Source organism: Pan troglodytes, chromosome X (genome assembly GCF_028858775.2).
Source record: "Pan troglodytes isolate AG18354 chromosome X, NHGRI_mPanTro3-v2.0_pri, whole genome shotgun sequence".
Taxonomy (NCBI): domain Eukaryota; kingdom Metazoa; phylum Chordata; class Mammalia; order Primates; family Hominidae; genus Pan; species Pan troglodytes.
The window spans coordinates 79,015,392-79,159,570 of record NC_072421.2 but is presented as its reverse complement, the minus strand read 5'-3'; the positions used below and the strand labels follow the sequence as shown (position 1 = coordinate 79,159,570).

The 144,179-nt window shown below is 35.4% G+C and overlaps 1 long non-coding RNA gene across 1 annotated transcript; it reads right to left on the bottom strand.

Moving 5' to 3' along the window:
• Positions 1 to 62,596: 62,596 nt before the first annotated feature.
• Positions 62,597 to 143,094, bottom strand: LOC134809278 (uncharacterized). Its single transcript, XR_010154630.1, has 3 exons — positions 125,624 to 143,094; positions 63,704 to 66,570; positions 62,597 to 63,440 (listed from the first exon to the last, which is right to left on the bottom strand). It is a non-coding gene; the product is annotated as an uncharacterized LOC134809278 (long non-coding RNA).
• Between the last annotated feature and the right edge of the window lie 1,085 nt (positions 143,095 to 144,179).

The following is a 144,179-nucleotide window of genomic DNA, read 5'->3' as shown; positions in this document are numbered from 1 at the left end:
TTATTATTGACCAAAAGAGTATTCAGGAGCAGATTAATTTCCATGTATTTGCATAGTTTTGACAGTTCCTTCTGGAATTGATTTCTAGTTTTATTTCACTGTGGTCTGATAAGGTACTTTACATAATTTTGATTTTCTTAAAATGTATTGAGACTTGTTTTGTGGCCTATCATATGGCCTATCTTGGAGAATATTCCATGTGCTGATAAGAAAAATGTATCTTTTTCAGGTTTTGGGTAGAATATTATGTAAATTCCTGATAGGTCCATTTGTTCTAGAGTCCAGTTTAAGTCCAGTATTTATTTGTTAACTTTCTGCCTCAATGATCTCTCTAGTGCAGTTAATGGAATGCTGAACTCCTTCATTATTATTGTATTGCTGCCTATATCTTTTTTAAGGTCTAATAGTATTTGTTTTATGAATCTGTGAGCTCTGGTATTAGGTGCATATATATTTAGGATTGTTATATCTTCTTCTGAAATAGATCCCTTTGCCATCATATAATGACCTTATTTGACTTTATATTATTTTATAATTGCCTTCTTTGTCTTCTTTGTCTGCTGTTGATTTAAAGTTTGTTTTGCCTGATACGAGAACAGCTACTCCTACTCACTTTTATTTTCCATTTGCACAGAATTTTTTTTTCCCACTTCTTTACCTTTAATCTAAAAGAAACTTTACATGTTAGGTGGGTTGCTTAATGGCAACAGATGTTTGGTTTGTGTGTGTGTGTGAGTATGTTTAATCCATTCTGCCAATCTATATCTTCTAAGTGGGGCACTTAAATCATTTACATTCATAGAAAATATTGAGAAGGTGAGGTACTGTTCCAGTCATCATGTTGATTGTTACCTAGTTGCTTTATTTTCTTCATTGTGCTGCTGTTACATAAGCCCTGAGAGTTTCATACTTGCAGGCATTTTTATTTTTGGTTGATTTATTCCTTTTACTCTTTACTTTCAGTTGACATGTAATAATTGTACATATTTATGGCATACAGAGTAGTATTTTATTCAAGCATTTTGATACATGAATACAATGTATAATGATCATATCAGGGTAATTAGTACATCCATCACCTCTAACATTTATTATTTCTTTGTAATGGGAAATCTCCGAATCCTCTCTTAGCTTTTTGAAAATATGGAGTAATTTATAACTAACCACATTTGCCCTACAGTTTGGCAGAATATCAGAGTGCATTTCTCCCACCTAGCTGTAATTTTGTATTCAATAACCAACATCTCCCCAAGCTCCCTTCTTCCTTACTCTTCCCAGCCTCTATACCCACAGTTCTATTCTCTACTTCTGTGAACTCAAAAATAATGTTTTCAGTTCCCATGTGAGTGAGAACATGTGGTATTTATCTTTCTGTAACTGACTTATTTTGCTTAACATAATGTCCTTCAGGCTGAGACTCAGGCCTTGATCCAGAGAAATGATGAATCTGCAGGTATCATGGAAATGGCTAGATGAAGTGATTAATTTGTACTTAATTCATAAAAGAACAGCTTTGTTTTCAAATTTGAAATTCATGTATTTATATACAGGTGTGTATAAACCTTTGAGGTTGATGTTTAGAACACCTTTGAGCATTTCTTACAGGGCTGGCCTAGCAGTGACATATTGCTTAAGCATTTGCTTTACTGGGAAATATTTTATTTCTCTTTCATTTACAAAACTTAATACGACTGAATATGGAATTATTGGCTGACAGTTATTCTATTGGAGGAGACTAAATATAGGATCCCAAGCCCTTCTGGCTTGTAAGATTTCTGCCGAGAAGTCTGATGTTAGTCTGATAGATTTTCTTTTGTAAATTATTTGATTATTCTGTCTCATTGCTGTTAGAATTATTTCCTTCATGTTGTCTTTAGATAATCTGATGACAATATGCCTTGATGATGTTCTTTTTGCTATGAATCTCCCAGGAGTTATTTCAGCTTCTTGTATTTGCATATCAAGTCTCTAGCAAGGCCATGAACATTTTCCTTAAATATTCATTCAAATATGTTTTCCAAGCTTTTTTCCCCCTCCGAAGCACCTATGATTCTTAGGTTTGGATGTTTTACATAATCCCATATTTCTTGGAGACTGTTCACTTCTTTTCATTCTTTTTTCTTTATTTTTGTCTGATTCAAAAGCCTTGTCTTCATGCTCTGAAATTCTTTCTTCTACTTGGTCTAGTGCATTGTTAAAACTTTCCATTATATTTTGTAGTTCTATAACCGAGTCTTTCATTTCCAGAGTTCTGTTTGTTTTTCTTAAAATGTCTATCTCAAGAACATTTTTCATTCATATTACAAATTACTTTTTTATTTTTTATGCAGAAATCTACATTTGTATGTGAAATCTTTATATATTTAAATCTTTTTTATTTAACTTTTAAGTTCAGGGGTACATGTGCAAGTTTGTTTATAGGTAAACTTATGTCATGGAGGTTTGTTGTACAGATTATTTCATCACCCAGCTATTAAGCCTAGTACTCAGTTCTTTACATGACCCTCTCCGTCCTCTAACCCTCCAACAGGCCTCGGTGTCAGCTATTTCCCTCTATGTGTCCATGTATTCTCATTATTTAGCTCCTACTTATAAGTGAGTGCATGTGGTATTTCGTTTTCTAGTCCTGCATTAGTTTGCTAAGAATAATGACCTCCAGCTCCATCCATGTTTCTGCAAATAATATAATCTCTTCTTATGACTGTATAGTATTCCATTGTGTATGAACCACATTTTCTTTATTTACTCTACCTTTGATGGACATTGAGACTGATTTCATGTCTTTGTTATTTTGAATAGTTCTGCAATGAAAATATGCATGCATGTGTCTTCATGATAGAACAATTTATATTCCCTTGGGTATATACCCAGTAATGGGACTGCTGGGTTGAATGGTATTTCTGTTTTTAGGTCTTTGAGGAATTCCCACACTCTTTTCCACAATTATTAAACAAATTTACATTCCCACCAACAGTGTATAAGTATTTCTTTTATTTCACAACCTTGTCAGCATGTTATTTTTTGACTTTTTAATAATAGCCATTCTAACTGGTGAGAGATGGTATCTCATTGCACTTTTGATTTGCGTTTCTCCAATGATCAGAGATGTTGAGCTTTGTTTTTGTATGCATGTTGGCCACATGGGTGTCTTGTTTAAAAAATTGTCTGTTCATGTCCTTTGACCATTTTAATAGGGTTGTTTCTTTTTTATTGTAGTAAATCTGCTTACGTTCCTTATAGATGCTGGATAATAGACCTTTGTCAGATGCATAATTGGCAAATATTTTCTCATATTACATAGGTTGTCTGTTTATTCTATTGATTGTTTCTCTTGCTGTCCAGAAGCTCTTTAATTTAATTAGATCCCATTTGTCAATTTTTGTTATTGTTGCAATTGCTTTTGTTGTCTTTGTCATAAAATCTTTGCTCTTTCTTATGTCCAGAATGGTATTGTCTAGGTTTTTATAGTGTTAAGTTTTACATTTAAGTATTTACTCCATCTTAAGTTAATTTTTGTATATGGTGTGAGGAAGTGGCACCATTTCAATCTTCTGTATATGGCTAGCCAGTTATCCCATCACCATTTATAGTTTAGGGAGTCCTTTCCCCATTGCTGGTTTCTGTCAGCTTTGTGAAAGAGCAGATAGTTGTAGGTTTACAGCCTTGGTTTTCGGCTCTCTATTATTTTCCACTGGTCTGTGTGCTTTTTTTTTTTTTCCAGTACCATGCTGCTTGGGTTACCATAGGACAGCATGAAGCGGAGTAGCATAATAGTAGCATAATATCTTCAAATTTGCTCTTTTTGCTTAAAATTTTCTTCACTATTCAGACTCTTTATTTGGTCCTATGTGAATGTTAATATAGCTCTTTTTTTTTCTAGTTCTGTGAGGAATGTCATTAGTAGTTTAATAGCAATTGCATTGAATGTGGAAGTTGCTTTGGGCACTATGGTAATTTTTTTTTTTCAGACAGAGTCTCCCTCTGTCACCCCGGCTGGAGGGCAGTGGTACAATCTCGGCTCACTGCAACCTCCGTCTCCCAGGTTCAAGTGATTTTTTTGCCTCAGCCTCCCCAGTACCTGGGACTAGAGACACATGCCATCACGCAAAGCTAATTTTTTTTTTGTTTGTTTTGTATTTTTAGTAGAGATGGGGTTTCACCATATTGGTCAGGCTGGTCTCAAACTCCTGATCTCATGATCCGCCCACCTTGGCCTCCCAAAGTTCTGGGATTACAGGCATGAGCCACCATTCCCAGGCACTACGGCCATTTTAATAGTACTGATTCTTCCTATCCATAAGCATGCAATATTTTTCCATTTTTTGTCATCTCTGATTTCTTTGAGCAGTGTTTGTTTGTTTGCTTGTTTGTTTGAGATGCAGTCTCACCTTGTTGCCCAGGCTGGAGTGCAGTGGCGTGATCTCAGCTCAGTACAACCTCCACCTCCTGCATTCAAGCAATTCTTCTGCCTCAGTCTCTTGAGTAGCTGGGACTACAAGCACACAACACCATGCCCAGCTAATTTTTGTATTTTTAGTAGAGATGGGGTTTCATCATGTTGGCCAGGCTGGTCACGACCTCCTGACCTCAAGTGCTTTGCCCACCTTGGCCTCACAAAGTGCTGGGATTACAGGCATAAGCCACTGTGCCCGGTCGTGATCAGTGCTTTGTAGTTCTCTTTGTAGAGATCCTTCACCTCCATCGTTAGCTGTACTCCTAGGTATTTTATTATTTTTGTGGCAATTGTGAATGGAATTGCTTCCCTGATTTGGCTCTTGGCTTGACTGTTGTTAGTGTATAGAAATGCTAGTGACTTTTGCACATTAATTTTGTATCCTGAGACTTTGCTGAAGTTGTTTATCAGCTTAAGGAGCTTTTGGGCTGAGATTATGGGGTTTTGTAGCTATTGGATTATGTCATCTGAAAACAAGAATAGTTTGACTTCCTCTCATCCTATTTGAATGTCCTTTATTTCTTTCTTTTGCCTAATTTGCCTCGCCAGGACATCCAGTACAATGTTTAATAAGAGTGGTGAGGGAGGGCATCCTTGTCTTATGCCAGTTTTCAAGGGGAATGCTTCTGGCTTTTGCTCATTCAGTATGACGTTGGTTGTGGGTTTATCATAGATGGCTCTTATTATTTTGAGGTGTGTTTCTTTAATACCTAGTTTATTGAGAGTTTTGAACCTGAAGAGCTCTTGAATTTTATTGAAAGCCCTTTCTGTGTCAATTGAGATAATCATGTACTTTTGTATTTAGTTCTGTTTATGTGATGACTTACATTTATTGATTTGAATATGTTGAACCAACCTCTCATCTCAGGAACAAAGACTACCTGATTGTGTTGGACTAACTTTTTGATGTGCTGCTGGTTTCAGTTTGCCACTATTTTCTTGAGGATTTTGGCGTCAATAGTCATCAAAAATATTGGCCTGAAGTTTTTTTTTTTTTTTAATTTGTTGTGTCTCTGCCAGGTTTTGGTATCAGAATTATGCTGGCCTCATAGAAGGAGTTAGGGAGGAGTCCTTCCTTTTCAATTTTTTGGAATTGTTTCAGTAGAAAATGGTGCCAGATTTTCTTTGTACATTTGGTAGAATTTGGCTGTGGATGTTGATTTGTAATTCATCTTGTCATGGGCTTTTTTTTGTTTGGTTGGGTTTTGGTTGGTATAGTATTACTGATTCAATTTTGGAGCTCATTACTGGTCTTTTCCACATTTCAATTTCTTCCTATCTCAATCATGGGAGGTTGTATTTGTCCAGGAATTCATCCATTTCTTTTAGATTTTCTATTTTTATGTGCATAGAGCTTTTCATAATATTCTCCAATGGTTATTGGTATTTCTGTGAAGTCAGTGGTAACATCCCCTTTGTCATTTCTAATTATGTTTATTTGGTCTCTCTTTTCTTCTTTGTTGGTCTAGCTAGTGGTCTATCTATTTTATTAATATTGTCAAAAAACTCTTGTATTTCTTGATCTTTTGAATGGTTTTTCTTGTCTCAATTTCTTTCAGTCCAGCTCTAATTTTGGTTATATGAATTATTTTTAACTTTTTTATGTTGGTTTTCAGTTTTCTCTTGGATCTCATTGAATAGCTTTATGATTCACATTTTGAATTATTTGTCTGGTATTTCAATTATTTCATTTTAGTTTGAATCTATTGGTAGAGAGTTAGTGTGATCTTTTCAGGGTGTTATAAAATTCTTGGTTTCTTTTCCATATTGCCAGAATTATTTTTTCTCATTCCTTCTCATCTGGGTAGATTATTTATTCTTATTATTATTGAATTTATTTTTTATTTCACTAGATCTTTCCTTTTTGAGAATGTGACTTCAATATGTTTAGTTCACGGTCACCTATCTTTGGTTCTGTTTGCCTTCAGTAGAAAAGACTGTGTGAATCCTTAATTACAGAGAATCTTTGTGGGATGACGTTCTCAGATGATGATAGTAGTAGTTATGTACTTGTTGTGAGCAGGTTCACTCTCTCCTGTGAGGCCAGAATTGCAGAGGTGTCATGAAGCTTACAATGTTTCCCAATGGTGCGCACTTTCTTTTCCCAGTGCTTTTTTGCACTAGGTTGAACAGTTTAGTCTTCCGCCCATTAGGAGGTGTCTATGGATGAAAACCAGCTGCAGCTGAGGCACGTGGGTACATGCAATAACACAATGGTGGACAAAAGTCCCATTTTTGACAGAAGTGGCTGTGGGGGCTTCCAGTGGAATACACTGTGGTCTTCGCAGGGTGGAGTGAGGGAGCCACCTCAGCTCTGCTACCAGGCAAGCAGGAAAGCAATCTGCCTCCCTATCATGTTTCTATCCCAGTGATCTGGATATTCCAATCAGACAGGCACCTTTGTCCAGCTGCAGAAATGCTAACATTCTGTGTAAAGAGGCAGTAAGACTCTCTACCCTTCATGCAAGCCTGAGCCCAGAGGGCACTTCTCCCATGAAGATGCAGTTACCTCAAAGTGCCCCCAGAAAGGCAGTCAACAGGTGCAACCTTGCTGATCTCCCATGGGGAAGCCCCAGCTGTGACTGCAGTGGTAAGTGAGAGGGAGGAGAAGTCTCCTGCTCCAAGTCCCTTCCTGAGCACTGGAGCTGCTTGACTACTGGGGCAGAACTGATGCTTTTACCCACTGAGCTCAACACTGTGGCTGTGCCTCTGCTGAAAAAAAAACTTCCCACAAGCAGGAAGTTCTGGAACACAGAAAAGCCTGCACTCTTGTTTCTTTTGTTCCATGGGGTGCTTCCTTGTTGTGGTATACTCCCTCTTCCCCTAAGAGTACCAATCTCCCAAGGGCCAGACTACTATGAATTCTGCTGCTCCTCTGGGTCTAGCTGCCCTCTGGGGATGCTGCAATCTAAGCTGGTGCTGGTGAATGTCTGCAAGGGATCCAGTAATGAGAAGACACAAGGGCTGGAGGTCTCTGAGCAGAACAAAGTCCCATGATGCATGCACACCCAGTATAGTGCACACTAATACAGCTTGGGTCCAGGAGGAAAGGGAAAGAAACTTGCATGTGCAAGGTAATCCCCTCGAGAAGTCCCCAAATCACAGTCCACTCCTGTACTTGGTCTTGTGGGGGCAAAGAAGCTCTTTTTGAGTTTGGATACCAGCAATCAAGGGCTAGAGAGGCTGAAATCTTTCCCACTTACCTTTTCCACAGAATACGAAGTCTCTCAGGGTTTGATCTTTGCCAGCTTCTTCTTACTTTCTTTCTGTGTGTATCATAGATCCTTCCAATTAACTTTCTTATAGGTTCCAGCACTCTCCCCTTAGCACTCTGCTTGGGCTATGATTATTCACTTCTAGTATAGGTTCTTCCTTCTGAGGATAATTAGTCACCAATGTCCCTAGTTAGTCACCTGGATAAGCTATCCAATGCCTCAGGCTATGGACAGGTCTGGGGGACTTGTAGTGGCTTGAGCTCTGTTCTTAGCTCCAGAAGAGGATAATATAGTGTGGAGCTACACTGGGATGACCTGTCCGCTGGTCTCCCAGTAGCAGGTGCATGCATCTCCTCAGATGGGTGGTGCAGGAGAGTGGCATAAACTCTATAAGATGCCATTAGTTGTAAATACCCTTAATGCGGTGGCTTTCTCAATTACTAGCTGTAGTAGTAATGTACTGGATGCATAAATAGGCTTAAGGCCCTGAGTAGCCACGGTGGTGTGGGCAATGGTGTTAGCTGAGGTTGCACAAAGTATTTTTCATTCCTGAGTGCTGTGTTACTGTGTCAGCAGATGTTGTAATGGGCTGTGTGAGGTGACCTCTGGCCAAGAGATGGTGCTTGCCGAAGAGGGCCAGGCAGTGGCGGCTGTGGAATTTATGCTTGGCTTATGCTACCCAGGCCAAGTACTCAGATCTTCCAGGTGATGGGTGGGGCCATGAGCCTCCCAATAGTCCTTTTTATTGTGTTATGCTACAAAGGCCAGTTGAGGGGCAATGTTAGATGAGTGAGGAAAGTCCACATTCTGGCTACCCACATGTGGACACAAGCCAATGGGGATTGGAAGGCAGTTTCCTGTGTACTGAAGTAGTGTTCCAGGGAGGAGTTAAACTGCCTCTGCTGCACAAGAGAATTGGCATGAGAGAGGGGTGTAACAAGCAGCAGTGAGGCGTGCCCTGCTCCCCTGTCCTTGATATGGTGGATCTCACGCCCATAGACTTCTCCTGGCAACAGCTAGCTGGGTCTTGGGCAGTTCTGGGCTTACAGTGTAAAACTTCCCTAGGCCACAAGCCTTCCCACCTGGGAAAAAGGCCACAGCTTTCAGGACACGCCGCTCCCATTTACCCACAAAACAGGGGCACCCAGCACCCACACCCATGGCAAGAGCATGCTTCCTGCTCACCTTCAATTCTGTTTAAAGGAATCCATCCCACTCTAGATTAGATTGCACATCTCAGTCGGAAGATGCTGCTAACCTGTGACCACCACTTGAGTAAGTTGGCAGAATTCTATGAGGTCCCCTATGAGTCAGATCAGGAATATCTTCTCTCTGTCTTTGCTGGGCTATGAGAGTGCACACAAAACACTTCTTGATGCCTCTCCTTCTCACGTAGTCCTCACTACTCACCAAATAACCTTCAACACTGGGTAGAGTTAAGGCACTCACTCCCTCATTGCCTGGATTTCCCAGCTCCCCAGTGAGAATAAGTATCATGCAGACAGTTTCTCCCCCTTTCAAGCTCTAGAAACACAGTTTTCTGCCTCTCTCAAGGTAGAGATTGCTGTGCACCTCTCCATGCAATGTGTCTGAAGTTTCTTTCATTTTTTGTGTTAGGCACCTGTGTTTCTTCTCCGATGAAAGTTTACAGTGTGAATCTTCACACTCTATTTTACTCTAAGTGGATGAGGCACATTAATAAAACCCCCAATAAACCATCTTGAAGATAAAACCATTTTAACCATATTTCAATGTACAGTTCAGTGGCACTAATTACCTTCATAACACTGTGAAACCATCATTACCATTTATTCCAAAACTTTTCATCCCAAACAGGAACTCATAATTGGTAGAATTGGATTTAGAAGGCAGAACGGAAGGTTTAGACCTCCAATTGAGAAGGCATTTAAAGTTTATCCTTGGGGCAGACTCTGCATCAAATGCATAATAATGTTAGATTAAAAATAGAAATTATGAGAATAAAAGGCACATTAAAGCCAAAAAAAAAAACAAGAAAATATTCTCTATGGATCATCAATAAAGAGAAAGAAACACCAATAAGTAAAGCTAAAGCAATGACCTGCTGCTCTCTGAACTCAAAATCAGGAAGTGGATTTAGAAATTAGTCTCCCACAGGGAAGCTACACTTTACATATATATATATATATATATATATATATATATATATATATACTCATGTGTATATACTATATATATACACACACATATATACTATATGTACACATACATACATATATATATACACACATATATATGTGCGTGTGTGTGTATATATATAGTTTACCTGCCTGCAGGTTTTCTCTGGCATTTTAAACCCTATTTGTCACCCATGCAGTAAGCCAGAAATGTGAAGGAATTAACTTTTTTCAGGGTAGCCCTCAGTGAATGTATGACAGAAACTGGTGAATAAATACTTCAGCTCCCTTAATTCTTCAGGGGCTTAAATCTGAGGTCCATATTTTACACTAGGTTTTAGTATTCCTCAGAAGAATTATGTTTTATTAACCTGCAGTGAAGTGATAATTTGCTTAATAATAAACCCTTTTGGCTACTTTCCCTTATCTACCTCACTTTTTCCTTCCCTTTGCAATATTTTTAAAATATTACTTCCAAAATAAACAATTTAAACTGGAATCTTTGCTTTAAAGTTTGGTTCTGGAAAAGCACAAACTAAGACGTACTGTTATAGACTGAAGATACCAGGGAGCCAAGTAAAGGTAAGTAACTCTATACCTCTCTCTATCTGCTAGAAAGGGAGAGGTATAGAGAAGAAAAAAGAGAAAAAGTATCTCCAATTCAAAAAGCTAAAAAATAATAATAATAATTGAATAGTCTTAAAAGACTTTAAAATATGTGTGTTTAGGAGACTCCTAGAGATAAATGAATAATTAAAATTTATAGTAAGAATAACAAAACAAGGAGGCAGAAACAAAACAAGGAGTACATGAATATTAATCTATTATAAATATTAGAAAGAAAAATTTTAGTAATTATAATACGAATATTAATATACAGGTAAACACTTGACTAGACCTTAAGGAGAGAATTATAAAAATGGAAGATAGTATTGAGGAATTCACCCATTATGCAGGACAGAAGAAAATCCTTAAGGAATATAAAAAGGGGATTAAAAAGATGATACACAAATACCTTCCAAGATGGCCGAATACGAACAGCTCCTGTCTGCAGCTCCCAGTGTGATCGACACAGAAGATGGGTGATTTCTGCATTTCCAACTGAGGTACCAGGTTCGTCTCACTGGGACTGGTTGGACAGTGGGTGCAGCCCACGGAGGGCTAGCTGAAGCAGGGCGGGGCATCTTTTCACCCTGGAAGCACAAGGGGCCGGGGCATTTCCCTTTCCTAGCCAAGGGAAGCCTTGGCAGATCACCTGGAAAAACGGGACACTCCCCACCCAAATACTGTGCTTTTCTGAGGGTATTAGCAATCTGCAGACAAGGTGATTCTCTCCCCGTGCCTGGATCGGCAGGTCCCACACCCATGGAGCATTGCTCACTGATAGTGCAGCAGTCTGAGATCCATCTGTGAGTCGGCAGCCTGGCTGGGGGAGGGGCATGCACCATTGCTGAGGCTTGAGTAGGCCAGGAAGCTCAAAATGGGCGAAGCCCACCACAGCTCAACAAGGCCTACTGCCTCTAGCCTCCACTTTTATGGGCAGGGAATAGCTGAACAAAAGGCAGCAGACAACTTCTGCAGACTTAAACGTCCCTGTCTGACAGCTGTGAAGAGAGCAGTGGTTCTCCCAGCACAGCATTTGAGCTCTGAGAAAGGACAGACTGCCCCCTCAAGTGAGTCCCTGGCCCCATGTAGCCTAACTGGGAGACACCTCCGAGTAGGGGCTGACAGACACCTCATATAGGCGGCTGCCCCTCTGGGAAGAAGCTTCCAGAGGAAAGATCAGGGAGCAATATTTGCTGTTCTGCAGCCTCCACTGGTGATACCCAGGCGAACAGGGTCTGGAGTAGAACTCCAGCAAACTCCAACAGACCTGCAGCTGAGGGACCTGTTAGAAGGAAAACTAACAAAAAGAAAGGAATAGCATCAACATCAACAAAAAGGTCATCTTCACCAAAACGCCATCTGTAGGTCACCAACATCAAAGACCAAAGGTAGATAAAACCACAAAGATGGGGAGAAACCAGAGCAGAAAAGCTGAAAATTTTAAAAATCCGAGCATCTCTTCTCCTCCAAAGGGTTGCAGCTCCTAGCCAGCAATGGTACAAAGCTGGACGGAGAATGACTTTGATGAGCTGACAGAAGTAGACTTCGGAAGATAGGTAATAACGAACTTCTCCGAGCTAAAGGAGGATGTTTGAACCCATCGCAAGGAAGCTAAAAACCTTGAAAAAAAGATTAGACAAATGGCTAACTAGAATAAACACTGTAGAGAAGACCTTAAATGACCTGATGGAGCTGAAAACCATGGCACAAGAACTACGTGACACATGCACAAGCTTCAATAGCTGATTCGATCAAGTGGAAGAAAGGGTATCAGTGATTGAAGATCAGATTAATGAAATAAAGTGAGAAAACAAGGTTAGAGAAAAAAGAGTAAAATGAAACGAACATAACCTCCAAGAAATATGGGACTATGTGAAAAGACCAAATCTACATTTGATTGGTGTACCTGAAAGTGATGGGGAGAATGGAACCAAGTTGGAAAACACTTTGCAGTATACTATGCAGCAGAACTTCCACAACCTCACAAGGCAGGCCAACATTCAACTTCAGGAAATACAGAGAACAACACAAAGATACTCCTTGAGAAGAGCAACCCCAAGACACATAATTGTCAGACTCACCAAGGTTGAAATGAAGGAAAAAGTGTTAAGGGCAGCCACAGAGAAAGGTCGAGTTACCCACAAAGGGAAGCCCATCAGACTAACAGTGGATCTCTTGACAGAAACCCTACAAGCCAGAAGAGATTGGCGGCCAATATTCAACATTCTTAAAGAAGAGAATTTTCAACCCAGAATTTCATATCTAGCCAAATTAAGCTTCATAAGAGAAAGATAAATGAAATACTTTACAGACAAGCAAATGCTGAGAGATTTTGTCACCACAAGGCCTGCCTTAGAAGAGCTCCTGAAGGAAGCACTTAACATGGAAAGGAAAAACTGGTACTAGCCACTGCAAAAACATACCAAATTGTAAAGACCATCAATACTATGAAGAAACTGTACCAACTTATGGGCAAAACAACCAGCTAGCATCATAATGACAGGAAAAAATTCACACATAACAATATTAACCTTAAATGTAAATGGGCTAAATGGCCCAATTAAAAGACACAGACTGGCAAATTGGATAAAGAGTCAAGACCCCTTTGTGTGCTCTATTCAGGAGACCCTTCTCACGTGCAAAGATGCACCTAGGCTCAAAATAAAGGGATGGAGGAAGATCTACCAAGCAAATGGAAAGTAAAAAAAAAGCAGGGGTTGCAATCCTACTCTATGATAAAACAGACTTTAAACCTACAAAGATCAAAAGAGACAAAGAAGGCCGTTACATAATGGTAAAGGAATAAATTCAACAAGAAGAGCTAACTGTCCTAAATATATATGCACCCAATATAGGAAGACCCAGATTCACAAAGCAAGTCCTTAGAGACCTACAAAGAGACATAGACTCCCACACATTAATGGGAGATTTTAACACCCCACTGTCAATATTAGACAGATCAATGAGACAGAAGTTTAACAAGGATATCCAGGACTTGAACTCAGCTCTGCATCAAGTGGACCTAATAGAACTCTCCATCCCAAATCAACAGTATATACACTCTTCTCAGCACCACATCGCACTTATTCCAAAATTGAACACATAATTGGAAGTAAAACACTCCTCAGCAAATGTAAAAGAACAGGAATCACAACAAAACTGTCTCTCAAACCACAGTGCAATCAAGTTAGAACTCAAGATTAAGAAACTCCCTCAAAAATGCACAACTACATGGATACTGAGTAACTTGCTCCTGAATGACTACTGGGAAAATAACGAAATGAAGGCAGAAATAAAGACGTTCTTTGAAACCAATGAGAACAAAGACACAACGTACCAGAATATCTGGGACACATTTAAAGTAGTGTGTAGGGGGAAGTTTATGGCACTAAATGTCCACAGGAGAAAGCAGGAAACATCTAAAATCAACACTCTAATATCACAATTAAAAGAAGTAGAGAAGCAAGAGCAAACAAATTCAGAAGGCTAGAAATAACTAAGATCACGGCAGAACTGAAAAACATAGAGACACAAAAAACCCTTCAAAACATCAATGAATCCAGGAGCTGGTTTTTTGAAAAGATCAACAAAATTGGTAGACCACTAACAAAGCTAATAACGAAGAAAAGACAGAAGAATCAAATAGACGCAATAAAAAATGTTAAAGGGGATATCATCACTGATCCCACAGAAACACAAACTATCATCGGAAAATACTATAAACACCTCTACACAAATAAACTAGAAAAACTAGAAAAAATGGATAAATTCCTGGACACATACACTCTCCCAAGTCTAAACCAGAAAGACTTGAATCTCTGAATAGATCAATAACAGGCTCTGAAATTGAGGCAATAATTAGTAGCCTACCAGCCAAAAAAAAATGCAGGACCAGACAGATTCACAGCCGAATTATACCAGAGGTACAAAGAGGAGCTGGTACCATTCCTTCTGAAACTACTCCAACCAATAGAAAAAGAGGGAATCCTCCCTAATTCATTAATGAGGCCAACATCATCCTGATAGCAACGCATGGCAGAGACACAACAAGAAAAGAGAATTTTAGACCAATATCCCTGATGAACATCGATGCAAAAATCCTCAATAAAATACTGGCAAACCGAATCCAGCAGCACATCAAAAAGCTTATCCACCACGATCAAGTGGGCTTTATCACTGGGATGCAAGGCTGGTTGAATGCATGCAAATCAATACATGTAATCCATCACATAAACAGAACTAAAGACAAAAACCACATGATTATCTCAATAGATGCAGAAAAGGCCTTTGACAAAATTCAACAGTCCTTCATGCTAAATCTCTCAATAAACTAGACATTGGTGGAACATATCTCAAAATAATAAGAGCTATTTATGACAAACCCACAGCCAATATCATACTGAATGGGCACACACTGGAAGCATTCCCTTTGAAAACCAGCACAAGACAAGGCTGCCCTCTCTCACCACTCCTATTCAACATAGTGTTGGAAGTTCTGGCTAGGGAAATCAGGAAAGAGAAAGAAATAAAGGGTATTCAATTAGGAAAAGAGGAAGTAAAGTTGTCCCTGTTTGCAGATGACATGATTGTATATTTAGAAAACCCCATCGTCTCACCCCAAAATCTCCTTAAGCTGATAAACAACTTCAGCAGAGTCTCAAGATACAAAATAAATGTGCAAAAATCACAAGCATTCCTACACGTAATTAACAGATATACAGAGAGCCAAATCATGAGTGAAATCCCATCCACAATTGCTACAAAGAGAATAAAATATGTAGGAATCCAACTCACAAGAGATGTGAAGGACCTCTTCAAGGAGAACTACAAACCACTGCTCAATGAAATAAAAGAGGACACAAACATATGGAAGAATATTCCATGCTCCTGGATAGGAAGAATCAATATCATGAAAATGGCCATACTGCCCAAAGTAATTTATAGATTCAGTGCCATCCCCATCAAGCTACCAATGACTTTCTTCACAGAATTGGAAAAAAACTACTTTAAATTTCATATGGAACCATAAAAGAGCCTGCATTGCCAAGGCAATCCTAAGCCAAAAGAACAAAGCTGGAGGCATCATGCTACCTGACTTCAAACTATACTACAAGGCTATAGTAACCAAAAATAACCAAAACGGCATAGTACTGGTACCAAAACAGAGATATAGAACAATGGAACAGAACAGAGCCCTCAGAAATAGTGCCACATATCTACAACCATCTGATCTTTGACAAACCTGAAAAAACAAGCAATGGGGAAAGAATTCCCTATTTAATAAATGGTGTTGGGAAAACTGACTAGCCATATGCAGAAAACTGAAACTGGATCCCTTTCTTACAACTTATACAAAAATTAATTCAAGATGGATTAAAGACTTAAATGTTAGACCTAAAACCATAAAAACCCTAGAAGAAAACCTAGGCAATACCATTCAGGACATAGGCATGGGCAAGGACTTCATGACTAAATCACCAAAAGCAATGGCAACAAAAGCCAAAATAGACAAATGGCAACTAATTAAACTAAAGAGCTTCTGCATGGCAAAAGAAACTACCATCAGAGTGAACAGGCAACCTACAGAGTGGGAGAAAGTTTTCCAATCTACCCATCTGACAAAGGGCTAATATCCAGAATCTACAAAGAACTCAAACAAATTTATAAGAAAAAGACAACCCCATCAAAAAGTGGCCAAAAGATATGAACAGACACTTCTTAAAAGAAGACATTTATGCAACCAAAAGACACATGAAAAAATGCTCATCATCACCGGTCATCAGAGAAATGCAAAGCAAAACCATAATGAGATACCATCTCACACCAGTTAGAATGGCAATCATTTAATGGATTTAATCATTTAATCATTAAGTCAGGAAACAACAGATGCTGGAGAGAATGTGGAGAAATAGGAACACTTTTACACTGTTGGTGGGAGTGTAAATTGGTTCAACCATTGTGGAAGACAGTGTGGCGATTCCTCAAGGATCTACAACTAGAATTACCATTTGACCCAGCAATCCCATTACTGGGTATATACCCAAAGGATTATAAATCATGCTGCTATAAAGACACATGCAGATGTATGCTTATTGCGGCACTATTCACAATAGCAAAGACTTGGAACCAACCCAAATGCCCATTAATGATAGACTGGATTAAGAAAATGTGGCACATATACACCGTGGAATACTATGCAGCCATAAAAAAGGATGAGTTCATGTCTTTTGCAGGGACATGGATGAAGCTGAAAACCATCATTTTCTGAAGAACAGAAAACCAAACATGGCATGTTCTCACTCATAATTGGGAGTTGAACAACGAGAACATATCACACACTGGGGCCAGTCAGGGGGTGGGTGGCTAGGGGAGGGATAGCATTAGGAGAAATACCTAATGTAGATGACGAGTTGGTGGGTGCAGCAAACAACCATGCCACATGTTTACCTATGTAAAAATCCTGCACGTTCTGCACGTGTATCCCAGAACGTAAAGTATAATAAAAAATTTTTTTAAAGAGTACTTCAAAAATAATAATATTGAGTCTTCTGAACAATAAACATAGCATATCTTTCCACTTATTTAGATGTTTAACTTTTCTTAGCAGTGTTTCATAGTTTTCAGTGTACAAGTCTTGCACAGCTTATGTCAGATTTATTTCTAAATATTTCATATTTTTGATGCTATTATAAATGGAATTATATGTTTTATTTTAATTTCTGATTGTTCACTGCTAGTACATAGAAATACAATTGAGTTTACATTTTGTTCTTGAAAGAAAGAAAGAAAGAAAGAAAGAAAGAAAGAAAGAAAGAAAGAAAGAAAGAAAGGGCATCTGGTCATCTACTTTAAGTGGAAAAAAAAATGGCCTGAAGTAAGAATGTATACATATTTCTAAACAGTGGTCAAAGGCCTACCTACATAATTAGAAGTCTGAAAGGAAAACAACTGGAAGATGGAAGACAAAGGAGTTTTGTGTAGAGGTATGTTGATATATACATGTGAATGAGCATTAAGTGGAAGGATTTTTGCATTATGTATTAATACCCATTAGAAATCATCTTCATGAAGATGCACTGAACAAACATACAGACAAAATGACTAATCCAGCTGGCATTAGCTAAATTTTGTATTTTGACCACCACAGAGCTGGCGTCATGGGCACATGCATAGAATGAGCAAGGTGGCAGAGATAGAGGTTAGGCATAGGCTCAACAGCATTGACTCTATCTTATCAAGATCTACCTAGCTATTGCTGCCTCTCTATGTCCAACCTGCAGGCAACAAAATTATTACTAAATCCTAATAATATACTATTCTTCAAGGAGAGCAGTCAGCCACTTGGTGGTTAGTTGAATGCACTGGGCTCTTTTTCTCCTGGAAGAGTCAATGGTTCAACCTTTTAGAGAGAAATGTCTACTACGCTAAATATGGGTTTACCTTTCCTGTCCATGAAGACTCAACCGCATCACTATATGGGAGCTTACATAATACTTGTGAGGTTTGAGAGTGGGTCTATGAGTATGAGATCTACTGGTCATATCACACACCACATAATCTAGAATCAGCCAGTACGACAGAACTGTGGAATGATCGGCTTAAGACACAGGTGAAATGACAACTTGCCAGCAACACTCTACAAGGATAGGATTCTATTTTTAAGGATGCAATATATGAATTATAGCAGAGACTTCTATATGGTACAATGTCCCCAATAGAAATGAAACATTGTTCTGGGAACCAAGGAGTAGAAGCAGGATGGCCCCACTTATCAACACTCCAAAGGACCCACTAGAGTACTTTGTGTGCCTGTTTCCACAACTCTCAGCTCTTCAGGATTGTATGTCTGGATCCCCAATGAATTTACTTTTCTTTGGGATTACAAACATGGTCATGTTGAACTGCAAGCTACAGCTTCCACCTGGATTCTTTAGACTCCTTGTATACAGGGACTAGAAGATGAGGAGTCAACACTGTCAGTGGGTTATTGACCCTGATCAGCAGGAGGAGAATAGGCTCCTTTTACACAATGATGTCAGAGATAAAATGTGCGACACTTAGGTAATGCTTTTTATCACTTTTTAGTACTTCCATACCTATTGTGACATATTCAACAACTCTGAGAAAGGAATGATTATCAAGGACTCAGTCATCTTAGGAAAAAATTGTTGGGTCCAATGACCAGGCAATCCATCAAGAACTGCTGAGTTTATAATAGAAGTGGGAGATAAATAGCAGTTGTGGCCTAAGACTAAATACAGAGATCACAGCAGCAGATTGTCCCATTTAGCTCTCCCTTCTGTGTTTCTCTGCAGTAATAAAGGCTGACAGGAAACATGGATGAGATGCTCCATAAACATATACGGAGAAATAGAAATGTGCAGCTCAAGAGATTATATACAGTAGCGTGGAGATGCACCACTCAGATCTCTTTCAACAGAATTTGAAGCAAAGATCATAGTTTACACTGCTACTCCAATGAATTCTGAAACTACACTTACCTAGTGCTGCTCTAAGTCAGTGAAGAAATACAGTGGGCTAGTAATGCTGGCTCATTCTTGCCCTTAGGGGCTCTATATAAGCCTGCTGAAACTTCACCAGAACTGTGCTGTGGCATGAGATTTTCTCATGCAATCCTTTCTTCCCTCTCTTCTTTTGCAGATATCATACTTGAATCACAATCTTAAAGCTCTCTTTGCCTACTCATGCTTCCTCTTCCATTATTTTTATATTTAACACTCATTTTTCAAGGATGTTTTACCAATAAATTTCATTCACATCTAGTCCTATCCTGCCATGTGCTCCTCAGAAGATGAAAAATGGCATACAGGACATGGCAATTACTCCTCTACATATGGAGATTAAATGTCTATCAAACTCACCCATCTACCAAGTAATAAAAGACTAATAATTTTTAAAATTTTATATGAAGGAATCAAAGAATTATCAGGAACATGATCCTGGACAAAAAGAAAACACTTATAGGTAAGCCTCACATTCACACTGCTTCACATTACAAGACATTTTTCAATTCATAAATCCTAGCCAAGTGGTCAGGAAGCTAAACAGAGACTTTGGATATCTCAATTAACAGGTGAAGCAAAAGTTATAGCTCAGGGCCCACCAAGGTGGAGGATAACCCCCTGGCTTTAAGTTGAGATTCTCAAGTAGATACACTCAAAGAGTAAAATTAAAAATAAGCTCTCAAGAAGATTAAAAGCAACCTTCGTTCAGTTTAATCATTGACTGTATTAAGGTAGTCTGACTCTACCATAACTACCTCCCAGAAACAAAAGTTAATCATCTCCAGAAGAAGATATCACAATTAAGAGCCCGAAATTATATTTACAACTTTTTATACAATGTCCAAGATTCATGAAAAAAAAAGATATACAGATTTTTTAAATGACCAAAATATCAGAGAAAAATACTCAAAAGAACATATTCACACCAGTTTCAGATATTGAAGTTATCAGAAAGAGACTTTAAAATAACTGTGAAAAATGCACTCAAAAAATAGTGAACAAAATAAAGAATTTTATCAGAGAACTAGAGTCAATAAAAAAGAATCAAATGTAAATTCTATAACTGAAAAATTAAAATTAAGAATTTAGGAGACGTACTTACCAATGGAGAGTGAAAAACATGATTATTGAAATGGAAGCTAAGTCATAGAAAAATATTCAGACCGAAGGATAAGAGAAAGAGATGAAAAATATAAAGAGAGAGAGAGGAACAGAGACAGAGAGAAAGTAAACAGAGAGAGATCAAGAAAGAGGAAATAAGCTATAAACAGGATATCATGGAAAGATATAATGTATTTTCAATTGGTGTCCCATGCGGAAAGAAGAGATTGGGGCAGAAGTATTACTTTAAAAGAAAATATAATAGATAATTGCCAAGAATTTTTCTAAACTAAAGAAAGATGTCATCAAGCCACAGATTCAAGAAGTACTAAAAATCTCAAGAATATGCCTACAAATAAGATCACACCCAGGCATGCTCATAGCAAAAGTGCTTTAAATAAAATTCAAAGAGAAAAACTTAAAAATCACAGAGAGAAAAACACACTACCTCTAAGTGGAATCAAGGAAAGCCACACAACAATAACATAACATTCTTAAAATATTAAAAGGAAATAATTTCCAACCAAAAACTTAACAGCCAATAAATTTATGTTTTTAGGTAGAGGCAAAATAATACATTTCAGGCAAAGAAAATTTGAGGGAATTTATGACCAGCCAACGTAAAACCCTAACTAATAGAAATATATTTTTTTTCAAGTAGAAGGAAAATGATCTCAGATGGTGAAAAAAAATGAAATGCAGAAATAAAGAGCAATAAAAAGTAAAATTATTTAAATAACTTTGAGTAAATATTGATTTTATGAACAATGATAATAATGCTTTTTGAGATTTAAGAGATTTGAAGTAATGCTTAACAGAATGTAATAAAACAAAAGGCTAGAGTGTGCCATTCTGAAGACCTTAAATTATCTGACTATTGAAAATATATTAATTTATATGATATTTTAATAAGTCGATAATTCACATTGTCACCTCTGGGATGAAAAATATATTAGAAAAAGTATTTAGCTAGCAAGCTAATGGGGGGGAACTGTTAACGACAAAACACACACACAAACAATTCAAATGTAATGCAAAAGAAGTTGAGAAAAAAGATAAACTACAACAGATGTGACAAAGAAAACATATAACAATATAACTAGTTTAAACCCAAACAGATGATTAAATATGTTAAAATATAATAGATTAAATGGTCAAATTAAAAGACAAAGATTATCATGTTGGAAAAAAGTACATGTAGCTTACATGAGATATACTTTAAATATAGAGATTAGAAAGTTTGAAAATACTTATTCCTTCTACATAACTATAATTATGAACCTATTAACCAACCTCTGCCAATAGCACAGTAGGGTGACCATAGTTATCAATAATTTATTGTATGTTTCAAAATAGCTAAAAGAGCATTTCAAATGTCCTCAACACAAAGAAATAAATGATGGAAGTGAAGGGTATCCCAGTTACCCTGATGACACAATGTATGCATGTATCAAATATTACCTGCATCCCATAAATACATACAATTATTATGTGTCAATTAAAAATGATTTTCTTTATTTTTGGAAGTAAAAACATGGAAAAGATGACCCATAAAAATGTGAACAAAAGAATAGCTGTATAGCTATACTGATAACATGAGATTGAATTCAAGAAAATAAATATTACTGTAAGTAAAGTAGGATGCTCCAAAATAATAAAAGTATCAGTTCACAACAAATATATCGTTCTAAATTGATGTGTATCTAATCATAATGTCAATATATGTGAGGCAAAAGCTGACAGAACTAAAAAAAAGTAGATATTCACAATTAGAGTAATTTTAATGAGTCTCAGTAATTGATTAAACGAATCATAAAGATATAGATGATTCCATTAACAAGATAAATCTAGTGAAATAATATGTAGAAAACATCAGTCAGAAATGCAGGATACATTTCTAAATATGAATAAATTAAACAAGACACTCTTTAACAAACATTGGGTCAAAATGGAATTCAAAAGGGAAATTAGAAAATATCTCAAGACAAACAAAAACAAAAACACAACATACCAAAATGTAAAGGATACAGCTAAAGCAGTATTAAGAATATAGCTTATAGTAATAAGTGTCCACATTGAAACACAAGAATTATCTCAAATTAAAACCCTAACTTTACATTTCAAGTAAATAAATAAATGAATAAACTAAGGCCAACGTTAGCAGGAAGAAGAAAATAATAAAGAATAGAAATAATAAATAGAGAATAACACAATAGAAAACCAACAAAACGATGAATAATTTGAATAGATTTTAAAAATCAGAAAACTTTTAACTAGACCAATAAAAAAAGACAGAAGACTTAAATAAGTAAAATCAAAAGTAAGAGTCATTACAACAGATGCCACAGGAATAAAAAATAATACTTCTAATTTTACAAAGCCAGCATTACCTTGACACCAAAGCTGAAAGGTCACTGCCGATGAAAATAGATGCAAAAATCCTCAACAAAGTATTTGGAAATTGAATTTAGCAACACATTAAAAGAATCATTCACCGTGTTCAAGTGGAATTTATCCCTGGCATGCAAGGATGATTCAACCTTCACAAATCAATATATGTGATACATCACATTAACAAAATGAAAACTAAAAATTGTATTATCATATCAATAGATGCAAAAAAAGAATATAACAAAATTCAGCCCACTTTTATGATAAAAACTCTCAACATATTAGGTATAGAAGACATATACCTCAACAGAGTAAAGACCATAGATAACAAACACATAGCTAACATCACTCTTGATGTTGAAAAGTAGAGAGCTTTTTGTCTGAGATCATGGACAGGACAATAATGCCCACTGTGACCACGTCTTTTCAATGTAGTATTGAAAGTACTACCCAGAGTAATTAGGCAAGAAAAAGCGATAAAAGACTTTCTAATAGAAAAGGAAGAAGTGAAAATTTCTCTATTTGCTGATGACATGATCTTATGTATGGAAACTCTAAAGACTTCACACACAAAAAACTGTTAGAACTGAAAAAATAATCCTGGAAAGTTGCAGAATACAAAATCAACATACAAAAATCAGTAGCATTTCTATACACTAGTAGCAAATAATTGGAACGATAACAAAAAAAATATTTTAACAACAACAAAAAATACACCCTAATGTGTAAATTTAATCAAAGAGTTAAAAGACCTGTATAATGAAAACAATAAAACATAGAAGACATTGAAAAAATAGAAAATAAAAATGGAATGATATTTCATATTCAGGGATTAGAAAATTAAAATTGTAAAAATGTTCACACTACCCAAGGCAATCTACAGATTCAATGGAAATCTTGACAGGATTCCAATGTCGTTTTTTACAGAATTTAAAAAAAAAAAACTTAAATTTGTATGGAACTACAAAAACTCTGAATAGCCAAAACAATCTTTAGCAAAAATAACAAAGCTGGAGGCATCACACTCACTAATTTCAAAACATATAATGAAGCGATTTTAATCAAGACAGCATGATTAATTACAAAGAAAAAGACATATCAACTTTTGAAACACAATTAGAAAGCAGGAAATAAACCCACAAATTTATGATCAATTGATGTTTGACAAATGTGTCAAGAACACACAATTAGGAAAAAGTATTTTCAATGAATGGTGCTGAGGAAAACTTGGTATCCACATGAAGAATAATGAAACTGATCCCTCTATCTCTCAACATAAACAAAAATAAACTCAAAATGGATTAAAACTTAAATCTAAGACCTGAACCTATGACACGACTAAAAGAAAACTTAGGAGGAATGCTTTATAAAAGTATACTGGGCAACAACTTTTTTTGATATGACCCCCAAAACACAGGCAATAAAAGCAAAAATTGGCAAATGGGATGCCATCAAACTAAAATAACTTCTGCACACCAAAAGAAACAATAAACAAAGTAAAGAGGCAACCTACAGTGTGTGAAATACTTTCTGCAAACTATACATCTGATAAGGGAATAATATTCAAGATATATAAGGATCTCAAACAACGCAATAGCAAGAAAACAAATAAATCAAATAAAAAATAGACTAAGGGCCTGAAAAGACAATTTGCAAAAGAAGACATATAAATGACCAATAAATATATGAAAAAAATGCTCAGCATCACTATCATTAGGAAAATGCAAATGAAAACCAATATGAGATATCACCTAACACCTGCTAATATGTCATTGATCAAAAAGATGGAAGGAAACAAGTGTTGGCGAGGATGTGGAGAAACTTGTACATTGTTGGTGGGAAAGTAAATTAGTACAGCCATTATGGAAAACAATATGGTGATTCCTCAAAAACTAAAAATACAATAGCCATATGATTCAGTAATCGCCCTGGTGGCTATATTTCCAATGGAACTGAAATCAGTACAACTAAGGGATATCTGCACTGCCATGTTCATTTCAGAATTATTTCCAATAGTCAATGCCATGGTTTGGATATTTGTTTTATGAGGGTTTTTTTCAACTTTTATATTACGTTCAGAGGATACTGTGCAGGTTTGTTACATGAGTAAATAGTGTGTCATTGGGGTTTGGTGGACAGTTTACTTCATCACACAGGTAGTGAGCCTAATAACAATAGGTAGTATTTTGGTCCTTACCCTTCCCCAACTCTCCACCCTCAAGTAGGCACTGGTGTCTATCATTCCCTTCTTTGTGTCCATGTGTACTCAATGTTTAGCCCCAATTATAAGTGAGAACAAGTTATATTTGGTTTTCAGTTCATGCATTAGTTTGCTTAGGCAATGGCCTCCAGCTCCATTCACGTTCCTGCAAAAGACATGATTTCATTCTTTTTATGGCTGCATAGTATTCCGTGGCATGTATGTACCATATTTTCCTTATCCAGTTCACCATTGATGGGCATCTAGGTTGATTCTACGTCTTTGCTATTGTGAACAGTGCTGTGATGAACATATGTGTGCATGTGTCTTTATGGTAGAACAATTTATATTCCTTTGGGGATATATCAAGTAATGGGATTGCTGGATAAAATGGTAGTTCTGTATTAAGTTATATGAGTAATCTCCAAACTGCTTTCCACAGTGGCTAAACTAATTTACATTTACACCAACAGTGTATAACCATTCCCTTTTTTCTGAAACCTTGCTACCATTTGTAATTTTTTGACTTTTTAATAATAGCTGTTCTAACTGCTGTGACTTGGTATCTCATTAAGGTTTTGATTTGCATTTCTCTAATGATTAGTGATGTTGAGGTTTTTTTATATGCTTGACGGATGCATGTATGTCTTCTTTTGAAAAGTGTCTGTTCTTGTCCTTTGCCTATTTTTTTTAAACAGAGTAGTTTGTTTTTTTGCTTGTCGATTTAAGTTCCTTATAGATTGTGTATATTAGACCTCCATCAGATGCATAGTTTGCAAACATATTCTTTCATTCCCTAGGTTGTGTGTTTACTCTGTTGATAGTTTCCTTTGCTGTGTAGAAGCATGTTAGTTTAATTTCTGGTGGGTTTCTTGTGGTATTTTATTGTGGTTTAATTTGCATCACCCTGATGACTAATAAGGTTGGCTACTTATTTGTAGGTTTAATGGCTACATTATTACTGTCTTTTGTGAAGTATCCATTCAAATATCTTGTCTATTTTTCCCCAGAGTGTCTATTTTTTTTATCAAAGGGTACAAAGTTTCAGACAGACTGAAGAAATAAGCTTTAAGATATATTGCACAGCAGGGTGACTATACTCAATAATAATGTATATCTCAAAATAACTAAAGGAGTTTAAATGCCTCACCAAAAAAAAAAATGATGAATGAAGTGATGGCTATGTTAATTAATTTTTTATATTATATATACACATATATGTATTAGTATCACATTATACCATTTAAATGTGTATAATTATAATTTATCAATCAAAAATATTAATAATAAAAATTAAAAATAAGACCTTTTTTAAATAATATGAGTTTATTAAAGTATCAAAAGGAAAGCCACAGGGAAACAATATATTTACAATATAATAAAGATATCATATTGAGAATATGTAAATAATTTGTACAAGTAAATAGGAAAAAGATAGACACTGTAGAAAAAATAGGCAAGATATTTGAACAGACACTTTACAAAAGACAATAATAATATAGCCATTAAGCCTATAAATAAGTAGTCAACCTTATTAGGAAGCTTACAGTCATGGTGGAAGGCAAAGGAGAGTAGGCACCTTCTTCACAAGGAGGCAGGAGAGAGAGCACGCACAGAGGAAAAACTGCCACTTTTAAAACCATGAGATCTCATGAAAACTCCCTCACTATCATGAGAACATGAAAGCATGGGGGAAACTGCCCCCATGATACAATCACCTCCCACCAGATCCCTTCCTCTACATGTGGAGATTACAATTCAAAATGAGATTTGGGTGGGGACAAAGAGCGGAATCATATTAACATACAAATAGTAAAACATCCAATGCTCATGAATAAAAGAATCAATATTGTTAGAATGACTATATTGTCCAAAGCACTCTACAGATTCAATGCAATTCCTATCAAATTACCAACATCAATTTCCACAGAATTAGAAAACACAGTTCTAAAATTCATATTGGGATGGGCATGGTGGCTCACACTCGTAATCTCAGCACTTTGGGAGAGCAAAGCAGGCAGATAGATTGAGCCCAGGAGTTCAAGACCAGCCTTGACAACATGGCAAAACCCCATTTCTACAAAAAAATAGAAAAAATAGCTGGGTGTACTAGCATTCACCTGTAGGCCCAGCTACTCAGCAAGCTGAGGTGGGAAGATTTCTTGAGCCCTGGAGGCAGAGGTCCCAGTGAGCCAAGATTGTACCACTGCATTCCAGCCTGGGTGACAGAGCAGGACTCCGTCTCAAAAATAAAAATAAATATCTTGTAGCACCAGGAAAGAGCCTGAATAGCTAAAGTAGTTCTAAGCAAAAATAACAAAGCTGGAGGCATCACATTACCTGACTTCAAACTACGCTACAAGACTATAGTAACCCAAAAAGCATGACCAGTACAAAAATGGACACACAGGTCAATGAAACAGAGAACCCAGTAATAAGGTCACATCAGTACAACCAAGTGATCTTTGACAAAGTCCACAAAAATAGACAGTAAGGAAAGGACACCCTATTCAATAAATGATGCAGGGAAAACTGGCTAGCCATATTCAGAAGAATGAAACTGGACTCCTGTCTTCCACCACATACCCAAACTAACTCAAGATGGATTAAAGACATAAATGGAAGAACTGAAACTATAAAAATCCTAGGAAAAAAAAAAACCTAAGAAAAATCTTCTGAACATTGGCCTAGGAAAATAATTATGATTAAGACCCCAAAAGCAAATGCAATGAAAACAAAAATAGAAGAATAGGACTTAATTAAGCTAAAGAGCTTCTGCACAGCAAAAGAAACAATTGACAGAGTAAACAGACAACCTACAGAATGGAAAAAAATATTTGCAACTTATGCATCAAACAAAGGAATAATATTTAGACTTTATAAGGAAATTATATCAACAAGAAAAAAACAATATTCTCATTAAAAAGTGGGCAAAGGACAGGAACAGATATTTCTCAACAGAAGACATATAAGCAATCAGCATATATAAAAAAAATGGTCAACATCACTTAGCATCAGGGAAATGCAAATTAGAACCACAGTGAGATACCACCTCGCACCAGTCAGAAGGGCTATTACTACAAAGTCAAATGCAGAGAAAAGGAAATGCTTATGCACTGTTGTTGGGAATGTAAACTAGTTTAAACCCTATATAAAACAATATGGAGATTTCTCAAAGAATAAAAAACAAAACTACCTTTTCACCCAGCAATTCCACTACTGTTGAAAACATAAACTAGTTTGACACCTATGGAAAACAGTATAGAGATTTCTCAAAAAATAAACTACCTTTTGACCCAGCAATTCCACTACTGGATATCTATCAAAAGGAAAAGATATATCAAAAAGACATCTGCACTCATATGTTTATTGCAGCACTATTCACAATAGCAAAGTAATGGAATCAAACTAAGTGTCCATCAATAGATGACTGGAAAAAGAAAATGTGGTACATATACACCATGTACATGCACTACAAAGCCATTAGAAAAAGAAGTCATGCATTTTGCAGCAAAATAGATGCAGCTGAAGGCCATTATCGTAAGTGAAATAACTTCAAAACAGAAAATGAAACATCGCACGTCCTTACTTTATAAGTGCGACCTAATCAATGAGTACACATAGACATAAAGATGAAAATAATAGACAGAGAGAACTCCAAAAGAAAGGTGGGAGGGGAAAAAAATTTGAAAAACTACTTATTGGGCACTATGTTCACTACTTTGGTGATGCATTCACTAGAAGCCCAAACCCCACCATTACATAATCTACCCATGTAACAAACCTGCACATACACCCCCGAATGTCTGAGAAAAAATAAAATAAAATAAAAACAAAAATTTGAAAATACACATGATGTTAGGTTAGTAGTTATTAAGGTAAAGAGAACAAACTGTGCTTCTGGGTGCTTGGTAGTGTTCTGTTTCACAGTAGTCTACTTTATGAAAATTTATTCTGCATTAAATATTAAAAGCAGTTATTATAAATATACTATGTCATACAAACTACCTTCTCTGCTACGTAATTGTGGTTTAAGATAATATCATAATGGTAATTATCAAACACATAGAACTGAAAAATTTTCCACTAACAATTCATAAGTATAGCCATCCCTCACGTGTGTTTCATTGTAGTCAGAAAAAATCTCAGGTCTAGAAATTTTTAAAGTTGTCTCAGATTTGTAGTGTCCCCTTTCAATAGTCATGAAAGTGAAAATCTTTCAGGAATAACTTATTTTCCATTTAGGCCACACAGAATTTCCAAAAATAAAATTCCAATGAAAATGAGAATCATATATTTTAAAATATTAAAACAAACAAGTAAATAAGACACTGTGAGAGACAGCAGAAAAAAATAGATAACAGACTTAGAACAATAAAGATTTCAGATACTGAATTGATTAGACAAGAATATTAAAAAAAAAAAACATGTTTGGTTGGACTCAGTGACTCATGCCTGTAATCTCAGCCCTTTGGGAGGCTGTGGCAGGCAGATCACCTGAGGCCAGGAATTCGAGACTAGCCTGTCCAATATTGGGAGACTCCCCATACTAATACAAAAATTAGTTGTTCGTGGTGCTGCACTGTGGTCCCTGCTACTCGGGAGGCTGAGAATCTCCTGAATCCAGGAGGCGGAGGTTGCAGTGAGTTGGGACTGCACCACTGCACTCCAGCCTGCACAACAGAGCAAGACCCTGTCTAAAACAAAGAAAAAAAAGTTTGCTAAGTTTAAATAGATAAAAGTAAAAACTTGAAAATATGAGTAAGAAATAACCATACCGAGTTGAAAAGAAACAAACACAATATCGAAAAATAAAAACTATACACATTGAACGTTAAAATTTAGTGAATGGATTAAACAGCAAATAGTTGCACACATCAAAAAGCATTAAAGAACTATACAATACATCCAAATAAATCATCTAAAATATATTTGACAAATATAAAGAAGGGGAAAATATGAAAGAAATACAAAGACATGGAGGATAAAGTGAGACAGTGTAACATATATCTAATCCAAATGCTTAAAGGACATCAGAGAGCTAATGAGGAAATAAAATACACAAAAAGATAATAACTGAGAATATTTCAATATTTTCTTTTTTGAGACAAATTCTGGCTCTATCACCCAGGCTGAAGTGCAGTGGCCCTATCTTAGCTCACTGCAACCTCTGCCTCCTGGGTTCAAGCCATCCTCCCACTTCAGCCTCTCAAGTAGCTGTAACTACAGGCACACACCACCATGCCTACCTAATCTTTGTATTTTTTTGTAGAGACAGTGTTTCACAACGTTGTCCAAGCTGGTCTCGAACTCATGAGCTTAAGTTACCTGCCTGCCTCAGTCTTACAAAGTGCTCGGATTACTGGCAGAAGCCACCATGTCAAGTCAAATATTTCAAACTTGTTGAAGAATAAAAATCCTCAGATCTAGGAAGCCCAAGAAATCTCACTGAAACTAAACAAATATTATAATCTACTTTTTATTCTTAGTTTTAGATACATAAATGGTAGGAAAATAAAATTTTCCCAAACTGAGTCAAGGAAATACAAATGTATACATGAATCAAAACATTACATTGTGCCTCAAAAATATATACAATTACTATTTGTCAAAAAAGCCTAAATAGTCCACTAACCTTGAAAATAACAAATCAGGAATTTAAAATTTGCCTACTAGAAAAATAGCACATCCAGTTGGATTTACAGGTGTGCTACTTACATATTCATTCAATGGAATATTACTCTTCTATAAAATGAAATAATTTGAGTTATATGTAACAATATAGATGAATTTTTACCAACATTGTGTTGAATAAATAAAATGGGAAAATATTTATAATTCCATTTACCTGAATTTCAAAAGCAGAAAAAATTAAATAACATATTTTTAAATGAAAACTACATAGGAGCTATAAATGTATGGAAAAACAAGAGGGAAATATTATTACAAAATTCAGAGAGCTTTCTTCACCTGGGAGGGAAGGGGATTCAATTAGATGGAGGGAAGGGTATTCAATTAGATAGAGGCATATGACAGACTGTTAAATACTGTTCATATTCCATTTCTTTTTTTATTATTATACTTTAAGTTCTGGGATACATGGGCAGAACGTGCAGGTTTGTTACATAGGAATACATGTGGCATGGTGGTTTGCTGCACCCATCAACCTGTCATCTACATTAGGTATTTCTTCTAATGCTATCCCTCACCTAGCTCCCCAACCCCCAACAGGCCCTGGTGTGTGATGTTCCCTTCCCTGTGTCCACGTGTTCTCATTGTTCAAATCCCACTTACGAGTGAGAACATGTGGTGTTTGGTTTTCTGTTCTTGTGTTAGTTTGCTGAAAATGATGGTTTCCAGCTTCATCCATGTCCTTGCAAAGGACATGAACTCATCCTTTTTTATGGCTGCATAGTATTCCGTGGTGTATATGTGCCACATTTTCTTTATCCAATCTATCATTGATGGACATTTGGGTTGGTTCAAGTCTTTGCTATTGTGAACAGTGCCACAACAAACATACTTGTGCATGTGTCTTTACAGTAGAATGATCTATAATCCTTTTGGTATACACCCAGTAATGGAATTGCTGGGTCAAATGGTATTTCTAGTTCTAGATACTTGAGGAATTGCCACACTGTCTTCCACAATGGTTGAAGTAATTTACACTCCCACCAACAGAGAAAAGTTCACAGTAGTCTACTTTATGAAAATTTATTCCGTATTAAATATTAAAAGCAGTTATTATAAATATACTATATCACACAAACTACCTTCTCTGCTACATAACTGTGATTTAAGATAATATCATAATGGTAATTATCAAATACATAGAACTGAAAAAAATTTCCAATGATAATTCATAAGTATAGTGATCCCCCATGTGTGTTTCTGTGTAGTCAGAAAAATCTCAGATCTAGAATTTAATTTAAAGTTGTCTCAGATTTGTAGTGTCCCCATTCAATAGTCTAAGGAGAGTGAAAATCCTTCAGGAATAACTCATTTTCTATTGAGGCCACACAGAATTTCCAAAAATAAAATTCCAACGAACAGTATAAAAGCGTTACTATTTCTCCACATCCTCTCCAGCATCTGTTGTTTCCTGACTTTTTAATGATCACCATTCTAACTGGTGTGATATGGTATCTCATTAGGGTTTTGATTTGCATTTTTCTAATGACAAGTGATTATGAGCTTTTTTCATATTTGTTGGCTACATTAATGTATTCTTTTGAGAAGTGTCTGTTCATATCCTTTGCCCACTTTTTGATGGGGTTGTTTTATTCTTATAAATTTGTTTAAGTTCTTTGTAGATTCTGGATATTAGCCCTTTGTCAGATAGACAGATTATAAAAAATTTCTCTCATTCTGTAGGTTGCGTGTTCACTCTGATGATAGTTTATTTTGCTGTGCAGAAGCTCTTTAGTTTAATTAGATACAATTTGTCTATTTTGGCTTTTGTTGCCATTGCTTTTGGTGTTTTAGTCATGAAGTCTTTGCCCATGCCTATGTCCTGAATGGTATTGCCCAGGTTTTCTTCTAGGGTTTTTACGGTTTTAGGTCTTACATTTAAGTCTTTAATCAATCTTGAGTTAATTTTTTATAAGGCGTAAGGAAGGGATCCAGTTTCAGTTTTCTGCATATGGCTAGTCAGTTTTCCCAACACCATTTATTAAATAGGGAATTCTTTCCCCATTGCTTCTTTTTGTCAGCTTTGTCAAAGATCAGATGGTTGTATATGTATGGTGTTATTTCTGAGGACTCTGTTATGTTCCATTGGTATATACATCTGTTTTGGTACCAATACCATGCTGTTTTGGTTACTGTAGCCTTGTAGGACAGTTTGAAGTCAGGTAGCAAGATGCCTCCAGCTTTGTTCTTTTTGCTTAGAATTGTTGTGGCTATGTGGGCTCTTGGTTCCATATGAAATTTAAAGTAGTATTTTCCAATTCTGCAAAGAAAGTCAATGGTAGCTTGATGGGGATAGCATTAAATCTATAAATTACTTTGGCTGGTATGGCCATTTTCATGATATTGATTCTCCCTATCCACGAGCATGGAATGTTTTTCCATTTGTTTCTGTTCTCTCTTATTTCCTTGAGCAGTGGTTTGTAGTTCTCCCTGAAGACGTCCTTCACTTCCCTTGTAAGTTGTATTTCTATGCATTTTATTCTCTTTGTAGCAATTGTGAATGGGAATTCATTCATGATTTGGCTCTCTGTTTGTCCGTTATTGGTGTATGGCAATGCTTGTGATTTTTGCACATTGATTTTGTATTCTGAGACTTTGCTGAAGTTGCTTATCAGATTAAGGAGATTTTGGACTGAGAGATTGGGTTTTCTAAATATACAAACATGTCATCTGCAAACAGACAATTTTACTTCTTCTTTTCCTAGTTGAATACCCTTTATTTCTTTCTCTTGCCTGATTTTCCTTGCCAGAACTTCCAATACTATGTTGAATAGGAGTAGTGAAATCTTGTGCCAGTTTTCAAAGGGAATGCTTCCAGTTTGTGCCCATTCAGTATGATATTGGCTGTGGGTTTGTCATAAGTAGCTCTTATTATTTTGAGATATGTTCCATCAATACCTAGTTTATTGAGAGTTTTTAGCATGAAGGGCTGTTGAATGTTGTCGAAGGCCTTTTCTGCATCTATTGAGATAATCATGCGTTTTTTGTCATTGGTTCTGTTTATATAATGGATTATGTTTATTGATTTGTGTATGGTAAACCAGCCTTGCATCTTAGGGATGAAGTAGGTTTGATCATGGTGGATAACCTTTTGGATGTGCTGCTGGATTCAGTTTGCCAGTAATTTATTGAGGATGTTCACATCGATGTTCATCAGGGATATTGGCCTAAAATTTTCTTTTTTGCTTGTGTTTCTGCCAGATTTTAGTATCAGAATGATTCTGGCCTCATAAAATGAGTTAGGGAATATTCCCTCTTTTTCTTTTGTTCAGAATAGTTTCAGAAGCAATGGTACCAGCTCCTCTTTTTACCTCTGGTAGAATTCAGATGTGAATCCGTCTGGTCCTGGGCTTTTTATGGTATTAATTACTGCCTCAATTTCAGAACTTGTTACTGATCTATTCAGGGATTCAACTTCTTCCTGGCTTAGAGTTGGGATGGTGTATGTGTCCAAGAATTTATCCATTTCTTCTAGATTTTCTAGTTCATTTGTGTAGAGGTGTTTATAGTATTCTCTGGTGGTCATTTGTATTTCTGTGAGATCAGTGGTGATATCCCTTTTATCATTTTTTATTGCATCTATTTGATTCTTCTCTCTTTTCTTCTTTATTAATTAGTCTGGCTATCAGTCTATCCATTTTGTTGACCTTTTCAAAAAAACCAGCTCCTGGATTCATTGATTTTTTGAAGGGTTTTTCATGTCTCTATCTCCTTCAGTTCTGCTCTGTTTTTAGTTATTTCTTGTCTTCTGCTAGCTTTTGAATTTATTTGCTGTTGCTTCTCTAGTTCTTTTAATTGTGATGTTGGGGCGCCAATTTTAGATCTTTCCTGCTTTCTCTTGTGGGCATTTAGTGCTATAAATTTCCCTCTAACCACTGATTTAAATGTGCCCCAGAGATTCTGATACAGTTGTGTCTTTGTTCTCATTGGTTTCAAAGAACATCTTTACTTGTGCCTTCATTTCATTATTTACCCAGTAGTCATTTAGGAGCAGGTTGCTCAGTTTCCATGTAGTTGTGCAGTTTTGAGTGAGTTTCTTAATCTAATTTGATTGCACTGTAGTCTGAAAGACTGTTTGTTACTATTTTCATTCTTTTGCATTTGCTGAGGAGTGTTTTACTTCCAATTATGTGGTCAATTTTAGATAAGTGTGATGTGGTGCTGAGAAGAATGTATATACTGTTGATTTGGGGTGGAGAGTTCTGTAGATGTCTATTAGGTCTGCTTTGTCCAGAGCTGAATTCAAGTCCTAAATATCCTTGTTAATTTTCTGTCTCATTGATCTGTCTAATATTGATAGTGGGGTGTTAAAATCTCCCACTATTATTATGTGGGGTCTAAATCTCTTTGTGGGTCTCTAAGAAGTTGCTTTATTCATCTGAGTGCTCCTATATTTGGTGCATATCTATTTAGGATAGTTAGCTCTTCTGGTTGCATTGATCCCTTTACCGTTACATAATGCCCTTCTTTGTCTCTTTTGTTCTTTGTTGGTTTAAAGTCTGTTTTATCAGAGACTAAGATTGCTATCACTGTTTTCTTCTGCTTTCCATTTGCTTGGTAAATATTCCTCCGTCCCTTTATTTTGAGCCTATGTGTGTCTTTGCACATGAGATGGGTCTCCTGAATACAGCACACCAATGGGTCTTGACTCTCTATTCAATTTGCCCGTCTGTGTCTTTTAATTGGGGCATTTAGCCCATTTACATTTAAGGTTAATATTGTTATGTGTGAATTTGATCCTGTCATTATGATGTTAGCTGGTTGTTTTGCCCATTAGTTGATACAGTTTCTTCATAGTGTTGATGGTCTTTACAATTTGGTATGTTTTTGCAGTGGCTGGTACCAGTTTTACCTTTCCATGCTTAGTGCTTCCTTCAGGAGCTCTTTTAAGGCAGGCCTGGTGGTGACAAAATCTCTCAGCATTTGCTTGTCTCTGAAAGATTTTATTTCTCTTTCACTTATGAAGCTTAATTTGGGTAGATATGAAATTCTGGGTTGAAAATTCTCTTCTTTAAGAATGTGGAATATTGGCCACCACTCTCTTCTGGCTTGTAGGGTTTCTGCAGAGATATACGCTGTTAGTCTAATGGGCTTCCCTTTGTGGGTAACTTAACCTTTCTCTGGCTGCCCTTAACATTTTTTCCTTCATTTTCAACCTTTGTGAATCTGATAATTGTGTCTTGGGGTTGCTATTTTTGAGGAATATCTCTGTGGTGTTCTCTGTATTCCCTGAATTTGAATGTTCACCTGTCTTTCTAGGTTGGGGAAGTTCTCCTGGATAATATCCTGAAGAGTGTTTTGCCACTTGGTTTCATTCTCCTCGTCACTTTCAGGTACACCAATCAAACGTAGATTTGGTCTTTACACATAGTCCCATATTTCTTGGAGGCTTTGTTCATTCCTTTTCATTCTTTTCCTCTACTCTTCTCACTTTATTTCATTAAGTTGATCTTCAATCTCTGATATCCTTTCTTCTGTTTGATCAATTTGGCTTGATACTTGTGCATGCTTCACAAAGTTCTCATGCTGTGTTTTTCAGCTCCATCAGGTTATTTATGTTCTTCTCTAAACTGGTTATTCTAGTTAGCAATTTGTCTAACCTTTTTTCATGGTTTTTAGCATTGGGTTAGAACATGGTCCTTTAGCTCAGAGTAGTTTGTTATTATCCACCTTCTGAAACCTACTTCTATCAATTCATCAAGCTCATTCTCTGTCTAGTTTTGTTCCCTTGCTGGTGAGGAGTTGTGATCCTTTGGAGGAGAAGAGGTGTTCTGGTTTTTTGAATTTTCAGCCTTTTTGCACTGGTTTCTTACTGTCTTCGTGGACTTATCTACCTTTGGTCTTTGATGTTGATGACCTTCGGATGGGGGTCTCTGAGGAACGCCCTTTTTGTTGATGTTGAAGCTGTTCCTTTCTGTTTGTTAGTTTTCCTTCTAACAATCAGGACCCTCTAGTGCAGGTCTGCTGGAGTTTGCTGGAGGTACGCTCCAGACCCTGTTTGCCTGGGTATCACCAGTGGAGGCTGCAGGACAGCAAAGATTGCTGCCTGTTCCTTACTCTGGAAACTTCGTCCCAGAGGGCCTCCTGCTGGATGTCCACCAGAGCTCTCCTGTATGAGGTGCCTGTTGACCCCTACTGGGAGGTGTCCCCAGTCAGGATACGTGGGTGTCAGGCACCCACTTGAGATGACGGTCTGACCCTTATCAGAGCTCAAACGCTGTGCTGGGAGATCCGCTGCTCTCTTCAGAGCCATCAGGCAGGGACATTTAAGTCTGCTGAAGCTGCACCCACAGCCGCCTCTTCTCCCAGGTCCTCTGTCCCAGGGAGATCGGGGCTTTGTCTATAAGTCCCTGACTGGGGCTGCTGCCTTTTTTTCAGAGATGCCCCTCCCAGAGAGGAAGGAATCTAGAGAGGCAGTCTGGCCGCAGTGGCCTTGTTGAGCTGCAGTGGGCTCTGCCCTGTTTGAACTTTCTGGTGGCTTTGTTTACACTGTGAGGACAAAACTGCCTACTCAAGCCTCAGCATTGGTGGATGCCCCTCCCCTCACCAAGCTTGAGTGTCCCAGGTTGACTTCAGACTGCTGTGCTGGCAGCAAGGATTTAAGCCAGTGGATCTTAGCTTGCTGGGCTCTGTGGGGTTGGGGCCCGCTGAGCCAGACCACTTGGCTCCTTGGGCTTAGCCCCCTTTCCAGGGGAGTGAAAGATTCTGTCTCACTGGCATCGCAGGTGCCACTGGGGTATGAAAAAACTCCTGCAGCTATGTCGGTGTCTGTCCAAACAGCTGCTAAGTTTTGTGCTTGAAACCCAGGACCCTGGTGGCGTAGGCACCAGAGGGAATAGCCTGGCCTGCAGGTTCCAAAGACTGTGGGAAAAGCGCAGCACCTAGGCTGGAGTGCACGGTTCCTCATGGCACCGCCCCTCACAGCTTCCCTTGGCTAGGGGAGGGAAATCCCCTACCCCTCACGCTTCCCGGCTGAGGCAATGCCCCACCTTGCTTTGGCTTGCCCTCTGTGGGCTGCACCCACTGTCCAACCAGTCCCAATGAGATGAACTGGGTACTTTAGTTGGAAATGTAGAAACCACCCACCTTCTGCGTCAATCTCGCTGGGAGCTGCAGACTAAAGCTGTTCCTATTCAGCCATCTTGTCGGCAGAATATTCTATTTCTTAAGTGAGATAGTTGGTATTTTCTTACTCCTTTTACTATTATTCTTCAAACACACTTTCTTATTTAAATATATATCACAGTATTTTTTAAAGGGCAAAAATTATATTTAGCAAAATAAAGTTGCACAACTTTCTAAGCACCAAAAATAACAAGAATAAAGACATGGAAGAATAATTCTTCCATCAATGTCAATGGCATTGAAAATAGTAGCCTTATAAGGGAAGAAATGTTCCCTTTTAGGATAGTTCAAAAGAATTGAGTGAAGACAAAACGTGTATTGTTTTCTGATAAAAATACTTCAATAGACCTTCATGTTTAAAAAGATGGCCAATTTCAGTTTTATTCCTACTAAAACTATATTGATGAAACATCACTCTATTTTGAACATTTGTAGTATGCCTTACTTTATTTCTAAGATATAATACTAATGTTCCCCTACACTGACAATTTGGATGAGCTGAGAAAATAATGGAATTATTATTCCAAATCCAGCTCAATTTTCTTCTGTTTTGAGACACAATTTTGAAATGTTATGTTCAACAGTATAACTTTCCAAACTTTAAATGTAGCAAGAATATCAGTAAAGAATACTGATAATATAAATTATCCATACTGCAATTTTTAAGTGTATTAAAAACTGTTCTTTTTACATTTCCAGGTAAGCAGGTATTATATTCCCCAGAAGAGTAATTGTAATGTAGATACTATTAGACATATCTTCTAAAGAGATCTGATAAGGCTTTATGTCATGGAATAAAAAACTATTATGCAACGATTACTTTCAGACTTCTTAAAGATGACTTTGTATATCTGTAAATCTCATTCATTTAAGGTACAGATAAAATTTCCCTTACATCTGTATTTTTGTGTTAAATTCTAAAAATGTGATTAAGGTTTTCAGCATTTATTTCCAAAGAAACTTCTTGATTTGAAGAGAATAAAACACAAAAATTGTAATATATTGCCAGTTGTCTGTTGACATCGATTTTGCAAATATAAAATGTATATGTCAATTCTGAAGAGATTACATCTATTAATGATAAATACTACCATTTTTATATGATTTTATTTTTAAAACCATTAATTTGACATGAACAATTAATGTCTTGCATCTGTTCTTTAGGTACTGACAATCTTAAAAATGGAAATATCTAAACAATAGGGATTATTCTCTTTAATATTTACTATTCTATTTTAATTGTTCATGTTAAAAGGAATCCTAATCAGAATTATATCACATCCTGAAAGCCAAAGGGCATTACTTTCTCCATGACTAAATGGCTTTAAACTATATTCCCATTACACCAACTTTTTCTTTCCTAACTTTGATTAAACTCTTCAAAATGGTATTACTCTATATCTCAATATCTCCTGAAAAATGAAAGCAAAGTCTCAAAAATGGCATTACTCTGTATCCAAATATCTCCTGAAGAATGAAAGCAATACTTCAACCAACTTAAACTTTAATACTTGTATACGGAAAAGAAAATTGGCAATTCTCAATATTTGAAGGCAAAAAAAGTATCACTACAACAGTGTAACCATCCAGTGGGTTTACCTTTCCTGCTTCCTAGACAGAGCCAATTTATCAAGACAGGGGAATTGCAATAAAGAAACAGTAATTCACTCACAGCTGGCTGTGCAGGAGATGGGAGTTTTATTATTACTCAAATCAGTCTCCCAGATCATGAGCATTAAGGGATCAGAGTTTTTAGGGATAATTTGGTGGGTGGGGGAAGGCCAGTGAGTTGAGAGTACTGATAGGTCAGGTCAGAGATGAAATCATTAGAAGTTGAAGCTGTCTTCTTGCACTGAATCAGTTCCTCAGTGGGGGCCACAAGATCACATGAGCCAGTTAATTGATCTGGGTGGTGCCACATGGTTCATCAAGTGCAGGGTCTGCAAAATATCTCAAGCACTGATCTTTGGAGCAGTTTAGGAAGGGTTAGAATCATGTAGCTTCCAGCTGCATGACTCCTAAACCATAATTTTTAGTCTGGTGGGTAATTTGTTAGTCCTACAAAGTCAGTCTAGTCCCAGGTAAGAGGGAGGTTTGCTTTGGGAAAGAGCTGTTATAATCTTTGTTTTAAACTATAAGCTATAAACCAAGTTCCTCCCAAAGTTAGTTCACAGCCTATACTCATGAATAAATGAGGACGACTTAAAGGTTAGAAGCAAGATGATGTCAGTTAGGATAGATCTCGTTCACTGTCTCGGTCATAATTTTGCAAAGGCAGTTTCAATAGCATCTAAATTGATTTTTCTGCCACCTGAATATTCCCCTACTCTATCCATCTTGCACATTTAGACTGGATTAATCTTTCAAAACATTACATCCATCATGGCCAATGCCACTCTTTATTCTTGGATTAAGAATTTAGAGGGATCCTTAATTTTTTGTTGACAAAAAAGAGTCAAACTTTAGTATGGTTGAAGAAAATTATTGTGAGCCAAATATGAGTGACCAACGGCTGGTAATAGAGTCTTCAAAATATGCTGAAAACATGTGTCCAAGGTGGTCAGGCTAAAACTTGGTTTTATATATTTTAGGGAGTCATAAAACATCAATCAATACATGTAAGCTATACATTGTTTTGGTCTGGAAAGGTGGGACAACTGGAAGAAGGGGCTTTCTGGACATAGGCGTATTCAAAGATTTTCTGATTGGCAATTCATTGAAATAATTATTATCTAAAATCCACCTAAACATAAGTAAAATTGATATAAACTGTTAACAGATGAAAGGTATTAAGAATACTTCAAATGTTCAAAAATGTATAGATATGTTATCTTTTATATGTCTCTACTTGGGTAAAGAATAATGCGTATTTCTCAAGCCAAGAGTATTTAATATTCTACAGTTTAAAGAATTTATTAAAATGTAACAGAAAAAAATATCTACATTTAAAATATATCATTTTTATTTTATAAGCACATAGTATCTTTAATGTCTTGGTTGATACTTTTGAAACTATGTATACAAACACATTTTGTTGGCCAATTTTATCCCTGCTTAAAAAAAATCGTTTTGATTATCTTTTCAGAAAGAAAAAAATGGAAATATGAACCACACACTAAAAGTTTATTACCTTTAGGTGGAAGAAAGAAACAGGGTGGGAGAACATAGGAACGCATTTAGACTTATTTTAATTATTTTGTACTATGCTTTTAACTACGGAACCAAATAAATGTTTTTCATAATAAAAAAAGACTTGAAAATAAGAAAAAAAATGAAAGCAAACTGAGTTCCAGGAAAGATGCGGTAATAAAACAGATTTAATATCCCTCCTGAAACAACCAACATATGAACAAAATGTACAAAACAATGGTTTGTAGAAATCTGAAAAGCAAGATAGGAGAGTGAACTCAGAAAAATGAGAAACAAAGGAGGTAAGACCTTCAATTGTCCCAGCTTACTGACTTGAGAAGAGTTCCCATATGGAGGTGCAAAGAGTAGAAGCCAGAGGAAGAATGGGTCATTTTAGAATTAAAAAAGGTACATTAATTAAGATAACATGAGAATAGTTTAGTAGATTTATGGATCTAAAAACAAAGCCTCAAAGTGTATGAAGTAAAAAACTGAAAGATCTATAAGGAATAATAGACAAATCCAAAATACTGTCAGAGATTGCAATAACCTCTCTCAATATCTAATAAAATGAGTAAAGAGAAACATAAAAAATAGAGAAGACCAGGCCGGGTGCGGTGCTCACGCCTGTAGTAATCCCAGGACTTTGGGAGGCCGAGACGAGTGGATCACGAGGTCAGGAGATGGAGACCATCCTGTCTAACACGGTGAAAACCCGTCTTTACTAATAATCCAAAAAAAAAATTAGCCGGGCATGGTGGCGGGCTCCTGTAGTCCCAGCTACTAGGGAAATTGAAGCAAGAGAATGGCGTGAACTCGGGAGGTGGAGCTTGCAGTGAGCCGAGATCGCGCCACTGCACTCCAGCCTGGGCGACAGAGCGAGAATCCGTCTCTAAATAAATAAATAAATAAATAAATAAATAAATAAATAAAGAGAAGACTGGAGTAGCACTATGAGTGAACTTGATCGAATTGACATATATAAGCTACTTCATCCAACAAAAGCAAAATACACTTTCTTTAAGAGGGCACAGGGAAAAATTATCAGGATACATTATATTATAAGCTATAAGCTATAAACAAACTATTAATAAATTAAATGTATTCAAGTCACGCAGTGTGTTTTCTGAAGGTAACAGAATTAAACTCAAAATAAGAAACAGAAAGATATGAAATATTACCAAATATTTAGAAAATGTAATAACAAATTCTGAATAATACATGGATCAAAGAATATATTCAAAGGAAAATTAGAAATTATATTGAACTGAATGAAAATTAAATCATAGCATATCAAAATTCTAGAGATGCTAACAAATCTGTATTTAGGAAGAAATTTCTGGAACTATGCACCTCTACCAGAAAAATAGTAAAAAATTAATAACCTCAACCTTTGCCTAAAAGAAAGAGAAATAATGATCAATTGAAATCACCAGTACAAGGAAGAAAAATAAAGATCAGAGCAGAAATCAATGAGGTAGAAAACAGAAAAGTAGTAAAGAAAATCAATAAAACCAAAACCTTGCTCTATGAAGTCAGTGAAATCAATAAACCTTTTGCAAGATTATTATATGAAGAAGATACCTGCATTCCTGTGTTATATCACAGTACTCTTAACAATAGCAAAGATATAGAATTAACCTAAATGTCTATCAATGGATGATTGGAAAAAGAAAATGTAGTATACATATACCATGGAATACTACTCAGTCATAAAAAAATAAAATCATGTATTTTGCAGCAACACAGATGGAACTGGAGGTCACAATCTTAAGTGAAATAATTCAGAAAGTGAAATATCACCTGTTCTCACTCATAAGTAGGAGCTAAACAATGGGTATATATGGACATATGAAGTAGAGTAATAGACATTGGAGACTACAAAAGGTGGGAGCATTGGAGGGAGGTGAGGTCTGAAAAATTACCTATTGAGTACAGTGTTGACTGTTCAGGTGATTGGTACACTAAAAGCCCAGGCTTCACCAATATGCAATATATGCATTTAAGAAATCTGCATTTTTTATCCTTAAGTATACAGTTTTAAAAAATAAAAGGTAAAAAATTAAAAAAATGTAATTTAAAAAAATAAAGCAGCATGAGAGAGGTGACTCATCACGTAAAAGAGAGCCTCAATAAGAGAAACAGCTGATTGATTTATCATGAGAAACCATGGAGGCAAGAGTCAGTGGAATGGCATATTTAAACTGCTGAAAGTAAAACAACATTAAGCAAAATTTCTAGATCCATCCAGAAAAACTATTCTTCAAAAATGAAGGAAAAATTAAGAGATTCTCTGATAAACAAAAACAAAGAAAATTCATTGCTAGTAGATCTGCCCTACAAGAAATGGTAAAGAGAGCGTTTCAGACTAATTTTTTTTTAAATCAGAAAGTAACTTGAATCAAAGAAGGAAAGAAAGAATTCAAGAATTCCAGTAAAGGTAATTACATAGGTAAATATAAAGCAAGGATTATTACACTTTTGGTTTACAACACTTCTTTCTGTTTTCTATTTGATTTAAAAGACAAATGCATAAAGCAATAATTATAAATCAATGTTAATAAATATCTTATATAATATACATGCATAAATATTTAGTCCGTAAAAATAAAAATATAAAGCAGGTGGAGAGGTATAAGAGTGGAGATTTTGTATACTATTTAAGCTAACTTGTTATCCATTCAACATAGACTGTTATAAATTTAGGATGCTAATTGTAAACCCCATTTAATTAATGAGAAAAGATCTTTGAACTGCATTTTTAAAAGCGAATAAAAAGACTACCAAAAGAAAAAAAAACCACAAAAGAAGGTGGTAATGGATAAAATAAATTTCAAAAAAGTTTAAGCTCTATTTAAAAAATAATAAAATGGAATAAATCTTTTCTTGTCAGTATTTAAATGTAAATAAATTAAGTACACAAATCAAAAGGCATACATAGGCAAAATAAATAAACACACTTGACCCTACTGTAGTCAGCCCTTTGGTTCTGTTAGTTCTGCATCTATAGATTCAACCAGCTGCAGATTGAAAATATTTTTAAAATGTATAATAAAAGTAACAATTAATTTTAAAAGAAATAAAAATATAATATAACCACCATTTACATAGCATATCTTTGATTAGGTATTATAAGTAACCTATAGATGATTTCAAGTATATGCAAATATATGTGTAGGTTATATGCAAATACTATGCTATTTTATGTATGATGGTTGAGCATCTACTGAATTTAGTATTGTGAAATGTCCTAGGACCGATTCACCGTGGATACTGAAGGATTACTGTATAATGCTGTCTATGAGTGACTCACTTTAGATCTGAAGACACAAACAGATTGAAAACGAAAGTATTAAAAATGATAATACCGGCCAGGCACGGTGGCTCACGCCTGTAATCCCAGCACTTTGGGAGGCCAAGACGGGTGGATCACGAGGTCAGGAGATCGAGGCCATCCTGGCTAACACGGTGAAACCCCATCTCTACTAAAAATACAAAAAACATTAGCCGGGCATGGTGGCAGGTGCCTGTAGTCCCAGCTACTCGGGAGGCTGAGGCAGGAGAATCACTTTAACCCAGGAGGCGGAGGTTGCAGTGAGCTGAGATTACGCCACTGCACTCCAGCCTGGGCGACAGAGCGAGACTCCGAAAAAAAAAGATAATATCGTACAAATAGTAACTAAATATCAAAGTGATCTTCATGTCAAAAATTGTTACCATCAATAATCAATTCATCTAGAAGACATAAAATTATAAACATATATGCACCAAACAAAAGAGTTTCAAAGTATAAGAAGCAAACATTGACAGAATTAAAATGAAAAAGGGTGATTCCTATAACAGATGCATATTTCAATACTCCACTTTCAACAATGCATAGAAAATCCACACAGAACACCAGTAAAAAAATTAGACATGAACATGACTATTAAAAAATTAGAACTAAGAGACATATATAAAATGCTCCAGCCAATGTTTCTGAGCACAAATAAAATATTTTCCATAAAAGACTATATATTAGGCACTAAAAACGTCTCAATAAATTTTAAAATATTGAAATCATATAAAAATATTTTCTGACAATAATGGAATGAAGGTAACAATAACTGAAAAAAACTGGAAAATCCAAAAATGGAATTAAACAACACATTATTAGACAGCAAATGGATCAAAAAAAGAAATCACAATAAAAATTAGAAAATAATTTGAAAAAATAACAAAAATAGAAAAATACACAAATTTACAGCATGCAGAGAAAAAAGTGCTAAGAGACATTTTGAGCTGTAAACATCTATATTAAAAATAAAAAACTCAAATTAATAATATAACTTTTTATCTGAGAAAATAAAAGAAGAGCAAACTAAACACAAAACTACAGAAGAAAGGAAACAATGAAGATTAGAATGGAGAAAAAATGAAAGAGAAAATAGAAAAAATAGAACTCAAAAGTTGCTTTATTAAATGAGCAAACTTGACAAATATTTAGATAGAGTGACTTAGAAAAGAAAAGAAGATATAAAGAACTAATTTCAGAAAGGTCTCACCTCTCCTGTCCAACGTAGTACTGGCAGTCCTAGCCAGAGCAATCAGGCATGAGAAAGAAACAAAAGGCATCCAAATAGAAAAACAAGATATCAAATTATCTCTCTTAACTGACAATATAATTTTATATTTAGAAAAACATAAAGACTCCATCAAAAGGCTCTAGAACTGATAAACAACTTCATTAAAGTTTCAGGATACAAAATCAATGTAAAAAGTCAGTAGCATTTATACATACCAATAACATTCAAGCTGAGAGCAAAATCAATAATGCAATCCCATTTACAGTTGCCATAAAAATAAAATAAAATACCTGGAAATATATCTAACCAAGGAAGTGAAAGATGTCTATAAGGAGAACTACAAAACACTAATGAAAAAAATCAGAAGGCCAGGCATGGTGGCTCATGCCTGTAATCCCAGAACTTTGGGAGGCCAAGACAGGAGGATTGTTTGAGCCCAGGAGCTTGAGATCAGCCTGGGCAACATAGAGCAATTCCATCTCTACAAATAATTAAAAAATTAACTAGGTGTGGTGGCACATACTTGTGGTCCCAGTGACTTGGGGGGCTGTGGTGGCAGAATTGCTTGAGCCCAGATGGTCAAGGCTGTGTTGAGCCATGACCACACCACTGCACTCCAGCCTAGGAGACAAAGTGAGACCCCATCAAAAAAAAAAAAAAAAAGGAAAGAAAGAAGAAAGAGAAAAAGAAAGAAAGAATGAAAGAAAAGAAAGAAAGAAAGAAAAGCACAAATGACACAAACAAATGAAAAAACATTTCACATTCTTGGTTACAAAGAACAAATATCATTAAAATGGCCATACTACCCAAAGCAATCTACAGATTCAGTACTATACTTATCAAACTACCAATGATATTTTTTACAGGAGTAGAAAAAAAACTACTCTAAAATGTATATAGAACCCCAAAAGGCCCTGAATAGCCAAAACAATCCTAAGCAACAAGAGCAAAGCCAGAGGCATGACTTTACTTGACTTCAAACCATACTATAAGGCTACAGTAACCAAAAAACATGGTACAGTTACAAAAAAAAAAACACATACAGCAATGGAACAGATTAGAGAACCAGAAATAAAGCCATACACTTACTACCATCAGATATTTGTCAAAGCAAAGAAAAATTTGCAATAGGGAAAAGACCCCCTATTAAATAAATGATGCTGGGATTGCTGGCTACCCATATACAGAAGATTGAAACTAGACTCCTACATTGCACCATATACAAAAATTACCTCAAGATAGATTATAGATGTAAATGTAAGACCTCGAACTACAAATATCCTAGAATGAAACTTTGAAAACACCATTCTGACCATTGGCCATGGCAAAAAATTTACGACTAAGTCCTCAAAATCAGTGGCAACAAAAACGAAAATTGACAAGTAACAGCTAATTAAACTAAAGATCTTCCACACAGCAAAAGAAACTATCAGCAGAGTAAACATACAACCTACAGAATGGGGAAAATATTCACAAACTATGAGTCCAACAAAGATCAAATATCCAGAATCAATAAGGAACTTAAATAATTCAGCAAGCAAAAGCACAAATAATCCCATTAAAAAGTGGGCAAAGGACATGAACAGCCACTTCTCAAAAGACATACAAGCAGCTAAAACACATATGAGCAAATGCACCTCATAATTAATGATCAGAGAAATTCAAACAAAACCATAATGAGATACCACCTCATACCAGTCACAATGACTATTATTAAAAAGTAAAAAGTAAAAAAAAAAAAAAAAGGCTGCTGGCAAGGCTGTGGACCAAAAAAAATGCTTATACATTTTTGGTGTGAATGTAAAGTAATTCAGCCACTGTGAAAAGCAATATGGAGATTTTTCAAGGAACTTAAAATAGAACTACTATTTGACCTAGGAATCCCATTACTGGTTACATACACAAAGAAAAACAAATCAGTTAGCCAAAAAGACACATGCACTAGTAGGTTTCACAGCACAGTTTATAGTATCAAAGACATAGAATCAAACTAGGTGCCCATCAAGAGTGGATTGGATAAAGAAAATATGGTACATATACACCATGGACTACACAGCCATAAAAAATAATGAAATCATGTTATTTGCAATAACATGGATGCAGCTGGAGGATATTATCCCAAGTGAGTTAATGCAGGAAGAGAAAACCAAATGCCACATGTTCTTAGTTACGAGTGAGAACTAAGCATTGGGTACACATGAACACAAAGATGGGAACATCAGACAGTGAAGACTACTGAGCGAGAAGAGAAGGAAAGATGCAGGGGTTGAAAAACTCCCTGTTGGGTACTGTGCTCACTACCTGGTTGATGAGATCATTCATAAACTGAACCATGGCGTCACGCAATATACCCAATAAAACAATCTTCACAAGTACCCCCAAATCTAAAATAAATATTGAAACTATTTAAAAAGTGGATGTTACTAACAACCTTACAGAATAAAAAATGATTATGAGAGAATAATATGAGTAAGTATACTTCAAAATTTGGATAATCTAAATGAAATGGAAAGTTCCTAGAAACACAAAATTACCAAAACTGACTCAAGAAGAAATAGAAAATTTATACAAATTTACAAGTAAACAGAATGAATCAATAATCAAAAATCTCTCATCAAAGAAGAGTCCAAGGCCACATGGCTTCACTGGTGAATCTTACAAACACTTAAAGAACATTTAAAGTCAATCATTTCAAACTCTTCCAAAAAATGGAAGATGAGAAAACACTTGCTAACTCATTCTGTGAGGCCAGCATCACCCTAATACCAAACCTAGACACAGAAATCAGGAGAAAAAAAAAAAAACTACAGAACAATAACTCCTATAAACACAGATGTCAAAATCCTCAACAAAAACTAGAAAACCCAATCCAAGAATGCATTACAAGTGTTATATATTATAACTAAGTGGGACTTATTTCAGAAGTGCAAGCTTAGGTCAACATAAGAAAATCAATCAATATAACACACCACAATAGTAGAAGAAAGGAAAACTGTAAATAATAATGTCAATTGATGCATAAAAAGATTTTGACAAAATGAAACAGTTTTTCTCATGGTAAGAACACTCAGAAAACTTTCTCAACTTGATAAAGAGCATTTAAGAAAAATCTACAGCTAATATCATAGCCGATGGGGAAAACTGAAAGCTTTTCTTGTAAGGTAAAGAACAAGACAAGGCTGCCTATTTTCATCACTACTGTTCAAAATTGTACTGAACGTTCTAATCAGAGCAATTAGGCAAGAAATATAAACAAAGGCATTCAAATTAGAAAAGCAGAATGAAAACAATCTCTGGTCACAGATGACATACAATGTATAGACAATCCTGATGGATCCACAAAATAAGCTACCAGAACTTAAGCACATTTAATAAAGTTACAAGGCACTATGTTACAGCTATGTTTCTACACACAAGCAATAAATCATCTGGACAGAAAATTTAAAGAGTGAATATATTTTCAATAGCAATTAAAATAATAAAATGCCTAGGACTAAATGTAATCAAGGAGTTGAAGTATTTGTACACTGATCTATAAAATATTGTTGAAATATGTTTTAAAAGACCTAAATAAATGGAAAACCATCCCATGTTAATTGGTAGGAAGACTTAATGTTGTTAAGATGGCAATATTATCCAAAGAAATCTACAGATTCAATGCAATCCTTGTGTGATGGTTAATACTGAGTGTCAACTTGATTGGATTGAAGGATACAAAGTATTAATTCTGGTTGTGTCTGTGAGGGTGTTGCCAAAGGAGATTAATATTTGAGTCAGTGGGCTGGGGAAGGCAGACCCACCCTGCATCTGGTGGGTACAATCTAATCAGCAGCCAGCAAATATAAAGCAGGCAGAAAAACGTGAAAGGGGAGACTGGCCTAGCCTTCCAGCCTACATCTTTCTCCCATGCTGGATGCTTCCTGCCCTGGAACATCAGACTCCAGGTTCTTCAGTTTTGAGACTCAGACTGGCTCTCCTTACTCCTCAAGCTTGTAGACAGTCTACTGTGAGACACTGTGATCACAAAAGTTAATACTTAATAAACTACCGTGTGTGTGTGTGTGTGTGTGTGTGTGTGTGTGTGTGTGTGTGTTCTGTCTCTCTAGAGAACCCTAACTAATAGAGATTTTGGTATCGGGCATGGTTCTAGAGGAATAGAATATTAAGGATGGAGTTCTTTTGTTTGTTTTGGAGTTTCTGGACTTGGCTGCTCAATATGATTAGATCCAGAAATGCTGAGGACTCTACTTCGTTTAGTATGAAGAACACTGATAGTTTTTGGTCTGAACTGTTTAGAGAGTTATGCAAAATAAATGCGTTTGACACTCCTGATTCACTGCTCGTGAGAGGCAAGGAGTTTAGTGACTCTATACATAATACATTTGACCATATGTAGAGAACCAAGGAGCATAATGAAGCTGGTTGGTTGCTTCTAAGTTCAGTGGACAAAGTGATGAAAGAAAATAATGAACTCAGGGATTCTGTCTCTCGGCTTCAAAAGCAGATACTGAGCCTCTAATATGCTAAGATTGCCCTGAGTGAGAGTCTTATCTCCTGTAGAGAAAGAGCTGCAACTGTGGAAAAACAGACACAACCTCTTATCGTGTGAGTGGCTGAACTGCAATGAAAGATCCACGCACAGCCTTGCCAGGTGTCTACTGTTAAAGTGAGGACATTGATTGGAAAAGAACGGGACCCTGCAACTTGGAATGGGGATGTGTGGGAGGACCCAGGTGAAGGTGGAGACCCTGACTTTTTAAACTCTGATGAATCTTTTTTGCCATAAGGAACAGCTTACCCATCACCAGTAGTGGCAACATCCCCTCCCTGACCCATGCTGCCATCAGCCTTCCTTCCTTTGTCTGAGGAGATAAATCCTGTGCTGCTGCCTGCGGTAACAGTGATGGCCTCCCCTGTGGCAGTTGCCAAGAAAAATAATGTTGATTCTCCTGGGGAACCACCTCAACACCCTTTTTTGCTTCTACACTTGTAACTAGACTAAAGTCCCAGCAGGCCCCTAGAGGTCAGGTTGAGAGTGTGACCCATGAGGAGGCACACTACACTCTAAAAGACCTTTTTGAGTTCTCTAATTTATATAAACAGAAATTTGGAGGACAGGAATATGAATGGATATTAAGGGCATGGGATACTGGTGGAAGGAACATAGAGTTGGATCAGGCTGAATTTATTGATTTGGGACCAATAAGTAGGGACTCTGCTTTTAGTGTTGCAGCTTGAGAACTTAAAAAAAGGTTCTAATCGTTTATTTGCTTGGTTATCTGAAATATGCATTAAATGATGTTCCACTGTGAGCAAGCTGGAAATGCCTGATCTCCTTAAGTTTAATGTAGAGGAAAGGATCTAAAAGCTTAGGAAGAATGGGACACTGGAATGGATTAGTCACTTTAGACCTACTCATCCCAGCTGGGAGAGTCCAAAAAATATACCCTTGACCAATGCTCTGCAAAATAGATTTGTGAAGGCAGCACCTGCATCTTTGAAGAGCCCTGTAATTGCTCTTCTCATATCATATCTAACAGTGGGAACTGCAGTCATTCAACAAAAAAAATTTAAATACAACGGGAGTAATTGGATCTCAAGGTGGCAGTGGCCAAGTGACGACACTCAACCATCAAAGGCAAGGTGGGCATAGCTACCGTAATGGACAGCAAAGACAAAGCAGCAAACAGAATAGTCTCATTTGTGTAGAGCTCTGGAATTGGCTAATTAATCACGGTGTTCCTAGAAGTGAAACTGTTAGGAAGCCTACTTCATTCCTACTTAATTTATATAAGGAGAAAACTTCTAGGTCGAATGGACCAAAGACTAATTTGAATTATAAATCAGAGAATGACAATCTCAGATTAACAATGTAATTTCACACCTACAGAAACTAGAAAAACAAAAACAAAACAACCCTAAAACTAAAGAAGAAAAGAGATCATCAAAATCAGATCTGAACTAAATGAAATTGAGATGCAGAAATCAATACAAAAGATTAACAAAACCAAAAGCTGGTGCTTCAAATGATTAACTAAGATTCATAAACTGCTAGCTAGACTAATAAAGAAACATAGACAGAAAATCCAAATTCTTCCAGATATAAAAAGAAGAGCTAGTACAAATCCTAGTAAAATTATTTTTTAAAAAATCAAGAAGTGGGGACTCCTCCCTAACACGTTTTATAACATCAGTATCATTTTGATTTAAAAAAAGAAAAGGAGCAAAGGCACAACCAAAACAGAAAACCTAAGGCCAATATCCCTGGTTAACATACATGCAAATACCCTCAACAAAATACTAGAAAACTGAATCCAGCAGCACATCAAAAAGTTAATTCACCACAGTCAAGTAAGTTTAACTATTGGGATGCAAGGTTGTTTGAATATATGCAAATCAATAAATTTGATTCATCACAAAACAGAATTAAGAACAAGAGCTCATGATCATCTCAATAGAAACAAAAAAGGCTTTTGATGAAATTCAACATCCTTTAATGTTTCAAAACCCTCAACAAATTAGGCTATGAAGAAACATACTTTAAAATAATAAGAGGCATCTATTACAAACCCACAACCAACATCATACTAAATAGTCAAAAGCTGAAAGTATTCCCCTTGAGAAGTGGAACAAGACAAGGATGCCCACTTTCACTACCCATATTCAACATAGTACTAGAAATCTCAGTCAGAGAAATCAAGCAAGATAAAGAAATAAAAAGCATCCTAATAGGAAGAGAGGAAGTCAAACTATCTGTCTTCACAGACAATATAATTCTATACCTAAAAACTTCACAGACTCCACCAGAAGGCTTCTAGTTCTGATAATTAATGTACAAAAATCAGCAGTTTCTACCGATAGCTTGCATGCTAAGAGGTAAATCAACAATGAAATCATATTTATGATAGTCACAAAAAGAATAAAATACCTAGGAATATAGCTTACCAAGAGGGTGAAAGATCTCTATAACAATAATTACAAAACAGTGGTGAAAGAAATCAAAGACAACACAAACAAATGGGAAAACATTCCTTGCTCATGGAGAGGAAAAATCAATATTGGTAAAATGGCCATACTGTGCAAAACAATTTACAGATTTAATGCCTTTCCAATCAATCTACCAAGGTCATTTTTCACAGAATTAGAAAAAAATTCTAAAATTTATTATGGAACCAAAAAAGAGTCTGAATCACCAAAGCAAACCTAAGTATTAAGAACAAAGCCAGAGGCATCACACTACCCGACTTCAAACTACACTACAAGTCTATAGCAACCCAAACAGCATAATACTGGTACAAAAACAGACACATAGACCAGTGGAAAAGAATAGAGAACCCAGAAATGAAGCCACACACCTACAACCACATAATCTTCAACAAAGGTAACAATAAAAAACAATGGGGAGCAGACTTTCTATTCAATAAATGGTGCAGGTATATCTAGCTAGCCATATGCAGAAGATTGAAGCTGGATCTCTTCCTTTCACCATATACAAAAATCAACTCAAGATGAATTAAAGATTTAAATTTAAGATCGTAAATATTAAAAACCCTAGAAGAAAAAGTAGAAAATACCATTCTCTGGACATTCGCCATAGCAAAGAAATTATGACTAAGTCCCTGAAAACAATTGCTACAAAAACAAAAATTAAAATCGGACATAATTAAAGAGCTTTGCACAGCAAAAGAAACTATTAACTGAGTAAGCAGACAACGTACAGAATGGGAGAAAATGTTCACAAACTATACACCTGACAAAGATCTAATAGAATCTACAAGAAACTTAAAGAATTCAAAAAACAAAAATCAAATCACACCATTAAAAAATGAGCAGAAGACACGAACAGCACTTCTCAAAAGGTGACACACAAGGAGCCAAACAATACATAAAAAACGCTTATCATTGCTAATCTCTAGATAAATGAAAATCAAAACCACAGTGAAATACTACCATCCACCAGTCAGAATGGCTATTACTAAAAAGTCAAAAAACAACAGATGCTTTCAAGGCTGTGGAGAAAAGGAAGCGCTTATGCACTCCTTGTGTGAATGTAAATTAATTCAGTAACTGTGGAAAGCAGTGTGGAGATTTCTCAAAGAACTGAAAATAGAGCTACCATTCCTAGGAATTCCATTACTGGGTACATACCCATAGGAAAATACATCATTCTACCAAAAAGATGCATGCATTCATATGTTTATAGCAGCACTATTCACAATATTAAAGACATGGAATTGGCCAAAATGTCCATCAACAGTGGATTAGATAAAGAAGATGGGTACATATACATCGTGGCATACTATGCAGCCATAACAGAAACACAATTATGTCCTTTGCAGGAAGATAGATTGAGCTAGAAGCCATTATCCTAAGCAAACTAATGTAGGAAGAGAAAAACAAATACTGCATGTTGTCAATTATAAGTGGGAGCTAAACACTGAATACACGTGGACACGAAAATGGGAAAACTAGACACTGGGGACTGCTTGAAAGCGGAGGTGGGGAAGGGGGCTTGGGTTGGAAGGCTACTTATAGGGTACTATGCTCACTACATCAAGCCTTAGCAACATGCAGTTTACCTACCTAACAAACTTACACATGTACCTCCAGAACCTAAAGTATAAGCAGAAAAAGAAAAAAGTTAAAAAAACAAAAGATACTCAATTTCTTTAGTCATTAGGAAAATGCAAATTCAATCAACAGTGAGATATCACTCAACATCTATTAAAAGAGTTAGAATTTTGAAGAACTGACCATACCAAGCACTGGCAAGGATACAGAATATCTGGAAGCTTAATACACAGTTGGTGGGAATGTTATATGGTACAACCACTTTGAGAAACAGTTCAGCAGTTTCTTAATAACTTAAACATATACCTACCATATAATTCCACTCTGAGATATTTATCAAAGAGAAATAAATGCTTGTATCCGTACAAATACTTGTACTCTAATGTTATACCAGTTTTATTTGTAATAGCTAACAACTGGAGACAACTCAAATGTCCACGAATAGATGAACGAATAAGTGAATTGTGATATATACATATAATAAAATATTGTAACCATAAAAATGAACTATCCACATATTCTACAATGTGAATGAATCTCAAAACAATTATTCTGAGTGGAAGAAGCCAGGCAATAAAAGGATATATACAATGTGACTTCCTTTACATAGAATTATATGACAAGTAGAATTGCACAGTAATAGAAGTCAAATCATTTTGTTGCCATTGGATAGGGTGGGTGGAGAGGAGCAAAAGGAAAGGATTACAAAGGGATCAATGAAATTCCAGGGAGTGGAGGATGTGTTCATTATCTTAACTGTGCTGTAGTTACTTGAATGTATCTGTATGTCAAATCTTATTAAATTGTACACTTTATGTACGGTTTATTGTATGTCATTTATACTTTAATAAATTTGTTTTAAAAAACAAACTGAAAAAATCCTAAGTATTTATCAAGTCAAGGACATAACCAGCAGAAAAAATTATCTCAAGTGACTTGAAAACAGTGTTTCATTGTGTGTATCTAATGGCTATATCACAAAGACTAAAACATTATAAAGAAATATTAAATTGCATTTAGTTGTCTTATTGAAAGTAACACTATTCACCTTTAACTTCAAAATATCATATTGTAGAGATACAAATATAAAATCAAACAACTAGATATAATTCCTGAAATATTTTACATTAATTGAAAATACCTATAGGATCTCAGGAATTTTTTTCCTCTCTGTGTGTGTCACCTATGTATAATTTCCTAGATCTGTCTACTATAAACCTTTAGAAGTAATGTCATACTAGTGGCGACAATGTTCAGATTATGATCTGTAAATGACATTTTCCAAAACATGAAACCAGAACCTTGGAGAAATGGCTGTTTTAAAGTCTGAATAAGGAACATGTAAGATAATCTGTGTACACCTTATTATATCAGACAGCTGGCAAGGTATCTAGGAGTTCTGGGGTAATGTTAAAAACACAAAGAGGCCTATTTTGACTAGCACTCACTGGGCAAAGATAGGATTATTTGAGCATCAATATATTGAAAACTGCAACACATTAAATAGACATCAAATATAAAAATACTTCAAATATAAAAAAAATCTAGTCATTAATAAAGATACTTATAACACACTAGTCACCTTTGGAGGTTGCCAGTACTCCAACTCATTACTCCAAAATGTATAAATAAGGTGAATAAATAAAGCATGTATCCTGCCTTTTTTTGTAAGGAAACAGCTTCAAGGTTATCAAACAGTTGATGAGTAGTTCTTCACAGAATTAAATCTAATAAATTCAGACAGATTGATAACAATTACAAAATGACCATTTTGCAACCTCTTAGCAAAATAAAAGACCTCGGCAACAATCGTCATAGTTGCTGGAGGAACTTTATGATGAGTGTACGAGGCTGACAACTATGATCAATTTTAGGAAATTACATTTCCTCTGATTTGACACTATATGAAGTAAACAGCACTACTTATGAAGGACTCTAGCTAAAATAAGCAAAATTGAATCTAATTAAACCTAAAAATATATTGACAACATAAACTGGGAAATTAAAGGAAAGGAGCATGTTAAACTACACCACAAGGATGCAATCAGCTAAATTTAGAGACTGGGAAATTCTACAGGACAAATTATCCACATTCTTTAACAAATATGTGGCTTCTTAAAGGGGTAAAGTGAACGTATCAGAGATTAGAAATGATATCTCAACCTAACACAAATATGTGACTTTATTGAGTTCTGCTTCAAACAAAGCAAATGTAAAACTATACTTTTTGAGACACAATGAAGAAACTGAACATGTACTGCTTACTGGATGATATTAATGAATTATAGTTAATTTGGGGATGTAATAATAAAATTATGCTTATCTTTTTTCTGTTAACACACTGAAGTATTTTTGGGTGAAATAATACGTTTGGAACTTGCTTTCTAATTACTCTAGAAGAAAAAGTAAGTGTGGATGGGGAATAGATGAAGCTAAAATTGCAAAGTGTTGATAATTTTTAACCTAGGTGATAGATAAGTAAAGATTCATTATAATATATTCTGTTCTTTTATGTTTGAAAATTAAAATAATAAATTTTAATAAATCATTGGGTTAATAAGCCTATTTAGAATATAGAAAGCCATATTGCCCAGTACCTATAATATGCCTATGGAAATATTTTAACTGTAGAAAAATAACTTGGTTGAGAATTAATTTGCAAGCCATAATATAATGTCTGTGGATTCAGGTTACCTAGGTATAAATTCTGGCTTTCCTGCTTGCTAACTGTACAACCTTGAAAAGGTTGTATAACCTTTCTAAACCTCAATTTTCTTAGCATTTTAATGAAAATAATGACTTTTAATGAAGTATTGACTTCATAGAGGCACTATGAGGTATAACAAATAACCCATGTGAAGTGTTAGCATGGTACATGACCATAATAAATGTCTAATAAAGGTTAATTGTTTTTATTAATCTGTAGTCTCAGGCTCCACTTTAAAAGAGGAGAAAACTATTAAAATTACCACTTGTAATACATAGAATTCCAAGCTGGATATACTCTTCAGAAATCATCTTGTATCCTCAGACAATTTAAAGGTGAAGTTTCCAGAAAGAGGAATGGAATAGAGACTATATTATTCACATGGAATAGAGACTATATTATTCACATGGAATAGAGACTATAGAGATGCCATAGGACCTATTTTACCTCTCTTGGATAATTTCTCTGTTTCTCCCTCTGGACCCTGCCTTCCCCTAACTCACGTATTATTTAAGTTTATAAAACAAAACTATACACAATTATTTTAAAATGGTCTGACAGTGCAGAATATAGACATATTTCTTTATACTTTGTACATTATAATTACTTCACACCCTACTGCAAGAAGTAGTATTTATAAGTAAGAAACTTAGGGAATAAAGATATTACATTGTTACACCAATTTGAGAAAGTAATTTCAATTATGTACAAATCATTAAAATAATAGTCATTTATTATTGTTAAGCATCTATTACTGTAATTATGTTCCAGGTTTTCTCTCATGAGCTCGAAATGCTTTTCAAATCTATTGAACTCTACTCTCTAAGCCTTTCTAAGCCTCTTCATTGCACAGTACCTCTGTTATCCAGCACACTACCAGTGTTCTTTGACATTTATGTTAAATGCCACTTCCATTATATGTATTAATACCTAGAGTTACAAAATGCACAAAAATGCACCTAGAGTTACAAAATGCACAAAAATTGTCTTGACAGCAATCACCTAAAAACGATACGTTTAAATCAATCTATTTCTAACATAAAACCTTTTAATTTAGAAATGTGAGTGCACCTACTCGCAGACAAGATTTTTTTTTCTGTGAAGAAGAAACAATAATAGGGTCCTGATGTGCATAAGAATTTACAGATTTCTGAATTTTCAAAGAAATGTTACCTATTGTTCAATCTATATTAGGTATATTTTATCATAGTCTAAATATTTAAAACTTCGGAATTTGGCAGCTCTCTAGTAACATAAATATATTTTAACATCTAAAACAGTCAATTTTGTAATATGCTAAATAGAATAGAGCTTACCATAGAAAAATGCATACTTAAGAAAATGCCACTGTTTTTCAAGACCTTTGGGCATCGTGTAAGACACTGCACTGGCAGTTAAATGGAAATTGTTAAAGCACTTTCCTATGTGTAGCAAGTCTGAATGTGAATTAAACATTGATTCATCATTTCCTATACCCTACTGATATTCCTTTGACATATGTAGGAGCCAAGGTTTGTTTGGAAGTATAAAAAGAAAAGTAACTAAATTTATTCCATTTATGTGACTAATAAAGTGACATATACTGAAAAAAATCAAACCACTCTTCTGATTTTATAAAGGTTTGTGGTCAGTATTACTTGAACATTATCCATAAGGTCTTGATTTGGAGATACTGGGGATGGTTGTTTCATGGCTGTGGCTGCAAATAAAATATCTGAACTCTTTATAGGTGTTCAATACATAAATATACAAACTAAAAAATACGTACATGAAGGCTAAAGTATCAATAAAGAAATCCATTCCCAAGATGCTTTGAAAAGCGAAGTGAGTGCATCAGGTGAGGAGTGTGGAAAGGCACATTGAAAAGCAGAGCTTTAAGGTAATATACACATTCAGGAAAGTTCTACTTAAAAACTCAGTTATCTCAATATTTTACTTGTATATACAGGCCAGTGGATATCTAAGCAAAAATATTGCAGAGGATAATTCTATTTGTGAATGCTAAAAATATATAATCCATACTACTGCATACTCTGTATACAATCAAAAAAGTATATATAGTTTTGATAATATATTCCAAAAAATAGTTTTAATAAGGATATAGAAGGGATGACTATTGAAATTTAACTTAAATCACTTACTCATTGTGTAGGGAAAATGGCAAACAAGTTAACTATGAAAACTGAGACCAGGCATCAGATTTATGTTGTTTCATACTGGTATTTCAAATGATCTTTGAGATTTTTCTTAAGTGTGCTACCATGCAATTCTAATTGAATTGACCTTTCTTCTATATACTTACAACAATATTTTTATGATAACCATGCAACGAATGCTTAATTCCCCATGCAAATTTTGAAAGATATTATTATTAATAAAGGCATATCAAATCTTAAATATTTAATATATTTCTTCTAATATTAATGCCAGATTTATATTATTATAAAAAGAAAATAATAATTATATTGTCATTTCAGACAACAATGAGAGCCAGTGTGTATAATTTAGAAAAAAGGAAATTCACATTTACAGTGTTGATTAATAAGGTTTACTATATATACTTCTCAAATACATCAAATTCATATTGAGCTTTGCATTCATTTTAATTGGATATGTTTGGATGGAAAAATAAAATATATCAATGATGATACCCTTACTAAATACATCCACAGACTAATCAATTCAAGGATTTACAGTAGACAGCCTATAAACATTATCCACCTATCTTTTCTTCTCTATAGCTAGCCCCACCCCCACCCCAATGTAGGAGATTCAGCTGAGACAATTAATAGCAGAACACTTCAGTAATTCAGGTGCGGTTCACTTTTGAAAGGCAAGTCAAAACCCAACAATTAAAAGTTCTATTATAATTAAAAATCACTTTAAAATTTTATAATATATTTTGATATCCTTCTTCAGAGTTTATTTGACAACTTATTCTTGAAAAGGCATCTCTTACATTCAATCAATTATAACTTTCAAAAGATGCCCAATCTTGTATTTGGGATATATTTTGTTCATTTGTTCATTTTAAACTTACAATCTGTTTTACTTTCAATTCTTTCATTTCATTTTCTGAATGCCTTCATAATCTTTTCTGCCTATGAAATTAACACATGCATGCTACTAAAAATATAGAAAACTATGAAGAATAATACAAAAGTCAAATAATCTTATCACCTAGATAAAACTGCAATTAACTCTTGGTGTATGCGTTGCCAGAATTTTCTACGCACAGATGCCGATACAGGTATTGAAATTATATTTTTTACAAAAATGATCAAGCTATACGTTCTATTATTCAAGCTACTTAACCCACCCAACAATGTACCACAGATATAGTTTCATATCTATATATACTGCACATATCTGCATGACTTTAAGGACTATAATATTCTAGCCAATTACGAACTATTAAAGAAAAGTTAAACTTTTAGGCCTCGATTCCTGGATGTTGAACAGAGAAATGAGCAATCTATCGATGAAATGTATTCCTGTCAAATCAAGGACTGAATGATTGACAAAGATGACCAGTTACTGTAGTTAATTCTTTTGTCCTGGGCAAAATATGCAACTACAATTACTTCATACCAGTTAAAACAAGCAAAGCTTGAAGAATTTATTTAAAATTATGTAAAATTTAATCAAAAGGAACCTCCCCCAAAAAAACTCATGATGCAGATAAACACAAAATTCCTACTCAGACACAATACATAGTAAATAATTATTTATAACAATATTATTTTCTTCCTCTATTAGTTTTCCCTTTTTATGTTTTCCCTTTTCAAGATCTCTCTACTCTCTTTTAACAATTGTTTACAGACTTACAGCCAGCAAACCCCCAACTTATATTTATTTTCTCTATTGAGTCTCTCCAGCAAAAACCAACTAAATACCTTTTAACACTAAATTCAGTTCTTGATAAACAATAAATAGCCAATGATAAATTATTGCCCTTAACATGAGTCTTTAAAGAAAATAAAAATGCAAACATGTACTTCCTGAGAGATAACATTTTAAAAACTTTTAGAAGCTAATAGTTTCATAGACAAAATTTATTTCATTAAGCTCTGTTCACTATTCCATATTAAACAATGCAGCCTGTGGCACTCACACAAATAACTTCACTTTTATTTTAGTTCTTTTATGTTTTTCTAAGAGGTAATGCAAGGGAAAGAAAACTACCCTTTAAAGGGAATGGACTTTTTTCTTCAATGTTTCTGTGATACTTCTTTAGACAGATTGAAACAACACATATATGCACACACACACACACACACACTTACAGGAAAGATGTACTAGACGGTGTGTGTATTAACTGGCCTGCTTCTGCCAACTCAATGGTATGTTTTCTCTCAAGCTTTTCACAAACAAGCACAGTGCTTCTTTGATGTTTGATGTGGGATGGTCATACTCTCCAAGCAAAATCTGCAGATATCTGCTGTTGAAATACTCCAATCTGTTCAAGAAGCAAATAAAATACAAATTCCACCAACTGACTGCCATCTTTAGAACTTTTACATTCTAGTCAGATGGTCCCAGACCTGGTTCATAGGCTGCCTATTCCTAATTTACTTCGTTGAAATTTAATCTACGGTGGGGAGAGAAAATACACATAGTAAATTCCAATTTAATTTCAAATACGTGCTTAAGAAGAAATTAAATATTTATGTTTATCCCACTAGAGCCAATCAGATGAAGAGAAAGCAGACCATGGAGAAGAAACCTTTGCACCAAAGACAGAAATATTGGCCAAGCAGGGTCTACATTTCAGAGAAAGCTATGAAAGAAGAGAGCACTTTATACAGTTACTTTCAAAGAATAGGGGGAAAATGGCATACCTTTGTTAAAGGTTTCCTTAAGGAACCTGAATTAAAAGTACATAATAAACTCAAAAAATTAAAGAGAAATCATGTTAATGCACAGCTTCATAACACTTGAGTGAAAATGTTCAACTAAATATAGATTTATGACCCATAACTTATATTTTCTTTTTTTTAAAAAAAAAGAATGCTCTGTAATATAAAAGACCTTATTGAGGTTTACTTCTTTTGTAAATTTTTACATATTAAAAGGTATATTCTGATACTCTAAAGATCTGATGACTTTTAGACTCTAAGCTGAAGCTGTCAACCTGAAATATGCTAGGAAGATAATAGGTGACAGCATTAGGCTCAGGAAAAAAAGACACACACACATACACACACACACACACACACACTAACAAAAATGAAAAAACAGTGTAGAACATTACCATAGCAATTTGTACCTGTGGAGGAAAAAACACACTGGACCTAGAAATGTATAGGGCTTAAGAGAGGTTATATTTCAAGGGAGGAGCATATTTATGTAGAAAAATGAGAGCAAGGGGAAGAGGAAGGCAAGGAGATAACCCAAATTTGTATAACAATGAAGTTTTCAAAGGTTGTGTGGCTAACCACAAATAAAAGTCTTACCATATAAAACCCCATGGAACATACTCAAACAGAAAGTGAAGTCATTAGCCCAAAATCTGTATGATAAATTTTTAAAAATCGTTTTGCTGTTTGACTTAAGAAAGACAAAATAATGCTTATAGATACTCCCATTCTTGATGTGTATACTTTCCTTATAATGAAAAATATGCATCAAAATCACACACTTGGAAAAGGTCTATTTTGTTAGATTATTTGCATTTATAATTAGGGTAGAGGAATCTATTCTTTATTTATCAGAGTTTACAATAAAATTGCTTTGGGAAAGACAATTACCTTAATTTCTCTCGGTTTTCTGACTTTATAATTCACCTTATAAGACACCTCTCCTAGAAGGTGACATGAAAGGATGCCTGCAAATTATCAAGCCTAGCACTTGTTCCTCATGTTTGCTGCTAAAACCAGATCTTTTATTTTATACAGTTCCTGTCAGGAATGTAGGCAGAAGCAGCAGATTTTGATATGTATTGCTATCAGGGCACTTAGAAATAAATTATAATTTAATATAAATTAAACATTTGAATTTAAATACAGGACTGAATTTAGTATCAGCACACAAAAATGCCTTTTTTATAATTTATCGTCACTCATTTATTCATTCAAAAATATTTATTAGGTACCTGCTCTGTAATTTAACAAGATAAACAAGATCTCTAACTTCACGCAGTTTATATTTTAGTAGGAGAGAAACATACAGTAAAAATAACAATATATTTTTATAATGTTTTTTAAATTAAAAGTAAAAAATATTATTTAATAAGTAAGATTAAGTATTAAAATATCAGAGTTATGTGTTCTTCAGAGAATTACAGTCCACTAATATAGAGAATGATTGAGTAGTGAGGGGAAAACTCTCTGAGGAGACAAAATTAAACTAAAACTTGAATGACAAGAAAATTCTGGGCATTAAAGGATCATGTAGAACATCCCAGGCAAAGAGAACATTATGCAAAGGCTTTAAGGTAAAAATGGGCTGTATTCAATGTATTGAAGAAACAGACAGAATGACAATATGGCTGAAGTGTAGTAAATGACAGGGAGAATAGTATGAGATGAGGCAAGAAAGCGTAATAGCCAGTTGGTGCAGTGCTTTCTAAACCAAGGTAAAAGTTTGGATATTTTTAAGTGGCAAAATATTAGAAGGTTTACATAGGATAGCAATATGATTTGATGTAAACCCCCTTTCTCTGTATCTGTGCATAATATTCTCAAGAGAAAGGGATGGCCAGAAATTTTATGGCACACTGTTTTAGTTTTAGAGTCTGGATTTTATATCAATCATGTCTCTCCTGGTAAGGGAAAGAAAAAGAAAGATTTCTGCCTTTGTTTTTAGCTGTCATCTTTTTAATGTCATGTGGACGAATAAAGCTCAACTACTGCCAACAGAAACATACAGAAAAATAAACAGACTCATTTTTTTTCTATACATATACACAGGTATGCTTTTGGCAAATCCTCACTTGTCTTTCCAGTAATATTGTCCCCAGTGTCCTGATATATCTTCTATCCCAGCCAGCAAATGATCAAAGAACTGCAACAGAACAAAACATGTGTCTAAATATATAGCATATATGAGGAACTTGGTCAGTTACTATAAAATAAAAAGATCCATCGACGGCATCTTCAACATTGTTGATTTCATCTGACTTGCTTATTTTTTAATCTTAAGCTTTTTTCAGGGTAGGCATAAGAAGAGGCATCTACATCTGTATGTAAGGATATTGGCAGTATCTGTAGTATAAGCATTTGAAATGCTTTATTTAAAATTGAAAATGGCTTAGCATGGTGGCTTACCTCTATAATCCCAGCACTTTGGAAGGCTGAGACAGGAGGATGGCTTGAACCCAGGAGTTCGAGACCAGCCTGGGCAACATGATGAGACCCCGTGTCTATAAAAAAATTTCACAAAATTAGCTGAGAATGGTGGTGCATGCCTGTAGTCTCAGCTATAGGGGAATCTGAGGTGGGAGGATTGCATGAGCCCAGGAGTTTGAGGCTGCAGTAAGTAGTGATAGCACCACTGCACTCCAGCCTGGGCAACAGACCCTGTCTTAAAAGTAAATAAATAAATATAAAATTACAAATGTACATATTAATCAGAATCATGAGATGGATTTATTCATCTACTGAAGATCTGGGCTTGGTACCATGGAAGAAACAAAACAATTAAACAGCATGCTCTCTGTCTTTGAACCAAACTAGAGAGGCAAGACAAAAAGTAGATACAGACCAAGTTCAAACTTGGCACGTGTATATGTACAAGTGCAACAAGAAAAGGCAAATTTAGCAAAGAAGCAGGAAAAGGTAGAGTAAGAGAAGGCTAATATTAAAATGTGCACTGTGAGGCAGGCCCTGATGAAATGGGGTTATGTATGGTAAAAATAAGTCATTTTGTGTAATATGAAGAGCATGAGTAAAATGTATGGTAGAAAATAAGGAATTTATATAAGAGATTTATGCAAAAGAAGTTTGGATAGATACGGGCCAAGGGTGGGGAAAAGGGAAAAATTGACAAAGGGCTTCAAATATTAACATTAAAACTTTAATGTGTTATAGCATCACAAAAGATGCATAACTTACCTACTCATGAAGAAACAATCAATAAATCCAACTTGAGTTATTTTCTCCAAAACAACTTGCATGTACTCTTCAAAAATGCCAGTGTCATAAAAGGCAATGAAAACTGAAAAATAGTTTTATATTAAAGGTAATTTAAAAATATGACAACTGGATGTACTGCATGATCATGGATCAGGAGAAAAATACTATTAAAAATTGGGGGACATTTGGCAAAATTTAAAATATGAAAATATGTTAGCTAACACCATTTTATCAATTTAACCTTTGTGCATTTGATAGATTGTGATTATGTACTAGAATGGCCTTTTTTTAAAGAAAATATTAATGGATTAAGAAATATTAAGGGGTGAATAGTCAGGATATCTGCAATTCAGTCTCAAATAATTCAGCAAATGACAATAATATATACATATATACAAGACTCTCACTCTGTTACCCAGGCTGGAGTGCAGTGATGCGATCTTGGCTCACTGCAACCTCCATCTCCCAGGTTCAAGCGACTCTCCTGCTTCAGCCTCCCGAGTAGCTGGTGTTACAGGCATGCACCACCACGCCAGGCTAATTTTTGTATTTTAACAGAGAAGGGTTTTCGCCATGTTGGTCAGGCTGGTCTCGAATTCCTGGCCTCAAGTAATCCATTCATCTCAGCCTCCCAAAGTGCTGGAATTACAGGCATGAGCCACAGTGCCCAGCTTGTTTTTGAAATTCCATAGGCTTGATATTTTAAAAAATAATATGTTGGAAAAAATAAAGTTTGATTTGGTTCTAAAAATTTGTTCAATAAATTATTTCCTATAATTTATATATATGCATTATATTATATATATTATGCAATCATTGAAGTCAGTTTTCATATGGCAGCAATAGGACAGTAAAACTGAATTTCCCTCTAATTAACCTAAAGATGTCATTCAATTATAATAAAAACAACAGATTTCTTTTTACAACTTGAGCAATCAAATAATAATATTTGAGGAAAAGGATATAAAGAGTTGCATTAGCCATGCTTATATGTACACAGTCTTAGACAAATTATTATTACTAAAACTTACATGTTTTACAAATAGAAAGCCAGTATATGCACTGAAAATGTGTCCCAGAAAATTATGGACTGTGCCAAAATGATGTTAGAAGCAGAATAGTCTTTGAGTGCTCATCTATTCTTTGATTAAAATACCCAACTTTTTTTCAGTATCAGTGAGTCAAAATCACTCTTAATAGTTTATGTTTAACATTTTGTTGTTATATGCAATAATAGTCCACATATTATAATCAACATTTTAAATTCTATTTATATAAAAAGATAAAATAACTGATATAAATTTTACTTTCAAATTTCTATGGCTCCTCCTTGTTTCTAATGTAGAAAGAAGGCATTTTCCTTTCAATTCTGGGTACTTCTGAAACCCTATGTCAAAGAGCGTATTTTGTAATTTAACTGTTGAAATCTTTATAAATCCTCAGTGATTGAGACAGTATTAAAAGCTCCACCAAGAACTAAAATATCCCAAGAAAAATTTCCAATTACATATTGGCCACGTAGGTCAGTTTATAAGCAATTGCTTTATAATAGCAAATGGAAAATAAACTTAGTTACTGAAATAATGTAACCTAGAATTATGAATTAGTAAAGAAACCAAAAGTACTTGTAATAAAAATTTGAAGTGAAAACATTCATAATTCATGACTGTTCAACCTAGATAGGCCCTTGGAGATCATGTAAACAACCATTTTAATTTACTGATTAGGAAATCAAAGCCACAAAAAAGTTAAAAGTTTTCCCCAAGATAATATGGGAAGCTGTATAGTAATAGAGCAAAGGCTAGAATACGGGTTCTTGGTGTTCTTACTCCCTCATGATCTAAACTTGTTTCTCAATTTTTCTAATTGCAGATGGATGCAAAATTGGAAGTTGCATAGTTATGCCTCCTTTTATTAGGAGAAAAACCCAAGTATAGTATGACCAAACAGGTAAGGATTAGTTCTAGTCAATGAGATCACCTACATAATATACAGACAGCTTACCCTAATGAGAATGTGTTCACTAACAGCTGGAGAGGTCTCTCTTCTTCTTCTCACATCTAGTAAGTGAACGAGAGGATGGGCGGTCATTCCATACAAAATGACAAAGCAAAAAACCACATCTCTTTCTTACTAAATTAGTACTTAAATATGTCCCTGGTGTGGGGGGCGTGTGTGTGTGTGTGTGTGTGTATTGTGTGTTTTAATCTGGAAATGATCAGAATGGAACTTAGAGCATTATTGTGAAGTCCTAATAAGGGAAAAGGAGTCAGGCTGGTGGGAGCAGAGAACAGAAAAAAGAGAAAGTAGATCAGCTGTAAGTCTGGTTTTCTTCGTGGTCCAGGACACACAGCCCTCCTGAACAAATAATTCACAATTTGTCTGCACCCAGCTATCACCAGACACCTTGGCTGATAGAAAAATGCAAGTTAGCTCACTGTCACCTTGGCGTTATCATTACTGCATATAGCCCTCTCTGGCACAAGTACCATTCTATAAAATCTCCAGCAAGCTTTTGTCTCTTTGCAGTCAGCTCCTTTCTTTATGGTCTTCCCATTGCTTTCTTGCAACATATTTTCCTACTTTCTCTAATAAATCTCCCTTTCTTTACCTACAACTGTATGGGTAAATTCCTTTACCACCCACATCACCCGTCTCAGATAGTCGCTACCCATGAGAATTATCTTAAAATTCAAAGGGATTGTTCAGCATAAACTAATGCCAAGGGAAAGTGCTGTGATTTTTTTTTTCTCACACAGATAAGTGGGAAAAAAAAACATATATATAAAATGAAAACACCAGGTCACATAAAATCGGTAATAAAAGTCTACCACTATGTTTCAAAACAGAAGTAATTAAATCACAGAGCCAAAGTGCTGTAACGGATTTTCAGCCAAAGTGCTGTAACGGATTTTCATTTTAATGTCTTCCAGTTTCCTCAGGCACATCATTTTGTCCTTATTATTCATTATATATCAAAATGGGTTTACACTCCTATTGGTATGTTACTTTAAATTTGTCTTAAGGAGGATGACAAAAGAAGCAAACATTCAATATTAATAGCCATTCATTAAGTTTTGGCACAAGATTTATTGAACATGTATTATGTGCCAGATTCTATATTACGCACTGGGGTTACAATGGGGAACTAAAGTCGAATGGGTCCATAGGCTTATAAGTCTTACAGTGTAGTGTAATGTTTCGGGGAGGTAGCTATTGGTGAAATAATTACGTTAATGAGCAAATAAATACAAACTGAGAAAAGTGTTCTGAAGGAAATAAAGCAATTTTATGAGAAAGCAATATATTTTAAATTGAAGTTTAAGTAAAGTTTTCTCTAAGGAAGTGACACTTGAGCTAAGATCTGAAGGATGAGTGACATTAAGTACATGAAGGGGAATAAACCATTTTAGGCTGATGGAGTAGGATTGGTAAGGCTTTATGGTAGGAGAACACATGACACATTAGAGCAACTAAAATCCCTTTGTGGCTAGGTTGTAGAGTACGTGGGGATTATATTATTAACAGAACTGAAGAGATAGGCTGGTTAGACTGCACAAAGCTTAACAGGTCATGTTATTTTTTTATTTACTTTTTACTAAGACTAATGCTTAGTAAACAGTAAAGAAAGTAAATAAAGTATTTTAGCCTTTGTTTTTAGTTGTTGTCTTTTTAATGACGTGGATGAATAAATTCAACTATCTCCAACAGAAATATACAAAAAAAAAACTGAAGTGGCTTGATCAGATTTGTTTCAAAAAGATCACCCTAGCTGCAGTGTTTTTAAAATATGTTGAAAATAAGCCATAATGAATATGAGAAAAATATTTAGGAGGCCATTTTAGTATTCCAGGTAAGAGATGGTGACACATTGGGCCTGAATAATGGCAGAGGAGATATAGAAGAAATTGACTTAGTGACCAAATTGACATAGAGGAAGACAGTGTGACAGAGATAGAGGTATAAAGATGATGCTAAGATTTCATATTTCAGCAAATGAGTAGGAGGTGGTAAAACTAACCTAGCTGAGGTAGACTCAGGGTAGGAACCAAGTTGGCACGGAAAATCAAAAGTTCATTTTCAGAAATAAAAACTGTAAGATGCCTATGGTATATACAAGTGAGTATGTCAAAGAAATGGTTATCTATATATGCTGGAACTCAGAGGAGATATTTGGCCTGGAGATATATATTTGTAAGTCATATGTGTACAGTCAGTAAATAAAGTTGTGTATGGATATGGGTGAGGTCTTCAGAAAAATTGAAAAGAGGAAAGGATCTAGAGCTAATTCTTGAGGAACTCCAACATTTAGTGATATAGTAATGAGAATAAGCTTTCAAAAGAGACAGCAAAAGAGGAAGCAGAGAGGTAAGAGGAAAATAAGAAAGTGGGTTGTCAAATAAAGATAATATTTCTAGAAGGTAGGAGGCTGATTCATGTGAAATGCTGCTGAGAGCAATACTAGGTGGGAGGCATTTTTGTGTTGTCACAATGGCGCCTACTACTGCCCACTAAATGTGGGCAGGGGTCAGGAATGCTAAACAACAAAGAATTGTCCTGCCCAGAAAGCCAATATTGACCCCATTAAGAAGCCCCTTGCTATGGTCTCAATGTCTCCTCCAAAAGTTATGTTGAAACTTATTTGCCCTTGTGATGATATTAAGAGGTAGAACCATTAAGAGGTGATTAGGTCATGAGGGCTCTGCCCTTATGAATGGACTAATGACATTATTGTGGGAGTGGGTTTGCTATCATAAGAGTGAAGTTTTGTAAAATTGAGTTTGAACCTCTCTGTCTCTCTCACTCTTACTTTCTTTTCTGCCTTCTGCCATGAGATTATGCAGCCTAAAGGCCCTCACTGGATGCCAGTGCCATGCTATTGGACTTCCCTGCTGTCAGAATTATGAGCCGAATAAAAACTTCTATTGTCTATAAATTACCTAGTCTCAGTGCTAACACAAAACAACGTTAAACACCCCTCATTCTGAGGATCAGAAAACCAAAAACAAGAAATTTTCTAATGCCAATGAAGTAAGTTTTACAGAATTATGACTCAAGTTCAGATTGCCTAATTCTAAATCCATGCTCTTCTACTGTATCATAACAGCTACTCAAAAATGAGATGATATGTGAAATTCAAAAAATGTTCCTAAAGTAGTCAAAGTCAAAATAAAACATCTTAACATATGGAGAAATCCTATATTTTATATTTTTAGTGTTCTCTGGGAATGGGAGAGGATAGCATTTTAAATTGTCTTCTCAAATTTTTGTGCCGAGAGGCACCTTTACTATATTTTTAAATGTGATTATCCAATTCCCCGATTATCTACAAAAATGAGCACATTGCCTAGTCTGCTATTAATAATGATAGGAGATAAATTCAAAGTATCAGAAGTCTTACATTTAACATTTTTATAATAATTATACTGATTAGGTCATAAGCTTATAGAAGCCAAAGTCAGTGTTTATTCTGTCTACTTCTATATTTCAAGCACTATGCATGCTACTCAGAAAATAGTTGTTGCTCAATAAATATTTATAGAATACATCAATGTTAAGTAACATAATAATAAAGCGAAATAATAGATGTGAAAGCATCTTAGCACAGTGTCATGCAATTACGTAGTCTAGGTAAAACTTATCTTCTAATCTGGCTCTTAGTTCACAGTTTCAAAGGCTCATTTGAATTACACTTATCCTTATAAGATCAGAAGAGAGAGAGAAAAAGTTGTACAAACAGCTCCTGTCTACCAAACAACTGCTATTTCTACCGGACTTGATCCACAGACTCTGACTTTTCCTTTGGGAAGAGGCTTTCAATTCAAAGCAAGGAGAAGGATAAGGGTGATACATTCTATATATAACATAATTCACTATTAAAGAAATTTGACTACCATTGTATGTCATTTTGAGAGTACCAACGTAATTTATATTTATTCTTAAATCCTTAATTAAAGAGATTAACAGACTACATAGTCTGAATGCATTTAATTCCTAATTTTAGGGATACATGAGTGAACTCAGATAGCTATATAGTAAGTGGAATGCAAGTTGTGCAGACTTTAAATGCATATTTAACAATACCATTAAATAAACTATCAGCAAGGATGAGTAGTGAGTGATGTTTGCCGCTTCATCTTCTGTAGACTGAGAGAAGAGAAAGTAAGAAAGGGCTTAAGAGAGAAAAGGAAGGGAAAGAGAAAATGGAAAATTATAAATTGTCCAAAATATTGTTTTGTTTTGGGTTTCTAAATCAAAGTATGATTGAATTAAAATTAATTGAAGGAGTTGAAATTTGTCCTAGACTTTACATGTGGGAACAAGGGCTTTAAGGAGGAAATCTATCAGTCTAGGTAAAAAACCTGAGGTGTTATATGACAAAAAAAATCTGCAAATAGACAACAAAACCAACTGCTTTCAAAGCATTTAGAAAATGCGTCCTTATAAAGCTGCTATTTTCAGTTTGTTTCAGAAATGTGGAAGGAAGCAGCTAATAACTTTCATTGTTAAGTTTGAAATTTAAAAAGAAACTAAGGGCACCCTAGCCCGTAATCAGCTCTTCAATTCTCTGAAATGACAGAAATGTTTTACTGTGACTCCATTTTTTTTCCTTAAATGCACCAAAAGAGCATCTTGCCCCAAGAGCTTTCTTTCCAATTTGGAACTATGCAATTTTTTGTAAATGCATTTGAATTGCCCAGTCAGGGGATCATCCTATTCACTTGGTTTCCATAAGTAATTTTGTATAATTCTTGCTTTTTAGGTGACATTTGAGTTGTGAAATTTTGCTAAATTCATTCTGACATTTGAAAAATTATCATACAATTGTTTCATGTGATAGAAGCACATCCTTTTAACCATGCTTATCATGGGCAAAAAGCTTCCCAGTGCAAGGAGGTCTGCTAATGACCTGGTCTTTTAAAAGGCTGACTCCTTATTTCCATTTTTAAACCAATTCACTTTACTTTCCATCTTTACTTCCCTTAATTCATTTCACTCAGTCTATGAACGATAGGTCAAAATTAATGCTTCTAAACACAAAGATGTCAAATCAACAAGACTCAGCGACATCTCATACAATTCCCTTTATGCCTTTGGTACTATTATACACTGCCCATTTAATGATGTAAAATGGCGTCAAGACACAAAATTTTATTCCATATGAACAAATCTATGTGGTAACTAGCATATCTAGTTAAATGAAGTATACATTAAAGCCACGGTTTAATGTATATCTACATATTATATATAACATGTTATGTATAATATTGTGTTACAATATTATAATATTATACATAACTTGTTATGTATAATATTGTATTACAATATTATAATATAATATATAACATGTTATGTATAATATGTATGATATATACACACATATATATGTATTTTGTGGCTCTACTATTATGTATGTCCATAATTTATATCCTTATTGCATATTAATCATATTAAATATTTAATTATTTATTTGCTTATTTCACAGATGTTTATTACACATTTTATAGAAGCTAGACACTGTATCAGACACTGAGTATATAGTGGTGAATAAGCCATGTATACGGCCTATATTCAAGAGACAGACATCACAGAAGTGGAGAAGAAAATAGGTAAAGAATAATTGAGAGAGAAGGAGAGAGATGGAGTGATACATGCTATGAAGGAAATAAACAACCTAGGGTAGAGTGATACGGAAAAACAAGCAGGTGGAAATTTACTTACATATAATGGTCTGGGAAAGCTTCTCTGAAGAGGTTATATATTATCTGAGACTTAAAACTACATAACATTGATTAAAGAAATAAAAGAATACATAAATCAGTGAAAAAAATTTTCTGTGTTCATAGATTTGAAGTATTAAAAATGTTATAACGTCCATACTACCTCAAAGCAATCTATGGTTGAATGCAAAACCTATCAAAATACATATGGTATTTTTTACAGAAATACAAAAAAAAATCAATCTTAAAATTCCTGTGGAACTCCAAAAGACCCCAAAAGAAAGTGTCCTAATTTGTCAATATGAAAGACAGTAGATACTTCAGCAAAGGATAGTTTTGGTGGAACAGTGAGGGCAGAATTTAGACTGTAGTTAAGTAGAAAAGAAGTCAAGATAACGTGAAGATAAATTCCTTGAGTGAACTCACTCACAATAACAGTAACAATAACACCATACAGATATAAAGTGCTTTAAAATTTATATTATTGTTTAATCTTTATAACAAAACAACTCTGAAATACAGGTCTGTATGCTTTTTCTACAAATAAGGACCCTGAATAATTGTTGACATATGTAGGTTAGAAAGATAGTTAGGAATAAAGTTGTGATTAAAATCCAGGTCTTCTGATTTCAACTCCAGTCCTCTTTCTTCCTTAGGAAGAACTGAGGGAACCAGGAATGGCTAAATTATTACAAAGTGATCTCTGCTATATCACAGAAAATAATTCAGAAGATTAAGTTTCAGAATCACACACACACACACAATTTGAAAGACATGTTCTACTGATGCTGGGCCAGGCACTCATCCGCCTGAAGCACATCGTGATAATCAGTCTCCAATAAATAGAATACAACATTTTACCCTTTTGCCAGTGTGTCTTCAGTCTTAAACAAAACAAAAATTTCTGCAAATATTTTAACCACTAGATGGTGTTGGAATGACACAAGAGGTTCTTTTGTACAATTTGTCTTCAATTGAAATCATCTGAAAACTCCCACACCACCTACCCGAAACATCTAAGCCCCACCTAAACTGCCTGATCAAACTCTTATAATGGATAACAGCATCGTGTGAAACAATTGGAGAAATCTAAATGTGAAATAATGAAGTTTCTAGGAGTAAAATGCACTTGAATACTTGGACAATATATAAAGTTAAAGAAGATCTGAGACAATAAAAATTTAAAAGACGTGAGAATTGTAAGTTAAAGTATTACTTCAAAATGACTTTGAATTTAATGACATACATTAAAGTGAAGTCAGTTAATGTTTACTTAAAAAAACTGATGTTGGGCTGGTTTAATATAATTCACTCATTTTAAAAAGAAATAAAAATATATGTCGAATCTTAATCAGAATCATTAACAGAAAAAAACTATAAAAAATAAAGTAGCTAAAAATTATCCAATTTAGAGACATAATTATTTTGCTTTAAGGGAAGTCTGCCAGAATCATATCTCCTGACTTGCCTTACCCTACCACACACACACACACACACACACACACACACACACAAATATCCACCATTATTCTAGTTAAAATTTGTAGCCAGAATATCAAATATCATCTCATTCTCTCATTCAGTTACCCAACATCTTTAGATATTTTTTCCAAGATTCTGTCAACTAACTTTACAGAACTGAGGTGCAGGGATGTGACAATTCAAGACAAGTGTTAACGTGCACAGGCCAAAGAAATAATCCAAGAGAATAAATGGCTTGCAATTAAAGTCCAAAAGCATTTTATTTATGTACCCTTCTGCCCCCAATCCCAACCTTACTTTTCAAGTAGCTAAAATATAGTATTTGTTGTGAAGCTATTGGTGTCAACCACTTGAGTAAATGGCACCTCCTCCTATTCTCCTATTGATTTAAAAGGAAATCCTATCTCAGCTTTTGTAAATGTCCAGTTTGAGTTATGGCAGAAGCTATTTCAGATACTGTGATTGTCTCTCCTAAAACTAAGCTACCTCCATCTCAAGGTCTTGAAAAGGAATGTTGGCCCATTTGTTTCCATCTAAGTGGAAGATTTCAAATTTCACTATTTAATAGTTTCTTTATCTGTTAAAACAAAAAAAAAAAAACAGTAAAGAGGATTACGACTATGTTTGCTGCAATGAAGAGCTTCTTTCTGGAAAACTCTGGTAGCAGGAAAACAAGGTAGAAGCAAATTGCTCCCCCCAGTACCCTATAGGCTATAATAAATGGGTCCTTTCTGGTGATTGAATTCACATCACATTTGTTAATTAAGAAAGCACAAGAATGCCTACATTTTCCAATAAGAAGAGGATCTTAGTAATTAATCAACAGAAGGAAAAGCATTATAAATGTGTTGTAATAAATTAGTATTAAACTAGATTGTAATTCTAAGGATTTGTGATAATTTAAAAACCTAAACCAATTAAACCTTTAAAAGTTTATTCATAAAATTACCTTCAAGGAGTTTTCTTTAAATAGCTGTGTTTTTTTAGTGGTGTTTTGAGTTTTGCTTCTTATTGTTATCATTTTTTTCCCGGTTTTTTTTTTTTCCCCAAGATGGGGATTACAAGCATTGCTAGCATACCTTTCTCACTTGGAAGGACAAAATAGTATGTAAAGATTCACATTGTGAACTTTTTTTCAAGAACCGATGCAGGCCGGGCGCGGTGGCTCACGCCTGTGATCCCAGCATTTTGGGAGGCCGAGGCGGGCGCATCACGAGGTCAGGAGTTCGAGACCAGCCTGATCAACATGGTGAACCCCGTCTCTACTAAAAAAAAAAAAAAAAAAAAAAAAAATACAAAAATTAGCTGGGCGTGGTGGCACACGCCTGTAATCCCAGCTACTCAGGAAGCTGAGCCAAGAGAATCCCGTGAACCTGGGAGGCGGAGGTTGCAGTGAGCCCAGATTGTGCCACTGCACTCCAGCCTGAGCGACAGAGCTAGACTCCGTCTCAAAAAAAAAAGATAATAATAAATAAAAAGAACCAATGCAGTATCAGAACAGGAAATCTGAAGGAATCTACAGACCCTTTGTAGGAAGCAGGAGGCTTCCGCCTACACTGTGAGTCAGGCAAGGGCTATGAGTCCTCAGAGTATGCGGTGGAAGAATTTGCCTCTGTTATCAAGCTTTTTTAAAGAATGAAAACGCTGAGGCGGGAGAATCGCTTGAATCTGGGAGGCGGAGGTTGCAGTGAGCCGAGATCGCGTCACTGCACTCCATCCTGGGCGACAGAGCGAGACTCCACCTCCAAAAAAAAAAAGAATGAAAACGGCGTAACTCCCTTCTTTAGTCTCATGTGGATTCTCTGGAATATGGAATATTCTGCAAAAGCAATCTCCACAAACGAAAGGTAACATTTCTCTTCAGTCTTATAAATACCACTAAGATGACCCAAGCTAGTGAACTAAAAGCTACCTAATGTGACCTGTGTTGATTTTCAGACTTCCAGATATTTCAAAGCTTGGAAGAAAAGTGATTTTTCTCTTGCCATCCAGGGTCCAGAGTTCCGAGACCCAAGTCTCTGTTAAAGCTTTTTATTGCTCACAGTTTTCTATGATCTCAAAATCTGGCCTTAACCAGATAGAAGTATTTTGTTATGTACCAATATAATTTGAAGGGCATCAGTTAAATCATTGTCCCACAGATCTCACTCCTAGTCATGAGTTATATACTACTTGAAGTATACACTACTCCTTTTCTCTCTCTTTTCAATATGCATCACGTTTTGCACATTTTATTGCGAATGTTTATCACATGATTTACTTAAAGACCAGAAAAATCATGCAAGGTCCCTTGACGGGTGGACTGAAAATAGAAATCTTTACACAAAATTTGAACTGAAGTAAGCTGTCCAAAAGACAATTTAGCCAAAATTTTATTTGGGTGGAGTAAAATTACATATTTTCTTTCTTTGAGTATGTGTCCATTTGGAGTGCCATAGGAATAGTCCTGAAGCCCTTTGTGGATGATTAAGAATTTGTGTCTATTTTTCAAAACATTTTAATTCAATTTAAATATTTGGCATGGTGCCAGAAAATGAAAACATAGTCAAACTATTCTAACAGGTATAACTGTCTTAGAACAAATATAAGCTAAATTCACCCAAAATTCCAGATTTTTACATTTCCTTTTAAAAAAATTCGTTTGGTCTCCTTAGCTCTTTTAATTCCCTTTTTTGTTACTACAAAAGTAGAGGAAAGCAGAGGGTTCTCTCAGAGAAAAATACAAATATGCAATGGAAGAACATAATACCCACAGTCCCGTCCATCTGGAGAAAACTATTGCTAACACTTTGGAACAAAACCTTCCAAAGCCAAATATTGTTGTGTTTATATTATTATTTTTAGTAGTTTAAGTACTCCTCTATTTCTGAACATTTAAGTTGTTCCAACAAATGCCTACACATAACATTTCCAATCACCCTTATTCTGTATTGAAATGACCAGAACTCAATGCTAGTGACAATTGTAATTTGGGACCAAATTACAATTTGGGCTAAACAGACAAGTCAGCCATCACACTTTTGATCAAATTACATTTAGTCAGCTTAGGTGTATGTCTTGTTTCAGCCAGTCAAATATTGACAGGATTCTGACCTTTCATTTTTGCTTACTGCTGATTCTATGTAGGTCTCCAAACCAAAAGGATTGAGAATATTCTGATGCACCAATGACTCTACCCTTCTAATTTAATAGAATTGCAAAAATATCATTTAATATGGCTCCAGTCCAAAGGGAAAAAATACCATGGCCTCGTACGGCCTGTACTCAGCTCACCTCTCCCTCCCCGCCCCCCACCATATCTAGGCACAGCATTAAGCTAAATTGTAATGCCAGGTTTATGAAGTTGCAGGCACCTCTGGACTATATTATGATAGGTATTTCTTCCTCTTCTCTCCTTACGCCACAGGCAGTGAATATCTACACATTACCGTTTAGAAATAAAATGGCATTAGAAACAGGATCTGTTTTATCTCCTAAATTTTCACACAAACCTATATATAAATCTATAGAAATCTTTGCCTTTATGTTGAAAGCTTGCTCTTGTTAGGTGTTAACATTTTATACAGAAACCTCCTCAATTATCCCTGGCATTTTTCTTATCTGTCAGCTATAATAGCATATAGACACAAAGTAGATTTTTTGTCCGATTTTATTTTAAACGGTATTTAGGAAACAAGAACATTTTACAACCCTGCTTAGAGTTTCCAGTGGCTCAGAATAAACTAGATACAGCCTTCTATGAACTTGTATGACATTCAGCTGGTGGTTTTACTATAAATGGCCAACCTAAACACATGTTAATGGATAATAAAGCATACCCTGGACTGCCTTATTATTTATTCTTAAAATCCTAAGCATTTTTTCTAATGTGCCTCTCAGTATTGCTAGAGTAAGTTTCATAGTCTCCCAGGAAAAATCTGCAATGACTCTGTTCATTTGTGAAGGAGGAGGGAAATAGAATATAAATGTCAAGAAAAGATTATAAACTATAAACTGAATTCCTATTCAGGCTATAAAATGTGAGATTAAAAAGACAGCTCAATTTAACTAGCAATGAAGCCATTATGCTTTCAGGATGAAAAAGGTGCTACGTATGTGTATATCACCTCATTATGAATGGCATTTTTTCAATGTACGGGTTGGACTGAGAAGAGGGTTTAGCTGCAGCCAACAATAAAGTCTTATCGCAGGGTTGGTTTGGGGGCACCATATGTCACTCAGCCTGGGGCAGGTTTTGAAGAAAAGACACAGACAGTATGTATTTTCCTGCTGGGGTCAGCATTCCCCAAGATACAGTCAGTACTTCAACAGCACTCATGCAGACATTATCAAGGTGCATACATGTATGTGTTAGGATGGGAAGTTGAAACAACAGTGTTGAAGGCAGTGGTAATTTTTACTCCTTCTAAGTCAGGGTGAAGTGGGAAGATGTAAGCCTCAGAAAAAGAAGAATGACAGGAAGCGCTCAGTTCTCATTTTAGCAATAATGGTGGTATTGGATACTCTTGGTAGTAGTACTAGGAGCATCCATATATTTGTTCTATTATACTATAATAGTTTTGGTATTTGTAGTAGTAGTCACAGTAGCAGCAGCAGCCGCTTAAGTCGTGGCAATAGTAGCAGTAGTAGAAAAAAACAAAAACAAACAAACAAACAAACAAACAAAAAACCTAACATTTACTTTGAGCTTACTATGTACCAGGCTCTGTGTTAAGCTGTTTGTATTATCTGCATGTAATTCTCACAATAGCTGGCAGAAGAATCTGTTTTACAGATTACCACTCTCGAAACATTATTACCACTCTCCTTTTACAGTTGAGGAATCTAAGGCCTAGAGTGATTCTGTAACTTTCTCAGAGCCATAAGGCTAAAAAGGGAAGCTAGGATTTGAATTTAGGTAGTCAGTTTCCAGAGACTGCTTCTTAACCTTACTATTACACACTCCCTATGTAAATGGAAATATAACATAGTCTGCCTATGAAAAGTAAAGCAAACATAGTATATTGCAATTTTAATTTATTTGCTTCTGATGCAATCCTAAGTTTAGCTGGCTTATTTTTACACAAACAACAATATTTGCCATACCTAATGCTCTTCAAAAAAGACAAAAAATGACAGTGAAACAAATGTAAGGTCAATTCCATTCATGGTTACTTCCAGTGCTAGAAACACCAAGGAAGATGAAAATAGGAATGTGACTAACAAATACTGATCCACATCTTCACAAAGTACTTGATATTAGTATGGTACTTCTGAGAAAACTTAGCTCCCACATAGCATTTCATGCTCATAGCACAAGTAATAATTCTGAAGAAAAAAGAATGTGTGAGAGTAATATTTGCATTTAACTTTAAGGAAAAGTGATCACACTAACACTCTTGAAGATTAAATTGGATTTCTGGTACTCATGGTGCCTTACTTTGTTCCATATGTAAAACATGCCATTTTCCAAGAATTTATACAATAACACTTTCAAGACTATTAAATGTTTAGTTTTCTAAATGAATGACAGTTTCTATATCCTTTTGTGGGCTGAGAACTACTTGTCTGCAAGAAATACATTCTTGTAGCCTCTAAAGCACTGTAGTATTATTAATAAAAGTAATATTTCATGTTCAGGGAAATTTTACTGTTTTATTCTATTTGCTACACTTTCAAAATTGTGTTTTTATCCTCCTAATAATCCTTCCAAAGTCCCTTAATAACATTTCAATGCACCCTTCAATCCACCAAAATGGCTTCTGGTCTACAAGGGTTTCTTCCTGCTCTTATTCATTTAGGGTTCAGATATTTAGATATTTTTCTAATTTCCAGTGGGTGGGCAGAAAGAGGCACAGATGGGGAGAATACTGTACATGGGATGAACAACAATTTGTCACCTCTTACACTGAGTTATTTTTAAATTATTCTCTACTGAAGATGTGAGGAAGGGTGATAGCAACTCACCTCACTGTGCTCATTTCAGAAGCTATAGTAAAGACAAATATTCTTCCACCTCTAGTATAACCCTTTAAAAATGAGAAATTCCCAGAAAATGACTCATATTAAAAGCCAGAAGGATAAGAATGTTAAACTAGGAATCTGAGGTATAAACTAAAGATATAAGTCAGGGTTGTCTAATCCTCAATTTTGCCCAGAGCCAACCCAGGATAAACAAACAACTTTAAATCTTGTAATGTGGCACTCAGAACATAAAAACCAGGTTGCTAACCTTTAGCTTAAACTAATCTACCCTGGAAATATATCCTGAAAATGGCCAGAAAATTACCATACATGAACCCCAAAGCAGAAGGTAAAGCGGTGATCAGTAAAAACACAGTTTCCAGTTTTAGCTCTAGCTAAACCAAGACTCACAAAGGGTCTCTTGGAATAAATTACTCCTCTTCAACTTTTTTAATATCAGTAATAACCTGTTGATATTTTTACTTAAAGTTACTGTAGGCTGTCTGGGATTGCTCCACTCCAATTAAACCCATGGAATCAGTTAGAAGCAAACTTACTTGAGACAGCCAATTATTTGAAAATGCTATTTGATAAGCTTAGTCCTTGTTCTTTTTTAACCGACTGGTGAGGAAAAAATATACATATTCATATTTATATAAAATTATGGCTAAATTTGTTAAGTGCTTATTTTTTGATGAGTATATTTTCTAAGTGTTTCATCTATTTTATTTCAATTAATTCTCAGATCCACCTTTATGTAATAGACACTCTAACTACCTCCATGCTACATATGAGTAAGGCATGGAAATTAAATAACTTGCTCAAGTCACAAGGCGAGGAAGTAGAAGAGCTGTCTCCAGGGCCCACATGCTTATGAAACTGCCTTTGCAAAATTATGACTGAGCCAGTGAAAAAGATCTAACCTAGCTGGCTCCATCTTGCTTTCTAAACTTTAAGCTGTCCTTTTTCATTCCTGCGTGTAGGCTGAAGTAACTTTGGGAGAAACTTAGTTTATAGTTCATAGTATAAAACAAAGATGGTAACAGTCCTTTTCCAAAACAAACCTCCTTCTTGCCTGGGAACTAGAATGCTTTTGTAGGACTAACAAATTAGCCATAAGGTTAGAAATTATGGTTTAGGGGTCATACAGCTAGAGGGTACAAGATTCTGACCCTCCCTAAACTGCTTCTAAATCAGTGCTTGAGTTATTTTGCAGACTCCGCACTTGATAGATCAACTGGCATCACCCAGATCGATTAACTGGCTCATCTGATCTTGTGGCCCCCACCCAGGAACTGACTCAGCACAAGAGGACAGCATCAATTCCCCATGATTTAATCGCCTACCTAACCAATCAGCACTCCTGGTTTGCTGGCTTCCCCCAACCCACCAAGTTGTCCTTAAAAACTCTGATCCAATGCTCGGAGAGACTGATTTGAGTAATAATAAAACTCTCATCTCCCGCACAGCCGGCTCTGCGTGAATTACTCTTTCTCTATTGCAATTCTGCTGTCTTGATAAATTGGCTCTGTCTAGGCAGCAGGCAAGGTGAACCCACTGGGTGGTTACACTTATATAATTCAAATAAACACAAAGTATTTCATTTGTGTGAATGATGGTTTAATGTTTTTCAAGTATAACATGTTCAGTCAACATGATGTTTTGCTTTTCCACTTCTTGAAAGTTAGAGTCACATTTTCTTACTGACTTGCTGTTTTATGTTTTCTTTCATTAGCTGGGTGCGTAAATTTTCTGACATTCGGCATCAGTCCAGTATAACCTACCTCCCACTATTTTAAGAAACATTTATGGCTATTTCTCTTTGGAAGCAAGAGGAGAATATAAGAAGCTTTTGTTTCACAGCAGTTTATAAAATGATGTTTTCTGGTTATTGTTTCAATTTTTGAAGATATTATTTCAAAGTATTTGTTACACTCAGAGTCAGGCATTGTTACCAATGTATGTCATTTTATCTGTTAAATTGCATTTTCTCTCTTATCAGTTTAGTCCTAAAGTACTGCCTCTCCTGTCAAGCAACTATGATGTTGCTTCTTTGTTCTCTAAATAGTTTAGAATCTCTTCCAAAAGCTAAAAGAGTTTCATGATGATAGTGTTCCAGGACTATATTTTTAAAATGTTTTTAATTGCAGTATTTTCATTTCAGCCTCAGCTACTTTAAGTAGATAGGCTTGGTCTACTAGTAAGCAACCAGTCTTCCAAAAATGTGATAGTCAACAATCTGCTCTCAATCTGTTACAGATTTTTTGAGTTCAGTTGTAGTTCTGTGTGCAAATTTTGAAGAAGGAATCTGAGTTCCTGTTACAAATGTGTCACATAAATAAAGTTTTTATTTGGACAGTGAAATTTTATGTATTTATTTTTATTTTTTAAAGTTTCTGGAAAATATTAAAATATTCAAAAAATAATGTGGGCATAAAAAGCCTTAAGTGAATTGTCAAGTGCTAATTAATCTCCAGAGAATTCATTTCCTTATTGTTTAATGATGTTCAATAATATCTTCTAATAAATGGCATTTGGTGACTTGACAATTACCATCAATTTCTTGTTTTCCCACCTGTTATCATACAGGCTTCATTTTTTATTTTCCTTCTGTAAAACAGAAAGAATAAAGCAGTTCAGTAACTACTAATATCCATTCTCTTGGGTAAATTTGTGATTGTTTGAGAGAAATGGAATAATAAAATCCTCAGAGAGCAAGCTTCACATTGAGCAACTGCTGAAATTCCTGAAATACTACATGTTGCCTGGTGTTTTTCAGCACAGGATAGTTCTTTGTTTGCAGTTTTTAATCACTGATCACTATGGTCCTATATGATTTCCCCTCATGACATGATTCCTGTTCTCACTTTATGATCTAAGGTGACATGACATCATCTTGACAGTATATATATATATATATATATATATATATATATATATATATATGATATATGATGACAGTGTGATATATATGACTATATATCATATATATCATATATGATATATATATTGTATTTCTAACTTGATATATATATATCATATATATGAATTTAGAAATACAATTTGCATGTATTTTTAAAATTCAATTGTAATTTTTCTATTTTTTTAAGTACAGACATACACATTTTCTGTCTCATAACAATTGCCAGACAAAAGATAAATGAAGTATATGTGGTTTTAAGTCTCCCACAGCTCAAGTATTCTCTAATTCTTTTGCAGAAATGTCACCTTAAAAAGGTTTAAGAGAGGTGAAGATGAAATATCAATTGTGCAAAACCAGAGATATGGTTAATTCATTTCTTTTAGCTAGGGAAATAACAGCTAGTCAAAGTGGCAAGGTCAGGTAAAGAAAAGATATTCAAGTAAAATTTAGGGATAAAGCAAGATTAAAACGTATTTTGATTTATTAACTATTAAATATAGCATGTGCCTAAAACATTTGAAATTGCTGATATTTGAATGTTTACTATATTAAAATTACTTATATATTATTCCATTTAATCCTCACTATAACCTCACAATAATAAATGAAGTGCAAATACTAACTGGGCCTAAATTAATCAACTAGTATGTTGCAGAACAGAGATTTGAACTGAGCTCTGACTGATTCCAGAGCTCATGGCCTTTCCATTACACAATGCCACTTCATTAAAATAGACAAAAATTATTCTATATAGATATGTTTATTTTCCATATTAAAAATAAATTGTTAATATCCTTCTAACAACAAGAGTTGCTTAAGCCCCCTAAGTTTGTACTTTATAAGAAAAAACAAATATCTAAAACACAACAAAATCTATGATGAAATATAAGACACATGTTCTATTTTATGCAGTCTGTGTATCTTATGATTTCCCTTTATACAACAAACTCTATATGGTGCAATAGTAAATTGCTTTGAAATCAAGTTATAACTATTCACTTTTCTTGGTAATGGCTAGAACTAGAATCTATTATTTAGAATACTTGTCAGAAAGGTCTGTGTCAATCCCCAGTGATAATCAGACATGGTTCCTGTAGCTCTCCACGCAAAACAAATGAAGCCTGCCCACGTTAAATGTTGCTTCTTATAATTTGGCACGTTCTGTGTTCTAATTTGGTAATAATTCTCATATGCTTTATGAGGCCTGCTGTTCCTACCTTTTTCATTACTTTTCCCTCCACTATCAGATGGTGCCCCACGCTTGTCATATACAACAGAGTATTTTTATTCATCAGACCCTCACCTTTGGTTGACCTTTTTCATTTGTAGTCCTTTGTCTTTTCACTGTGAAATTCCAAAGCTTTGTTTTAACAAAACTATTTTTATAGTAGATAAATGTGATTTTTTTAAGGAAAGCCACTTAAGAACCAAATAATAAAAGTGAAGGTTTTAAAAAAGATATTATAACAAAGATGTTAAAGAAAGTGAGAACAGCTTTCTATTTAGACCATTATTCAACCATCAAAAGATCATTTTTTTTTGCTTTCACCCATTACTATATAATGTGTTGAAGTATAACGAAGCTCTCATAATGAAAAAAGAGTGGTACCTCTGTAATTTTTTAGGATAGTACCTCGTACTTTAATTTGGGCTACTAGGCATTTTTAATCAAGCTATCAAATAATAATATTCCCACCAGCCCCCAAAATATACTACCAGTCTAACTTTTCTCTAAAAGACACACATAAGACAATTAATACTAATAATAAATGAATTAATAAATAAAATAGATCTTCAATAAATATTTGTTGTCTATTTTATCCTAGTTACTGAGTAAAATAGAGACATACAGAAGTCATTGTCACTGTCTTGCAGGAGCTGACAGTCCTGGAAGGTGGATGTAGATTAAAAAAACTCCACATATACAGAAGATTTTAAAAAATTAAGTGCTTTATGGCAAGTTTCCAGAAGATTTAATGAGTACCTGCTTACAAGTTGTCCTAATCACTTAAAGTAGTTAATTTGAATCAGAAGCTCTGCAGTATCTAATGACATTGAAGCTTGAAACAAATTATTGTGGAAGGCAAAAGGAAGAAGCAGGCAGAAAACGCTACAGCCTCTAGGTCTTTAATGTTGAGGGAGGTATAAAGCCAGTCTCCTTTTCTTTGTCTACCTACACCTTTCCCCCTATTCTTTCAGTTATCAAACCTTCCTTTCTCCACAGGAACTCTGGCCTAGATCAAGTAATTACTGTGGGTAAATGCTCTTAGTCGTTACATACACTTAAGCACTTCCTATCCTCCTTTGTTGTCAACTTATTATTTCATATATGTATATCTTTTCCTCAATAAGTAGATTATAAGACCTCTGAAAGCAAGGACCTTATTTTAAAATGTTTTTTTATGTCTTATAACGAGAACAATGCTAAGTGTTTAGTAGCAACTCATAAATACTTGTTTGTTATTTAAATGAAAGTTTTATTTCTGGAAAGATGAAAAAACAATTGATTAGAATTCACTGTAGCCCTAGACACTTCCAACCAGTGGGACTATCTAGAATCCAGCAAGAAATAGGTTCCTAATGGCAGAAGCCAGACATAAACATAAGGTGAGAGAATCAGGGCGTGTCTTAGCGAAGAGTCTTTGAGATACCAATTGATTCAGCTACACGTATAAAGGCCCCTCCTCTGCATAATAGCAACCAATCAAAACCAAGTATTCTTTGTTTTTTTAACTATACTAAAATGGAGAAAATGTATTTATGGCATTATGCATAATTATGAGTTATGAATAGTGTTAAAATTTATAAAAACATATAAATGAATTATTCATTTACAATGAAGAAATGCAAAAAATATATTACAAAAAAATATTAATTTATATTGAATTTAAAACATAATTCTACATTTTCCTGTGCAAATAATGTTTCTCTTTAGCCTCATTCTAGTATAGCTAAAATAAAGGAAAATCAATAGCATTTCTATGTGTAAACAGCAAACATGAATTGGAAGAATCAATATTGTTAAACTGTACATACTAGCCAAAGCAATCTGCAGACTCAAAGTAATACCTATAAAAAATTAATAACATTCTTCGCAGGAACAGAAAATGCAATTTTTAAATTTACATAAAACCACACAAAGACCCACAATAGCCAGAGAAATCCTGAGCAAAAAACAAACCCAGGGCATCACATTACCTGACTTCAAATTATACTACAGAGCTATAGTAACCAAAACAGCATGGTACTGGCATAAAACCAGACACATAGACCAATGAAACAGAAAAAAATCCATGCATTTACAGTCAACTTATTTTCCACAAAGATGCCAAGAATATACACTGGGAAAAAGATACTCTGTTTAATAAAGGTGCTGGGAAATCTAGATATCCTTATGCAGCAGAATGAAACTATACCCCTATTGCCATATACACAAATCAAATTTAAACAGATTAAATATTTAAATCTAAGATCTGAGATTATGAAACTACTTCACAAAAATTGGAGAAATGCTTCCCAACATTGGTCTTGGCAAAGATTTCTTCAATATGACCTCAAAAGCACAGGCGACCAAAGCAAAAATATACAAATTGGATCATGTCAAGCTAAAAAGCTTCTGCACAGCAAAGAAAACAATTAACAGGGTGAAGAGACAACCTAAAGAATAGGAGAAAATATTTGGAAACTATTCAACTGACAAGAGGTTGATAACCAGGATATATAAGGAACTCAAACAACTCAATAGCAAAAAATACACAAATAATCCATTAAAAATGATCAAAAGATCTGAATAGACATTTCTCAAAAGAAGACATAAAAATGTCTAACAGGCATATGGAAAATATGCTTAGTATCAGTAATCATTAGAGAAATGAAAATCAAAACCACAAGGAGATACCATCTCATCCCAGTTAAAATCATTTTTAACAAAACAACAAAGTAATGCATGCTGGTGAGGGTGTGGAGAAATGGGAACACTACTAGGTTTCTTAAAGAACTAAAAATAGGACTGCCATAAGATCCAGCAAGCCCAGTACTGGGTATATGCATAAAAGAAAGTAAATCAGTGCATCAAAGAGATATCTGCACCACCATGTTTATGGCAGCACTATTCACAATAGCTGAGACTCAGATGCAACCTAAATGTCCATCAATAGATTAATGGGTAAAGAAAATGTGGTGCATATACACAGTTGAGTACTATTAGGTCATAAAAAAGAATGAAATTCAGTCATTTGCTACAACATGGGTGAAACTGGAGATTATTATGTTAAGTGAAATAAGCCAGGCAAAGAAAGACAAATATCACATGTTCTCACTTTTTTGTGGGATCTTAAAATCAAAACAATTGAACTCTTCTTGGCCATAGAGAGTAGAAAGGTGGTTACCAGAGGCTGGGAAGGGTAACGGGGGGATCAGGGGAATGTGGGAAGGGTTAATGGGTATACAAAACAGTTAGAAATAATGTGTAAGATCTACTATTTGATAACACAACTGTAATAACTTAATTGTACATTTTAAAATAACCAAAAGAGTGTAATTGGATTGTTTGTAGCACAAAGGATAAATACTTGTGGGGATGGATACCCTATTCTCCATGTGATCATTTCACATTTTATGCCTGTATCAAAACATTGCATGTACCCCATAAATATATACACCTACTATGTGTCCACAAAATTAAAAATTAAAAATTAAAAAATAAAAAGAACAGACAGAATAAACACCAGGTTATTATCAGTAGGTAATCAAACTGTATAGTCACAAGTTAAAACAATAAATGCTTTACATTTAAATCATTTCACATTTTTGAGAATATTGAAGAACAGAGATTTTTATGCCTTTACACTAGTGAAATTTTAAACTGTGGATGAAAATTTTTTGGATCAATATTAAAATATATATTATTTTGTACTATTGAAACCTAATTTTAGGCAGATTGATATCATATCATAACCTGAGGGGGAGTGAGGGAAAGAGTTCATTACAAACATTTAAGCCCAACACTGCAAAAAGTCAGTGGTTGCATTGGGTTGTAATTCTTAGATTATTCATGAGGAATTCAATCAACCAAAGTTAAAAAACAATGTACTAGTCAAGCATAAGGTTTGCCTAAAAGGACAAGTTATAATTAAGCCCAAAGTTTTTCAATGTTTGGAGAAAAGAAAGTTTCCAGGCTCAGAGAAGGATGGCCTTTATAGACCTGTGCATAAACAAGCCATTTTACACTGGTCAAAGACCACTGTTATGTGGTGCTCTACCTGAATACAAGCTTTGCCTTATTGCCATAAAAGGAACAGAACCAGGCTGCTCTGGAATTGAAGCTAAGCCTTTCGTTTCTCCTTTATAATGGATTTCTTACCCTATTTTTTACATGTTATAGCAATATATAGAAAGAGAAATCCGGGAAAGATATTCACCAAAATATTGCTCATGGTTTTTTCTTTGTGTGTTTATTTATAAATTATGTGTTTTATTTTTCCCAATTTTATGAATGTTTTGCAATGAGCATGAATAACCTATAAGAAAAAAATGAATTATTTTTTCAAAGTTAGTAAGACATACACAGCTGGCAACACTATAGGCTCTAGCTCCATGGAAGTCTGGAATAAAGAGAAAATCTGGAAGACAGAAATGAATGATTTCTGCTCATTGTGTTTAGTAGATTACAAGGCTTACATAGTCTTAAGGGTGAACAAAATAACAATAGACTATTGAGCTCTCATAATTGGCCAGGTCCTCTGCTAAGTCCTTTATATCTCATTTGACATTCGCAAGGCCACACTGCTAGTAAGCAGTAGAGCTGGGACTTAAAGCCAGATCTGTTTAATTTTAAATCCGATGGTTTCAACCACTATCCTAATACTACCTTCCCTCATCTCTACCTCAGTTGGAAAACAAAACAAAAAAAAAACTCTAGAGGGTGACTGTAGTTAACAATAATTTATTGTATATTTTGAAATAACCAGAAGAGTAAAATTGAAACGTTGTTAACACAAAGAAATCATAAATGATTGAGGTGATAGATACCCCAATTACCCTGATTTGACCATTACACATTGTATGCTTGTATCAAAGTATCACATGTACCCTATACATATGTACAACCATTATGTATCCATAATAATTAAAATTTAAAACTTAGGAAAACACCCTAAGCTTAATCACACTTCAAATCATTTAATTGTAATGAATAATGAACTATTTTCTCAAACACAAAAATATTAAGATATTTGTTCTGCAATGCTTATTTCATTTATTGGAATACATTCTGTAACCTTCTTACTCCAACATTTCCAGATCTTATCCACTTTATCCAGTTGTTGCTTGATTACAATACATACACAGATACATACATACATAAAAATAGAAATCAATAAAATACAAAAACAACTACTAATGAATGATTATTTATTTGTAACACAAAACCATATCTGGTCCTTAGTTGTACTTCACATTTCTAAGGAATTAGATATGAGACGTCTGCACATTATACCTTTATTACTTAGAGGAATTCCAAAAGACTTATTTAGAATTTAGAGATCTTAATGTTACGAATGGTGGTTGTATTCCTGGACCATCACAGAAAATCTATTTAACCCAAAACATAGCTAGTAAGCAGTACTAGGCTGAGCGATACATCCTGGGAGCTGGAGATCCTGCAGTTCTAGAGGTGTAAGTTTTTCCTTTGGTTTTATTGAATAAAAGACTAACATGGAGCAAAATTTCAAAATCATATATTTTAAGTCATCGACCAACTGCATCTTCCCCGGCTGTATCATTTTATCTTTTTATAGTACAAAAATCCAAAGTCAATTTGGAAATGCAAGATGCCAATTAAAGTTTTGCCTTTTGATTACACTTGAATAATTGGTTTTAACCTTACGGAGAAATGTGGTTAGTCTAATAGGTTCACTGTTGAAGACTTTTGTAATCCCTGTCTAGCAATCCAAGATGGTCAAAACAATAAAAAACATTAATCAAACTTCTTTTCTGTGCCTTTTCAGCAATAATTCTCTAGAAAAAGTAATTTCTACCACCTACATCAAGAAAAATGAGAATTATAAAATTGCAAATCTTTCTGAGTGCCATTTATATAGTAAATTTTTTTTCAAAAAATTACTCATTATCTACGCAGTTCCTCTAGAAAATTATAACAAAACAAATTATTTGTACAGTATTAAGTATTACTACTCAAAGTAGCTTCCTCCAACCATTCTCCATTTGCTCGAATTGTATTCATTCTTCAAAGATCAACTCCAATGTTTCCTTTTTTGTAAAGCCTGCATCACTCATAGAAATTTACTTGCAACTATAGCATGACTCTTATCATATCTACCCTGTATCATAGTTTCTCATATAGATGTTTCTCCCCTAAAAATAATAGCTAGTATTCACTGAGGACATCCTTTATAGCAGGAACTATTCCTATCACTTAACATACAATAATTTGTTTAATCCTCATGGCAATTGCAACAGTTAAGCATTATTTATCATGCCCATTTTACAGATCGGAAAGAGAGATTACATAATTTACCTAAGATTATGCACCTAGCAACAATCAGAGCCGAGATTCACACTCACAAAACCCAATGTCTTAAAATCAGCAGTATAATCTACCACCTCTTACCCAGAGAGCCACTTTCTAAGGTTGACTTTGGCCTAAATCAATGCTTCTCAAACTATCAGTAATGAGAGACCAGTTTCTGTTAAGTACAATGAGAACAAATTACTAGAAAAAATAAAATCTATAAAATACAAGGTCCTATGTATTATATTTAACATTATTAAACACTATAAAAGTTTTCAATATCTATACTAGCCAACAGTTCATGGACCAGCACAGGTTCAAGAAACAGCTCAGGTCCATGGACCACAATCTGAATACCATTGGCCTGGATCACTATGAAGCAACTCACCCTGTCATAGCACTTTTTATTAGGCTATTATAGTCCATTTGTGCAGAAGTCATAGCAATGCATGAACTCCGTAGTTCATGCATGAAAGAAAACCTAATATCCAAATAAGATTTAAAAAGTCATAGCTTATTTCTAAGTCCTTTCTCTCTTCATTGAATTAGGCTTTTTGTGCCATATTAATGTTTTACGTTTGTTTCTTGATGAATTCAATAAGATTTCTCAAAATCCTTAAGACTAAACTTTGAGTTTTAATGAAAGTTTCAAGTACTGATTGCCATATGAGTAAAAGAGTTTATTAGCAATTAAATTTTAAGATAAAAGGTCATGTCTGTCATTGACTCAGTACACATCTTTGGGAAGTTCACTTTATCTTCTTAAATATAAGATACTAAAAAAAGTTATCTACTCACTTCAGGGATTCACTTATCTATAGGGCAGGCTGTGTGTGAGTCATAAAAGCATGCTTAATACAAGTACTTTCTTTTATAGGAGTGGCCTCATGATGTCTTATCTAAAATTTTCCTAGTCATTCCAGCAGTTATTTGTACATTCATTCAAAAAGTGACTGTGGAGCCCCCACTGTGTGCAACTCTTGCTACAGATCTTGCTGCTCACATGATTCCCAGCAAAAAGCAGTTGTTCTTTCCTGAGGACATTCTTGGCATTACAATTCCATAATTGAGCAAGCAGAATGGGTCAGAGAAGCTTTGCTAAAAACCCATCCAGCAGAAAATATTTTATTCTGGTCTTGGAAAATCGGACTTAAAAAGTGGAGTTGAGCAGGAGCAGCTTTGTGATTCCCTATTTGATTGTTTGCTCTTATATTAGTGACTAAATAGTACAAGTATCACTTCAACTACTCTTCAATAAATTTCATAAGAAGTACAAAGAAAATAATATTTTATGATATTCTATAATTCTGTTTGATATTTTAATGAATATTTTCAAACTAGTAGTATCGACTATGAAAACAAAATATGGACTATAGCTATAATTTATGATTTTATTTATTTTAAGTAGGAATTCACTTGCAATTTAAATTTAGTATTTAAAGTATGTAACTAGGCAAGAAAGTAAATAGAAGGTACTTACCTGGAAGCTACAGATAACAGAGGTCACAGTTGCCAGATAAAGCCATCTGTGTGTCAATGGGATAGAAGATAAACTCCTTCCAAAAGTGAAAGATCTCTATGCTTCACAGACATATAGTGTTATAGCAGCCAAAATTAATTAACAAATATCGTTCTCCTATCATTCTGGTAGGCAACAATAGCAAAATATCAGTGTTCTCTTTTTAAAAATTTTCAACTTTTGTTTTAGATACAAGGGGTTGACATGCAGGTTTCTTACATGGGTTTATGCACCCAGATAGTGAGCATAGTACCCAAAAGGTAGTTTCTCAACCCACACTCTGCTTCCTCCCTCCCTGCTCTAATAGTCTACAGTGTCTGTTGTTCCCATGTTTATGTTCATGTGTGCTCTTTCTGAATGAAATACAGATCAATTTGAAATGTGGAGAAGCAAATTCATATATGTCAAGCTTTAAAAAAGATAACAAAATGTAATAATAATAATAAACATATTTTCAAGTTTTTAAATAAAAGTCCAGCTTTGGATATTAATCTCAAAAATTGCATAGAGCTATTAACTTATAATGAGAAGATATGATGTAATTTTTATTATAATAAAAATTTGTGTTTTATACATAAATTTTATATTTAGCATTTAGTGATGCTGATGGGTGGATTTTTTAAACCAAAAAATGTCTGAAATAGAAGGCAATTTAATGTAATACAGTTTATTTTTGAAATATCTGTAAATGTGCACTTACTGACTTCAGAAACAATGCATTATTGAAAAGGAACAAAATGAGTTTTATTGTGAATGCAATATATCACTGTTAAAAGCAGCCATCATTAAGACTGAATGCTTTATGGCTTTAGGCTGAAAACACTGCTCAATCTCACAGTTCTCCTAATAGAGTTTTAATTATTTTTCACACAGTGAGGTTGCTTCCTTACCTTCCCTGCCTCCACAGACACCACAAAATCTATGATGACACTGACCATTCTGACAACCAATAATCCTTCAAGTAGAAAATGATGCCTACACAGATCATTTCTAAAAAAGTGATCAATGCTTGAAGGAATACAAATGTTTCCTCCCTCATCTTTCAAGTTATTGGACAACAGAACAAAATGGAAGAGAAATTTTTCCCGAAGTAATACGCTACAACACACTTTTGTGTCACGCTTAACACAGTGATTCAATCAATACATAACTACAGAGTGACTACAAATTACTTTTCATATTTAAATTGCATTCAGTTAATACATTATTTCATTTTATTGCTCAACAATCATACTTTGAAATAGGTATTATTATCGACATTTAACAGATAAAATAACTAAAGTTCAAAAAGTTTTGGAGGAGGTTTTCTATTTCCATCACAAAAAGATAAAATTTTAATTTTACAAATTTATTTAATTTCTTGAGTCTATGAATTGACTGTTGGCTAAATTATTTTACCCATTTTAATTATATGTTCAAATATCTTCATTAGATTCTATCTGCTTTGGTCATTTAGGTGACCCAAATGTCAATGCTCAATTTTTTATCTAGTGTTTTCAATCTAATTAATTCTCCAATTAATAAAATGTCTTAGAAAAGTTTCTTTTAAATATTTAAAATGATGTTTGTGTTCTTTTTCTTCAACTACATTCAAAATAATTATACTTTATGTAAGACAGATTTTAACACATAAATATAAAATTTATATAGATGTATGTTTTTAGAAAGAATATTAACACAACTTTTAAATAACTGAAATACACCTAAAGCTTAAGGTAAAGATGGTCTGAATAAAAACTAAGCCATTTAATGGATCTTTTAACTTATATCCATAGAAAATGAGGGGAGGTCTACGGCCATACCACCCTGAATGCACCCGATCTAGTCTGAAAATGAGGGAAGATATTTTTTCGCTACCTTCTGTAGTCAAAAGAAACAAGGTTATTAGATTATAGCCCCAAAGGATACTCATAATCATAATCCAAAATAAAAGATGCTACACTTATAAGAAAGTTAAGCTTCTCAAGATTTTCAGGGGAACCAACTAGATTTGACAATATTGTTTTCCCTATGTTTTATTCTTTCAGGATTCAACACAGACATGGCAACAAACACCATATTGTCAAGTCGTTTGAAAGCCCAGGGCTCAAAAGAAAGAAGCTGCTTAAAATATACCATTTAAAAAGCTCTGATGGGACTGTTTGTTTGTTTTTTCTTGCTGATTTGCATTCTTTGTAGATTCTGGATATTAGTTATTTGTTGAATATATAGGTTATGATGATTTTCTCCCACTATGTGGGTAGTCTGTCAACTTTGCTGATTATTTCTTTTGCGGTGCAGAAGCTTTTTAGTTTAATTAAGTCCTATCTATTTATCTTTGTTTTTGCTGCATTTGCTTTTGGGTTCTTGGTCATGAAGTTTTTTCCTAAGCCAATATTTAGAAGGGTTTTTCCAATGTTATCCTCTAGAATCTTTACGGTTTCAGGTCTTAGATTTGTCTTAGATCCATCTTGAGTTGATTTTTTTATGATGTGAGAGATGAGAATCCAGTTTCATTCTTCTACATGTGGCTTGCCAATTATCCCAGCACCATTTGTTGAATAGGGTGTCCTTTCCCCATTTTATGTTTTTATTTGCTTTGTCGAAGATCCAATAAGAAATCAGTACAGCAACTGGTAGTCCTCATTCAATGCGTAGTTTATAATATGCCACAGTTGGAAAAACTGTTCTTCTCATTTATCATAAGTTTCAAAAAGCATTGTTTTGATTGGGGTTCTGAGCAGTAAGAAAGGGTGTTCTAATTGCCTCCTATTAGCCCATTTTTTAGGGAAGACCCTAGGGCTTTGGGCATGACCAGATACACAACATTAGACAGATGAGATCAATGGAAATTTATTAGTCACATGTACTCATAGCCCAAAGGAAAAGAACACTACACATGACTCAGGGCAATGTTGCGATTGCACTTGGGAACAGAGTGAACAAGAGGGGCTGTGGAAGTCAGGCTTCGTAGTGTAAAGAAGGTGAGGTGGCTCCTGGTTCTATGAGGGGTTGGCATTGATTTGTTTGAATAATTTGACAGAGAACTGAAACCTGCTACTCTGGGATAAGCAAGAACTGTGCCTAGTCCCTTTGTTAAGGAGGGTGGTCTTTCTAGGAGATGTTATCTGCAGTGACAGAATAGGGATGAAAATTTTGCAGTTAGGCCTTTTGATGTCCTTCTGGTTTCAGATAACAAAGAAGTATATAATATTGGGCCTTAATTTTATGCCTTACATCACAAAAGGCTCTTTAAAAGAATCAGGTGAAAGCTGTCCTGTTTCTCAGTCTATATGACCTAGTAGATTTGATGGTTTTAGAGGCATCTGTAGTGGATGAGGATGCTATGTGGATTCTCCAGTTAATCTCAATTGAACAGTCATAGCACAGATCTCAGAAAGCAAGGTCTTACTTTCTGTAGCAGAGCACTGCTTTTTGGAAAAGCAGACCCTAATAGAAACTGAGCACATAACTAAGGGACATCAAGTGACTATGCCACTAGATCATGAGCTGGTTATTATCAGATTTACCAAGTCAACAGCAATCCATTATAAAATAGACTGTTTTCAAGGTCTCAAGTAAGTTATGCAAGCAGATAGCCCAAACTATATGTCACCTTCCTCTGTTGCACTGAAGTGTCTTCCTCATATGGGGTTCTCCATGAGCAGCTGTCAGAAAATAGGGGAACTATTCCAGGGCCTGGCTCACAGTTTGGTAAGCTCAATACTCAATATGTATTGTAAACCAAAAGTAGCCTGCTACTGCCTCTGCATGACTTACACATGGATGTCTCTAAAGGACAAAAGTAGGGAGGTTGTTTTAACTAGTACACCTGGTTATAAACTTAGTGTATAGTTAATTAATTGCAATAATAACTGAAATGATTTACCCTGTTGTTTCTGACTTTTCAACTCCTCCCATTAAAAGATAGTGTCTATTTCCCCACTCCTTGACAATGGGTGGGCGTGGCGATTTGTTTGATTCATTAAATGCAGCATAAGTACCAATTCTGGGCCTAGTACTCAATAAGCTTCTCTTCTGTCTTTCAGAACCCTGGTATCACCGTGTGAAGAAGTCTGAGATAGTCTTCTGGATGATAATTGTCATGTGGCTCCAACTGCCCTAGGCAACAGGCAACAAACTACCAGACACGTAAGTAAGGCCCTCCTATACCAGCCATCTCCCAGCTGTTCCAGCAGTTGACTGCAGGTGCCTGAACAAGCTTGGTTGAAATAAACCAACGCTGATCCAGGAAAGCAGAACTATCTAGCTAACATTTTTTTGGGTTATTAATGAAAATACAAGTTTACTGTTTTAAGCAACTGGGTTTTGAGGTGATTTATTTTGTAGAAACAGCTAACTGATACAGCCTAGAACAAGAAATGGCCAGAAGCGTGGATAGCCATAGATGTCTGGGTGGTGTTAAATGTACTCACTGGATCGTTTGAAATCTAGAAATAGCAAGACTGAAATTGGAGACAAGGGGGTCTAGAGTAGCAGTACAGGGATGACCTATGGAATGGGTGAAGGATGAAGTTTGTGACAAACATTAATGTTAAGGAGCTCCTCAACATCTAAGAGAACAGGATAATTTATCCTACGGATATCAGCCAGCCTCTCACCTAAGCTACCCCAGTGCTTTTTTAATGGTACATTGAGTAAAGTGGCTATGGTAGCAGAAATAAAAGCTAGGCATGAGTTTCCCCTCACAAAGGTTGATATAGCTACCTCTATGCTGAATGCCCAATCTGCTAGCAGCAGAGACTGACACTGAGCCCTTGATATGTATAATACCATCCAGCCACTTTGTTGCAGGTGAATTAAATTAGCGCTCTTACACCCAGGGTTACTAGTTCTACCACGTATCATATAATCTGAAATCAGCCCGCTTAGTTGAATGGCCTAGCAGAGACCCAGTGTAGGTTCTATCTGGGAACTCACTCTAAAAGGTTGGACCATGATGCTCCAGTATGTAGTATATTCATTAAAACAATAGTTGATATAATATGATTTTGTGTCTGCAGTAGCTGAAATAAATTGTTCCAGGCAACAATGGGATTGCCACCTCTCTCCAACACTTGTAGACTTTGGTTATTCATCCCTAAACCCTTAGACGCTGCCAGATTTGAGACTTTGCTTTCAATGGAGAATGCTTCTACAAAAGGAGAGTGGAAGGATGCCATTGAACATGAAGTTACAACAATCTGCCACTTAATTCTTTTGGATTTTTTATGAAAGGCACCAGAAAGCAGAAAAAAAACAGTTAATATTACTGGGGAAAACTGACCCAAATCACCTTGTGGAGCTAGGTTTACTGTCACATGATTGAGGTAGAGAGAAATTTTTAGAACCCAAGGATACTGGGGTATTTCTTTGTGCATTCATGCCTCATGATAATGATAAGTGAACAAATACAGATATCACAGCCTGGCAAAAGCAAGTCAACCATGGGCCCAAAGCCCTTTAGGCTGAAATTTTTGGTCATCCCACCAGACAAGCAACCTGTAATAACTACAGTGATAGCTGAGAGTGAGGGAAAAATAAACTGCAGGTAGAAGAGTGAGACAATGAATATCAATATGGACTTTAGACCAGTTGCAACGGCAGGGACAATAGCATATTCCATTAATTGCCTTCATGTATTGTATTTGGTAGAGAAGGCAGTTAGCTACTTCACTAAAAATGTAGTGGAGGAAATAAGAGATTGTGAGTGGTGCAAAGGGCAGACTCTATAAAAGTCATCTTGAGCACTTCCTCACATTGTCTTGCCCTCATATCTGATTTGAGCCATACAGTGCCTAATAGCACTATGTGAGTTTCAATTTCACTTCATGCTGACAGCACCTCATATCCAGCTGTCCTACATATTGCTCAGTTTCTGTTTCAGGGCTTCTCTGACACCACATCATGGAATGACTATGGAACCTCACTCTGCATTCACACATGCTCAGTAGGAAAATTACTAAGGTTTAACACCCAATAGCCCAATCCTCAACTAAATACACATCAGAGGTCAATGGACAGACAATATCCTTTAGGCAAACCATTCTGAGGTGCATTTTATATGTCTCCTCACAAGAGTTCATCCAGACTGAACATCAGTTATCCATAGCAGCAGCAAACATGATTCTGCATAATGATAATGAATTTTTCTTCTGTCATGTTTCAATCTCCCTGGTTCTTCACTACCACTATCTGAGATAACTTTGCAAACAAACTATGTGCATGCAAAGCTTTTGAATAAGGCTTAGCTTTCAAGGCAATCCACAATAAAACATATGTGTTTTGTTCTGACTGTATTTTTTCCTTTCCTTGTTCCTTCTTGTATCAGGGGAGGGATGAAATTCAGTACTGAAAAAAGAAGTTGCTTTCAGACAATTAAACCTTCTTAGTTTTTTTTTTTTTCCAGAAACCTGAGGTGATTTGGCTTGGAAACAAATAATAGGATGTATGATTTTGAGGAGAGAGAAGCAAGGGCAGCAAATGAGAGTGGAATTTCCCAAAACCAGAAAGGAGATTATCAACTGGAGTTCCACAAGTAGCAGAGGACCTATGCCCTGTTTTGGACCTATGCTCTGTTTTCTCTGAGTGCCTTGGAAAAATGGCATGATCTGGTAGGAGTAAGGATATAATCGAGTGAAAACACCTAGGGAAGCTGAATCTTAGCCACAACAGCTTCCAAACTTGGCAAATAGTCATGCTAAATTTGGATGGAAATACAGCAGGTCTTCAAGGTACCATATCGATTCAGACAGTGAACACTTCAATAGCATTTATGATGAACAAAGGACAAGATTTCCAGGAACCATATACAACCTATGATATTTGTGAGATTCTAAAGGAGGGAAAAGGTCCTCGTATACTCGCTCTCTCTTTCTCTCTCTCTCTCTCTCTCGCACACACACACACGTACATGTGTGTACATACACATGCAACACCCAGTGACAAAAGTTGTTTGGTTAGGAAGGAGCCTCAAAATCAACTTTAATTTGATTTTTTTAACTAAGTGATGTGATATTTATTGCAAGCCCATAACTGTATTTGCAAATTCATACCATCATACAGCCCTCCTGGCTCAACACAGGGCCTAGGCTCTCCTTATATAGGCTGTTTCTTCAGGCATATGAGCGTACTTCTACACACGCATAGAGGTGGGCCAAACAGAAGTCAAAATGTACTCAAATGTTTCCCAAAAAGAGATCAGGATTGAATCAGAGATATTTATGACAAAAGCTATATTATTAAAATAGATAAAATTCATCTCTTAAATCATAATGCAATGTTTATAAACCCATACTCCCAAAATACTTAGAGATAAAAACATGCTATTTTTTTTTAGAGAGAGATGGCGTCTTTCTCTGTCACCCAGGTTAGAGAGCATTGGCACAATCACAGCTCACTCCAGCCTTGACCTCCTGGGCTCATGTGGTCATCCTGCCTCAACCTCTCCAGTAGCAGCTGGGATTACAGGCATGCACCACAATGCCTAGCTAAACAATAGAATTTTAAATAGCACATGGATCAAGAAAGAAATCTCAAGAGAAATGTAAAAATATTTTCTATTAAATGGATATGACAATAGAACATATCAAAATATGTGAGATGTAATGAAAGCAGCACTACGATGGAAATTTATTGCATTAAATGCATGTATTATAAAAAGAAAAGAAGTATCTAAAATCAGTCTTCTAAGTTTCCACTGTAGGAAAAAAAAAAAGAAAATTAAATCCAATGTAAGCAATAGAAAAAAAAATAAAAGAGTAGAAATCAATGAAATTGAAAACAGAAAATCAATAGTGAAATCAAAAAAACCAAAAGCCGAGTCTTTCAAAAGATCCAAAAAATAAACAAGTCTATAGCTGACCTAAGGAAAAAAGAGAAAAGATACAAATAACTCATATTATAAATGCAAGAGAGGTCATCACTATGGATCACATGGACATTAAAAGGATAATAATGAAATATTAGAAGCTCAATTTCTGCAATACTGATAAGCTATATGTAATGAACAAATTTTTCAAGAGACACAATCCATCAAAACTGGCACAAGAATAGATTGTATGAATAGGTTTAGAACTATTAAAGAAATTGAATCAATAGTTAATAACCTTATGAAATAGAATGCTTCAGACACAGATGGGTTCACTAGTGAATTCCACCAAACATTTAAGGAAGAACTTTTATCAATTTTCTATAATCTCTTCCAGAAGATAGAAGGAGAGAGAATTTTTCTTAACTTGTTCAATGAGGTCAGGATTACCAATACTAAAACTGGACAAAGACGTTACAAAAACAAAAACAAAACAAAAACTGCAGACCAATATGTCTCACAAAATACCTAATACCAATTCTCAGTAAAATATTAGCAAATAATAGCTAAGAGCATATAAAAATACTTATACACCACAACCAACTGAGATTTTTTTCTGGTTTGCAAGGCAAGTTCAATATTTGAAAAACAATGTAATTTGTCACATCAACAGATTAGAGAAAAAAAATCACATGATTATACCAATAAATGTATAAAAAAGGTTTGACAAAATCCAAAACCCAGTCATTATTTAATAAAACCCTCAGCAAACTAGAAATAAGGGGGAGCTTCAAATCGATAAAGAATATCTAGAAATATCCTACAAATAACATCATAGTTCATTGATAACAAACTAGAAACTTTTCTAATAATATCAGGAACAAAAAAAGGATGTACCCTCTCACTACTCCTTTTCAACATTACACTGGAAATACAAGCTAATGCAACAAGATTTTTAAAAAGGAAATAAACAGTAGAGAGATTTGGAAGTCTTTGTTCTTAGATGACATAATTGTCTCTGTAAAAAATATAAAGGAACTTACAAAAACAACAACAAAACTCCTAAAACTAAAAAGTAACTTTAGCAAGGATACAAAATACAAGGTAAATTTACGAAAAAAAAATGCTTTCTTATATACTAGGAAAGAACAAGTGGAATCTTAATTTTAAAATAACATTTATACTAGTACCCAAAAATGAAATACTTAGATAAACAAAATATATAGACTGCTAGCCAGACTAATAAAGAACAAGAGAGAAGAATCAAATAGACACAATAAGAAAATGATAAAGGGTATATCACCACTGATCCCACAGAAATACAAACTACCATCAGAGAATACTATAAACACCTCTACACAAATAAGAAAATATAGAAGAAATGAATAAATTCCTGGACACATACACCCTCTTCCCTAAATAGACCAATAACAAGTTCTGAAATTGAGGCAATAATTAATAGCCTACCAACCAAAAAAAGATCAGGACCAAATGGATTCACAGCCAAATTCTACCAGAGGTACAAAGAGGAGCTGGTACAATAGAAAAAGAGGGATTCCTCCCTAACTCGTTTTATGAGGCCAGCATTATCCTGATATCAAAACCTGGCAGAGACACAACAAAACAAGAAAATTTCAGGCCAATATCCCTGATGAACATCGATGCGAAAATCCTCTATAAAATACTGGCAAACCGAATCCAGAGGCATGTTAAAAAGCTTATCCACCACGATCAAGTCGGCTTCATCCCTGGGATGCAAGGCTGGTTTAACACACGCAAATCAATAAATGTAATCCGTCACATAAACACAACCAATGACAAAAACCACAGGATCATCTCAATAGATGCAGAAAAGGCCTTCAATAAAATTCAACACTGCTTCATGCTAAAAACACTCAATAAACTAGGGATTGAGGGAACATATCTCAAAATAATAGCTATTTATGACAAACTCACATCCAATATCATACTGAATGGGCAAAAGGTAGAAGCATTCCCTTTAAAAACCAGCACAAGACAAGGATGCCCTCTCTTACCACTCCTATTCAACAAAGCATTGGTAGTTTTGGCCAGGGCAATCAGGCAAGAGAAGGAAATAAAGCGTGTTCAAATAGGAAGAGAGGAAGTCAAATTGTCCCTGATGACATGATTGTATATTTAGAAAACCCCATCGTCTCAGCCCAAAATCTCCTTAAGCTGATAAGCAATTTCAGCAAAGTCTCAGGGTACAAAATCAATGTGCAAAAATCACAAGCATTCCTATACACCAATAAGAGACAAACAAAGAGCCAAATCATGAGTGAACTCCCATTCACAATTACTACAAAGAAAATAAAATACCTAGGAATACAACTTACAAGGGATGTGAAGGACCTATTCAAGGAGAACTATAAACCACTGCTCAAGGAAATAAGAGAAGACACAAACAAATGGAAAAGCATTCCATGCTTGTGGATAGGAAGAACCAATATCATGAACATGGCAATAGTGGGAAAATTAATATATAGATTCAATGCTATTCCCATGAAGCTACCATTAACTTTCTTCACAGAATTAGAAAACACTACTTTAAATTTCATATGGAATGACAAAAGAGCCCATATACCCAAGACAATCTTAGGCAAAAAGAACAAAGCTGGAGGCATCATGCTACCTGACTTCAAAGTATACTACAAAGCTACAGTAACCAAAACCACATGGTACTCGTACCAAAACAGATATATAGACCAATGGAACAGAACAGAGGCCTCAGAAATAACACCACACATCTACAACCATCTGATCTTTGACAAACCTGATAAAAACAAGCAATGGAGAAAGGATTCTTTATTTAATAAATGGTGTTGGGAAAACTGGCTAGCCATATGCAGAAAACTGACTGGAGCCCTTCCTTACACCTTATACAAAAATTAACTAAAGATGGATTAAAGATTTAAACATAAGACTTAAAACCATAAAAATCCTAGAAGAAAACCCAGGCAATATCCTTCAGGACAAAGGCATGGGCAAAGATTTCATGACTAAAACTCCTGGGAAACAGCTAAAGCAGAGTAAAGAGGAAACTTTAGAGTGCTATATGCCTATATCAAGAAAGTAGAATGATCTCAAATTAACAATCTAGCACTACAAGCAGAAGAACTATAAAAACAAGAGCAAAACAACCTCAGAGAGCAGAAGACAAAAAAAATAACTAAAATCAGAGCTGAACTGAATGAAACTGAGATATAAAAACATACAAAAGTTCAAGAAAACTAGAAGTTGGTTATTTGCAAGAATAAATAGAATTAATAGACCATTGGGTAGACTAATAAAGAGAGAGAAAACCCAAATAAACACAGTCAGAAATGGCAAAGGGAATATTACCACTGATCCCACAGAAATACAAATAAATAAACCCTAAGAGACTATTCCAAATACCTGTGTGCACACAAACTAGAAAACTTGAAAGAAACGGATGAATTTCTGAAAACACACAACCTCCCAAGATTGAACTAGAAAGAAATTGGACACATAAACAGACCAAAAATGAGTTCCAAAATCAAAACAGTAATAAAAAGCCTACAATCAGAAAAAAAAGCCCAAGACCAGAGAGATTCACAGCCAAATTCTACCAAATGTATAAACAAGAATTGGTACCATTCTTATTGGTACTATTCCAAAAAATTGAGGAGGGAATCCAAACTCATTCTATGAGGCCAACATCATTCCGATACCAAAACCTGGCAGACACACACACACACACACACAACTTCATGGCAATATCCTGGATGAACACAGTTGCAAAAATCCTCAACAAAATACTAGCAAACCAAATCCAACAGCACATCACAAAGCTAATCCAACTTGATGAAGTAGGCTTCATCCCTGAGATGCAAGGTCAATCCAATGCACAAAAATCAGTAAACGTAATCCATGACACAGACAAAACTAAAAAAATAATTATCTCAAAAGATGAAGAAAAGCCTTCAATAAAATTAAATATCCCTTCATGTTAAAAAAAAAAAACCCTCAACAAACCAGACACTAAAGGTACATACATCAAAATAATAGGAGCCGTCTATGACAATCTCGGAGCAGTATCATACTAAACCGGCAAAAGCTGAAAACGTTCCCCTGGAAAACTGGAACAGAAAAGGATGTCCTCTCTCAGCACTGTTATTCAACAAGGTACTGGAAGTCCTACTCAGAGCAATAAGGCAAGAGACAGAAATAAAAGGCATCCAAATAGGAAGAAAGGTAGTCAAAATATCTATGGATTTCAGATGATATGATTCTGTACCTAGAAAACCTCTTAGTCTCTGCCCAAATGCTCCTTGATGTGATAAACAACTGCAGCAAAGTTTCAGGATAAAAATCAATGTACAAAATTGACTACAATTTTTATACAAGAACATGCAAGCTGAGTGTCAAATCAAGAACACAATTTCATTCACAATAGGCATCAAAAAAAGAATAAAATACCTAAGAATACAGCTAATCAGGGAGGAGAAAGATCTTTAAAATGAGAATCCCAAAACACTGTTGAAAGAAATCAGATGACACAAATAAAAACATTCCATGATCATGGATAAGAAGTATCAGTATTACTAAAATTGTCATACTGTCCAAAGCAATTTACACATTCAATGCTATCCCTCTCAAACTACCAATGAAACTCTTCACAGAATTAGAAAAAACTACTTTAAAATTAATATGAAACTAAAAAAGAGCCTAAATAGTCAAAACAATCCCATACAAAAAGAACAAATGTTGAGGCATCACATTCTAAGACTTCAAACTATACTAAAAGTCTACAATAACCAAAACAGCATAGTAGTGGTGAAAAAAAAAAAACAGACACATATACCAATGGAACAGAAGACAAAACCCAGAAATAAAACAGCACACCTACAACCATCCGGTCTTTGACAAAGTCAACAAAAACAAGCAATGAGGAAAGGACTTTTTAATTCAATAAATGGTGCTGAAATAACTGGCAGCAGAAGATTGAAACTAGGTTCCTTACTCCATATACAAAAATCAACTCAAGATGGATTAAAGATTTAAATGTAAAACCTAAAAGTATAAAAACCCTTGACAAAAACCTAGGAAACACCATTCTGGACATAGGGCCTGACAAAGATATCATGATGAAGATGGCAAAGGCAATTGCAACAAAAACAGAGACCTAATTAAACGAAACAGCAAAAGAAACTATCAACAGAATAAGCAACCTACCAAATGGGGAAAAAATTTGCAAACTATGCATCTGAGAAAGTTCTAATATCCAGAATCCATAAGGAACTTAAGCAAATTAACAACAACAAAAAATGCTACTCCACTAAAAAGTGGACTAAGAACATAACAGACACTTCAAAAGAAGATATACATGCCGCCAAGAAGCATATGAAAAAATGTTCGACATCACTAATCATTAGAGAAATGCATATTAAAACTGCAACGAGATACCATCTTACGCCAATCACAATGGCTATTGTCAAAAAGTCAAAAAATAACATATGCCAGTGAGGTTGCAGAGAAAAGAGAATGCTTGCACACTTCTGGAGGAAATATAAATTAGTTCAGCCACTGTGGAAAGCAGGTTGGAAATTTTCCAAGAATTTAAAACAGAACTACCATTTGACCCAGAAATTCCATTATTGGGTATATACCCAAAGGGACATAAATTATTCTATCATAAAGACACACATGTGGCCGGGCGCGGTGGCTCACGCCTGTAATCCAAGCACTTTGGGAGGCCGAGGCGGGCGGATCACAAGGTCAGGAGATCGAGACCATCCCGGCTAACACGGTGAAACTCCGTCTCTACTAAAAATACAAAAAATTAGCCGGGCATGGTGGCGGGCGCCTGTAGTCCCAGCTACTCGGGAGGCTGAGGCAGGAGAATGGCGTGAACCCGGGAGGCGGAGATTGCAGTGAGCCGAGATCACGCCACTGTACTCCAGCCTGGGCTACAGAGTGAGACTCCGTCTCAAAAAAAAAAAAAAAAAGACACACATGCACACATATGGTTATTGCAACACTATTCATAGTAACAGAGACGTTAAATCAACCTAGATGCCTATGAATGGTAAACTGGGTAAAGAAAATGTGGTACATATACACCACGGAATACTACATAGCTATAAAAAAACAATGATATTGTGTTTATTGCAGCAACATGGATAGAGCTGGAGGGTGTTAACGTAAGAGAATTAACACAGGAACGGAAAACCAAATACTGCATATTCTCACTTGTAAGTGAGAGCTAAACATTGAGTACACATGGACACAAAGAAGGGAACAATACACATCAGGACCTACTGGAGGGTGGAGGGTGAGAGGAGGGTTGGGGTCAAAAAACTAGAAATAAATATCAGGAGAATATTTGTAAATTCACAAACATGTAGAAATTAAATGGCACACTCCTAAATAGCCAATGGATTAAAGAAGGAATCCCAAAATGAGTTTGAAAATATCTGTAGATTGATATAAATGAAAACACAACATACCAAAACACTAAGATACAGTGAAATCTAAAGCTTAAAGGAAAGGCTTCTTTTTAATATTCCAAAAACAATAAAGATCTCAAACAAATACCTTAACCTTTCACCCTAAGAATTAAAAATAGAAAAACAATCTAAACACAAACCAAGAGAAGGAGGAAATAATAAGTATTAGTATATAAATAAACGAAATAGAGAATAAAAACAATAGAGAAAAATCAACAAACTCAAATGTTTGTTCATTGAAAACATCAAGAAATATGGCCAAACTTTATCAACATGGACAGAGAAAAAAAGGAAAGCTGCAAACTACTAACATTAGGAATAAACAGGGAACATTGTTACTGAACTTATAAAAATAGAAAAGATGATAAGGAAATGCAATATACCATATGCCAACAAATAGGTATCTTTGAGCCAGGACAATTTGACTAAGAAAAAAAAATAAAGTAATACAGCTTGTAAATAAGAAGTAAAACTACCTCTATTTATGGATGACAGTATGTTGTAACTAGAAAATCCTAAGGAATCCACCAAATAATAATTAAAACAATCAAACAATTTGAACAAGATTGAACTTCAACAAGATTGCAGAATACAATACCAATATTGAAAAAAAAATTGTGTTTCTCTACATTAGCAGTGAATAATCTGGAAGTAAAATTAACAAAGAGATTCTATTTATAATATTATAAAAAATAAAAGAATAAGAATTAATTTAATGGGAGAATTTCAAAACTTATTTTCTGAAAATAACAAAACATTGTTGGAAGAAATTTTAAAAGACCTAAATAAAGAAAAAGACAATAGCTCATTCATGGATTAGACAGCTTAGTGTTTTTAACATGACAATACTCTCAAATTGAAAAGCAATCCATATCAAAATCCTGGATAGCATTTTTTTGGTAGAAATTGACCAGATGATCCTTAAATTTATATGGAAGTGCACAGGACTCAGAATAGTCAAAACAGCAATATTCACAATACCCAAAATATGGAATTAACCTAAGTGCCCATCAGTGGATGAATGGATAAAGAAAACGTGATACATAAACAATGCAATATTATTCAGTGGTAAAAAAAGAATAAAATCCTGTCATTTGCAGCAACATTGATGGAACTGGAGGCCATTATGTTACGTGAAGTAAGGCAAGCACAGAAAGACAAATATTGCATGTTCCCACTCATATATAGGAACTAAAAAAGTTTATCTCATGGAGGTAGCAAGTGGACTATTGATTACCAGAGGCCAGAAGAGGAGAGGGGAGTGGAAGAGGAGGGAACAAAAAAGGACATAAGTGTATTTATTGCCACCGAACTGTATATTTAAAATGGTAATGATGGTACGTTTTAAAAAATTAAAAATAAAAAAAGAAAATGGAGGATGGAGCCATGAGACAAGGAATGTGGCAGCTCTAGAAGCTTGAAAAGACAAAATAAATTATCTCTTAGAGCCTCCAGAAGGAACACAGTCCAGCTAACACCTTGATTTTGGCCCAGTGAGACTTGTGTCAGATCTCTAACTTACAGAACTGTAATATAATAAGTTTGTAACACTTAAAAACTATATAATCTATAGCCTTGGAAGAAATATATTTGTAGAACAGAAGCCAGCAAATTATGTTTGTAATGGACTAGAGAGTAAGTACCTTTAGTTTTGTAAGTTACATGGTCTCCATTTCAACTACCCAACTCTGTCTTTGGAGCATGAAGGCAGCCATAGACAATATGTAAAGAAATAGACATGGCTGTGTTCTAATAAAAATTTATTAATTAACACTGAAAAAAGTCAAAACAATCTTGGAAAAGAAGAAAAAGTTAAAAGAGTTATACTTTATGATTTTAAAAGGCTGCTACTAAACTAAAGCAATCAAGACTGTATAGTACTGGCATAAAGAGAAACATATAGCTCAATGAAATGGAATTAAGAATATAAGAATAAAGCCTTCATATTTAGGGTACATTGATTTTCGACAAGGGTGTCAGGACAATTTAATGGGGAAAGAATAGTCCTTTCAGCAAATAGTACCCTAACAACTAGATATTCTCATGCAAAACAAGGAAGTTGGACTCCTACTTCATACCATAAACAAAAATTTACTCAAAATGAATCATAGACCTAAATATAGGCACTAAAATGATAAAACACTCAGAAGAAAACATAAGTGCAAACTTTGTTACATTGGATTTGGCAAAGCCTTGTTAGACATGACAAAGCACAAGTAACCAAAGAAAAAATATATACATTGAACTTCAAAATTAAATAATTTTGTGTGTAAAAGAACATGATCAAGACAGTGAAAGTATAATACATAGAATGGGAGAAAATATTTAGAAATTATATAACTGATAAAGGTATAGTATCCAGAATATGTGAAGAACTATTACTACTCAACCACAAAAAGGCAAAAAATTCAATTTATAAGTAAGAAAAAAAGTTTAGATATTTTTCTAGAAAAGATATACAGAAGGCTAACAAACACATGAAAAAATGCTCCACATCATTAGTCATCAGGGAAATGCAAATCAAAACACCATGAGATATCACTTCAGACTGACTAGAATGGCTATGATTAAAAAATGGACAATAACGAATGATGATAAAGTGGAAAAATTAGAATGCTCAAACATCGTCGATTGGAACGGAATATGGTGGAATTCTGGGAAAACCAATTTGGCATTTCCTCAAAAAGTGAAACATAGCAGTTACCATAGAACCCAGCATTTCCGCTTTTATACATATAACCAAGATAAATGAAAACATATACCCACACAAAAACTTTTACACAGATGTTCATAACTACACTATTTATAATAACAAAAAAACTGTTAAAAATCAAAATGCTCATCAACCGATACATGGGTAAACAAAATTTTCTATATTCACACAACGAAGTATTTTTCAGCCATAAAAAAGAATGAAGTACTTATAACATGCTACAACATGGATGAAACTTGAAAGCATTATACTACACGAAAAAAGCCAGTCACAAATGGCCATTTATTTCATGATTCAATTTATATGAAGTGTCCAGGAAAGACAAATTCACAGAAACAGAAAGTAGATTAGTAGTTGCCAAGAACTTGGAGGAGAGAGTAATAGGAACTGACTGTTAATGAGCACGGAGTTTATTTTTGGGGTAACAAAAATGTTCTGAAATTAGATAGTGGTGATGATTGCACAACTTTGTGACCATACTAAAAACAAATGAAACAAAAATGTACAAACAAACATTGTACATTTTAAAGTGAAACAGATGTAATTTATGGTGTGTGAATTATAAATCTGTTATTAAAAAATACTCTGGGCATCAGTAGCCAAAATTATACTATAAATAATAGTCTTGGCTGTGCCCAGTGGCTCATGCCTATAATCTCAACACTTTGAGGGGCAGAGGAGGGAGGATCCCTTGAGCCCAAGAGTTACAGACCAGCCTGGGCAACATGGTGAAAACCCCTGTCTACAAAAAATTTTTTTTTTAACTAGCCCAATGTGGTGGCACATGCCTGTAGTCCCAGCTACGCAGGAGGCTGAGGTGAGAGAATCACCTGTGCCAGGGAGGTTGAGGCTGCAGTGAGCCGTGATCACCCTGTGCCACTGCACTCCAGCCTGGGCAACAGAGTGAGACCCTGTCTCAAAAAAAAATGTTGAGAATAATAGAAGCTGGCATAAGAAGCATATTTCCACCTATGAGGTTCATAGACTAGACTAGGGAGGTAAAGCATCACAGACAATAATACAGTCTTACTCCAGCTATGGTTTCTTAGAAAGGGCTCTGAGAACAGAATATCTGAAAAAATGAGGGTGCATGCGTCCTTCTTTAGACTTAGAATCCTGGAAGACAGTAGCTTCCCTGCATCAGCATGTTAACAGGGATGGAGGAAACTTCACATGGCACAGCATGATAAAGGGGTAGTTATATTTTCTCATACTACCAAAAAATGATGAAGTACAACAAGAGAGGGGATGGGAGAGGGAGGGAGAGAAAAAGAGAGAAATCCTGACGGGTTGTGATTTTGATTTTGAGAAGTAAATACTGCAGAGGGTGGGGGATTAGGTGAAGTGTAGTTTGGGCAAATAAAATATGTATTTGAAGCCATCTCAGCAGGTTCTAACATAGGGGAAACATTAGCTAAAGAGAGATGGATTTCCACGCTTTAGCGGATGCCAGTATGGACAGACATTAATGACTAAGTGCCTCCTTGCAGATGCCATGATACTATTTGAGCAGCTGGAAATGTTTATGCCACACTGGGGAAAGAGGATGAGGTGAGGACAAGCTCTTGTTAGACTGAATTTGAGCCCTAAAATAACTGAGAAACCTTAAAGTTACTTGAGCTTACCCAGAATTGATTAATAACAAATTTCAGCCACTAGGTGGACTCAAAACCCAAGGTTGAAATGAAGTTTGGTTATGGAAAAATAATGACTTTTGGAACACTTGAATAAATGGCTTATGAAAGTCAGTATTCCTGTGTAAATTCTACTAATATAGTAGAACAAATTTTAAAACTTTACTGTCAAATTTAAATGTGTAATCAAAAACTACTCATATTTTCTTCTTTCATGAATGAACTTCCAGTCCCTTATACAAGTTTTATTTCTAGATAACAGAATCCAGGATTGGATAAGACTTCATAAAACACCTGGTCTCATGCACTCTCCTTAACTGTACCTACGCCCTCCCTGAATATCTTCAGTGACATAGAAATTCAGAATTCATAATGCAGCCCATCCTATTTTGGACTGTTCTAATTGTTCGAATATTTTTTTAATGATCCAAAATCTATCTTGAATGCCTATAAGCTGGTCCTAATTCTGGTATGATTAATTTATTTATTCCTTTGATAAATATGTAACAGACACCATGCTAGGCCTGGAAGTTGTAACAGGAAACAAGACAGGCATAGTGTAGAGGCTAAGACACACATTAAACACAGATCAAGCACCCTTATCTTTCCCTGGCTTACACAAAAGCTGTGGGTTATAAAGGAATTTAGGAGAAAGCGAATACAACAGACCACCTTTTCACAAGTAGTGCCTGTTTGTCAAGATAGTTATTGAAATAAATGGTTCATGAAATCTGAAATAGACGGGAAGGAAAGTGAAAATAGAAGGAGGCTACCATAAAGGAAAAAGTCAGAGGTATCAATGGACTAGAAGTCAAAGAACTATTATGGTAGGAGTGTTTGCATAAACACTCTGGAAGATAGGAGACTCTCATGAGAAAATAGGATGCTTGATGAAGATTAGCACATTTGGGGGTATCTTCAGTAACAACATCTCTGGAAGTTAGTCAGTACTACAGCATAATCTAACATCTTCATTTCCAACTGTTAAGGACTGAGTGTATCTCCCCCAAATTTATATGTTATAATTATACCCAATAATGTGATATATTCAGAAGCAGAACTTTTGGGAGGTAATTAGAGTTAGATGAGGTCAGGTGGGTAGGGTCCTCATGATGTGATTAGTATCCTTATAAGAAGAGAGCGTGACCAGAGCTCTCTCCACCACATGAAGATACAATGAGAAGGTGGTAGTCTGAAAGCTAGGAAGAGGGCTTACTATGAACAGAATCTCCCACCTTGATCTCGGACTTCTCGCCCCCACAACTGTGAGAAAATACGTATCTGTTGTTTAAGCCATCCATCTATGTTATTTTATTATAGCAGCCCCAAAAGACTAAGACAGCAACCTAGAATCTGTTTTCTGGTGTACAAAGAAAATTGTAACCTCAAATATAATTTTCCATCATATGGATTAAATTAGTTATTTCTGGTAAATCACCTACAAATGTTGCTTGACACATAATAAGCACTCAATAGATGTTACATTATTGTTACTATCATTACTATTGTTATATTTACTTCAATCTCTAGAATGAGTTACAAGAAACTTAAGAACCTTTGGAATTTGCAGGAGGGAAAGAAAGTTAAAAAACTGCATGAATAATATTTTAACATTTGTACAGACTTTGCTGTTGGTTTACAAAGCACCTCCAAACACATTATATATATATATATATATATATATATATATATATATATGCAGAGTATATATACATATTATATATTTTATATATGCAGAGTATATATTTATCAATATATATGCATATATAATTTTCACAATATTCCTTTGAGGTATAAGTAGGAAAAGTAGTAACCTGATTTTACAGATGAGGCAGTGACTCCCAAAAGCTCTGATAATAGGCAATCTATAATGTGAGCCTGATTAATCTGACCTCACATCTGATGTTCTTTTTTCTCTTCTGCCTCCCCTGATAATAACAGAGTGGAAAAAGAAACCTTAAAAAGCTAACTGGTCCAAGCTAGTCTAAGTTTAAATAGAGAGCAGGAAATCTAAAATAATTATTCAGAACTTTATCATTATTTTCTTGATTACTTTGTAAAATTCTCTCAGAGAAGCCTTCTTTCTGGCTTCTGTACCTGTTCCTCAGAACTGTGTTTTTCTGTCCTTTCCAACTGAGGAACTATTCCTATAATTAATTGTTCTTTCCACACATGAGACTCCAACATCCTTTTCTTTCTCTTCTGCACTAGTCACTTCTTCCTAAAGGAAGACAACACTGCCTTACTCGTAGAAAAACAGCGCATAGTTTTATTTCTCTTCCATTATGCTTCTTTAACAAGTCTTGCACCATTTTGAATCAAATCCATTACAATTAGGTACGTTCTTTGTCTTATCTGTTTTAAGGGTATTAAGTATGCGATTTAGGGGGGATCATCCAAAAGTTTTGCATTGTGTCTAATAAATGCTAAAGATGAAGTCAGAAAACGGCTTGCCTGCTCAGGTTAAGCCTTTTACAGACTTTTCATAGGATACTTTTAATATTTATTCTAAGTGTGAAAAATTGTAAGAGCAAAGGACTCCCCATTCAATAAATGGTGCTGGGATAATTGGCTAGCCATATGCAGAAGATTGAAACTAGACCCCTACCTTACACTACATACAACAATCAATGCAAGATGGATTGAAGACTTAAATGTAAAACCTGAAATTGTAAAAATCCTTGGAGATAACCTAGGAAATATCAATCTGGTTATAGGACCTGGCAAAGATTTCATGATGAAGACACCAAAGCAATTGCAACAAAACAAAAATTGACAAACATAATTTAATTAAAGAGCTTCTGCACAGCAAAAGAAACTATCAACAGCATAAACAGAAAACCTACACAGTGGCAGAAAATATTTGCAGACTATGCATCCAACAAAGGTCTAATATCCAGAAACTATAAGGAACTTGTACAAATTTACCAAAACCCCCCAAACCACCCCATTAACAAGTGGGCAAAGGACATGACCAGACACTTTTCAAAAGAAGACATACATGCGGCCAACAAGCATATAAAAAATTACTCCATATCACTAATCATTAGAGAAATACAAATCAAAGCCACAATGAGATACCATCTCACACCAGTCAGAATGACTATTATTAAAAAGTCAAAAAATGACAGATGTTGGAGAGATCGTGGAGAAAAGGGAACGCTTATTTTGTTGGTGGAAGTGTAAATTAGTTCAACCATTGTGGAAAGCTGCATGGCAATTCTTCAAAGAGCTACAAACAGAACTACCTTCCATCCCAGCAATCTCATTACTGGGTATATAACCAAAGTAATATAAATAATTCTATCATAAAGACACATGCACATGTATGTTTGCATCAATCTCCACAATAACAAAGACATAAAATCAGCCTAAATGTCCATCAACAGTAGACTAGATTAAGAAAATGTGGTACATATACACTACTGAATACTATGCAGCCATAAAAAAGAATGAGATCATTTCCTTGGCAGCAATATGGATAGAGCTGGAGGTCATGATCTTAAGCAAACTAATACAGAAAAAGAAAACCAATACTGCATGTTGTCACTTGTAAGTGGGAGCTAAACAATGAGAACACATGGATACTAGGAGAGAAACAACAGACACTGGGGCCCACTTGAGGGTGGTTGGTGGGAGGAGAGAGAGAATCACAAAAAAATTACCTACTGGTTATTACATTTATTACCCGAGTGATGAAATTATCTGTATACCAAATTCTCATGACACACAGTTTACCTACATAACAAACCTGCACATGTACTCTTGCACCTAAAATACATTTTTAAAAAAGCATAAAAATCACACCTGCATTTCCAAGTCACATTGCACTTCAACAGAGTCTAATCTTTCCCATGAAATACTGTATGAGAGATTCTGCAAAGCAAGGGTAGATGACCCTGTATCCATCTATGTCCTTCAATATTGGGTCTCCCAATTCCTCACCTAGACCCCCAACCTCTTCAGGAAAAAAAAGTAATTGTCTTGAATTATTTTCTACTTGTTTAATGTTTCCTAATCTTATCTTCTCATTTAGAATATGCAACTCCCTCGAATAGGGGAACCCTTCTGTACCACTTACCTCCCTCAGGCTCCAACATTCATTGTTCATGGATACAGGTGAAAAGGAAAAAAAAGTTACCTTCAGCAAGTCATTTACTCTTTCTTACTCTACATTTCCTTATCTTTACAGTGAAGGAGCTAATCTAGGTCAGAAGTTCTTCACCAAATGTCTGTATTAGAAACCAGATAACTTTTCCAAGCCCAAACCTCAAAGTCAAGTTTAGTAGATCAGGGATGAGGCCAATAAAATTTATCTCAGAGAAGTTTCTCATGTGTTTCTGAAGTAGATCCCATGTTGAGAAATGAGCTGTAAGAAATCTATCACTCTATAAACATGCTATTTTTCTGTAGACCATATAAAAATATATATCCCTTCCTGAGATTTTTATTTGTCTAGGGCTCTTCACACTGGCTAGTTTGGCCACTGCTCTGTATAAGTCAGCTATCAGTTCTCATAGTCTGGAACATCTAGATTACTAAATGTAACAAGTAATGAGATTTATTTTGTTATTCTTTGTTTGGATGTTAGCATTGCTGAAATGGATGTCCTATATATTTATATATTAAAGAGCAGTCTTAATGGTCTGAAGTGGCAGGAGAGAAGAGAGAAAATGTTTAACTGTTTATTCAAACAAATAATGGGAGTCAGATTCATTTTTAATAGCTTTTCTTTCCTCTTAGGGAGATTCTATAGTCACTGCACTTTAGTATTTTTCCTATTCATTATATGAACTCTCAGTTGCTCATTTTGATTATTTCATCACCACTGCTCAGTCAGTAAAATTAAAACAATGGGAAAATGGTAACATCCAATGTTGTTATTTCTCTTTGAAAACAATTCTCCCCTCCGCAAATAGAATAAATTTACAAAATACACAGTGTAACAACATTTATTCTTTTATTTTTTAATTTTAATTTTTTGGATACTTAGTAGGTGTACATATTTATGGTATACATCAGATGCTTTGATATAGGCATGGAAAACATAATAATCGCATCATATGAAATACCTCAACATTTATTCTTAATGGATCTACGGATCCATTAAGAATAATGGATGGGATGGGAGATGTGAAATGATGAGTGACTGCCAGTGGTTATGTGACAACTGGTCCCTCTTGTGCTTGGAGGCCTGGAGCAGCAGTTTATGGCACCATTTGGAAGCAAGCTTTTCCACTATACAGAAGCCTGCAAAACATTTTTGGCATGCATGCCACAGGATAAACTTTCTTACAGCTGCCGGTGATAATGCTAATAATGATGTTGATGATCACAGTCATATTCTGTTCTCAAAATGATAAAGAAGCAGCATAGGTCTATGAAATCATCACATTGCTAGCATATAAACACCTGGTACTTCAATTTAAAAAGCAAAAAGAAAACTAGACTGGGAATCAGAAGACATAGGCACCAATGCCAGTTTGGTCACTCACTAACTCCTTGGGAAATTTCATTCCCTCTCTTTGGGGATCATTTTTTTCACCTATAAGAGTGTTATGTTAGACCAATAATATTCAAACTGTTATTTAAGGATTCCCCTCAATGGCTGCCTAAATGTGATAAGAGGGAGCAGAATCTTTATTCTTCCTCTTTCAATCAGAGGAACTCTACCTCTTCCAATGCCTGTTTTATGTAGTGGGCTACTTCGTGTTTGTGTGTGTGTGTGCGAGAGAAAGGAGAGAGAGGTTTAGTTTCCTGGATTTTTAAGAGTAAATTTATTCTAGAACATGGGACTTTATATCTGTGATGTCCTAGAACTCTACAGTATCTATGATTAGAAAACAAAGATCTTCCAAAGATTTTCATGATAAATACCTCCTTCATTTTGGTTCTATTAGATCTTTTGCTATTTCTTTCATACCCTCTACCCCCATCCTCCTGAGCTTCAAGTCATAACATGCCTAATGAATGGCACTAACACTGTTACCCCCATAGGGCTGACTTAAGACCTAAAAAGATTCAGGGTTATATAGGTAGTGGACTTTTGAGAAACTAGCATGGGAGACTCAAATTCTCATCCCACACCATTTCTGGCTGAAGCCTGAATGCCCTTTTCGGAGCACAGAACCTGTTGTTACACATGGAGAATTTAGGTTTATAAAGGCAGACCCTTCTGGGAGAAAGAACATTGACATAATCACACTCAATTAGAAATGACTTTTATCTGGGCATGAGCTTTTGATTATGGAAAAACTGAATTATTGAGCACCTCAAGTCACAGGATGGAACACATCTCAATTTCTTCATATATAACATGGGAATAATGATAAATATAATAAAATAACAATGACTCTGATAATTTATTGAGTCTTCAAGGGGTTCCAATATCATATGAGACCCTTGACTTACACTACCCATTTTGTCCTCACCTTATAAGGTGAGTGAATTATCCTTACAAGGTAGTGAAGTATCTATTGCAATGGTAAAGTCTCTGTTATTTATAACTTTATTACTATTATTATTATTATTAGGTAAAGGATCTAGGATGGGGAAGCTAGAAGTCAAATTTTACCAATTATACAGTCCTGCTGTCATGCTTCCTTGACAGTATGGAGTCAGCTCTCTCTTTTACGTGATATCCTAATCTTTGCCAATATTACATTCAGTTAGAAAAATAAACTACTATAGCTACAGCATTTGCTGCTGAAACCTACCATAACTCTTCCACAAAGGTTCTCACCAGTCTCTCTACACTTTAGTGTAATAGAAAGTACTGTGAATTAAACTAAATTTATGTTTCTCTCCTCCAGCATTTACAATATGATTTCTCATTACAAATCATCCAGCTTAAATTTCCTGCTCTATCAGAAATATTTATTTATTTATGTTAAGAAATGTTATTTTAAATCAAAATGCTGTAAAGTTTCTCAAACATTTGGAAACAGCCAGAGAAATCTTTCTCTTCATATATCCCTGTAGAACACACAAGTCTGTCACTCCCAGCAGTAAACAGTAGCAGCTTGTGTGGACTCTCATCTCTTATTTTACTTTCAGGTGGTCCTATTAAGTAATCAGAAGGGATTTATTCAAAGTATTTTTTAGGTTGGCAAAAAATAAATTCTTCCCCCATCCCAACCTTCAACATGATGATTGATTAATTTGGTAGAATTGTGCTGATGTTTATCGAAAGGATTTATATTAGTAGAATTGTACCACTTACCAAGTCTTCTCACCTCCCTTTAATTTTCATAAAATTCCTGTGATATAGTTGGAGCAAGTGTTGCTATCCTCATTTTCCAGATGAGGAGATTGAGACTTGGAGAAACAGTGTGTCTTGTCAGGCAGTTAGTGAGTGGCTGAGTTGCAACATTATTAAAACATAAATATTCTCATTATGCATTCTTTGTTCTTTCCAGCTCTCTTTCCACCTGTTTCATTACATGATTCAGTTGTGTAACAGGATTGAAACAGGGATGTCTCTACACACCTACCACAGGAAAAAAAAAATCTCTGGTAGACTATAGAGTCCCTAGAAGACAAATCTTTCTCCCAAGCTCTCCTTCAAGATAATGCCTCTATAAATGGTACCTTGTATTTACAGCCTCCAGAATTATTGGTCTTTACCTCCTTCATTGGGTCCCTCAATTCTCCACCAACTGACTTCAGGTTCTGCTCTACTACTCCCTATATTGCACATTCTCTCTGTTTTTTTAATAACCCTGGGAAAAGTATAGGGTAGTTTTTAAGGTAGGGTTGCCAGGATGCCCAGTTAAATTTGGACTTCAGATTAATAATGAAATAATGTTTTAGTATTAGTGTGTCCCAAATATTGCATGAGGACATACTTTATACTAAAATATAATTTGTCGATTATCTGAAATTCAAATTTAACCGAGTATCCTGTATTTTTATTTGATACATCTGGCAACCCTAGTTAAAAGCAGAGGTTCTGATGTCAAAATAACTTCATTTGAATACTGACCCTGATGAGCTGCATAATCTTGGACAAATTTTTAACTTTTCTCAATTTTAATTTCCTCCTGTCTAAAATAGGGGTAATAATATAATAAGGTTGTTGAAATAATTGAGATAATGTGAATAAAGCTCTTAGCAGAGTGCGTACCACATAATAGATACTCCAAATGGTAACTATTATTATCACTGAATGACAATGAATAATAGCAGCACGCTCCCTGCTAAATAGACAGGCATTTAATAGGTAATAAAATTTTCAGTTCATGGGCAAAGCTCATTTAGAAAACTTCACATAGACAGGTCTTCTGAGGGCATGGACACTTTTTTATAGTTGAGCCTTAAAGTATAAGTCCTCAGTGTTTGAAACAGAAATACCTTTCTTTATGAAGCACAATGCACTATCAGTAGTTTTCAAGTTTTAGTTGACATATAAAGCAGGAATAAATGCTCAGGATAATCAATATCCAGCATCCAAAATATGGTCCTCTCAGATCACTTAATTTGGTCAACAGGTGTCAGGCAATATATAATTCCAAGTCAACCTGCATTTGTATAGTATATCAAGAAGCAAGTGATCTTAAAGAAGCACACGGCAATAAAGATTGAAAACAAAGCAAAAGAGAATCAAGAAAGGTGAGTAAGAGTGAGGAAGGTCCAGTCAAAGTTTGAGGTTCTGGAATGGGTCTTCAGTTACTTAGAAACTGTATGAAAAAAGTAGGGCCCAAGCCTAGGGATACTAGTGATATTGAGCAGGATTTTGAAACGGGAATCTCAATACTGAAGTACATACATGCAGAAATGAGACTCAAAATATTTAACAACTCATAGGGACAGGAAGTACCACAGGTAGTATTGGAGCTGAGTACTAGAGGCTCCATGTTTGTCTGCGTAGATGCTGGATCATGAGAAGATACAAAGGTTCAGAGGGAGGAGCCAGAGTTGCCAAGATTCTCATGATGGGAGGATTTGGAGGGTTGGGGCAGCAGCTTCATATCAGCTGCTATGGAAAGAATTCAACATGTTTAATGGCCATTAGAGCCACACTGTTGTACACCAGCAAAATAGCAGTCCTGGATACAAGATTCAGACTAGATTATGAACAGAACAAGCAGACAGAACTACCAGTGTGGAATGATCTAGAGCTGCGTGCTTGTACTTCTCATATCCCTAAAGTTGGATTGTGATGATTTACTATTGCTCTCTGCTTTTACATCATCTAGACTATAAGCTCAGTGAAAAACAGGAATTGCATCATTTTTGTTCACCATTTATTCCTATTACCTATCACAGTGCTCAGTAAGTATTTGTTTAATACATGAAGAGCCAATCAATTTTTCTTAATATATGGAGTGTTCTGAAGATATTTCTACATGAAAGACAGAAAGATCTGAGAACTCCTTTTTGGTTTTCAACTGGCCTTGGAGATCTGCTACAGACACAAGCTGGTCCCATATCATTAAAACCGTTATAATATCAATTTCTAAGCTTCTCTTAAGCAGAAGACTACAAGGGTGTTTTACAATTACAAGACTTCCTTAAAGTAAAGCTGAACCCTTAAATGAAAGAGGTAGAACCACACAAGTCCCTGGGATCCTGAGTTGTTAAACTTTTTCAATTCTATTCAAAATCTATTTAGCAGAAATGGGTTCAGTTTACAATTATTAGCATACATAGGCTGGGCGTGGTGGTTAACGCCTGTAACCCCAGCACTTTGGGAGGCTGAGGCGGGCGGATCACTTGAGGCCAGGAGTTCGAGACCAGCCTGGCCAACATGATGAAACCCCTTCTACCCAAAAAATTAAAAAAAGGAAAGAAACAAAGAAAAGAAAAAAAGAAAAAAGAAAAGAAAAGAAAAGCCAAGCCAGGCATGGTGGTGGGTGCCTGTAATCCCAGCTACTCGGGAGGCTGAGAGATGAGAATTGCTTGAACCCGAGAGGTGGAGGTTGCAGTGAGCCGAGATTGCACCACTTAACTTCAGCCTGGGAGACAGAGTGAGACTTCATCTCAAAAAAAAGAAAAAAAAAACATAAATAGTATATTCAGGAAAAGACTTTGGTCACTTTCAGATAAAACCAAGGTCTTTCACAGTTTATTTTTCTCGTAATAAACTGCCTCCACTCATTTGGGGAAATAGAACCAGAACTATAGAGAAATTTTGTAAGCTACAAGTTTCTCAGCTTTAAATAGAAATAGCAGAACAATTCAAAGACAGCTTCCCATAACAATGATTCAGTATTTTTTAAGTTGCAGTCAATATACCTTAATTTGTTTCACATCACTTTACAGATATGATCTTCAATATAATTATTTAGAGGCTATTTCATAAAACTCCAAGTGATGGTGTGTATTTATACCCTAACAAATACTGAACCAATATGTAATAATAAGGCCATTTTTACAAATTTACTAGACCTTGAGGAAAAGAACATAACAATGTAACTGGGGACCAAAAGCTCCAAATTGTCCCTAGGTAATAAAAGGACATCTAGCTTAATTTTAACACTGTGATAACTATTTTGCTTTCAAATTATTATTTCATTTTTTCATGGATTTTCACACATACATAGTTGACTGGCTAAATTTCCATGCAAGTGACTAGTTATGAAAACATTAAACCACATTTAATTTGATTTAATAGATATCTGTTGATATTAATTTTTTGATTTCTTTCTGCATTGACTAAAAAAAATCATTCCTTTAACTATACAATTATTCCAGTTTATCCTACACACTAATTCTCATCAAGTCACCTCTCCACCCTTCATCCACGCATACATTATGTAATAATGCTAAGTTAGCCATTTACCTCTTCAAAGTAAACTATTTTTAAAAATATATTCCTTTAATTTTTTAACAGGAAGATAAATTCGTGGTATTAGATACTTCCATCCCCAAAGCAGGAACTATTTACTTTGTTTCTCCATTTCCAAAAACAAGTTTTAGTAAGACCCAGAAAGTCTGCTTACAACCTTGAATGGACCATCACAGTGTTAGGTCCAGTCTTAATAACCTCGGGGAGACTGGCTCTTGAGGACTAACCTATAAGACAAAATGAGCCTGAAAATTCCAGGAGTACAGTATAGACTGTACCTCTTAAATAGGTGTTGGTGTTTAAAGGACACTCTTGACAGAAAACTTCCTGAGACTTGGTCAAATCTACTTTGGGACCCACAATAGTGACCTGAAATCCAAAGACGGGATGTAAATTAAACTGATCTATATAAGCAGGGAGCAACATTGTATTCAGCATCCTTCATAAACTCCTTGACTTTTTTTCCTACCAGAAAACATGACGATCCTCCCCAACGACTGAATCATTTACATTTTGTATATTCATAGAAGCACAAAACGAATACTTTCAACTTCTGCAAATGTGAGACAAAAAGAAATTTATTATTCCATACATTTCAAAAAATGTTTTGAAAGGGAACATTATGGTCATATAAATAATACCCATGATGAACAACAGAATGAAGAATGACTTCTTAAAGCCAAACTATGCTAAATCACAACGTCATATGCATATTTCATTCAAGCACTGAAGTCAGTAGGTATGAGGTCAGGATAAAACGTAACACCAAATTCATCATCTTTCCTTACTTAAGAATTGCATTATATTTTTAAACCATTTTAACCATAAGTGAGTATCTTTAGATGATAAATATTTTGATGACACAGATAAAGAGGGGGAAATTTTTAATATGAGAGCATAATTAAATGCATTTATAAATTTGATATATACTAAATACTGTGGTTTTGTATATGATACTATGTAATTTCAACACTTTATGAATAGATCTGTTTCATAAAGTATTAATACATATTACTGGACCTAAGAAAACAATCCACACTAGTAATACTGTCCCATGACATTTATTTCACTTTTGTAAATGTTAACATTAATATTTCATAATTTTAGTAACTCTCCTATTAAAATGCCGAAATTTAACAGCATAAAAGACAATATACATACAACTTTTTTTCAATATCTAAAGATACTGAGTTACTTTAAACTCTTACTCATTGTCTCTTCAGAATCAAATGTCTGAATGATAAACATTAATTGGTATGGTTATGGTAGAGGATGGTGTGGAAGGGAGCAATAAAGAGAAAAACAGAAGACAAATCAGGGGTACTTACTATTATTAGATCATATACATTTGAAGAGGGTGAAAATAAACGAAGTATTGTGTGATCATAAAAAACGAGCTATTAGGGCATTACAGTGACTCATTCTACAAGAGTTAATCAAAGACCCAAGAAAAAATTGGAAGGGATGGAAGGGAATATATGATTGTCAATGCACAAATCTTATTAATGCATAATGCAATTGTAAGAATTCTATAACAGAAATTAATACCATTTTATTTTACAACACAGAAGTGCATGTCGATCATTTTCCTATTTCTATTAAAAGTATGGAGTCTTCTTTCCAAGTCTGCAATAAATTATACTGTTACTTTAGATATATTTTGTTAATTTATTTAATTTGGATCCGAAAATTTCCATAATAAACTACTGCTTTTCATTCTAAGCCAGGATCACGATTGAGGATAATCTGATGTGTAATAAGTTGCTGAGAACCTTTTTATTTCTAAATGGTGGTTCTCTACTTTCTTCACTCTACCTGTGTGGTTTTTTTCCTCCCATCTCTAAAAACAACCAGAGATAACAGTGATATAAAAGAGTTAATGCTCGTTCCAGGAAAGTTCCAAAGCACCAAGTTTCAGTATAAATGGTACTTACAAATTTTCCATTTTTCCTTAAGCCCTCCCTCCATGTTTCTTTCAAACATCATTTAAATTTGACTTTTGTTTAAAGTATTTCCTTTTATATGTCCCCATACTCAATCTTGATATATAGATATCCACATATAGATATCCAGATATAGATATCCATATCCATAACTACATATCATAATTTCCCCTAGACTATTTTGATTGTCAGTATAAATGCGTTTTTGTGGGGAAATAAATGTCCCTCTCTGATATACCTTCTAATGGTCCTTCAGTATCTTGGAACAATAATCCACTCCTCATCCCATTTTTGTTGTAAATAAAGCTGTGCGACACTGAGGTAATTGATTTGGGGTGCCAGTGACAATTAAATAGGTAAACGCATACAGAGTTTAGTTTGGCAACTATTAAAATATCAACACATTAAGAACTTGCACTCTAAAACGTAGTTACTATAGTTGTCTCCTATAAGAATTCAGATGTACCATGGGTCAAATCATTTCTCAAAAACTATAATAACCACACCCCAAAGAAGGCTAGATGTGACATGATAAGCTAGAGAAAACTCTTGTTATTGCAGTCTCTTAAGTCTGTCCAAACAACCTACATTTGTTATCTACTGTAGATGTGATAGAAGTTCCCTACTTGTCTGGTTCGATATTTGTAAGTTAGGGGTACTGAATTAAGAACTCTTTCCATGAGAAATGTTACACAGATTACATAGTGATAGAGTGTAGGGCAGCTTCCTGAGCTTTCCATAACTCAATGTTCTGCTCTTGAGAGATTTGAAAGCTGATGTAATTTACATTATTCATTAGCAAATTGGAAGCCATAAGATTGGTTATAGAGTGGCATCTGGTGAGATTTTCTTCCAATAATTGTTTGCAGAGCTAGTCCACCTTTCTTTCCATATAAGTATTAAGCATAGAATTAGAGAGGGGCTGTTTGTGAAACAACATACTTTTTTCTTGGCTTTCATCCCCATTCAATAATTTTGAGGTAGGTAATGTCTCTAGAGGCCCAATGACAGGAGAATGACCCAGTGGCCTACCAACTGAAAACAAAAGAGGACCATTAAAAACATCATTATGTGTGTATTTCATAAAGCAGCCTGAATCACACATGTTCCTCACATCGTCACCTCCAATCTGTAGGTCAGAATAATTGTGACAAATACTCATACACAACCAGGATCTATATAAATCTAGTTGTCTTTGATCATGTTTTTCTCTCTTTGAAATGGGCAACACAACTGACACATTTCCTGGAAGAGGTAATACCTTTGCATTTTGCTACAGTTGTCTCATCCACAGATTTTATTTGATCTGTATCACCATTTTGCTCTGTTACACTTTCTTTCCTAGTTGTTTCTTGATTTTCCATCTTAGCAGAGGAAAGTGAATTTTCTTCTCTATCTAAAATCTTCTTTTTCCAAGTTTCCTTTTCAGTCTTCTTACATGTAAATGGTTTGCAAAATTTTGCATATTTCTGTTCTTTGTACAGAAGATCAATTAGGAAAGCTTCTCTAAGCATTTTGTTAGACAAGTTTTACAAAGTAAGTTTCTAGTATATTCCTGTAATATAAAATAACTCATTAAGGCAATGTACATTAAAAATGTCAAATAAGTATTTATCTCCTACGTGAAATAAAAGTAATTTAGGGAAGCAGTGTTGCCCAAAGTTTAGGAAATAGGACCAGGAATAATGAAACCTGGGTTTCCGTTCTGCAATGAACTTTTACATAAGCTAATTTATTTAACATTTTGCGGTCTCAAATTTTTCAGCAATTAAATGATGATACTGCACACATCATTTAATGAATCTTCACAGGACTATTGTCAGTGTAATATTATATGGTGCACATGCAAGTGTTAGAAGTACAAACATACAAATGTATAATTATTATATTCAACTATCTTTAAGGGTTTATTTAGAAATGATAAACTTTCTATCTTCAAAGAGTCTACTTAAAATGAAGGCAGCTGTCAAGGAATTGGTTTTAACTATCCTTTTTAATTAATGTCATTTGAGTCATAGATTGAAGTAAATTACTATACCTTAGAATGTATATAAGATGTGGAAATTTATATACAGTTTGGACTCCTGCAAATTTGTTGATTGAAAACATAAATACAGCCACTTTACTTTTAGAATAATGTAAGTGAATAGTTATCATTTCGGTGGTGAGAGCTATGTGAGATAATGCATTTGTTAATTAGCTAGATTTAACCACTCCAAAATGTTGTACATAATAAAAACATACAATGTTATTTGTGAATTTAAAAAATAATGTAAATGTAAATAGGTTTCTTAACTTCATTATCAATCTTTTTTTCTTTTTCTTTCCCTTTCCCTCCCTCCACTCCTCCTCACTTTCTTCTCTTCTCTTCTTTTGTATTAAAATCTTACTTAGCACTTATTGCAGACTTTTGTGTGGCTCTTTAGTGCAATCGGCAATCTTTACACCTCCAATTTTCTCAACATTACAAAAGCATGAAAGAAAAAAGCATACTTGATTCAAGATACAATTTTCCTCTTATAAGACAACACTGTTTGTTATAACTGTTTCCAGGAAATGCACTTATATTCATATTTACAACCTTCTGTGAAGAAAATCAAAAAAAGAACCAAAATATGTAAGATTTTAGACTTACCTTTTTGAAATATCAGGATACCTAAAGATTTGTTTTTCTGAGACTCCAACAGTAAAAACACAGAAGATGTCCTGTTTGGCTCATTTAGTTCTCATATTTCGTTTACTCTTCAAAAATAAAGCTTTAACCACACAAATTGTTCTGCTTTCCACTCACACCCTGGGATTGAACCAAACTAATAAGAAAATGACATGGATTGATCACGTGTTCGGTATGGTAGTGATCCAAAAGAGGATCTTGAAAATGTTTATTCAAGTTTTCAGTAACAATGAGAATGGGAAAATGTTAATAGCACTAGCTTTTTTTCATACAAGTTAAGGCAGAGACAAGGTTATTTTAATTTTTAAAAAATATTTATAGATTCATGGGGTACATGTGCAGGTTTGTTACATGGATATATTGTGCAGTGGTGGAGTTTAGGCTTCTAGCATACCCATCACCTGAAAAGTGAGCACTGTACCCAACAGGTAATTTTTCAACCCTCATCCCCCTCCCAACCTGCTCCCTTCTGTAGTCTCCAGTGTCTATTATTTTCCTCCGTATGCTCATTTATACCCATTTAGCTCCCACTTGTAAGTGGAAAAGTGTGGTATTTTGTTTTCTCTTTCTGAGTTATTTCACTTAGGATAATGGCCTCAAACTCCATTCATGCTGCTGCAAAAGACATGATTTCACTCTTTTTTTATGGCTGGGTAGTATTCTATTGTGTGTATATACCATATTTTCTTTATCCAATCATCTACTGATGGACACTCAAATTGATTCCATGACTTTTCTATTGTGATTAGTGCTGTGATAAACACACAAGTACAGGTGTTTTTTTTTTTTGATATAACAATTTATTTTTCTTCTGATAGGTACCCAGCAGTGGGTCTAATGGGTCAAATGGTAATTCCATTTTTAGTTAAAGTATGGATACCAGAATATTTTGTAACAATGAATAATTAGAAGTAATCTAAATGACCATCAACTACGAATTGTTAAATTAATTATAATATATCTATAACATGAAATAATAAACTGAGTGCTTTCAATGACATAATAATAATAAGCATCTACAGAGTAATTACTACATGTCAGTCATTCTAAATGTCCTATATATAGTACTTAATTTAGAGCTAAAGCTACTACCCCCATTTTACAGAGAAAACAAAGGAAGTTTATATACTTCCTGACAGGCATAAAGCTAGTAAATGATAGAACTAGGATTTGCACCTGATAATTGGATTCAGAACCAGAATCCATCCTCTTAATGGCTACACTACATTTCCCCTATGTGTACAGAATACAAGTTGTGAAACAATATATGCATCATGATTCCATGATGAATTGTGTGCACTATATGCCAGGCACTATTCTAAATACTTCACACATGCTAAAGACATCCTCATAACATGTCTATGAAGTGCTTAATATCCCCATTTTACCTATGAGGAAACCCAGGCACAGAGACATTAGATAACATCACCAATATCACACAACATTAAGTAACAGAATCTGGGTTTTAACCCAGGCAGCCCAGCTTCAAAGAAAGCATGCTTAACTTCTTTGTTAAACTGACTTTTTCTCCCTTTTAGTTACCTTAATATGTGTAACCATGTTGGCGGAAAAGGATACAAATCAAATTCTTAATAGTAGCTTCCTCTGGAGGGACAGAGGTAGGAGGTAACTGAAGGAATATTTTCCATTTTACTCTATATATTTACACATGGTTTGAATTCTTGTACAAATGAGCATGTATTCACGTATTACTTGAATAATAATAAAACATTTACACACACAAAAGAAGAAGAAAAATCTTTACTACCCTCTTTATAATGTATTTTCCTCAGCCTCACAAATGTCTTACCTGTTTTTTAGAAGGATTTATACACCCAGATGCAAACTGCCAAAGTAGACTAGGCAGCATAAGCAAAATATCTATGTAGTTCACATTTTTATCTACAATTATCAATACAGCTTTTGTTTTACAGTTTTACCATTATAAATGATTATCACAAACATACTATAGAGTAGGTTATAATTTTGTATGCAATAGTAACCTAATTATTTTAGGTTGTCAAAGATGCACTCTTGTGAGAAGTAGTGCACTAATGTAGCTTAGAGTCAAGGGAATGGCTCACAGTGAAATGAGGAGGTATGTCACAATCCTACACTGGAAACATAATGAAACCTATTTAAAAAAAAAAAGAAGAAGAAGAAAAAGAGAGAGAAAAGAGCAACCCAACCCGAAAGTTGGCAGAAGACAAAATAAATAACCAAAATCAGAGCTAAATTGAAGAAAAATGAGAAGAAAAACCATACAAAAGGTCAACGAATCCAGGAGTTTGTTCCTTGGAAGAAATTAGACTGCTAGCTAGACTAATAAAAAAAGAGAAAAACACAATCAGAATGACAAAGGGGACATTACCAATGATAACCCAGAAATAGAAAAAAAAAAAACACCCTCGGAGACTATTATGAATACCTCTATGCACACAAGCCAGAAAACTTAGAAGAAATAAATTCCTGGCAACATACAACATGTTGAGATTTAACCAGGAAGAGATTGAATCCCTGAACAGACCAATAACAAGTTCTGAAATTGAATCAGTAATAAAAAGCATACCAACCAAAAAAAGCCCAGGACCAAAAACGCAGCTGAATTCTACCAGGTGCATAAAAAAATAGCTGGTACCATTCCTACTGAAAATACTTCAAAAACAATGACGGGGATGGACTCCTCCCTGACTCATGATGCCACCGTGATGTTGATATCAAAACCTTGCAGAGACACACACAAAAAAAGAAAGTTTCAAGGCAGTATCCTTGATGAACATAGATGCAAAAATCCTCAACAAAATACTGTTAATATTATAGTAAACAAAGTCCAGCAGCACATCAAAAAGCTAATCCACCATCATCCCTAAAATGCAAGGTTGATTCAACATACACAAATCAATAAATGTGATTCACCACATAAACAGAACTAAAAGTAAAAACCACATGATCATCTCAATAGATGCAGAAAAGATCTTCCGTAAAATTCAATATTTATTCATGTTAAACACCCTCAACAAACTAGGCATTGAAGGAAAATACTTCAAAATAATAAGCACCATCTATGAAACACCCATAGCTAGCATCGTACTGAATGGGTAAAAGCTGGAAGCATTCCCACTGAAAATTGGAACAAGACAAGGATACGCTCTCTCTCTAGTCCTATTCAACATTGTACTGGAAGTCCTGGCCTGAGTAATTAGGCAAGAGCCAGAAATAAAAGGCATCCACTTGGGAAGAGTGGAAGGCAAATTTTCCCTGTTTGCAGACAATATGATTCTATAGCTAGAAAACCCTATAGTCTCTGCCCAAAAGCTCCTTGATCTATCTGATAAACAACTTCAGCAAAGTTTCAGGACACAAAATCAATGTACAAAAATCAGTAGCATCCCTATAAACCAACAACATCCAAGCTGGGAACTAAATTAAGAATGCAATCCCATTCAAAATAGCCACAAAAAGAATAAAATACTCAAGAATATAGCTAACCAAGGAGGTGAAAAGCCTCTACAGCAAGAATTACAAAATACTGCTTAATGAAATCAGAGATGGCACAAACAAATGGAAAAACATTCCATGATCATAGGTAGGGAGAATCAATATTGTTAAAATGGCCATAGTGCCCAAAGCAATTTACACATTCAATGCTATTCCTATGAAACTACCAAGTCAATGCTATTCCTATCAAACACAAATTTCATTACAGAATTAGAAAACTCTAATTTAAAATTCATTTGGAACCAAAGAAGAGCCCGAATAGCCAAGGCAACCCTAAGCTAAAAGAACAAAGCTGGAGGCATCACATTATCTGACTTCAAACTATACTAAAAGTCTACAGTAACCAAAATAGCATGATATTGGTACAAGAAAAAAGACACATAGGCTAATGGAACAGAATAGAGACTCCAGAAATAATGCCAGCCACCTACAACCATCTGATCTTCAGCAAAATTGACAAAAACAAGCAATGGGGAAAGGACTCCCTATTGAATAAATGGTGCTGGAACAACTGGCTACCCATCTGCAGAAGACTGAAACTGAAGCCCTTTCTTACACCATATACAAAAATTATCTCAAGATGGATTAAACACTTAAATATAAAACCTAAAACTATACGAATTCTGGGGGATAACCTAGGAAACACCATTCTGGACAAAGGACCTGGAAAAGATTTTATGACCAAGATGCCAAAAGCAATTGCAACAGAAACACAAATTGACAATTGGAACCTAAATAAACTAAAGAGCTTCTGCACAGCAAAAGAAACTATCAACAGAGTAAACAGACAATCTATTAAATGGGAGAAAATATTAGCAAATTATGCACCCAACAAAGGTCTAATATCCAGAATCTATAAGGAACTTAAAGTAACATGCATAAAAAAAAACCCTATCAAAAAGCAGGCAAAGGATGCAGACATTTTTCAAAATAAGGTATAGACCCAGCCAACACGCATATGACAAAATTTTCAGTATCACTAATTATTAGAGAAGTGCGAATCAAATTCAAAATGAGATTCCATCTCACACCAGTCAGAATTGCTATTGTTATTATTTTTTTTTTATTTTTTTTTTAGGTTCTGGGATACATGTGCAGAATGTGCAGGTTTGTTACATAGGTAAATGTGTGTCACAGTGGTTTGCTGCACCTATCAATCCATCACCTACGTATTAAGCTCCACATGCATTAGCTGTTTGTCCTGCTGCTCACCTCCCTCTGCCCCCTGACAGGCCCCAGTTCATGTTGTTCCCCTCCCGGTGTCAATGTGTTCTCGTTGTTCAGCTCCCACTTATGAGTGAGAGTATGTGGTGCTTGGTTTTGTTTTCCTGTGTTACTTTGCTGAGGATGATGCCTTCCAGCTCCAAAAGACATAATCTCATTCATTTTTATGGCTGCATAGTATTCCATGGTGTATATGTACCACATTTTCTTTGTCCAGTCTATCATTAATGGGTTTTGGGTTGATTCCATATCTTTGCTATTGTGAATAGTGCTGCAATAGACATATGTGTGCATATATCTTTATAACAGAATGATTTATATTCATTTGGGGATATACCCAGTAATTGGATTGCTCGGTCAAACGGTATTTCTGGTTCAGGATCCTAGAGGAATCACCACACTATCTTCCACAATGGTTGAACTAATTTACACTCCCACCAACAGTGTAAAAGCTCAGAATGGCTATTATTAAAAAGTCAAAAAATGACAGATGCTGGTGAGGTGTTGGGAAAATGGAACACTTTTTGCTTCTAACATAGACTCCTTTATGTTATATCCCACCTCTTTTGCCGTCCTCACCCCTACCTCCAGCTCAATCAAGTTGTAGCAATGCCCTGTCCTCAGAATATCTGCCTTTTCACTTCTCTCATGACTTTTCGTTCTTAGATTGTTGTAGTTGCTTCCAACCTTGCCTCTTTCCAATCCAATTGCCATCCTAGATTGGTCTACCTTTCTCACAAACTTTCTGAAATCTTCAATGGCTTCTGATCACCCATCAATTAATAATAAGCATAGACACAATTTATTGAGTGTCTCATAAGTGAAAGATGTTCTTAGGAAACTTCTACACTTAATCTTCGCAGCAAATCTGCCAGTTGGGATTATCCACAATTTTAAAAAACAGAAAATACCCTCCAATTATTAAAAATCAAAATACAACATGAAAGCTGAACCCCTCTGTGATTTGCCTTGTTTACTTCCTCAGCCTCCATCTTTTCCTCCACTTGCTCCCAAAGCTCCAATTACCACATTGCTTCATTATCGGTCCTTCTACCTGAAATGTTTTCCTTCTCATAATTTCCTGGCAGAGTATATACATCCATCAGGTTTCAGTGCTTTAAAGATACATGCCTTAACCCACCTAGCCTGGTTTTGATTTCTCTTAATTGTATTTACTTCATCTTACCAGTTATCACTCTGTGAGTTCCTTGAAGGTAAACATTTTGTCTTATTCATGCACGTGTTCCCAAGCAATATGGAGAGTGTGGCACTTATTATCATAAACAAAACTTATCATTTTCTGCACTACCTACAATGTGTCAGACAGTTTACCAAACACTTTTATGTACTCAATTATTTTAATCCTCACAATGATGCTTTTAGGTTGGTATCACTGCCCTCTTTTTAACAATAAAGAAACTGACACTGGAGGAAGTAATTTACCTGAGATTCATAGTTATTAAGTGGTAGAGCCATAGATTCTAAATGTGCCTAACTCAAACGTTTGGAGTTGAGGTTCTTTGGCCCTTCACTCTCAATTTCCATTCCCCACATTTGGCAAACTGCCCAAATCCTGTAAATATTGTTCCTATTTTCCACTACTTTACAAGGTTACAATAAAAAATAAAGGCTGAAAAAATGAGATATGAACGTATTGAAGAGGAAGCAAGCATTTAAGACAGAGGTCCCTTTTATACAGGAAAAAGGAAGAGGAAGTGTAGGACAGGCAGGGACAACTGAACCCGCTATTTCAGAAACCAAAAGGTCAACTCCCAGAAGGAAAGGGCAGCTTACAAAGCAGGCCCTCAAGAAGGGAGGAGGACTGGAGAATGGAGGCATTTCCCTGTGCTAAGAGATAACAAAAGTTGATAAAGTGGTCATGTCCTGACAGGCACCTTTTGCTCTGTCCCTACAAGCACAAGCAACGTGATTTTTATTTATCTTTTCTTCACTGATTACATTTTATTTTGGCCATTTTCTCCCTCAGGTATCTAGGTCTTTCAAGCGTGGCTGCAGTTGACAGCAGGAAAGTTCATGTTCTCCTCCATTCCCAAGCATGGAGGGGGAGAAAAGGCAGCAGGATTGCAGATTCAATTTGCTCTTCCCTCTCCCCCTCCCCTGAGCCTCGCAGATGAGACAATAGAAGAGGACTTACCTGTAGTTTATCATCCCTAGGTGTCCAGACCACTCCCCCAAGCCAGTGGGGATTCCACTTCCTCTTCACCAGCATTCCCTGGAACGGACCCTTGCCTAGGCTACAGAGGCACTTGTTTCCCAGGCAATGGTGAGTGCATGGGCCGCTGGCCCTTACCAATGGCCAAGAATAAGGGCAGGGCGGGGTATGGGAGTTGAGCCTGAAGCAGCGGTGAAGAGGCTGACCCTGTGTTGCTTCTGCAAAGTAGACTCAGTGGAAACAATGAGTTCCATTAAAGTCTATTACACCAGCATGTCAGGCTCTAAGGAGGTGAGTGGGAAGAAAAGAACCTCAGCCAGTGGGGTGGGGATAGTGGGTAGGAGTGAAGACTTAAGATTGTGCTAAGACATTATCAGCCCGTTTCTGCCTTCTATTCTTCAACTCTAAGTTTTCAAAGGTGGGAGGTGCAAGGAAAACAGAGAAAGTGATTATTGCCCTCACTTAGGTTGTGCTCTTAGAATGGAATGATCCAGGAGGTTTCAGTATTCTGAGCTCAACCATCTTAAGGTCCTCCAATAATTTTGCAGATGTTTCAAATGGAAGAAGTAAAAAATCCTGTTTAGTACAGGAGAGGAAAAATGTCAGTGAGTAAACGGCCAAAATCATCCAAGAAGTCAAGGCAACCTAAAAGAAGGGCAAACTGGTTGTTGATTTCTAAGAAGCAATTGTATTTGCATAGATGAGACATTTCTTAGATGAATTAAAGTTTAGATGAATTATTTTGATGGGGATAAAAGAAATATTATAGAACCATGCCTTCCAACAAAAATATAATAATGTGAGTCACATATCAAATTTAAAAAATTGTAGTTGCCACTTAAAAAAGATACTAAAGTTTTATTTGACACAAAATTTACAAAATATCATTGCAATATGTAGTCAATGTTTTTAAAAGATGTTACTTATTCTTTTTTCACATTGTCTTCAAAATCCAGCATGGATTTGCGTGCATATGGCACATCTCATTTTGGACTAGCAAATTTTCAAGAACACAAAAGTCACATGTGACTAGTGGTTATCACATTGGATAGCACAGTTAAAGACGGACGATTATATGACTTAGAACCTCATTCTGCAAAGTTTTTAGAGAAGAATGAAAACTGAAGGATGTGGAGATTATTATAAATGGTTGACAAACACTCTACATGATTGCTATGCGCCAGACGCCATGATAACTGCAGACAGGAATGAGGTTTGATCTCAGCCTAGAAAGAGTGCATTGCTGTTGCATAAAACCTGGTCTGGTAGATTAGTGATTTCACTTGGGTATTAAGAAACACCGATAGCAAAAGGCTGTTTTTAAAAAGAAAGTTATGAAGAATGGGAGGGTGGGAGGGGTGTGGGTAATGAGAAATTACTTAATGAGTACAATGTACATTATTCAGGTGATGGACACACTAAAAGACCCGACTTCACCACTCTGCAATATACCCATGCAACAAAACTGCAGTTGTACCCCATACATTTATACAGATTTAAAAAAGAAAGAAAGAAAAAGAAAATTATGGACTATTTGACTAGTTGCTGTTGTTTTTAACACTGTGATTTATGTTATTGAGTATGGTACTAAGCATCCATAAGAAAGAATAATTTAATAAATAAAGACCATGATGGGTGCAGCAAAAGATTCACCCAACTATTGGTCCATGACTCCCAAACTGTAGCAAAAAAATCATCTAGAGGACTTGTTAAAACAGATACCTAAGACACATTCCCAGTGAGTCTGATTTTGTAGACTTAAAGTGTAGTAATGCTGATGCTGCCAGTCTGTGAATCACACGCAGAATAACATTGGTCTAGGCTGTTCTTCTCTTAATGGTTTCCTTTGAAAAGGTTTTGAAAAACTACTACAAAAATGTGACATGTCACATTCAACATGCTTTTGCAACCTCAAAATCTAAGAAGGCTTAGAAGGGAGAAATGCTGAATTTTGGAACTTCAGAATTTTTTCTGCTGTCTGTTGGAAATAGGCAGAGTTTCTTAAGCATGGCTGGAATATTTGCAAGTCATTAAACAAAAAGCCCACTGACTTTCACAGGAATCCCACTTGAATAAACTGGGGTTTGTACCTCTCAAATTACTTTCACATATGTTTTCTCCTGCTAGCATTAGAGATTTTATGTGACAAAATGGCCTAACATTGTTGTGCAAAAACACAGAAACCTCAACCTTTACCTAACATTCATGCTGTACTTATTTTTAAAATTGTAGTTAAAAAATATGTTTAAAAGACAGCCAACTATTAACATTTTACTTTAGCAGTTACATGTGTTTCAGGGGAAAAGACAATGGAAAAAAACAGTCTGTTAACAGATGATACAAATCTTACAGTTCACACGAGAGAACATAGCAAGAACTGACCACTTTTATCCACTCACGTATTTGTAAATATTAATCCCCTTGTGTATTTATTTTCTTTTATTTTTCCATCCTGTGGATTTTATCTCTATATTTAGGCATAGTCTATGATTATAATTTGGAACTTGTAGTATGGTTTCCACAAACTTAAAAACCTGGTATCATGTCCATTTCCTACACAAAGCTGCCATAGATATTAGCATAAATTAATGCAGTGAGGAGTGCAAAGGCTGCCTCAAGTGTTAGCAGAATGTTCTTACCACTTCAAGTGTGTTATGAAATCAATCTGGTAAATATTTATAACCCATTAGGGATTTTCTGCCCCCACTAAAATTCTTTATATATATATGAAAATGAACTTGATACCAGGTTTTTTAATTTGAGGAAAACATACTACAAGTTCCAAATCACAATCAGAAACTATGCCTAAATATAGAAATAAAACCCATGGGAGGATGAAAAATAAAATATATATTATATATCAAATACAGCTATTTAATATATTTACATATTACATATATGTGTGTATATATATGATTTCACAAGAAAGTTATCTAACTTTTGCCCCTCAAAGAAAATTACACCGTTAAAAGCTGTTCCTGTTCCATAATATATGGACAGGGAAAATGAAAAAAATATAAAAACATTGGGACCAGCCAGCAGATTAACATCTTTCTATTTCTCTCTCCCTCTGTCTATCTAGGTGAAGCAGAGACAAGAAGAAGTTACTAGAATTTTAGAGACTTACAATATAAAGTATGAATTAACAGATGTTTCTATCAGTTTTAAAGTACTTCAATAAATGAGAATAAAGGTTTCTACCCTTAAGGCTCTACCACCTCAGATATTCAATGGTCAAGAATATCGTGGAGTAAGAGTTAATGTCCATTGTTATTTTATTTTGACACCTTAAGGTCATATACATGGGGAAATATTACATTTATGGAGTATGAGATTCAGATTTACCTATCTACAGAATAACTTAATTATGTCTCTGAAGACAAAACAATTTGTACTTTTGATAAAAAGATTATCATAAAAGAAAAACATATCATGCCACTTGTTTTGGGATACTTATGCAGTAGTTTTCACCATACATTATAATATGAAATGACTAGTGTTCTGGGGAAATTTTTCTTCTAACAGCTGGCAGAGGTTTGCAAATGTCCAGCAAGATAATTAGCAAACTTAACCTATATACCTGAACTTAATAACTTCATAATTAAAAATTATCAGCAGTAGTATTACAAATTAATTAGTTTTGGCATTTTGAAATGTTTTACAAAGCAAAGGAGAATAAAGAGATTCTGAAATTCCTGAAGATGGAATGAATGGATAGTTATGATACAAGAGACACTTACTGGTATGGATCCACATATACATCCATATATATCAGTTACTTTTAAAACTATAAAAACAGAACTCTTTCACTAACATAACCAGTTTGACACATGGGCCTTTCCTGTTTCAATCGCGCATTAAAATTATTTCATTACACTGTGAATATTTTATATAGCTGTGTAAAAAACATTGTAAATTGTCTATCATAATCAAACTTTTAAGAATCACTACCATTTATAGGCAAGAAATATACTTTCAGTATAATTTTAAATTTGCTTTCAGTTTTATTTTGTAAGTGCTTCTTTTTAAAAAAAATTTATTTTTTTTAAGTTCCAGGGTACATGTGCAGGACATGCAGGTTTGTTACACAGGGAAATGTGTCCATGGTGGTTTGCTGCACCTATCAACTCATCACCTAGGCATTAAGCCCAGCATGCATTAGCTCTTTTCCCTAACACTCTACCCCTGCCATCCTCCCCTGACAGGCCCCAAATACCATATATTCTCACTTACAAATGGGAGTTGAACAATGAGAACACATGGACAAAGGGAGGGTAAATACTTCTTAGTACACTTAACTGAGTTTTAAATACCATACTGGGGCTATTTGTTCAAAAAAAAAAAAGGAAAGAAAAAAACAGATCACTGGCCTTATTCTAAGTCCTCCTAAAAAGAAAATAGAGAACAGAGTAAAAATCTATATTCTTAACAAGGTCTCAAGTGATTTTTCTTGTACACTGAAATCTGGGAACCAATACTAAAGAACAACAATAATTTTAGGTCACCTCTCCCTTGCCCCCACCTCCACTATAAAATGATAGTCTTCTTCCAAATCTGTTTCTTCTCCAGTTGTTCTATCATGTTGAATGGCAAGTCCATCCACTCAAATCCCAATTCAGAAACTTGGTAGTCATCCTTAATATCACGCACTCCCTCACCCCCATATGGAACGAATCACCAAGCCCTAGATGGGTTAGTCTCAACATTTCAGTTACACTCTACTTCTCCAGCTGTTGCCTTTGTTCATGTCCTCATCACTCTTGCCTGCACTACTGCAATGATATCTTAACTAACCCCCTATTTCTAATTTTACTATTCTGATGTCTGCCCTCTACACTGCTGCTAGATTAGTGCTTTTCAACCTTGGCTGAACACTGGAATCTTCTAAGGAATTTTTAAAACTGTAATGTCTGGATCACACTCTTAATGATTCTAATGGGCAGCTAGGGTTCAGAACAACGGCATTAAAGGAGTCATTTTAAAAATAAGTTTAATACAGTCTACATAGCCTGCAACAGAAAGTTTCTCAGCATTTGGTGTAGGAAATTCACGTTCCTTAGAATCATCTGGAGTGCAGGACCCTAAAGCTGGGGACAAGATAGTTGAATTTTAAATGAGTAGCTCCAGGTGCTTCTTAAACAGTAATTTTTGAAACCTATTGATCAATATGCCTCTATACTCATTTGCTGAAATCGGCATCTGTAGATCATTCTTTTCCACCTCTCCGTTACATCCATCCTTCTCCACCATGCATCACCATCACCTTTGCATTTCCTTGCCTTTTTGCAGACACTTGTAGTCCTGCTTCATCCCACCATCTGCTTGACAGTAATCATTGATCTTTGAAGTACAACTTTCCTATAAGGCTTTTCTTGACATCTTCCTTCTCTAATTGAATGTAACTCCATTCTTCTTTATGACCTAGATGACATTAATTGTCTACTTCTATCACAGCCCTCATAAAAGTTTAGAACTATTGTCTACTTTAAAAGTAAAGCCAACACTTTTGAATACTTACTATATGCCCGGCACTTTTCTAAAGTTTTTTTATATGAATATACCTCATGTAATCCTCACAACCCTATGAGGCAGGTACTATTTGTTAGCCCCACTACATGGAGGAGGAAAATGAGTTGCCAGTTAGTAATTTGCACAAGATGACACAGCTAATAAGTGATAACGTCAGGTCTTGAACCCATTACAGACGCAAAATAAAAGGCCTTTCCTACACAATCGGGTTACAGGAAGAGGAGGGAGGATCTGAAAAGAGAGAAGACAGCAACAAAATGAGTCAGTAGTAGGGGTCCCTAAAAAAGAAGTCCTGGCCGGGCACGGTGGCTCACGCCTGTAATCCCCCCACTTTGGGAAGTCGAGACAGGTGGATCACTTGAGTCCAGAAGTTAGAGACCAGCCTGGACAACATGGCGAAACCCCATCCATACAAAAAATATATATATATAAAAAATAGCCAGGCATGGTGGCACACACCTCTAGTCTCAGCTACTCAGGAGGCAGAGGCAGGAGGATCGCTTGAGCCCAGCAGGCAGAGGTCGCAGTGAGCCGAGATCTTGCCACTGTACTCCAGCCTGGGCAACAGAGTCCCGTATCAAAAAAAAAAAAAAAAAAAAAAGTCCCTTCTTATGGTTAAAACCCAAAACCCAAAACCCCCAGGGAGATGGAGGAATAGACTCTTCAAAAATCTCTCAGCTAATTTTAGGAGGACCAGAAAGCAGAAATGACTGTTGTATCTCATTTCCAAAGTCTAGCCAGAGAAGACTGGCAGCCTCTCATTGCAACACAACTGCAGAGTTGCAGTGCCTAAGTGAGAGTCTAGGATGATGGGGTTCAGGGAAGCCTCACGGAGCCCTACGGCTCCATTTCGGTGAGTGAGAGAGCCTTCCAAAGTTTCATACGCCTCCTGTGGAAATAAATGAAAACCACCAAAAATGAGAACAATTAAAGACTATTTATTCAGTTTGCTATAGCAAAGGAGTGAGCCACAATCACTTGCATTTTGCAGAGATTGAAAAGAAGGCAAAGAACTGGGAAATCTTTATGGCGTAAAAAAAGGAAAAGCTTTATATGCACCCTGATTGGTGGCTGTTGGCACGGGGAAGCTGAATTGAGGCTAACTAGAAGCAAGGCATCTTACATGATTGATTAAAGAAGCATAGTTGGCTTTCTCCAATTGGTCTTAAGTTGGAAGTAGGGACAAAAATTAGGGAAGCTGGCAGTTATTAACCAAGTACTAGCTGTTTGAGGCTGACCTCAAAGAGGCAGTGGTTTGATTTCATGAACAGTTTGCTGCAGAGTTCAAGATTTGGCTTTCTAGGTTGGATGTTGCAAGTTATGGGATAGATATCTATTTTTTTATAAAAACTGTCCATTGTCTGTCTCTATATTCAGTTTCTCCACTCCAGGAGATGCTAAAAGATGTGAAGTGTGAGCTAGAAGATATAGAATATTCAAACTCAGAAAATGAATGATTAGAGACCTTTGTGAACCTGATGACAAATAAGTAGAGGGAAATAGACAAATCACTCACAATTTAAAGTTCATTTCTCCTTTAAAATAAAGACAATGCATACTATATACAAATGAGTTTTTCCCCCATTAACACCTTATTCCTCCAGCTTTCAGACACTGACTAAAAAATCTGAGGATTGTCACTTAGCATAATAACATTCCTTGGAGCTTCCCATAGGACTGTTAACCTGGGTGGCATAAAAACGTCTACTAATTTTGCCTATACAACACACTGACAGCCATCCACTGGGAAGGTCTTTTCTCTTCTCCTAAATCCCCTGTCATGGGTAAAAAGGTGACCCCTCCCCCCAAAATAGATGTCTACATCTGAATCCCTGGAACCTGTGAATGTTACCTTATTTGGAAAAAGGGGTCTTTGTAAATGTAATTAAGGATTTTGAGATGAGGTGATCACCCTTAATTATCCAAGTGAACCCTAAATCCAATGACAAATTTCCTTATAAGAGTAAGGAAGAGGGAGATGATTAGACAGAGAGGAGAAGAAAGAGGAGGCATTGTGATCATGGAAACAGAGATGGTAGTGATGCAGCCACATGCCAAGCACTTCCAGAAACCAACAGATGCCAAAACAGACTAAGAACATTTTATCCTCTAGAGTCTCCAGAGGGAATGTAGAAATGTTGATAGCTTCATTTCAAACTTCTGGCTTCCAGAACTGTGAGAGAATAAATCTCCATTGTCTTAAGCCACTTATTTGTGATAGTTTGTTATGGAATTCACAGGAAGTTAATATATACCGCAACCGCCATTTCCCAAAATGAAAGCAGAAGAGAATTAAAATATCTAGGATCACGGTTGAGGTTGAAAGAAGAAAAGGTTTCCCTTTACACTGATAAAGGATGGACACAGACATATTCCTAAGGTTGCACTATGGGTGAAAGCTAGTGGAATAAGGCAAGAGTCACTCTCAAATCCCAAGTACCTTTTATATTAATTCTGTAATGCAGAGACTTTGAAAAGAAAGGAGGTTATTTGAAATTAATATCTAGTAGTATGCTACTGGCCTTTTTGAGAAAAAGAAATAAAACAGCAGAAAATACTACAGTATATAGCACACATATAAAAGTACATAACTCAGAACTCACTCGAGGTGGAAAACCAGTGGGCACTGCTTGAAAACATTGTAAGGTGAATAAGAAACACACAGCCACCTGAAGCAAATGACTATGACCTATACATACAGCACACTGTTTAAATCTTGGTAGGAAAGCCTGAGAAGAAAGTTTCTTCAGGAAACTTGGGCATGCAAAAGTCCTCCTATATACCGGGGAATTTAAAAATAGACTTAATGCTAAGGACAGAATGCATGCTCAGAAAAGGTTTGAGAAAACCCTAAGATTTCACCTCTGGCTAATATCTAGACTCAAGGCAACCAGAAAGTGAAGGTTATGTCAGAGTTGCAAATGGCTTGGCTAAGCCTAAAAGACTTGCCATGGCACAAAGCCAATACTCAAAGAGTGGGAGTGGTGTTTTGTATGTGTTTGTTTTTTTGAACTCCTGGATCTTAAGAAAATCTCAGAAAACACAAGCTGAACAGAAGCTAATAGAACTAGAGACTTCAGTGAACACAAGTTCAGTGAATACAATCTTTGCAATAGAAAAATAGAAAAACTGTAACCTTCAGGAATAAAGAACAACCAACCTTGGTAACTACATTATAATAGTCAAATGTGCAATTTTTGAAATACAATGAGTATACAAAGAAACAAAAAAGTACAGCCATTCAAAGGAAAAAATAAATCATTCCTGAGGAAGACCAGATATTGGACTTACTACACAAAGGCTTTAAGTCAACTGTATTAAATACACTCAAAGAGCTAATGGAAACTATGAATGAAGAACTAAAGGAAACCAAGAAAGCAATATATTGAACAAAATGAGAATTTTAATAAAAAGAAACTATAAAAAAGGAACCAAAGTGAAATTATTAAGGGAGGAGCCAAAATGGCCGAATAGGAACAGCTCCGGTCAACAGCTCCCAGCGTGAGCGATGCAGAAGATGGGTGATTTCTGCATTTCCATCTGAGGTACCGGGTTCATCTCACTAGGGAGTGCCAGACAGGGGGCGCAGGTCAGTGGGTGCGCGTGCAGTGCGTGAGCCAAAGCAGGGCGAGGCATTGCCTCACTCGGGAAGCACAAGGGGTCAGGGAGTTCCCTTTCCCAGTCAAAGAAAGGGGTGACAGACTTCACCTGGAAAATCGGGTCACCCCCACCCGAATACTGCGCTATTCCGATGGGCTTAAAAAACGGCACACCAGGAGATTATATCCCGCACATGGCTCAGAGGGTCCTACGCCCACGGAGTCTCGCTGATTGCTAGCACAGCAGTCTGAGATCAAACTGCAAAGCGGCTGCGAGGCTGCGGGAGGGGCGCCCGCCATTGCCCAGGCTTGCTTAGGTAAACAAAGCAGCCGGGAAGCTCAAACTGGGTGGAGCCCACCACAGCTCAAGGAGGCCTGCGTGCCTCTGTAGGCTCCACCTCTGGGGGCAGGGCACAGACAAACAAAAAGACAGCAGTAACCTCTGCAGACTTAAATGTCCATGTCTCACAGCTTTGAAGAGAGCAGTGGTTCTCCCAGCACACAGCTGGAGATCTGAGAACAAGCAGACTGCCTCCTCCAGTGGGTCCCTGACCCCTGATCCCCGAGCAGCCTAACTGGGAGGCACCCCCCAGCAGGGGCAGACTGACACTTCACACGGCCGGGTACTCCAACAGACCTTCAGCTGAGGGTCCTGTCTGTTAGAAGGAAAACTAACAAACAGAAAGCACATCCACACCAAAAACCCATCTGTACATCACCATCATCAAAGACCAAAAGTACATAAAACCACAAAGATGGGGAAAAAAAAGAACAGAGAAACTGGAAACTCTAAAAAGCAGAGCACCTCTCCTCCTCCAAAGGAACACATTTCCTCACCAGCAAGGGAACAAAGCTGGATGGAGAATGACTTTGACGAGCTGAGAGAAGAAGGCTTCGGACGATCAAATTACTCTGAGCTACGGGAGGAAATTCAAACCAAAGGCAAAGAAGTTGAAAACTTTGAAAAAAGTTTAGAAGAATGTATAACTAGAATAACCAATACAGAGAAGTGCTTAAAGGAGCTGATGGAGCTGAAAACCAAGGCTCGAGAACTATGTGAAGAATGCAGAAGCCTCAGGAGCCGATGCGATCAACTGGAAGAAAGGGTATCAGCGATGGATGATGAAATGAATGAAATGAAGTGAGAAGGGAAGTTTAGAGAAAAAAGAATAAAAAGAAATGAGCAAAGCCTCCAAGAAATATGGGACTATGTGAAAAGACCAAATCTATGTCTGATTGGTGTACCTGAAAGTGACGGGGAGAATGGAACCAAGTTGGAAAACACTCTGCAGGATATCATCCAGGAGAACTTCCTCAATCTAGAAAGGCAGGCCAACGTTCAGATTCAGGAAATACAGAGAATGCCGCAAAGATACTCCTCGAGAAGAGCAACTCCAAGACACATAATTGTCAGATTCACCAAAGTTGAAATGAAGGAAAAAATATTAAGGGCAGCCAGAGAGAAAGGTCGGGTTACCCACAAAGGGAAGCCCATCAGACTAACAGCGCATCTCTCGGCAGAAACTCTACAAGCCAGAAGAGAGTGGGGGCCAATATTCAACATTCTTAAAGAAAAGAATTTTCAACCCAGAATTTCATATCCAGCCAAACTAAGCTTCATAAGTGAAGGAGAAATAAAATACTTTACAGACAAGCAAATGCTGAGAGATTTTGTCACCACCAGGCCTGCCCTAAAAGAGCTCCTGAAGGAAGCGCTAAACATGGAAAGGAACAACCGATACCAGCCGCTGCAAAATCATGCCAAAATGTAAAGACCATCGAGACTAGGAAGAAACTGCACCAACTAATGAGCAAAATAATCAGCTAACATCATAATGACAGGATCAAATTCATACATAACAATATTCACTTTAAATGTAAATGGACTAAATGCTCCAATTAAAAGACACAGACTGGCAAATTGGATAAAGAGTCAAGACCCATCAGTGTGCTGTATTCAGGAAACCCATCTTATGTGCAGAGACACACAGAGGCTCAAAATAAAAGGATGGAGGAAGATCTACCAAGCAAATGGAAAACAAAAAAAGGCAGGGGTTGCAACCCTAGTCTCTGATAAAACAGACTTTAAACCAACAAAGATCAAAAGAGACAAAGAAGGACATTACATAATGGTAAAGGGATCAATTCAACAAGAAGAGCTAACTATCCTAAATATCTATGCACCCAATACAGGAGCACCCAGATTCATAAAGCAAGTCCTGAGTGACCTACAAAGAGACTTAGACTCCCAGACATTAATAATGGGAGACTTTAACACCCCACTGTAAACATTAGACAGATTGACGAGACAGAAAGTCAACAAGGATACCCAGGAATTGAACTCAGCTCTGCACCAAGCAGACCTAATAGACATCTACAGAACTCTCCACCCCAAATCAACAGAATATACATTTTTTTCAGCACCACACAACACCTATTCCAAAATTGACCACATAGTTGGAAGTAAAGCTCTCCTCAGCAAATGTAAAAGAAC